At 41.5% G+C, this 120,398-nt stretch overlaps 1 protein-coding gene across 1 annotated transcript; it reads right to left on the bottom strand.

The window, feature by feature from the left end:
• Positions 1–13,200: 13,200 nt before the first annotated feature.
• Positions 13,201–117,066, bottom strand: LOC126428375 (uncharacterized). Its single transcript, XM_050090302.1, has 4 exons — positions 116,995–117,066; positions 34,465–34,599; positions 25,289–25,414; positions 13,201–13,572 (listed from the first exon to the last, which is right to left on the bottom strand). Exons 1-4 carry the CDS (start codon positions 117,035–117,037, stop codon positions 13,202–13,204), a joined length of 675 nt encoding a protein of 224 aa, XP_049946259.1. The 5' UTR covers positions 117,038–117,066; the 3' UTR covers position 13,201.
• Positions 117,067–120,398: the final 3,332 nt, after the last annotated feature.

Genomic DNA, 120,398 nt, shown 5'->3' with positions numbered 1-120,398 from the left:
TTATCCCAACATAGCGTGACAATTCGTTCACTGTGATGTGTCTGTCAGCAGTCACCAATTCGTTAACTCTCTGCAAATTGCCTGGAGTGTGTGCAGTACAAGGCCTGCCGCTGCGAGGACAGTCCTCAATATTGCCATGCCCGCTTTCATCACGTAACCTGCTTGCCCACCGACTAACTGTACTGTGATTGACAGTAGTATCTCCATACATCTTTTTCAACTTCTTGTGGTTGTTTCCCACTGTCTCCTTTTCATAGCACAGGAATTCTATGACAGCACATTGCTTCTGACGAACGTCAAGTGTAGCAGCCATCTTGAAGACATGCTATGATGGTGCCACTCACAGGAACAGGTTGAACTAAGTTTGAAAACAAGTGGGAAAGATGTATCTACACACTGTAAAACTTACACACATGCAGAATGAAAACTGTATTTGTACAAAAATAGTGTGCATTTCTTTTGGAGTGACCCTCGTACAAACTCAGTAGCGTTAGGTATATTTTCTTACACTGTCAATGATTTCAATATTCTCTTTCAGTCTCACAGCACAATATCTGTTCTCACTGTTGCTTTGAAAGCTGTAAGTGACTGCTATAATGCACTATGTTTATAGGAGTACTTCAATGTACCACTAGAAGTCTTTGCCTTGCCACAGCTTTGGTGGTTTCATGCTAAAGGTACTGGTACTTAAAAAAAAAGTAATAATAATAAAATGGAGATTTCAGGCAGTTCATTCTGATAACAAAATCATCAGTGGAGTAGGAGGAGTTGGCAACTAATAAATCCTTTAAGGCCCTCTTAAACTGTACTTTATTAGGAGCTAAACTTTTTATGGTTGATATTGAAATTGTTTACAGAATTGATTTTCACTCTGCAGCAAATTGTGCAGTAGTATGAAACTTCCTGGCAGATTAAAACTGTGTGCCAGAGCAGGACTCGAATGAGGAACGTAGTTTTAGTCTGCCTGCCAGAATGTTTCATATTTAAAATGTGTTTTCCTGAATAATGGCCACTCTTATGGGGTAAAGTAAGTAACTTTACATTTTTATGTGCATCATTCTTACTCATGATACTGATTCTGTAAACTGAGCTGTTAGTTTTAGAGAGAGATATATTGCTGATAACAAATTTTATCAAGGAATTAATACACTGATAAGCATTAGTTAGTAAACTTAGTTCACTGAACAAGCTTCTGCAATACGTTCCTGAATTTACACTACAAATTGTATTATAACCTTTGGCACTTGGAAAATTTTAGCAGAGATGATGAGTTGCCACAAAATATGACAATGCACAAATGTATATATAAGTTGATATGTAGACCAGCAGAGCCGTCGGGGCTAGGAAACTCTTACAAGTAATAGCCACATGCACCTGAGAAATGTCAGGCAGAAGAAATGCTAGTGGATGGTAGCCAATATGCCCAACAGTAAACCAACATGTGAACTGAACATTTTCAATTTTGTTTTATAATGTGCAGGTAGAGTCAGTGAAAACAGAGGGTGTTGATTAGGATTGAAAGTGGAGAACTTGCTTTCCTATTAACATATATTGTAGGTACTCTTCTTTTTATAGCACAATGTATTTTGGAATATCAACTTTCATTTTCAGGTGCACCTGTGTAAATCATAAAATCCTTCACCTCCAAATCAAACAATGGAAAATCCAGTATGGAATACTGACAATATTATGAAAAGGATATATTGCTTCTCACCATATAGAGGAGATGTGGAACTGCAGACAGACACAGCAAAAAGACTGCAAAATGTGAACTTTTGGCCAAAGACCCTTCTTCTAAAGTAGACAACACACACACACACACACACACACACACACACACACACGATCATGATGAGAGAAGCAGTCTGGGTGGTGGGGGTAAGAGCTTCTCCCATGCCTTATCTCTCCAGTCACCCACCGCGTCCCGAAGTTCCACCATCCGGCCGCAAAAGAGCATTACCTTCACAACTTGGTACCGGGCAGGACTGGAGCAACTGAATCACATTTTCCATCAGGGTTCTGACTACCTTTCATTGTGCCTTGAAATGAGGAAAATCCTACCCAGTATCCTTCCCACCACTCCCACTGTGATATTCTGCCACCCACCGAACGTGCACAATCTCCTCGTCCATCCCTGCTTCCAGCCCCTTGCCTCATGGCTCATATCCCTGTAAGATCTGTCCCATACATCCTCCCCCCAACACCTACTCCAGTCAGATCACAGACATCATCTATCCCATCAATGGAAGGGCTACCTGTGAAAGCAATCATGATCTACAAGCTACGCTGCAATCCCTGCCTTCTATGTTGAAATGGCAGCAACAAGTTGCCTGTCCATAGGAATGGCCACTGACAGACTGTGGGCAAGAGACAGCTGGACCACCCGATGGTTGAGCATGCTTCCCAACACAACGTTCTTCAGTTCACCGACTGCTTCACAGCCTGTGTCTTCTAGACCCTTCCCACCAACACCAGCTTTTCTTAACTGGACAAGTGGGAACTCTCCCTGCAGTATATCCTAAGTTCCGACAACCCCCATGGCCTCAACCTTTGTTCGCCCCTGTCCTTCACCACCTATCCTCATCCCAGTTCCCACTCTAGCTTTACACAGCCGACTGTTCCACCACCACACCCACTGTCTTGTTGTTCCCTCCTCTCTTTCTCTCCTTTGCCACTCTCCATCCCCTCCCTTCTCCCCCTGCCCCCCTTCTATCCTCCTGACTGCTGCTCCTAGCTACCCTACCTTGTCCCCACCACACACCACATCCCTGTATGCTCTCACAAACCAGCACTTTAGTGTCCCCACCCCTGTCCTGATATCCTTCCATCTCCCTATCCCAGCCTCCTCCTTATCCCCACCATGCACAATAGATTGCTGCTCCTATCATACGTAGTTACCCACAGTCTGGCCTCAGTGGCCAGGGACATTTGTTGTGTGTGTGTGTGTGTGTGTGTGTGTGTGTGTGTGTGTGTGTGTGTGTGTGTGTGGTCTACTTTAGAAGAAGGCCTTTTGGCCAAAATATCACGTTTATCCGTCTTTTTGTTGTGCCTGTGTGTGACTCATCATATCCTCTCTATGGTAAGTAGCAATCAATCCTTTTCATAATATTTGCACCAGAGTTCTACTCAGTCAAATATTCATAACGTGCAAGCTGTAAATGCTGCCTGCGTAAGAAAAAACAGTACCACATTTCCACGCATGCTGATACGTTCAAATACTATCTGAACAGCAATATGAAACTAGGTCATTACAGAAACCCGCCTGCAGTGAGAATGAGAAAATTAAACTATTGATCGTTGAGTATTACATGCAACACCCTGCCAGAAACATCATTTACATTTTCATTGTAAATAAAATGTTTAAAGTGTCGCCTTATTTGCGCAGTAGATACGCCAGACACAGAATGTCTGAAACATTTTGTGCAGATTTTTTCTTCTCTATCAGCAGTTTGCACCCAGATTAAGTTGGCAGATTTCGTATTCTTTCAATTTGTTAGCCTCGGTGAACTCCTGAGAAAGAGAAACACTTGATTACTTGCTTGTCTTCATTCTTGCATGCTCATGCTGACTATTTATTTCTTTATTCGTTCCATTGTAGCCTGTTACCTATAATTTAAACACAGGCTGCACTCATTCGTACAGAAATTATGGAATATACATTATGACCTCCTACACAATACTATATCCCATTGCCATAACTATTTCTACTACTGCTGTAATAATAGTAGTAGAAGAAGAAGAAGAAGAAGAAGAAAACAAAAAATAACTATTTCTACTAAAATAAAAATACACATACTAACAAGTCTAACTATTATGATAACATCAGTTCTTGTGTGTCATCTTTCACAATGCACCCCATCAATCCCTGGTTTGTAGACTGCCATGACAGTTTCTTGGGCACTGTGGAGGGCATTGTGGTTCCATCTACCTCTTCCATTGTTTTTTGGCTTCCTGGTTGAAGGCATGATTTCCCTGTTCTGAAGGAGCAGCACTGTTAATGGGAAGGAGCACAGTTCACATCATCCCACTTCTAGTTCCTTGGGCAGTGAGATTCAGGCCATGGCTGTGTTTCTCTGTGATATTGTTATGATGGCCTTGTATGCAGTGTAGGCTATTTTTCTGCCACAACTGTTGACCTCAGCAGCCTTCACTGTGCCACTTCTAGATCTCCTGTCATAAACTCTTGCAGTGCAGTAGATGGGGGTCGATTCGTAAGTTAACACGCTACCCAAGCCTTTCTTGAAATAGCATCAGAAGCGTTGTCCAGGATCAGCCATTATGTCTCACAGTGTGGTATCTTCTTGGTATAGAGTCTTCTGTGCCGATTCCGTTGCTGCCAATCAGTATCAGCATATAGCAGACAGCCCCAGATAGTACGATCTGGCACACTTCTTCACCGCAGGCAAACTCGGAGGTCTGTCTTCTACCAATTTGATGTCAGTAGGCGGCATAGGGCCCATGACCAGCTAGGAAATGTGTCATCCTCTTGAGGGGTTCAGGTGCCTCATTCCCAGTTATATCTGGCAGAAAACTGTAGGCGTGCCTCACTTTTTGCATGTCATCCCATCATTTCTGCCATAGCTGGAGGAACCGATTCTGAATTTGCTGCTTACTTGTGGCCCGTATTCTTATTAAATTCAACGTGTCATGATATTTTTCTTTCTTCAGCCAATACATTGCCGCTTTTTCCAAATTTGGAGATTGAGTAGACATATTCTCAAGTGACAATGCCAAAAGCTCTTGTCAACTGAAGAAGTAATCCACAATGCGCCCTGTTAATTACCCATGCTGGTGTTATGAGCAGAGGTCTGTGCTCACACAAGTTTTTGTATTCTTCAGTGTTCTTATTCTTAACAGAGCAAGTTGGTAGTGACACAGTGTACTGAATACTTGATGTCAGCTGCTGTGTTTTCTTTTGGCTGTGCACTTTGTGCCCAACTTGGGCCAAGTCTGCAGTATTTGTGAGCTTCCAATTCCTTATTCACAGATACATTTCATGTGTACAGTAGATGACATTGGTGACTTGGATGGGATCTGTGTGTCTCCAACATCAATTATTTTGAACTACCCATGTTTCTTGCAAAGTGTTCATGTCAGTTGTAAAGTTAAATTGTGATCTGAAGAGAATACAGAGATTATTTCTATTTTATGACAACTCTTTAGACTGTTCATACGTGTTCACATCAATGATAATACATTAAATGTTTTCATTGTGTAGAGCAGGAGAGTTGTTAGCATGTTGTGGAAAGGAGCACACAAAACTAACACACAAATGTTCCCCCCCTCCCCAGAGAAGAGCTAGAGGGAATAGAGAATTTCAAAAAACATTTTACATGACAATATGAGAGTAACAAACAATGAATACTTTGTACTGGGTATGTGTTTTGATAACACTGAACATAAACGGTACAAAATTTAGTGGTTACTTTTACATCCCTAGTGGTTACAGAATTTTGTGCATGCCACATTTTGCTGATTTCACATGATACTACTGTCATATTACACCATGCTCAATCGCTTGTGGAAATGCTTATTAATTTCCATGTTTTGATCTCACTATCAGTAAATATTCTTGTGCAGAATATGACACTATGCTAATATGAGTCTATTTTCATGAGTGATATCATCATCATGTTCTTCTTCTTCTTCTTCTTCTTCTTCTTCTTCTTCTTCAAGTATTAAGCCCTTTGACCTGTTGCAGACTTCAAACCTGACCTTTCCATCTTCTCTCTGTTTTGCCCACACTGCTGATCCCTGTAGAATTTTGTACATGTTGACATTTTGAGAAATGTTCATCACCCATCCGTTCTACACGAGTTCTCCAATTTAGACTACATTCTGAGATTTTCTCATTGAAGCTTGAACTGTAGAGAGGGCGCCATGGTTCTCATTTATCTTCCTGTCCCTCTTCATCATCATCCCCCCCCCCCCCCCCCAACAATCAAAGAAGTTGCATTTTGGAGGCTCGAAGTCTGTGTTTGTCCTTGCTAGTTAGGACCCATGTTTCAGTGACAAGAACAAGTGTAGAGAAATGACAAAGAAGGACAGGAAGGTAATGGCAAAACATTGGAAATCTTGTATAGAGCAATTTGTCAAATTCAGTCCATAGGTATAATAACCTAGATGGGTTACACATAGGGGCATATCAAAGACAATGAGAATAAAAATGATATTTTTTGTTGAATCAGATTCTTGCTCAAAATAGTCCATGAGCGATCTGTTTGGGCTGACCCCACTTACATATTGACAATACTGTAAAAAAGATAGATTGTCCAGCACATAGAGGAGGCAATGAGTCACAAACAGACACAATTAAAGATTACTAAATGTTTAAGCTTTCAACCAAAAGGCCTTCTGTGGAAATAGAAAGCATACACACATTCACACAAGCACAACTCTCACATGCATTTCCACTGTCTCCAGCCAGTGTAGTCAGAGATAGTGGCAATATGTGTATGTGGTTTTGGTTGTGTGAATGTGTGACTGCTTTCTTCTTTTGAAGAATGCCTTTTGGCTGAAAGCTTAAATGTTTAGTAGTATTTTCATTGTGCTTGTCCACGACTCATTGCACCCTCTATGTGTTGAAGAGCAATCCATCCTTCTCATAAAACCATTGCTGTTCCATTCTGTTGTTTGATTCTATTTACATAAAAATTATGTATGCAGATCGAAAATATTTTCAAAAATAGCAAGCAGTGACTCTCAGGGCAGACAGAAGGTAAACTATATAGTATTTTCTTCTCATTACTATTTATATTTTTTCATTCTGCTATGGTCTTTCTGAACAGTAGTACTTGTGGATATAACCTGATTTATTGTTGTGTCAGAATGAAAATATACTTAGGTGACAAAAGTCACGGGATAGCAATATGCACATATACAATTGACAGTAGTATCGCGTACACCAGGTATAAAAGGGCAGTGCATTGGCGGAGCTGTCATTTGTACTCAAGTGATTCATGTAACAAGGTTTCCAATGTGATCATGGCCACATGACTGGAATTAACAAAGTTTCAACATGGAATGTAGTTGAAGCTAGACACTTGAAACATTCCATTTTGGAAATCGTTAGGATCAAGATACACGCAATCGACAATTTCTAGAGTGTGCCAAGAATACCAAATTTCAGGTATTACCTTCCACTGTAACCTATACAATGGCCGACAGCCTTCATTTAAGAACTGAGAGCAGTGGCATTTGTGTAGAGTTGTCAGTGCTAACAGAAGTAACCACAAAAATTGATGTGGGATGTACAATGCACGAATCCATTAGCACAGTGTAGCGAAATTTGGCATTAATGGGCTATGTCAGCAGACAACTGATGTGATGTCTTTGCTAACAGCATGACATTGCCTGCAGCACCTTCCTGGACCTATGCTCATATTGTTTGAACCCTAGATGACTGGAAAACTGTAGCCTGGTGAGATGAGTCATGATTTCAATTGGTAAGAGCTGATGATAGGGTTCGAGTGTGGCGCAGACCACATGAAGCCATGGATGCAGGTTGTCAACAAGGCATTGTGCAAGCTGGTGGTGGCTTTGTAATGGTGTGGGCGGTGTTTACATGGAATGGACTGCGTCTTCTGGTCTAACTGGATAATTTGAGTGAATGATTTACCCATTAAACATTAATGGAACATAATCTAGAGGTCAGTTCATGCACAAAATCATGCACCAGCAACTCTTTTACAATTATGAACAGTTATAGAGGCAGCATGGCTCCATTATTTCTGCAGGGGTCTTCTAATGACCAGCTGAGGCCATGCCATTTGAATTGCTGCACTACACCAGGCAAAAGGAGGTCCAACATGATATTGAGAGGTATCTGAAACTTTTGTCATCTCAGTGTAACTGTGTATTGGAAGTAATTTAAATAATTTTCCATAAAGAGTCACAGGTGTGCCTAGGAAGTCGTTGAGATCATCTTGTGCAACAACTAGTGATTTTACATCATAGTAATGTTATGAACTGCTACGGTCACAGGTTCGAATCCTGCCTCGGGCATGGATGTGTGTGATGTCCTTAGATTAGTTAGGTTTAAGTAGTTCTAAGTTCTAGGGGACTGATGACCACAGATGTTAAGTCCCATAGTGCTCAGAGCCATTTGAACCAATGTCATGAAATTCACTGTTCAATTACTAGTGGATTTTCATCATTTCACCTAAAGTTTACAATTTGTGTTGAAGGTCTCCATAAATAATAATCTTAAATGTATTACTGGCATGTGTTCACATCAGTGGATGTTTATCTCAAACCCTACACACTGAAACATTTATAGTTCAAAAAATATTAATTTACTACCCTGTGATTCTTACAGAGAATTCTTGTCAGAGACACCACAAAGTCTTTCAGCAACTCTTAACAAGTGGTGTGTTTTCAGTTAAACTACACTTACTTATCCAGAGGTCACTTGCCCTGTAGGTTATATGCTTTGTCAACAGTCAGTCTTCACTGCTTCTGTCTGTTGCTGTTTTCTCCTAGTTGATTAGATTCAAGGCTCCCACATCTTTCTTTACATCATCTTCACATTGGTTCTTTGCCCTACCTGGGGGTTGTTTTGTTGTGAAACTTAGTTTACGAAACTTGGTCTATGGCATATGAATTATGTGACCTGCTCATTGGAGTTGTCTGTTCTTTTGATACTGTTAAACATCATACTTGTTCGTGATCTCATAAATTTTATTATTCTTTCTTGTTCTCCAAGTATTTCCATGTCTCACCAGGCACCAGATTCTTCTCATTGCCTTTTTTTCAAACGTTAGAAGCTTTTCATCTCTCTTTTACTGTCTACTTGAATATGTTCTGTTTTGTTTTTACTGATGAGTATTTCTGCTTTGCTTACTATTGTTTCCACATTTTTGTTCATCTCCCTGAGATGCTGACTAGTGCTGTGTAATCTGTGTAAGCAATTAACTGAAACATGTCGCCTTCCATCTGTGGCCCTTTCCACTCTTGAAGTTTGCTCTCTTGTGAGTTTTTTTGGGGTGAGATTAAACAGTACATGCTAATCCAGTTCTTAGGGGGAAAGGTTGAAAGTATGCTTCTATAGTTTGCGCTATTGCTCTTTACTCACTCACGCATACTCTGATCATCTCAATGAGTTTATTTAGGGTTCAGAACTGCTTTAAGGCTTTATTGACGCTATTTCGATGGATACTGCCGTAAACTCTTCAAAAATCTGTGAGCAGTATCTGCACTCCTCTATCTCTTTCCCAACATTTCTCAAGAATTTGCTTAAAAGGAAGCACATTGTCAGTAGTTGAACGGTTTGGACGGAATCCAGTCTAATATTTTCCATTGATATTTTCTGCAAACAGTTTTAGTTTTTCCAAAATAATTGTAGAAAGGATCTTGTATGACTTGTTGAGTAAACTGATTCCTGTGTGTGTGTTCGTGTGTGTGTGTTTGGGGCTTACTGGTGCTCATTGGTGGATTCCTCTACAGTTGGAGTTGTGCTGGCATAAGCTGTGAGCAGCACAGCGATTGGCAAAGGGGCTGTGAGAAGATCAATAGTAGGCACCGGAGCAAGTTAGCCTATCAGGAGAGAGGCCAAATACAAACTTGCAAGAAACGTGCCACCAACGCCCTCTCGATTGCCAGTATTTAGATCGTCGCTGCAGACGACAGGTATCACACTGTCACAGTCCCAGTGGATTCATCAGTCGCAGACCAGTCACTTGCAGCCGCAGTCACAATTGAAGTCTCACTCTCAGGCAGCACATAGTGCTCACAGTAGTGTGCATAGCGGGACATGTACTTCACCAGCAGTGAGGCTAATGTGGACTGTTACGAATGAGCTTGTACCACGACACATGGACTAGCTTAAACATAAGTAGCTTTCTGTTCTGATAAATAAAGAACCCTGTTAATACATGGTTGCAGTTCTATTGTAGAAAGAGGATACCAGCCACTGAACAACATCCTCTCCTTGCTTCCCATGGTACAAGAATCTACAGTGGCAACGAGATGACACAAAAAGAGCAGTCCATCTTGCTTCCTTTCTTGCATATTAGACAAAAGACTGCCGTCTTCCTGTTATCTGGCAATGACTCAGTCTTCCAAACATGCTGAATGAGTTTGCACAGCTTGGTCTGTAGTCTGCTTCCTCCATTCTTCAACATTTCCATGTATCCTCTTCTGGTGCTTTAATGATTTTCTCTTTGTGTTTCGCTATCACTAAGTCTCTTCCATGATATCAGTTTCTGTCTCATTTGTTTCTTCTTGGTTTTCACTTATACTGAGCTATGGCTTAGGACAGTTGAGTAGCTTGCTGAAGGATTCTTTCCATCGTTCTAAGGCTGATTCAGCTTTTGTACTCATGTTTCCATTTTCTTCATCAAAATTAACTACACAATAGGAATTGGTATAACAAAAATTATTGACTGAATAATAAGAGTTTGTGAAGGATTTATTATTTTGTCCACAGCTACAATTTTCAGCAACTGTAGTTTATCTTTTTCAGAATAAAATTCAGATGTCAGTTGTAAACAAATAAATTTTATGTACCTGAAACTATGTTTAGTAGATGGTAAAATTAACTTTGATATTTACAGAAAACTCACCGCAACAGATAACATAAGTCATACCTCGTCTTGTCACCCCTTTAAGCACAAACTGGCATTCTTTCATGCTATGATTAACTGTATTATTGGGCCGCCCCAACCTCTTCTGCTGTTGCTACAGATGATGAGGTCCCATACTCCAAGGAGCATAGGGGACAATGCGGGAGACCCGCACCGCTGTTGCTACAGAACTTAACTTAAAGTATATAGTGGTCAAGAACAGACATCAAGCAAACCTTGTACAAAAACTTTATAATAATAAAACCAACAAGAATATAATTTCCTCTTCACTCAATAAAATGGTCTTATTGTCAAGAAGTAGACAATACCATTTCCAGGTGACAGTTCATATCATACAGCTAATTTATTTGAAAAATATATGACAACACTGTATCCTTTACCATCAGTAATGCCATAAGTTGCTCTTTATACATAATGGGAAACCTCAACTGGCAAATTTCGCAATTCTGGAGTATATAAAATGCAATGAAATATATGTCCAAGTTTTTATATAGGACAGACAGGAGGGAGTTTAAGACCAGCTTTCTTGAGCACTTGCTCAGTGAAGACAGCTAGAATTCATGTAAGATAACTTTTGCAGAACATCTCAAAATAGAGAAACACACACTTCCTCTTCAATTCTTGCTTAACATCAAAATTTTGCATGAAGTTGGCAAGGGTTGCAAAATGAGCCCTTCAGAAGAATTTGAAATATATAAACATTCCCAACTAAATTTGAAAGATTTGTTGAATGATCAACTTGCCTTAAAACCAGACTCTAGTTTGATTGAACATTTTCTCTTATAAATTATGAAAATTAACCCATCATTTGTCAATCTGTGTTTACAGAAATTACATACAATATCTACATTTCTGGACATATCATGGTGTTATGCTAGTATGCAGAAGGTATTGACTTCTCCTGAACTAATACTAACAAGGGAACCCCCCTCAGATTTAGTTATAAGTTGGCACAGTGGATAGGCCTTGAAAAACTGAACACATATCAATCAAGAAAACAAGAAGAAGTTGTATGGAACTATGAAAAAAGTAAGCAAAATATACAAACTGAGTAGTCCATGTGCACGATAGGCAATATCAAAGACAACTTGAGCTTAGGAGTGCCGTGGTCCCGTGGTTAGCGTGAGTCACTGTGGAACTAGAGGTCTTTGGTTCAAGTCTTTGCTCGAATGAAAATTTTACTTTCTTTATTTTCGCAAAGTTATGATTTGTCCATTCGTTCACTGATGTCTCTGTTCACTGTAATAAGTTTAGTGCCTGTGTTTTGCGACCGCATCGCAAAACCGTGCGATTGTTATTGAAGTTGCGAGCTATATTTGCTGGATTCATATTGCCCACGGAATACATCTCATGTATTTAATGCACTCTCGTCCAAAGTAGTGAACAGTAAACTGTGAGCCAGGGAGCCTCGTTTGCAGGAATACTCTCTCTTACGTGCGCTGTAGTCGATTGACGTGTGTATTGATGTTTGTTTAGGTGTGGCGTCCCCATACTATGGCGCAGTTACCTCGCATCGGACGGACGGACGGACAGATAATAATTGTCTGAAAATAAAAAATTAAAATTTCAGTCGATGGACGACTTGAACCAAGGACCTCTCATTCCGCAGCCACTCACGCTAACCATGGGACCACGGCACTCTGGAGCTCATATTGTCCTTGATGTTGCCTATGTTGCGCATTGACTACTCAATTTGTATATTTTGCTTATTTTTTCATAGTTCCATACAACTTCTTCCTGCTTTCTCGATTGATCTGGATTCAGTTTTTCAAGGCCTGTCCACTGTGCCAACTTATAACTAAATCTGAGGGGGGTGGGATGGGGAGGTTCCCTTGTAAGTAAGTTTCAGTAATATACTTTTTATACTTCATATAGATGTATAGCCAAAGTCTCAAGTTTTATAATACACCTAATTTGGTAGGCTTCTTAATACAACAAATTAATTTGTCAAAACTACTGAAGCATAATAAAAATATATTTGCAGCTGATGACTAAAATTTATTCTGAAAAATTTGTGAAGGAATTTTGATGTTTATTTGGTAATAGGGGTCTGAAAAAAAAAAAAAAGTAGTGGGAGTGAAATCAGAGAAAATGAAGTTATTTACTTTGCAGTATGCAAAAACGAATATTATCTAGGATAGCACCCTAAACACCTCGTGATTTGTTTGATATCAGCATGATGTATGCAGGCCAATTATTAAATATAATAGACCACTGCGGTATCAGCTGCAACAGTCAGTTCTTTAAAGTCTGTAATTAATAGGAGAGTGCTTGCTGTTTTAAAACTTCTAGTCTCAGTTTTAATCTGTAATTAAAAGCTTCAGTTCTAACTGAAGTCTAACCCTGCTAGATGACAACATAATTTTATCCTAGTATTGAATGTATCATCCTATCATAATCTTTTTAGTCAAGTGATAAAAATTAGTGAATATAAGTAATGTAACATATTGTTGGAGTATAAGTTTCCAAGAATTTATGTACTGGTACATTATTATCAGATTAGGGAATGGGCTGGAAAAATTGATCATATTATAAAACAATTACAAGAAACACAGACACTTTAATCTTCTTCATGGAGTTGATATCACAAAATTGGCATTGAATTTATTGGTAGTAATTTACAATCTTGGTACCACATGTGGCACAATGAGGGGATGCTTTGTAACAGGGTTGAACTCAGCCCTCCTTGATCTTTCAGAATCTTTATGTTCTTCTCTTACTGCTTCCCTCTCATACTCTCTCTCATCTTTTTCATAGTCTTTTTCATCCCTCTCATATCCTTTTTCCTCCCTCATGTGTCCTTTTCTTTCCCTTTCATATTCTTGTTCTTCTCCCTCATAACCTTTCCCTCGCCTCCTTCCCTTAAAAGTGTATATCTTCTCTTTGATATCATCATCCTTTTCTTCAAGAATTTTCTGCAAACCTCTGTGTTTCTTTGTTTGATACCTCTGCCACTTTTTCCTCATGAACTCCTCTTCATTTTCTGCATCTGCAAAAGAAAAAAGGAAATGAAAGGAAGTATGTTTTAATGTTCACATATCAAAAGGGCAGACAGGACACACATTTGGATGAAACAGTGCAAAACAAATCAAATAAAATTTTTATTGTAACATAACATACCTCATACAATCAAAGATTGTAACATAGGTAACTTACCAATTTTAAGACTAATATACAGACTAATAAACTAATCTAAGGTGACAATTCATATGTATTACTTTATATAGTTATCACTTTTTTTAAAAAATCTATAGCTATAATTATGGTTTTATGTTTTAGAAAGATACTGTGTGAGTTTTAGAGAGATACTTGGTTCTCTGTTATGTGGTCATCATTAAAGAAAAAATATATATATGCCCCCCACCATGGCTCGGATGATCTTTTTAATAGCCTAAAGGTTTTGAGCAGATTGATTTTCTCAGGCCTCCAGAAAATTATGCTATACTTAACTACTGAAACAAAATATGCATAATATATAATGTTTCTTAACTGTTAAATCAGTGATATTAGATAAGATATTCATGACATACACAAGACTGTTCAGTTGACTAAGGACTCCACATATTTTTGTTTATTAACACACCAAGGAATTTGACACAGCTTGCGGTGTCCAATTTTTTGTCCCTATAGCTTATTTCATTTACACATCATACTGACTGTTTCTGTTTTTGCTAAGTTTAATTTCAAATTATTATTTTTTACCCATTCTTCCACTTCCCCAAGTGTCTGCTCAATATGGCAGATTAAGTCTCCATCGATTTTACAGCAGACTATTGCTGCTGAGTCATCTGCATACAGGATGGTATCTGTCTCAACCTGGCATAGCAGATCATTGATGTAATACAGAAATAGTAGTAGTCCTAATATTGAGCCTCGTGGGACAGTTAACTATGTGTTTCCAGCCAGAAAAGAATTTTTTGCCAGTGTTATTAACAAGTACTCTTTATTTTCTGTTTGCCAAGTATGATGATATCCAACTAAGAGATTATCCTTGGAAACATGACTAGTCAGTTTTTGAAGAAGGTTGTCATGAATTACATTGTTAAAGGCTCTGGTAAGATTGCAAAAGATGCCTAATACACAGTCTATTATCAAGACAACTGCTAACTTTTTTGATCAGTTCATTTATTGCATCGGTTGTGGTGCAGCCTTTCCTAAAACCATACTGACTGTGTAAAATAATATTGTGAGATGAATTATTCAAAAGGGTTGATATGAAGGAGAGTTGATGCGCAAAACTATGATGTACTGATTTTATTATTATAGTGAAGAGGATTGCTCCAAAAGAAGACAAAAGATCAAGAAAGAGTCAGACATACTAAAAAGTGTCTACATAACAATATTATTTGTAGGATCTATGAGAAGTGATCAGAAAAAACTGGAATTTTTATTTTTCTTAAATAATTGTTACTTATTTGTCAATATCAACTTTGTCCCCTTCCCCTCAGGTATAGTATACCTATGCCAGCACTTTGCATATTCTTGGAAGGACTTCTGGTACTCACTTTTCATTTTGGTGTTCAGCTCCTTCAGCTATTCTGTTTTTATATTATCAATGTGGTAGCAAAATGACATCCTTTCATGTGTCTCTTTAGTGCCAGCAATGGAAAGAAGTCACAGGAGGCCATGTCCGGCAAATATGGTGGCTGAGGCAACATAACGGTTTTGTTTTTTGCCAAAAAATCACAAACAAGCATTGAGGTGTGAGTGGCGGCATGATGCTATTTGCATGAGTGGTTTTGCCACAATTCTGGCCATTTTCTTTGGATTGCTTCATGCAAATGGTACATAACTTCCAGATAATATTCCTTACTGATCATATGACCATAAGGCAGGAATTCATGATGCACCATTCCATTGTAATCATAGAAAACAGTGAGAAGAACCTTCACATGTGATTTAACTTGATTTTTCTTCTGTCTTGGTTCTTCAGGCAGTTTGCTTTGGGATGACTGGGCCTTGGTTTCAATATCATACATGTAAGCCCAGGTTTTGTCACCTGTTACAATCTTCTTTAGAAGTTCTGGATTGTTGTCGACTACATTCAGGGATTCCTGAGAGGTGTCTGCCCAATGTTCCTTTTGATCAAAATTCAACAATTTTGGATCAAACTTTGCTGCTACATGTTTCAGGCCCAAAACATCCGAAAAAAGCATGAGTCAAGGATATGCTGACATTATCAGCAACCGCCCTGATGGTAATTTGGCGAGGATTTTCCAGAGCGATTTTCTTTTCTTCTTCCACATTTCATCAGTGAGTGATGCGTTAGGGGTCCAGAGTGGTCGCCATCTTCAGCATCTTCTCGATCCTCTCTGAAACTCTTGTCTTACTTGTAGTAGATTCGCCAAAAGCCACAGTCGACATTTCAAATGCGCTGCTGCACTTTATTCCATTCTTCAAGCAAAATTTAATGCATATTCTTTGATCCATCTTTTTCAAAACATGTATAATATTTTTGACTGTCTGCAATGAAATAAATATTCAAAACATATGAAAATGTAAACATACATCAGGAACACATGTACCAAAAAGATAAAAGAATTGAAAATCGGATGGACATAAAAAAAAAAAATCCCACTACCTTATGGTCACACATATTACTAAACAAAGTGAACTGTAGACCTGGCCATAATGGGAATTAATTTGGTTGCATGACTAGATACATTCATGCTCCAGCTCAAAGATGTGTGTGTGGTTACCTTGTACTGAAAATGATTACGAGAAATGAGTTCTCACTTTGCTGTGAATGTCATTAAATTTATTGCTGAGCAGAAAGAGAAAGTAATCATTATGTTGACAGAAGATGCAAGCAAAATGTTGGAGCCCATTGTGTAAGTTATAAAAGAAGGGAACAATCCTGAGCAGAGTGGGATTCAAGTATTTACCCCAATAAGCAGAGTGTAAGGTCTCACAATAAATATACCATTCATGAAATGTATAGATTGTTATTAGATAGCACTTTCTGTGATATTATGAACAATGGAAAAAGAAACATCAGTTTTGTGGAAAGCTACAATTTTTGTAGTACAGAAGTGGAATTCTCTGTGAGAAATTGTTCTATTATTCCAAATTACTTGCAGGTGAATTTCATGATGTCAGCTGCAATGGGTATATATGTATTAAGCAGTTGTGGTATGTGAAAATTTATGCTGGACTGGGGCTAGGACTCAGATTTATTGCCTAACACAAACTATTGCCTTAACCATTTGGCTATCTGTGCAAGCTCCCCAGCCCGATCCAAACCTCCATATGTTGCTCTCCACTTCCTTATGTTGTAGTCTTATGTACATCTACCTTTAGGACAAAGCATATGACAGTAAAAATAGCCTCTCTTCCTTGTGGTACTGTCGTTCTCCCTAAGCTGGAATCAAGAAATGTTGTGAACTTAAAGGAAGACATACATAGGACTACAATATAAGAATGTGGATAGTGACATATGGAAGTTTCAACCAATGAATACATTGCTTTCTCAAGTGTCCCCAGTCTCACTGAAACATTGTTTAGAGTTTGTTTTAATGTATTAGTCTTTGTCAGAAAATTAGTTTCAAGTTAAAAATGTTTGAGTCAAGAAGAGCCATAGAAGTCTCTTCCATGAAAAATGTTTAAAATTTAAGACACGCGTAACCAAATATAAATACATCTCAAGAAATGGGAAGATGCATTTTTGTGGGTAAGCCAGGACCAGACAAGAACTGAGCATTTTCTAATTTGTGTAGCAAGCATTAGCATGCATCTCAGTATTTAGCATGGAGGACAAACTGACCTGAGGCAACATACACAATACAAGAAATTATTTTTTAAAAAAATTTTTTTTTACTGGAAATTGAAATAAACTAACGAGCTGTTTCTTTAGCTTAAACGGTAAAGAAGAGTATGATAAGAGCATCACACGTGAACTTGGTTTAGTGTATCATGCTGTGAAACATAACCATGCCATTCAAGTGTGGACAGCAGAAATAAATTTGAGTCTCAAATATTTAATGGTGATGCATCAAAGCAAAGATGATTGTGAAGAATGTTCTTACTCCTGACTTTGTATCTATTGTAAGGTGTTCAGCAAAAATCTTAGCATTATTTTTGTTAGCATCTGATGCATCAAACAAAAGCAATTGAAAAATATTTCCAGTTTGCATCTGGTACTCCTATCCTTGAAAGGTAATGCAGAATAAACTTCTAGATTTTGTTGAAAGGGCTTGGGTAACATATATGGTACTTACTGATATGGTACTGCAGAGCCTAGACAAACACATTTTGGAAATTAATTGTGTGTCTTTGTACTGTGCAAACATCATCAACATGAACTTTGGGAAAGCATATTCTGTATAGCAGTTACCCTGTTCAGAATTTTTTAAATTTGAAAAGAGTGATATTCAGTTATTGAAAAGTGCCAGTAGTTCAGTAAAATACAATAAGAATCAATCTGAATCTGATTGACAAGCCCTTGAAAATGATAAATATGTACTTATTTTGTTCTCTATATGTGTACTTCCACATTAATAATATTTTGTGACCTCTATCAAATGTATGGATGGGCTATGTAATTTTTAGTGATACGATATATATTTATATTTTAGATTTTAAAATAATAATGAGTCATCACTTTTTTTTATTTTACAAAATCTGGTGCACTACCCTAAGTACAAGAGCTTATGGAACACAACAAATGATCAAGTAGGAAATAAGTCATGACCACAGCCAGGAAAGACACAGCAGACTAGAATGAAAAAAAGAAATCATACATGCATCAAGAGATGCATCTTATTTTATAGTATAACAGTAAGATTACTTGTATTCATTAGTGTAATTACAGATTAGTGAAACTTACATTAGGGAAATTCCTCACTGTTATCAGGCTGAGCAGCAAATACACTCTCTAAAGAGGGAAGCATGTATAAGAAGCTTGTGAAATTATCAAGGAAGGGAACTACATGGAAAGAGAGGAAACACAAAATTAGTTTTACAAAATTTTATCACTTTATACAAAGACATATACAGAGATCATACCTTTTAGAATAAAACACAGCTACTAAGTTGTACATGCAAAGAACATTATTCAAATAAAATGGCTCTATGTTAGTTTTAATATTAAAATTTTCTCAAGGACGAACTTACAGAAAATTTTTCCAAAAGGTGCTAATCAACCAATACAGAAGCATATAGCAAACTCAATAGTATTGCTTCCAACTACTGAGGAGAAAGTATGCAATGTTGTAAGGCAATTAAATAACAAAAACTCGACAGGTTTAGATGAAATCCAAATGTGTGAGCTGAAAAAATGCATAAACAGTATCAAAGCTCCACTAACAGAAATCATAAATGAATCCTTCAAAACTGGTTGCTTCCCTGACTATCTGAAGCATGTCAAAATTTTACCAGTTCACAAGAAAGGTGATGTAGCAAACATTGAGAACTACAGACCAATAGCCCTACTGTCATGCTTTTCCAAAGTTATAGAAACAATAATGAAAAACAGGCTTTTGAGCTATCTAAGTAAATTCAACCTCCTCTGCAATGACCAGCATGGTTTCAGGCCTGATAGAGGTACAGAATCTACAATAGCACAATTTACAAAAACAGTTTTAGAAGCACTAGATGCGAACAGCTATGTAACTGGCCTTTTCCTAGACCTGTCTGAGGCATTTGATACAGTTGACCACCAGAAGCTGTTGCATAAATTATAGGCACTAGGAGTAAGGGGAGTGGTTCTCAAATAGTTTCGTTCATATCTAGAAAACAGGATACAGTCAGCAGAGATCACACATGTCTCCAGTGGAGTTAAGTACATTGAGAAACATTATCTGATCCACAATATATCAATATTGGGGTCCCTCAAAGAAGCGTACTAGGCCCTGTATTATTTCTGGTGTATATAAATGATTTCCTGCAACATATCAGCCATGGAGAGAAGATATTGTTTGCGGATGACAGCAACATAATAATCACCAGTAAGACACCAGCACAAATGTTGGAAAATTCTACTGAAGTGCTGAGGGATGTTCACAAATGGTCTCAGGAAAACAAAGTAACTCTCAATGTAAAGAAAACAAATACAATATGCTTTAGAATGAACCGAAAACAGAGTCCCTTAAATTTAAAACTAGATAACATCTCCATAGAGTCCTTGTATTCGCATGCAGTAGTGAATGTTTGAGAACCGTATACTTTAGTTATGTTCATTCACTAATCAGTTATGGTATTATTTTCTGGGGAAACAGTGCTCAGAATTTACGAACAGTATTTAAAATGCAAAAGAGAGCAGTAAGAATTATAACAAAAAGCAGTAATTTAGAGAACTTTTCAAAATGTTAGAAATTCTAACTGTTCCTTGTGAATTTATATTCCAAATTATAGTGTACATCAAGAAAAATATAGAAAACTATAGCAGAAATAGCAGTTTTCATAACTATAGTACAAGAACAAGTCACTGTCTTCACCTAGACAGGAAGAATAAACATAAGACTCAAAGTAGCTTCTTGTATGAAGGTGTAAAACTGTATAATAAACTGCCGCAGAAAATAAGAGAAGCAGATAACATGTACCGCTTTAGGAAAAATCTTAAATTGTTTTTGCAGGAACACTGCTTTTACACTACAAGTGAATTCCTTAGTACAAAATGATTGTAAATAGCTTTTGTTTCACAATATTTTGATAAGGAGCAAAAATGATTGTAAATAACTTATATATCACAATGTTTCACTATGTGTAACAACAAACTGTATAAATATATGAATGCATGCAACTGACAACATCCATACATTTTAAAATGTCCACAGATAGCTAAATAAATAAAATAAAAATAAATAAATAAAAAGATTTTGAAACTGTAATAAATTGCTTTACTAAGACTCCAGCAAATACACAAAAGCAAGATAATGAGACAAAAGCATTGCTTACATTGAATGCTGCAATTACAAACTCTAGCCATCTGTCAAGTTTTGCTTAGTTCGACATGCCCTGCCCTGCCCTGATCTTACTAGTTCTTTCTTTCCCCAGCCCTATATATCTGTTAAATCTACGCAGCTCATGTTTACACACAGCACGCCCAGACCATTCCTGAACAAATTTTAATTAGAAACAAAAATTAAAATTTTTATTTACTTAGTATTGCACAATATGCCAAAGTGTTAAAATATGCCAGCTTGCTGATTTCTGTATTGTGGAAGTTGACAATAATCTTGCAGTAAAAGAAGTTGAGCCTAATGTGTAAGAATTACAACTACATGATTTATCCATACCTCATCATGTATGCCCAACTACTCAGAACTTCCTGCTTTGTTTATTATTTCTTGTTGGTACATTGAAGTAATCTTATGTACACAATTTGGCAGCACAAAAATAGATAGACTGTATTTGTTTTCCAAGTTTAAGTGAGAAAATTTCCATAAAGACAAGTTATTAATTTCAATAAAAGAACAATTTTATTAGTCTTCATTCATGCCCATTTACTCAGATTGACAACAATACTTACTGAGAGGTATTTGAAATTTGTGGAAAGAGCAAATTCTGTTGTAACTAAATTTGGTAAACAGAGGGAGTGGGGAGAAAGTAGAATATGAAAGTATCACAGGGTTTTGCCAAAACTGGGTTATTTTAAATGGTGCTTACATATGCTGAGCATGGCCGTATATGAAAGACAATATTTGGCCCACGACTTTTTAACATGCAATCTGCTATCCATTTGCAAAGCACTGTATAATCAGTGTATAATCAAATATTGAAACATGATGTCATTGTCAGTCTTGTGTATCCACTTTTGTGGGTATTTGGATGCATAAACTTGCTTGTTTGTCATTTTGCAGCTGTGTTGTACTTAAAGCATCATATTTTATCTCTACTAGTGGTCACTGTTCAACTTTTTAATTAAAATTTGAGAATAATGGTATTTCAAATCCTTTTTTTCCAACTATTAAAAATGCAGATGTATTTTACCATATGCATTATGTTCTATTTATTTAAAATGTTGTTGTTTCAAGAGATACTGAAATGTGGTTTTTAGTTACTACATTTATCAATTTATTTTACTTTAAACCAGAAATGTCATCTGCATTCTTGCATTTGGCACAGATGTTTATGCCCTAACATCATGTTGTCTTCAAGCACTACAGATTTCCTTATGTAAACGATATTTATTTATTAATTTATTTATTAATCCATCCAGGGGTCACATTTCATCGTGGCCCCATATTACAATGAACATACAGCATACGCACAGAATATCTAGGGTTAGTTAGGACAACAGGACATGTGTTGAGGGGTGATGATATTAGTGTTTCTGAAGAGAGAGAGAGAGAGAGAGAGAGAGAGAGAGAGAGAGAGAGAGAGAGAGGAAAAAAAAAAAAAAACCTTCCCGTGAACATATGTCCTATTCTGAATGTTATCTGAGATAGAACACATTTAATATAGACTGTTATTTATTTTCTGTGTTGTTGAAACACTGTCATTATTTACAATGTACCACACAAGTGTAGAGGAAGTTGAGAGAAATAATTTGATACAGCACACCTGGGGTCTATCAAGTCAGGAAACTACCACAAACTGGCCTACAGGAACTGTCTTAAGTTACAGTGCATGCACATTGCGCAAGGTTTTCAATATTCTCACGCCCTCTTCATACAAACTGTTAGGCCTGGAGAAAAACAAATCTTTTGATATCTGCCTTAAAGAACATTTAACATAGGTAGTAATATAACAGTTTTTAGTTATCATTAAAAAAGGTGTAGACCAAAAAGTAAAATGCACAGATCAATGTCTGGATATCCGTCATTATATTCCTAAAATATATCATTTGAATATACATAAAAATACTATTGTTTTAAAAGTATGTACACAACCATAGTTAAATTAGCAAAGTGGCTTCCATAGCAAAGCCTTTTTCTACGTATCTTTTCATGTATTATGATGTCTCTTCTTACTGTGTTTTGAATTTTTCCTTTGTTGGGGTGCCTTTTTCTGCCAGCTTGCATTTATCTGATAGCAGTTCAATTTTTCATTTGTTTCATACTCATCTGTTTAGTGTACACATGAGACTGCCAGCTACCAGTGTCTAATTAGAGCCCATATCTGCCACATCAGTCCTGCTTGTATGACAGTACACATCTAGTTTACCCACACTAGTACTCAAGAAACTTTGCACTAGTTTCATCTGGGGAAGGCGTTCCTTCTCATTCAGTTTTGTAGTTTTAGTGGTCTTCACTGGTTTGCTGCGGCTCTCCATGCTACTCTATCCTGTACAAGCCTATTCATCTCTGAACAGCTACTGCAATCAACATCCTTCTGAATCTGCTTACTGTATTCATTTTGTGGTCTCCCTGTATGATGCTGGCCCCCACACTTATATCCAGTACTATATTGGTTTATCCCTTGATGTCTAAGAATGTGTCCTATCAACTAGTCTCTTCTTTTAGTAAACTTGTGCCACAGATTTCCTTTCTCTACAGTTGTGTTTAGCACCTACTCATTAGTTACACAATCTACCCATCTAATCTTCAGCATTCTGCTGTAGCACCACATTTCTCTTGTCTGAACTGTTTATCATCCATATTTCACTTCTATACAAGACTACGCTTCAGACAAATACCTTCAGAAAATACCTCTTAACACTTAAATCTATATTTGATGTTAACAAATTTCTCTTCCTCAGAAATGCTTTTCTTGCCATTGCCAGTCTACAGTTTATATTCTCTCTGCTTCAACCATTGTCAGTTGTTTTACTGCCCGAATAGCAAAACTCATCCACTATTTTTAGTGTCTCATTTCCTAATCTAATCTAATTCCCTCAGCATCATCTGATTTAATTCAACTGCATTCCATTACAGCTGTTTCGCTTTTGTTGATGTTTGTCTTATATCCTCCTCTCAAGGCACTGTCCATTCCTTTCAACTGTTTTTCCAAGTCCTTTGTGGTCTCTGACAGAATTGCAATGTCATCAGTTAACCTCAAAGTCTTTATTTTTCTCCCTGAGCTTTAATTTCATTTCCAATTTTGTCTCTGGTTTCCTTTACTACTAGCTCAGTGTGCAGATCAAATAAGATCAGGGATAGGCTGCAGCCCTATCTCACTTCCTTGCCAACCACTGCTTCCCTTTTATGCCCCTCAACTAATAGCTGCCATCTGGTTTCTGTACATACTGTGAACAGCCTTTCACTGCCTATATTTTGCCCCTGCTACTGTCAGAATTGTAAAGAGTGTACTCCACTCATTGTTGTCAAAAGCTTCATCTAAATCTCAAAATGCTACAAACATATGTTTGCCATGCAGTAAACTTTCTTCTATGATAATTTGAGGGTCAGTATTGCCTCGCATGTTCCTACTTTTCTCAGGAACTCAACCTGATCTTTCCTGAGGTTGGCTTCTGCCAATTTTTCCATTCTTCTGTACATAATTCATGCTAGTATTTTGGAGCTGTGACTTATTAAGAAGATAATTTGATAATATTCACACCTGTCAGCAACTGCTTTGTTTTAAATTTAAATTATGACATTCACCTTGAAGTCGGAGGGTATTTCACCCATCTGTCACATCTTACACAGCAGGTGGAATAGTTCTGTCATGCGTCGTTCTTCCAAGGATAACAGCAGTTCTGATGGAATGTCGTCTGTCCCCAGGGTATTGTTTCGATTTAGGTCTTTCAGTATTCTGTCAGATTCTTCTGGCAGTATCATAACACCCTTTTCATTTGTGTCCTCTTCCCTTTCTATAATATTGCTCCCTTGTGTAGACCCTCCATATACTCCTTTGATCTTTCAGATTTCCCCTCTTTATTTAGTTCTGGTCTTACATCTAAGCTCTTGATATTAATACAAATGCTTCACTTTTATTCAAAGGTCCCATTTATTTTCCTGTAGGTGGTATCTATTTTCCCCCTAGAGATATATCCTAATGTATCCTTACACTTACCCGCTAGCCATTCCTGCATAGCCATTTTGCACATCCTGTCAATCTCAATTTTTAGGCATTTTTATTGTCTTTTACCTGCTGCATTCACTGCATTTTTATATTTTCTCCTTTTGTCAATTAAATTCAGTATTCAAGGATTTCTGCTAGGCCTCATCTTTTTATCTGTTTGGTCCTCTGCTGCCTTCACTATTTCATATCTCAATGCTACCTATTTGTCTGCTACTGTATTCCTTGCCCTGTTGTAGTGAGTCATTGCTTAATATTATTCTCTTAATATTTTATTGTGATTTAAGAGTTACTAACTTTATGCTATTACAAAGCTAATTTCAGTTCGAACAACCAGATCACACGTGTGTTTACATTGACACTGTTCTGGGCTGTCCATTTATAGGCTACCTTCATGATAAGCTCTCGAAAATATTCAAATGCATGTAGTTGTGTTTAGAAGTTAGTTTCATTTGCAATTGATTTTTCTAGTATATTAGTAGTACCACCATTTTATAAACAGATCAGCTAAACAGAATTGCTGAGGAGTCAAACAGGTCATGATACCATTTGTCTGACCTGAGGCTGAAACACACAATATTTAAAGACTGTATTCCAGTCAACACTGTCAGAAGCTTTATCTAAATCTACAAATGCTATAAATTTTGTAAGGTAAGTGAATAGGATGGATATTATGAACTCAAACTTTTTGAAGTAGGGAAAAAGTGTTCTAACTTCTTATTGACTATACAATGAAACAGGTGTCACTGGCTGGAGAACATTTTGTATGGTCATTAGTGTGATGCAGACAGTAATTTACTCACTCTTGGCCTTCAGCCTGAGGATTCTGTCCAGACAGCGTTCATACCGCCCCGCTTGGGGAACGTGGATAAACAGCATTCCCATATCCCTGGCCTTCTTCTTCACTGTCTCCAGGTTTTGATAGTCCACTGAAACACAATTACCATGAGAGTAGCTGATGTACATGAATTCCCAATCTCTGCCTTTTCTTCTTCATAACAGAATTTATCCACTTAATGCAAGGATAACTAACTAAACATTGACCAGCCGACATTTATTTCTGTTGTGTAATGGATTCCCTCCCATCAGTGAGATACCCGAATCCGTAACTCCCATGGATGCACATACAGTTGTGAATATACTTATATTTGTTGCATCCAAGGTGCAGGTCCGTGGCTTTAAATGATGTTTGAGGTGACATGAGGTTTGAATAAGAAACAAAAAGTTTGCGGAACATCAATTTTTTATTAGCCTCCAGCACTAACAAATAAATGTATTTGATACACCCCATATGGTTTCTATCAATGTTATCACCTTGCTATTACTCAGATATGAAAATACAGTGCTACCTGGAGCTGAGACACCAAACCAACAGATGTCACTCCCATCACTCTGTCAACGACTGCCCCAACTCACTCAAAATATAACTGCTCATTGTCTGCTGACGCAGCTTCTTTTAATATGATGGCTTCTGATGTCATTTTTATGGCATCAGACAAGATATACAACAGAATTAAAAGCATGTCTTTAATTAAATTATCTTTTACACATTTCAAATTACACTGAAGGCCAATTTGGTGCACCAAAATAGAATTCAGGGACTATCACAGTTTGTCAGTTCTGCTTCTATGCAAATCTTGTTTATAATTTATAATATGTGGATAGAATACCTAATAACATGCAAAAACAAAATCACTACAAAAGATACCAAAACAAAAATTACATAGATTTAGTTGATCAAATATCAAACTATTACGTTTCACTAGGAGATAACAAATCTGAAATTGGATTTTGTCAAGGCAAAGTACTTCATATGTTATTAATGAAATTTTATTGAGGCTTTAATTAATTAATATCAATATCTCTTACGTCGATCTCTTGTAGAATTTTAGAACATGTTTTTTGCTCGCGTATCATGTCATTTCTGGAAACCCAGAATCTACTATGTAGGAATCAACATGTATTCCGGAAACAGCGATCGTGTGAGACCCAACTCGCCTTATTTGTTCATGAGACCCAGAAAATATTAGATACAGGCTCCCAGGTAGATGCTATTTTTCTTGACTTCCGGAAGGCGTTCGATACAGTTCCGCACTGTCGCCTGATAAACAAAGTAAGAGCCTACGGAATATCAGACCAGCTGTGTGGCTGGATTGAAGAGTTTTTAGCAAACAGAACACAGCATGTTGTTATCAATGGAGAGACGTCTACAGACGTTAAAGTAACCTCTGGCGTGCCACAGGGGAGTGTTATGGGACCATTGCTTTTCACAATATATATAAATGACTTAGTAGATAGTGTCGGAAGTTCCATGCGGCTTTTCGTGGATGATGCTGTAGTATACAGAGAAGTTGCAGCATTAGAAAATTGTAGCGAAATGCAGGAAGATCTGCAGCGGATAGGCACTTGGTGCAGGGAGTGGCAACTGACCCTTAACATAGACAAATGTAATGTATTGCGAATACATAGAAAGAAGGATCCTTTATTGTATGATTATATGATAGCGGAACAAACACTGGTAGCAGTTACTTCTGTAAAATATCTGGGAGTATGCGTGCGGAACGATTTGAAGTGGAATGATCATATAAAATTAATTGTTGGTAAGACGGGTACCAGGTTGAGATTCATTGGGAGAGTGCTTAGAAAATGTAGTCCATCAACAAAGGAGGTGGCTTACAAAACACTCGTTCGACCTATACTTGAGTATTGCTCATCAGTGTGGGATCCGTACCAGATCGGTCTGACGGAGGAGATAGAGAAGATCCAAAGAAGAGCGGCGCGTTTCGTCACAGGGTTATTTGGTAACCATGATAGCGTTACGGAGATGTTTAATAAACTCAAGTGGCAGACTCTGCAAGAGAGGCGCTCTGCATCGCGGTGTAGATTGCTCGCCAGGTTTCGAGAGGGTGCGTTTCTGGATGAGGTATCGAATATATTGCTTCCCCCTACTTATACCTCCCGAGGAGATCACGAGTGTAAAATTAGAGAGATTAGAGCGCGCACGGAGGCTTTCAGACAGTCGTTCTTCCCGCGAACCATAAGCGACTGGAACAGGAAAGGGAGGTAATGACAGTGGCACGTAAAGTGCCCTCCGCCACACACCGTTGGGTGGCTTGCGGAGTATCAATGTAGATGTAGATGTAGATGTAGTCTTTTAGGTGAAACAAATTTGTCTGTACTTGGCTGTTTTGAACTTGTGATACAAATGAAGGACTGAATCCACTCATAAAGCTGTTTATAGATAGTGTCAAACTGTAAGTACAGTTCAAAACATTACTACTTAATAGGAAATACCAGCCACCAGAACTGTTTATAACCTATAGGCACAGTGACAAAAATGTAAATAAAATAGCTAACATATGTACATATTACACAGGACATAAACAAAAATAAATAATTAAATAAAATAAAATAAAATAAAATAATATGACACCAAAAAACACACACACACACACACACACACACACACACAAGCGCACACACAAATGCATACACGAACAGACCACAGATACTTCGATAGTTACACTCACAAGTTTGGCAGTAATATTCGATCTTTGGCAAAAACATTTGACAGTTGGCAACAGAAACCAAAACATTGCATTAAAAGCGTTCAGTGCATAGTGCTGTGGAATGCAGAAAAAACAGCAAATTGGCGCTCATAGGAAGAAGAACAAGACCAAAAATGAAACAGGAGCGTAATATGTAAGAAACTGTCTACGCAACCTGTAAGTACAGTTCAAAACATTACTACTTAATAGGAAATACCAGCCACCAGAACTGTTTATAACCTATAGGCACAGTGACAAAAATAAAATAGCTAACATATGTACATATTACAGGCCACTGATGATGCCTTGCAGAAAATAAAGGCGAAACGCGTATGGCACTAAAATTGTGTTTTATTCAGTTGCTGTCAGACGGTCCATGAGTGAAAATCATCAACATACCGTAGTCAAAAAATAGATTGGGCAGTAGTTTCATATCAGACTCAGTGGACTCTGTTGATGGTAGCTGTCCTCTTGCAAAACCTATTAATTCACTGCAAATAAGAGATGGCACTGACTTTCAATAAATGTTAGCAATGTTTGCCAGAATTTCTGGAAAAAAAACAACAAAAAACTGAATTGCACAATGAAATCTGATAAAGAAAATGTAAGTAAAAAGAATGTTATGAAAAGAGACAGATAATTTCAAGCAATGTTATGTTATAACCAAAAGTGTCTGTTATGTTTCTTCAGAACCAGCTTTTATGTGGAAATCTATGTGTAATAGATTACTTCAGATGGAAGGCTCTTTCTTCTTATTTGACAGTGTTCCAGGTTCCACTATGGAAACTGTGAATGGATAATTATGTGGTTTCACTCACTGTAAGTGAAATGGGTTAACAATTGCTCATGAAGGACATTTCTAATGTTTATCCCCATGTTATGTGTAATTTCATGAATGCAGAGAGTGATTATGCCCTTTACCAGATTAAAAATGTTCACAGGTAATTATCATATTAGAGAAAGTGTCCCTTTTGTGTCCCATGCAATCTGCCAGAGTCTGTTGGTTTAAATAATTTTCACCCTATAATTTAGGACTCCATTAGAATGCCAGAAACTATAGGTACAATATATTAAAACACAGAATTTTAAGAGGAAGCCAGTATTCAGAGTTTGGGACTAGAAAGACATGACAACATTCATTCTTTCATTCATCCACATCCATCAGGTTCCATACATCCTATGAAGAATGCATGTGGAAATTAATCAAGGTATACATTAGTAAAAGATAAGCAAAGCATGCTAAATAAAGTAATATAGCATGGTAACTACTCGCTGGAAATGAAAGAAAGTGTTGCTACGGGTCTCCTAAATGTGCACAGAAAACTGGACTTCACATGTTGTGAGGCCGGCTGACCATAGTGCCAAATGAGACAGGTCCTGCAACATGATGCAGTTGAAAGAAAGGGAAAAGGCAGTGTGTATCAATTGGTGAAGAGTTATGGTGCGCTGAGGTGGTGATATTCATTACAACACAGCCCAGAGACAACATCTGGATGACTCCACACAGGGAAGAATCACCGGGAACTGGGAAAAGACGAAGTGTGTCGAGTGTAGCACATAGCTTTCGTACTGCTCACAGCACTGTTTCACATGCACGGGGAGTGATCTGAACGACAGGTTCTGCCGCCCAAAGGAGAAGAGTTGGTCAACCATGGTCAATCACAACAGCAGATGATCTCTAGATTGTACAATGGGCAAGAAGAGAACCACATCAAACGGCAGGTGCGACTGTGGCCACATTTAGCAGGACTTCAAGGCACACAATCTCACATTTCATATTGGCGTGGCTACAGCATAGGGGTGTTCTATTTGCCCAATGACCAGTGCATTGTGTTCCGTTCACACCCACACACAAGCGGCATCATTTGTGATGGTGCCAAGAGCACGGGGACTGGACCGATGAGGAGCTGGTTCACATGATCTTCTTGGATAAGAGCACGTTCAGTCCAAGTAGTGATTCTGGGTTCACCCTCATATGGTGAGAATTGGGAATATTTAATGCACCCAGGATCATTGACGAACATGATCGTTTTTGTGGTCCGGGTGTTATGTTTTGGGGAGGCATAATGTTGCATGGGCATACTGACCTCCAAGTCTTTGAACAAGGTACAGTAGGCAGTCACAGTGGGTGTGACACTGTATTCCTCCACCATGTGCATGTTTTCAGGAATACATTTGGCCCTGACTTCATTTTTATGGATACAGTGTGTGACCAGATTGAACAGCACAGGTGGAAAATCCCTCGGAACAAGAGGGTACTCAGTGACTGGACTGGCCTGCCCATTCCCACAACTTGAATCCCATCGTGCATGTGGGGGATGTGTACACGAACATGCACCAGTGACCATCTATCAGTTGCTGCAGTAGCCACGCTGATGGAGAAATAGAACTCCTTACCATAAGAACTCCTTACCAACTAGTGGGCACGGCTGGTCCCAGCGGAGGTTTGAGTCGTCCCTCGGGCATGGGTGTGTGTGTTTGTCCTTAGGATGATTTAGGTTAAGTAGTGTGTAAGCTTAGGGACTGATGACCTTAGCAGTTAAGTCCCATGGTCAAGTAGTGTGTAAGACTAGGGACTGATGACCTTAGCAGTTAAGTCCCATAAGGCTTCACCCACACAACAAGTGGACAGCATTGGAGCATGTCATAGGGCGTCTGTGGTGATCACACAGCCTATTAAGTACCATGTCCCGCCTTTTGTAATGACCATGAGGCCATCATAAATCACTGTGACTTCAGTGTAATTGAATAAAAGTGTCATTTCTGTTCGTCTTACTGCGCATTTCTTTCAGTTACCCCCTGTACTATACTGTAGCAATATTTTGTATGAATGGTCGATGTTTCATCAAACTGAGTTACTTGGCAGTGATATATCACGCTAAAGTTACTTTCGTCCTTAAGTTTTGCACATCAGTATCTTTAGCACTGGAATGTGATTTAGATCTTCATTTCACTTCAGAGAAATTTTTATTTACTGCGTATTTTATAGGAAGAAACAACCCAATCCACGATCACTAGATTCATACTTAATTTTAAGGGTCTTATAAAGAATCAAAGGGAAGGCTACTAATATCAGAGGGACGGAAGAAAAAGAGAGGGGGCACCCGGTCATATGTCGCTTGTGGGGAAAAGTGTTCTCGAACTGGTCCTGGGCGTGGGTGAACATTACAGGTCCTGAATGGGTCACAGTAGGTTGGGCAGACTGCACGATCTGTAGTGTTTTCTGGTTTAAAATGCTGCAGCTTAATAATAATGGGAGCATGACTGGATGAGCCTGTATCTACTTGCAGTCACTGACGTTTTGTACTAAGAGTGGAACTTTTTGAACTTTTAACTGCACAAGAAGAAAGCTCAATAAACAGACTCTGATACAAAAACAAAACAAAAAGTAACTCAACACGAACGAATTATCTGAAAGGAACAGAAATCGGTAGATGTGATGTACATGTACAGACAAACAAAGAATTACAATTTCAGAAAAATAGTGCGATTTATTCAGGAGAAAGAGCTTCACAAACTGAGCAAGTCCATAACGCGTTCTACCACTACTGGCCATTGTGCAAGCTGTTATCGGCTTAGCACTGAGTGATAAAATTGTTGGATGTCCATCTGAGGAATGTCGTGCCAAATTCTGTCAAATTGGCGTCTTAGATCGTCAGAATCCCGAGGAGGTTGGAGGGCCCTGCCCATAATGCTCTAAACGTTCTCAGTCGGGAAGAGATCAGCGACGTCGCTGGCAATTGCCATGCGCGAAGACGAGCAGTAGAAGCTCTGCCCGTGTGCTGGCGGGCGTTGTTAAATCCAGCATGGCGTGCCACGAAGGGCAACAAATGGGGCGCAGAATATCGTCGACGTACTGCTGTGCTGTTAGGGCGCCGCAGATGACAACCATTTCTTCTATGAAATCACTCCTGGTAGTAGGGCTGTATGATTGGTGACAGATTGATATTCCACCACTGTAAAAGGCATCTTCGCCCTAGAATCTCATTGACTGCAGTAGAATAATATTCAGTGATGAGTCCAACCTCTACTTGAGCCGTGATGACCAGCGAAGAGCCGGCCGCTGTGGCCGAGCGGTTCTAGGCGCTTCAGTCTGGAACCGCGCTGCTGCTACGGCCGCAGGTTCGAATCCTGCCTCGGGCATGGATGTGTGTGATGTCCTTAGGTTAGTTAGGTTTAGGTAGCTGTAAGTCTAGGAGACTGATGGCCTCAGATGTTAAGTCCCATAGTGCTCAGAGCCATTTGAACCATTTTTTGACCAGCGAAGACGTGTCTGGAGATGCCACTGACAGCGGTGGGACACAATCCTTACCAACCCGATTGTCGCCAACCATATGGTCCGACGGCCAGGAGAGATGGTCTGGGGTGCGAACCAGCTTCGGATTTTGACGATCTGAAGCGCCAGATTGACATAATTCGCCACGATATCCCTCAAGAGGACAGCCAACAACTCTGTCAAACAGTGCCAAGCCGAATAACTGCTTGCAGAAGGGTCAGTGCTGGTCCAGTCTGTTATTGACTTGCTCAATTTGTGAAGCTCTTTCTCTTGAATTAGTCCTCCAATTTTTCTAAAATTGTAACCGTTTCTTTGGCTGTAGATGCAGAGCACATCTGCCCATTTCTGTCCCATCTAGATAACTGCTTCGTGATGCGTTTTCTTTTCTCTAAGAGTGTATTTTTTTATTTATTTAGACTTCAAGTTCCGTACGACCAAATTGAGGAGCAAATCTCCAAGGTCATGGAACGTGTCAATACATTAAATTACATCATAAAAGTTCAAATGGTTCAAATGGCTCTGACCATTATGGGACTTAACATCTGAAGTCATCAGTCAACTAGAACTTAGAACTACTTAACCCTAACTAACCTAAGGACATCACACACATCCATGCCCGAGGCAGACTGAAGCGCCTAGAACCGCTCGGCCACACGAGCCGGTACATCATAAAAGTAATAACAAATAAAAATAAAATGTTTATGAGCCTGAAAAAAATCAATCTATAAGTTTAAGTAAACGCAAACAACAATACAAGAAAGGAACTCCTCGACAGGATAGAAGGAGTGACCCATTAGGAAACTCTTCAGTTTCGATTTGAAAGCGCGTGGATTACTGCTAAGATTTATGAATTAGAGTGGTAGCTTATTGGAAATGGATGCGGCAGTATACTGTACCGTACTTCTTTCTGCACCATAGTTAAAGAAGTCCGATCCAAATGCAGGTTTGCTTTCTGCCGAGTATTAACTGAGTGAAAGCTGCTTATTCTTGGGAATAAGCTAATATTGTTAACAAGAAATGGCAGTAACGAATATATATATTGAGAGGCCAATGTTAAACTACCCAGACTCGTGAAAAGGGGTCGACAAGAAGTTCGTGAACTTACACCATTTATTGCCCGAACCGCCAGTTTCTGAGCCAAAAATATCCTTTTAGATTGGGAAGAGTTACACCAAAATATAATACCATACGGCATAAGCGAATGAAAATAAGCGAAGTAGATTAATTTCGTATTGATCACTCACTTCAGATACCTTTCGAATAGTAAAAATGGCAGTCTTAACTCTTTGAACAAGATCCTGAACGTGGGCTTTCCACAACACTTTACTAACTATCTGAACATCTAGAAATCTGAACTGTTCAGTTTCACTAATCATAGGCCCAATCTGTGAAATTAAAACGTCAGGTTTTGTTGCTTTGTGTGTTAGAAACTGTAAAAACTGAGTGTTACTGTGATTTAGTGCTTCAGTCTGGAACCGCGCGATCGCTACGGTTGCAGGTTCGAATCCTGCCTAGGGCATGGATGTGTGTGATGTCCTTAGGTTAGTTAGGTTTAAGTAGTTCTAAGTTCCAGGGGACTGATGACCTCAGATGTTAAGTCTCATAGTGCTCAGAGCCATTTGGATCATTTTGTGATTTAGCATTAGTTTATTTTCTACAAACCTCGAACTTAGGTCATGAACTGCACTATTTGAAACCGAGTCAATGTTGCACACAACATCCTTTACAACCAAGCTAGTGTTATCAGCAAACAGGAATATTTAAGAGTTACCCATAATACTAGAGGGCATATCATTTATATAAATAAGGAACAGGAGTGGCCCCATCACTGATCCCTGGGGCACCCCCAACTTGACTGTACCCCACTGAGACCCCACATAACAGCCATTCTCAACATTGTGAATAATGACCTTTTGCTCTCTGTTGCTAACGTAAGAGGTGAACCAGTTGTGTACAAGTATTTGTTGTGGTAGTTTCCGACTTTTTGAATTATGATAATCGTCACAGACCTTCCCTAAAAACCTTGTACAACAGGTTCCTGCCTCTTTTTTTCTTTCCTCCATATTCTGTCTCAGTCCAGGGGAGAATTTGCACGTTATACACAAAATGAACTAATAAATAACTTAACAGAAACTGCGGGGTATGACAGACTTACAGTCAATGACGTCCTGCGTGACGTGACAGATGCAGATGCTGTCACTCTGGACTTCCGGCGAACTCCCGCCCGCTTCTTCGCACAGCAGTTGGCACCTCAGCTCTGTTGGCAGGACTGAAGCTCGCACCACGGTGGCTGTCGGCAGAGCAGATGATCAGTATTTGCGCCAATAAGGTGTCCTGTCTTATGAACACTAACAACAAATGATTCCCACCATTCTGGTGGAGCCAGGAGCGGGTTAAATGAACAATATCTGATCAAAAGTTCCCGCAAATCTTTATGTAATCTTGAATTGACGAATAAAAAGAGAGGCAGGGAGTTTTGTATTGCCAGCTCGGAAGCACTAACAGCGGAGTGGGTTGGTTAGGAGATCTCAGTGATTTAAAACGTAGAGCGGTCATTCGGTGTCACCTGAGCAACAAATCCATCAAGGATTTTTCAGTCCTACTAAAGCTGCCCACGTCGACTGCTGACGATGTGATTGTGTTGTGGAAACGCAAAGGAATAACCACAGCTAAACCATGACTGGGTAAGACGTCACGCAGTGACGGACAGGGACAAGGACTCAGCCAAGATTTTGTCATAGTGGGCGTCTAGTTTGCTAAAGAGAATCTTAAAAATACTCATGTCTTCCATTTATTCTTAAAATTTTCATGTTGTTGTTGTGGTCTTCAGTCCAGAGACTGGTTTGATGCAGCTCTCCATGCTGCTCTATCCTGTGCAAGCTTCTTCATCTCCCAGTACCTACTGCAGCCTACATCCTTCTGAACCTGCTTAGTGTATTCATCTCTTGTTCTTCCTCTATGATTTTTACCCTCCACGTCGCCCTCCAATACTAAATTGTTGACCTCTTGATGTCTCAGAATATGCCCTGCCAACCGATCCCTTCATCTAGTCAAGTTGGGTTACAAACTCCTCCCCAATTCTATTCAATACCTCCTCATTAGTTATGTGATCTACCAATCTAATCTTCAGCATTCTTCTGTAACACCACATTTCGAAAGTTTCTATTCTCTTCTTATCTAAACTATTTATCGTCCACGTTTCACTTCCATACATGGCTACATTCCATACAAACACTTTCAGAAACGACTTCCCTACACTTAAATCTATACTCGATGTTAACAAATTTCTCTTCTTCAGAAGCGCTTTCCTTGCCATTGCCAGTCTACATTTTATATCCTCTCTACTTCGACCATCATCAGTTATTTTGCTCCCCAAATAGCAAAACTTATTTACTACTTTAAGCGACCCATTTCCTAATCTAACTCCCGCAGCATCACCCGATTTAATTCGACTACAATCCATTATCCTCGTTTTGCTTTTGTTGATGTTCATCTTATATCCTCCTTTCAAGACACTGTCCATTCCGTTCAGCTGCTCTTCCAGGTCATTTGCTGTTTCTGACAGAATTACAATGTCATCGGCGAACCTCAAAGTTTTTATTTCTTCTGCATGGATTTTAATTCCTACTCCGAATTTTTCTTTTGTTTCCTTCACTGCTTGCTCAATATACAGATTGAATAACATTGGGGATAGGCTACAACCCTGTCTCACTCCCTTCCCAACCACTGCTTCCCTTTCACGTCCCTTGACTCTTACAACTGCCATCTGGTTTCTGTACAAATTGTAAATAGCCTTTCATTCCCTGTATTTGACACCTACCACCTTCAGAATTTGAGAGAGAGTATTCCAGTCAACATTGTCAAAAGCTTTCTCTAAATCTATAAATGCTAGAAACGTAGGTTTGCCTTTCCTTAATCTTTTTTCTAAGATAAGTCGTAGGGTCAGTATTGCCTCATGTGTTCCAACATTTCTACGGAATCCAAACTGATCTTCCCCGAGGTGGGCTTCAACCAGCTTTTCCATTCGTCTGTAAAGAATTCGTGTTAGTATTTTGCAGCCGTGGCTTATTAAACTGATAGTTCGGTAATTTTCACATCTGTCAACACCTGCTTTCTTTGGGACTGGAATTATTATATTCTTCTTGAAGTCTGAGGGTATTTCGCCTGTCTCATACATCTTGCTCACCAGATGGTAGAGTTTTGTCAGGACTGGCTCTTCCAAGGCTGTCAGTAGTTCTAATGGAATGTTGTCTACTCCCGGGGCCTTGTTTTGACTTAGGTCTTTCAGTGCTCTGTCAAACTCTTCATGCAGTATCATATCTCCTATTTCATCTTCATCTACATTTATAAAGAACGATAAACTATGTTATTCGACAATGGTCTCAGACTTTTCATCAAGCGAAGATAAGATCTCCTTACTTAGGGGTTCTGTATTTTGGCAAACCACTAATCTCCAATCTCCACCGAGCGAGGTGGCGCAGTGGTTAGCATACTGGACTCGCATTCGGGAGGACGACGGTTCAATCCCGTCTCCGGCCATCCTGATTTAGGTTTTCCGTGATTTTCCTAAATCGTTTCAGGCAAATGCCGGGATGGTTCCTTTGAAAGGGCACGGCCGATTTCCTTCCCAATCCTTCCCTAACCCGAGCTTGCGCTCCGTCTCTAATGACCTCGTTGTCGACGGGACGTTAAACACTAACCACCACCACCACCACCTCCAATCTCCCTTCACGCTCCCTAAGTTCATTTTACACTCTTCTTCTTTCAGTCTGGATTTGAATTGAGGAAGTGTTCAGGAACGGACAAGGGCTAATTTTTTGGGACACCGTGATTATTACCGACAGGGCTTTTGGAATAATGAGATCCCTGTTCGACAGAGAACCTAGAACAATTCTTGGTAGCGAAAATACAGTATATCCGGAGTTATTCAGCATTACACTTTCCCAGGTTTCCTGAGTACACACCTCTCACTTCTTGCAATGTAAGGAAGATCATTTTCTGCATTAAAGAATGTCCCAGCAAACGAATGCATGAGCCTAAATGAGGAGAATTCGGATTATTATTTACTTATCATAAGCCTTTTAGTGCCAGGAGTCACCTAAGAGATGTTGGGCTCGTCTTAGATGCAGTTCTTTTCATTCAAGCAGAGGGACTACTTTTCAAGGGCACTGGAATCTTTCAGGAAAGAAGGGTTTTCGGAAGGAATTGGCTGTGCCCTACAGCAAGGAACCAATTCTGACATTTGCTTAAACTGAAAAAGGGAAACCACAGAAAATCATTTTCAAGATTGCTGAGGCATGAATTCAAACCACCTGCCTCCCGAATCCAGGGGTTGTTGGGCGAGGAACCCACCATGCAGAACTACCCCAAGTCCAACAACCAGTTGTACATTATTTTAAAATAAAATAAAATGCATCACAACAAAAGATTGAATTCTGACATTAAACAATGGAATACGCAGGATGGAACGTAACAATATTATGAAAAGGAAATTTGCTACTAACCATGTAGCGGAGATGCTGAGTCGCAGATAAGCGCAACAAAAAGGCTCTCACAAATAAAGCTTTCGGTCCATAAGGCCGTCGTCAAAAATAGACGACAGACATGCAAACGCAACACACACACACACACACACACACACACACACACACACACACACCTAACTGCAGTCTCAGGCAACTTGAGCCTCACTGGTAGTGTGCGAGAAATTGTTAAGCTGTACGGTATTACAAGACCGTAAATAGATTTTGACCGAATGGGTGAGGGAGGGATGTAGAGCGCAGTCGGCTCGGACGAATTTAAGTAGCCCGCTGAGAAAACGGAGGAACGACCTACAGAATGTGCTGCCATCTGCCATCTCATACCCCTTCCGCTTTCTACAAACCGCTCCACATCGTTCCGTATCGGAACTGGTTTTCATAATCGGATACTTAACTGTTCAAAGATGCAAAGTGCCAAATTTATGAACTAAAGTTATTACAAACGAACTGTCTGTAGTGCAGTGTTTTAATTATTTATTCCTCAAACTTTTCCATGTTACAAATGAGAGTATCTTATCATATATTAGTGGTGGTTTCATGACACAGTTGGAATTGTTTGGTGCTGAAGGCACTTCAAACAGAAACATTAATCCCATCAAATTATACTAGGTGCTATGTTCTTAATCACTTTCCACAGATCTGCAAATAACATTCTTTGTGCTCATTCTTTTCCAGGTAAGGTATCATTGAATGTTTCTTGCATGTTTCCTTTTTGAGTACATTCACCTTACGGATCCTTTCCATGTCGGTGTAACATTCTTTTATTGCTACACGTGCTACATCTGTTGAATCACGTGTGATGCTGACAGCTTTTGAAACGTTCAGCTTTTTTGTAGAGAGTATCTTGTCTGCCACAGCTTGAATATTAAATAAGTATTCATACACATTACTTAGAAAGGTGTAACAACCTTTGCTTCCTCGATCAGTTTGCATAGGTCGCTGGGTACAATTGCCCCCGTCACCAACTTTCTTCTCTCCATCAAGGCAAACTCAGTCATAGGGGAGGAAGCTGTGCCCACCAAGAATAAACCGTTGTTCTATTCGTGTGAATAACCCATTTGTGGCCAGAAAAAGAAAAAGAAACACAATAATTCTATTTTTGTTTTGTGCAGCACAGTTGTCATTCCAAACAATAAGGTTTTTCTTCGTTGTTATCCCGTTGTTTAAGCAACACCAACTCAAAGGAAGGCCTCGGCGCTTGTTCGTGACGTCACGTCAGCTAGGCACGGCGAACGCCAGGTCTGTTGCAGGCATACTCATAATGGTGGTGTCTTCCCCTCTGACACAGGAAAATGTGAAACTATTGGCGGTAGTTGACCAACACACATTCTTCTGAGAGATTCCTGCAATCAATTAACTGTGCAATTCATTACACTTCGTAACAAATAGTGTACTCCTGAACTTAAATTTCCACCTGTTGTAAGGATTGACATACAAAAACAACTTCACGGTCTAGCAGCAACAGAATTCGTGCTTCTTTACCTTACTTGTAAATCTGAGGAAGTTACGTTTGTACTGGGTTGCTTTTACAAGAAACTGTGAACATATTGGTGCTCTTCTTTAGGTATCTTGGTTGACTATGGGGTGAGGAGCACTGAATGTTAAAGAAATATCTTGCGATTGTACACTTTGGGTGAGGGGGTGGGGGACAGAAGAAGAGGCAAAAGAGAGATATTTGTTTTACCAAATAAAATTTTTTTGTCTTATAAAGTTTATCCTTTCAGTTGCAAGAGGGGAATATTTATCTTTTCTAATGTGCATGTTTAAAAAAGTTTAAGCTCAGCAGTATTTTCGATGTATGAAGCTATTTTGTTTCCTATTTAGAATTCCTTTCGTTGAAAACGACTGTAATCTAATGACTGGCAACAGTTGGAGATTTACACATGTAAATTAGTTCACATTTCCAGAGACGATGTCAAACGAAAATAAATAAATAAATAAAAGAAACGAGTTCATTTTAAGGGGGTTGGGGTAAGTTTCGATAACAAAATGGATCAAGTAAATATAGTTTCTTGAATGTAAAATTTCCGAAGCTTGCAATGGGGCCAAGCATCTTCTCATATTGATCTACGTTTGTTTCGAAAGGATTCAGTAATACAAAACTATGATCTTCATTTGTTGCTTTACGATAGTAAGAAAATCTTCCATCTAAATAAAACTGCAGAATCCAAAACAATACCAAACAGTTTGTCCAAAAATAAGAGATTTATAGTGATAAGCACGCCCAGGCGTTTCTGCCTGCAACGGACCTGGCGTTCGCCGTGCCCAGCTGACGTGACGTCACCAACAAGCGCCGAGGACTTCCTTTGAGTCGGTGTTGGTTTAAAACTTTCAAAATGCATGACGCGATTTCATTTCCACGCATACCGGCAATACTCTCATCCCACATGCACATGTAAGACTGAAGGATGTCACTTACAGATACTGCCAAGTTGTAACAAGATAACTGGCTGCGATAAAACATCTCAGAGTGCGTTAGTGTAGGCAACAAACATAACCTGCTGCATATCAATCGATATGCAGCAAATGTCACTGCCAGGGAACTGAGAACTGATGTCACTCTTCGGAAGGCTCCGTGCCATCTCGGCCATCCTATGGTGAATCTATAAACGCACTTTTGACTGCAGTGAACCTGGTTTTGCTTCTATGTTGAGTAGGCCACATGTCTTGCAGGTATCTTTCCTAGGTCTGTGGTTGGAAAAGTTGGGAAATTCTTTCCGGAAGGCTCTACAATATAAACTAGAACTTATGGTGTTTTCAGGAAAGACCTTTTTAAAGTGGGAGTACCTTCTTGAAATATTCAGGTCAGGACTGAGGTTTTCCTCGCTTGATCTTGCTCGGTTGTAATGGCTAACTTCCTGGAGAAAGCCATTTATGTGCTGTTTTATACACTTTTTGTCTTCGTCGCTATATTTTGATTGAGCGTGTCTTGTTCTCGGGTCGGTGAATGTTGTGTCTCCAAGATTTTTCTTCCTGATAAGTATTTCCAGCCTTTTCTTTCGAACAGTAAAAATATTCATAGAAGAGGTTTTGCAAACTGCTACATGATCACCTGTGCCGTTTGCAATAGAATACCGAACTGTTCCCTGCCAGCACCTTTCAGCGGGATTATCATAGGTTCCATGCCGTCTACGCCGTCCTGGTGTGACACTAGGAAGACCCATCAGGAAGGTTCCTTGGGTTGAGTAGTCTTGCTTGTAGAACTTAGAAAACAAATCTATTTTCAATGCAGGCGCCAGCTCACTGCACCTTAATCTACATTTGCATAGTACGTAAAGGAAAGAACAACAAAATATTGTTTTCTATAGAGGACACTGCAGATATGTACACATTCAACAGCAATCATTCCTTATGTATGAAACTTCCTGGCAGATTAAAACTGTGTGCCGAACTCGGAACCTTTGCCTTTTGCGGGCAAGTGCTCTACCACTGAGCTACCCAAGCACGACTCACGACCCGTCCTCACAGCTTTACTTCTGCCAGTACCTCGTCTCCTACCTTCCAAACTTCACAGAAGCTCTCCTGCGAACCTTGCAGAACTAGCACTCCTGAAAGAAAGGATATTGCGGAGACGTGGCTTACCCACAGCCTGGGGGATGTTTCCAGAATGAGATTTTCACTCTGCAGTGGAGCGTGCGCTGATATCAAACTTGCTGGCAGATTAAAACTGTGTGCCGGACCGAGACTCGAACTCGGAACCTTTGCCTTTCGCGGGCAAGTGCTCCACCACAGGTTAGCAGGAGAGCTTTTGTAAAGTTTGGAAGGTAGGAGACGAGATACTGGCAGAAGTAAAGCTGTGAGGACGGGGCGTGAGTCGTGCTTCGGTAGCTCAGTGACAGCCAGTATCTCTGAATAATCCACTACCATTCTTGTTCCTTCTCCTACCCATGTGGCTTTCATCCGCCATAACCTAACATATGGACATCACATATGTACAAAATGATTTAAAGATAACATGTAGGTGTATTAATATTTCATTTATATGAAAAAGTTACGTAATATTATGCGATGTTTATGCACATACCTTATAAGCTGAAGATCAATGATTCACAAAAAAGGACAGAATAGACACTTATCGCAGCAGCAAAGTGAAACAAAAATAACTGAATGGCACATTGCACCATTCTTATGAAATCAGTAGGCAACTTAGCTCCATTGCCATCTAGTGATGGCACGTGTAACCAGCCACTTCGAATTCTCGGTGGACATAGCAGTTTTCGTATGTAATCCTCCTCAGTATCCTGTATCTTTGAAACCGCGTATCACGTTTTTCATGAATTTGGCACTTAGCACCCTTCTACAGTTAAGTAACCAATTGAATATCGCCCAAGTGACCAGACTGGGCGATATTTTGCCATTTGGGCTACTAATGATAGAATATTGGCAATCTTTTTTAAAGCAATGCAGCCATTGCCATTTGGGGGATATTTTTGTTGATCATCGCTATTTTTGGGCAACACCGACAACTCCAGGTGTATTTTTATTCACTGATTTTAATTTAATGTTATTTGTAATGACACTTACGCTCCGCTGCCATGTGAACTACTGAAATACTGTAATACCAACGTTCTACCAGCCTCCAAATAACGAATGCAATGCTGTCATTTAACTTTTGAAGATAGGTAATTAGGCTGTTATAGTAATGTGTACATATTTTTAACCTATCATAACGCTAGCGGACGAATAAAGATCGGTTTTCTTCTTTCTTGTTACAAACTTATCCATAATCAGAAACTATCACAACAGCACACAACACAAAAACAATAAACGATAGCACTTACATTAAATTCAACCTCAAGTAATAACTTAAGGCTAGGCGCGCACAGGCGATTTTTCAGTCGGCGCGACTTAACAATCGCTGTCGCGGAAGTACATTGTGGTGCGCACACAGCGGCAGGAAAATCGCAACTACTCTCAGTACCAGCATGGATTTCATCGAAACAGCTTGTTTGGTGGTGCTTTTACTACGAAGAAGAGCGACCAAACAGCGCAAATGTCGTTACTGGGTGCATCCGATTATAAGTCAAAGACTAGTGAAAGGGCAGTTTTACAAATTACACGAAAAGTTACAAAATCACCCAAATAAATTCTTTCAATACTATCGAATGAGTAAGAATAGTTTTGATACACTGCTTCAGACAGTAGGACCGAATATAACAAAACAAGATACGACATGGAGGAAGTGTATACCACCTGAGGAGCGCTTATCAGTGACTTTGAGGTAAGCACACATTATGTCATTCAACAGTTTTTATTGCCCTTTTACATTATTGATTAGATACACCAAGAGAATCATTTCATTCAACAATTGTTGTTGCCATTTTACATTACTGATTTGATACATCAAGAAAATCACTACTGCAAGTCGAAACTGACGAACTTGTTTCATGAGAAAACTGCAAAACCATGTTGCACATAGAGGTTTCTGTGGTCTCGTTGCGTTTGTCAGCAAAGGAGCACACGAACAAATTTTGTGAAGGTTCCGTTTCATTTAGGACATTTGAAGAATACAGTTGAACGAATGAAGATGGTGGAGAGTAAGTTTCTTGAGTGGTGTTATAAGTCGCTTGAGTTGTGTCATAACACATGTTCGGATGCTGTGGAAAAATCGGTGAAAGGTGATAATATCTGGCATTCCTCATCACATTCAGTATTTCTATTTTCGCGTAATGTTTCTGTTCTTCGTTTAACCTTGCCAGCATGGGGACAAGCATTAATATAAAATTCTTATCCTCGTTAACTTATTCTTTTTGTCTGTCTTTTAATATATTTAATAGAGATTCCTCGTAGGACGTAACCTTCTTGGCTCCTCTTTTCGTAGGATGTCGTACTTTTGTGCTCTGTACAGTATCGTTGTTGTTTTGTGAATACAAACTGGGGGGAGAACCTACTTCCTTGTTTCCTGTGCTACTGGGCATAATTTCGATGTTGCTGGTGGTCGGTCTGTCTTCCATTTGAGGGAGCAGAAATAACATTGCATCGAAGTATAGATATTTCCTCCGTTTTCTTGCAGCCTCGCCAGACGAAGATTTTTTCTGTGATGCTAGTTCTCTTGCGAAGCAGTCCTTCAGTTTTTTCCACTTCCTTTGAATTTCTTTACGTGTCATAAATGAAATTATCACTGAATATAATTTATTGTAAGTATTTACCTTAATACTTCTATGAATAAATATTAATGCTGTTACTGAATATTATTTCTTCCAGATACACTGCAACTGGAAATAGCTTTCGCTCATTACACTACGAATATCTACTAGGAGCCACTACAATCAGAGAAATTGTCAAGGATACATGCGAGCAGTTGTGGCAATGTCTACAGCCTATTCATATGGCAGAAAAAACTGAAGATGATTGGAAGATTATTGCCAAACAGTTTTTAGACAGAACTGACTCTCCACATTGCATTGGAGCTGTGGACGGGAAACATGTGAGACTGAAGAAGCCTGCTGACAGTGGCTCAAAGTTTTATAATTACAAGAATTATTTTTCGACAATACGTTTGGCCGTAGTGGACGGTGACTGTTGTTTCAGTGTGATAGGCGTGGGCTCGTACGGAGCCAATGGGGATTCTAATGTGTTCAAGAAATCCAACTTCTATCAAAAACTGACATCTAATCAGTTAAACATTCCAACCCCTCAAAAATTGCCACATGATGAGGAAGGAGAGCCTCAAACTTTTAATTTTGTAGGAGATGAAGCATTTGCACTGTCTAGACAGATTCTGCAGCCGTACTCGAAGAAAAACTTGACAATGAAACAGCGTGTTTTTAATTATAGACATTGTCGTGCTCGTAGAATTGTGGAATGTACTTTGGAAATTTTGGCTAACAAATGGAGAATATTTCATCGACCTATGGATGTGGATGTTGGTTTTTCAGACATAATCATAAAAGCATGTTGTATTCTGCATAATTTCGTAAGACGAAATGATGGTGTACGAACTGAGGACGAATCGTATGAATGCCTTCTGCAAGGCTGTGAGCCTGTCGGAATAAGAGCTGATGCGTGTGGTATGCAGATAAGGGATTATTTTGCAAACTACTTTGTGACTCTACAAGGATCAGTATCTTGGCAATATGAAAAAAATTAAATTGTTGTAACTGTGATGTCTACATGACTGAATAAAATAAGTGAACCATGAAATACCTTTGTTAGTCTTCTGGTCCAGGCAGTTCAGTCCAGTTCCGAATTAGGTGCAGCATACTTCTCCCCATAGTTCCTCTTTCAAATTGCGATCACTGTATTCTTTTAATTTCCTGTTGTAGAGAGCTGGTCGCTTTTCTACTTCTGCAATGAGTCTTTCTGAATCGACAACACAACTTCCAATGTCATCCGTAGCGCAACTCCCGTTATCAGACATACTGTTGGCGCACTGAAATTGTGTGTATGCAACACAGAGCGAGAGCGACTGACTGAGAAATCGCGTCGCTAGTGCGCGCGGGCCCATGCCAGTGCCTGTGAATCATTCCACACCTGCGACAATCGCGTCGCGCGTGAAATAGAGCCGGTTGCGTCTTTTAAATCGCCGCTACTTTTTTGTCACACGTGCGCGCGCTCCTATTCGAGCCACTGTGTTTCATTCTTGCGACAAATAAATCGCACGACGGAAAATCGCTAGTGCGCGCCTAGCCTAAATGTTTAACAAAACAACAACTGAGCTCGAGCAAGGCCAACAATTGGTCTCGGCTAAAACAGGGATGGGCGAGTCAGTAACGCTATGGACGTATAAATAGTTTAAATCTACCGTTCGCCTTGCTGACTGAAAATCAAAATATCTTTCAGTTTCACTACACGACAACTAGGTCGGATGTAATTTCATTTAGGTGATGGGGAGGGGGGGGGGTTCCGGACTCTCTGACCCCCCACCCCCACCCTCAGCCCCCTTTTGCTACAGCAGGGGGACCGTAGAGCATCGCAGAGGGCGGGTGTAAAAAATCGGATGAAATCAGCGAAAGGAATAACTCGTGAGTTCCGAAGTTGCTACCCGCGGTTCACCTACCACAATGACTGTGCATAGGGATAGATGAATAAATATCACGCTTCCCACTTGAACTGTTCTTCAATTTCAGGCAGTTTGCTGTCCTGTCTAATCATTCGCTGTAATTTTATTTTCCTTTGTTACGGTTGAGGTAGTTGTAATCTTATTTATTCTCTGTTATGTGATAATCACACATTCACTATAAACTTAGAGGCCAACCGGACGACTTCTGAGATTCTGACACGCGTCAACATTAACTCGCAATATCTCACGTTAAAAATCACTGACGGAGTTCCGGTTTGGAACATATGAAAATACGATTTATTCTTAAGTTTTCTTTCCTGTGAAATGTTCACATATTTTCGATGACAAGATAGTTCTCGTTAATTCGGTAACGTCATCGGGATATACATTTTCATAAATTTTCCGTACACCATCTCAAAAATTTATCGTCGCAAGTAAAACTAAACTTAAAACATAGCGCGTCTCTTCCACAGCACTCTGATCGACATCTATACTCTGCGAACCATTGTGAAGTGCAGGAATCCTTGCAGATGTGTTCATAAATTCCTCAGAAGTAAAATTTTTCAATAATTTTTCAGCGTCAACTGTAGGCATTCTTTCAAACGTTAAATACGTCGATGACATTTTGATCATATACAAAGCGCCTAATAACGGTATTGAGAGACTTTTTAATATGTTCAACGAGTTTCATGAAAATATTTCTTTCACCTGTGACCGCGAAAATGAGATCCGGCAATTGAATTTCCTCACTCTTACGATAGTAGACGACAAAATTAGTTTCAGTATCTTCCGTAAAGAAACCAGTTCTGATCAAATTATTCCATTCACGTCAGTACACCTCCGTTCACATAAGATGGCATTTTTCCATTCAGACATTCATAGAACCACCTCCACACCTCCTTCTTCTGAAAATTTCAATTCTGAAATAAATCTGATTAAAACTGTGGCTGTCAATAATGGCTATGATCCTTCTATAGTAAATAGTATTTTTAGTAGGAAAACCAACAAGAGAGTCACCACCATAGGCCTTTCTAATAACGAACCTAATGAACAGAAAAGAATTTTGCTCTATACCATTTCCGGGTCCAATTTCTTACAGGATACAGCGTATAAAATAAATAAATAAAAATATATTGTTATTTATATATTGATTATTCTATCTGTATGATGGTGATTGTGATTGCAATTGTATTTGCTTATCTGGAACGTGGACGTTTAATTATTCGATATCAGACGCTTGACAATGGCTTTTTCGTAAAGGCAATGTTACTCGTAGTTGACCGTGAAATAAAACTGAATAATCGGACTTCGTAATTAAATCGTTTCCAAAGACTGCTGCGGTAGGTGCGGACTCATAATCTAAATCTCAATATTACAATAATTTGCCAGCCATGCCAATACGTCGTACAGAGGTGATTGTCTACTAAACATAAAAAAGTTACACAGTTAGTTAAATCAGATATATTCAATGAATAAGCCTACAGTTCATAATCCTACTTACTTTTATAAATATAATTCTTTACAGAATCGAGTGCCTAGTGTGGTTGCAACTCGCAGTATTCTTCTATAACATGAAATATGGCGGTGTGCCAGACAATAAAATAAAATACGTGCTTCTCGCACCACTTCAACCAGAGCTCTCTCCTTTCTTAATCAAACATAAGAGTAACGTAATTGTGCTTTTGTTTTATCAGCGACACAGCGCTGCAGTTGTGTGCCATAGGCTTTATTTATTTGTCACTGATCATTTATTTAATTAGTATTTCGCGGAAACTCACGCTCGGCATGCAAATGTGCCTTTATAAGCGCTTCCTTCAAAATAAATATAACTGTAGAGTAGCCTTCTCCACTAATAATTCTTTAAAAAGTAACAGCATACATAACTTCAAACCTACGCTTTCCCCTCTGTAGAATTCTGGTGTCTATAAATTTAAATGCGGCAGTTGTCCTGCCTATTACATAGGCCAAACAGGCCGACGTATTTCGACAAGGTTTAAGGAACACCTTCTCGGGAAAAAAGGCACCAATGTTCACAATTCAACTTTCGCTGACTATTTGTCAATCGCATGACACAATCCTAAAGATGTAAAAGACGTCCAAATCTTGCACTCGGAGAAAAAGGGCTTTAGGCTTAACATCTTAGAAGAGCTAGAGATTTTTAAAAACCTATCTCTGAAGGACGGTCTCATTCTTAACGAACAGTTGCAATTACGCAACAAAAACGTTTTTCAAGGTATAGAGCCGCTAATTAAAAATGGTATCAGTGGCGATATTCTCCTCAATGTAGACTCTTAAACATCGTTTTCCTTTCCATTTTTATATTTTCTATGTAGATTTTTTGAACTATATTTCTTTTCTAAAATAAGACAATTACGATATGTCGTAATTTTCATGCACTGGTTTCTGTTGCTGCCTCTAATGTTAAATTGTCTATGCAGTGCATCATTTGCTCGTGTCTGTAAATCGATTACTTCTTGCTAGATGGAGCGAATCTGTTTTCGCGTCCAACTCGCGGCTGCCTTAGCCTGTTAGCCGCCTAGTGTGACGGTAACGGCGGTTTGATGCATTTCTTGGCCCTAAACGACCTCACGCCTGCTATTGTTTTTTGATGGAGCATTTTAGTCTAAGTGACAAACATGTTATATTTTTGCGGTTTAAATTTTATTCCTGTGATAATTCCAATTTTACAAGAGGATTTTTGCTCAGATGTGTCTCGCCTATGGTGTGATTACATGTAAGTACACTGTACATTTTATGGAAGTAATCCTATTAAGTATATTGTATTTTTGAGCCATGTCATTGTATTTTCTAGATACTCCTACGTAATTTTTATTCTGATGAAGACCGCCTTAGTGCTGTGGAAAACATGGTCAATTTGACAACAATTTTATGCAGCCGAGGTGGCTATACATACATTCTGAAATTCAGTTAACGCACGGTTGCTGGACATCAGCCAATAACAATATTTAAAATTTCATGGCTCATCATTGTCAAGCCCAAACCGCTAAGGGCAAAAACTTGAAATTTGGTGAAGGTGTGTGACTTATGCCGTTGGCGTCGTTTAAGAAAGGATTTTTCGAAATTCTAACTATAAGGGGGTAAAATCTGGGATGAAGGGTTGTTTGAAAAATGTCGCTGTTATGGCAGTTTTGAAGCTAGATGTACAAGAATTAGTATTTGGTTTCTCGGTCAGAGAAAAGAACTACGTGTTTCAACCTTTTTGGAAATTTAACCCGTTAGGGATAAAATATTGGGAAATGCTTTTTTTTTTAAATATATAATTATTAAAGAGCTACTAAGGTATTTTTAGAGCTACATCTATGAACATTGGTATTTGACTTATCTGTTAAAAATAAAAAAAATACGTGTTTTAGGAAACTGAACCCCTATGGGGATGAAATAAGGGCTGAGATTTTTTATGAACGTGTTCATAAAGCTAAATCTATGATAATTTAAAGTCTGCTTCTCAGAAATAAAAAAATACGTGTTACAATGTTTTTGGCAATTCTACCCCTATGGGGGATGAAAGCTTTTATGGAAATATTTCATTTTGCAAGCATTTTTGGGACAAAATCTGTGAAAACAGAAGCGTCCGATTCCACAGAAGCGTCCGATTTCACCCGTCCGTCTCTCTCTCTCTCTCTCTCTCTCTCTCTCTCTCTCTCTCTCTCTCTCTCTCGTGTGTGTGTGTGTGTGTGTGTGTGTGTGTGTGTGTGTGTGTGTGTGTGTGTGTGTAATTTCTTGGTGGTAAGTAATTTTGTTTTGGGGGGGGGGGGGTCTACTTTTCTCGAATTGTAATGTTTTGTGTATTTATTGTGTATTGAATGTGTTTTAATTTACATAGGGATGCTGACTGTAACAAAACACCTATAACTACATATAAAAATATGAAAATTGGAATCGGTCATTTCCCTTGACCTATATAGGTCAACTATAACCACTTATACGAAAAACCAACACCTACGAAAACAAAAACAAAACCACACCACCTCAAAAATTACAAATTCAAACATCCGTCTGCAAGTTAAAACACATTCAATACACAATAAATACACAAAGCATTACAACTCGAGAAAAATAGGCCAAAAAAAACACTTACCACCAAGAAATTTCGGCCGGCCATCACACACACACACACACACACACACACACACACACACACACACACATATTCAACCTCCAAGGAAGTGCAATAGGGGTGAAACTATTATGACAATGTTTCTTTTCGAAAGCTTTTTTAAAGGTAAATCTATGAAAATTGGCGATTGGCTTCTCAGTTAGAGATGAAGAAATCGTGTTTCAGTGAAAACTCTTTAAGAACATGCTTCGTTACATTAAAGAAATCTCAGAGCTAAATTTATGAAAATTTGTATTTCACTTCTCGGTGAAATATAAAGAAATATTTGTTAGGGGATAGAGTCCCAATGGAAATATCTCCACAAGAACGCAAAAGACACGATTAACAAAAACTTTGGACTCCAGCTACCACAGTCGCATTTAGGTCAAAAGTACATTCGGAAAAGACCATGCTTATATGGCCTTAAATAGCGTGAAAAGTTTAGGTGTTGCAATTTGTGAATATAAAGATTCAATAATATAAAAGCAAAAAAATAAAAAAAATCTCTGCAGGCCATACAGTCTATGCGAGATAAGCTGCGGGCCAAAGTTAGTCACTTAAATACAGGGTGGTGCACGAAATGTTACCATTTTGTTTTTGAATATACACTTTGCCAATACAATCTGAAAGAAACATATACTACAATGAAGAGCCGTCCATGGAGATTTGTTCTAACTCAGCACATGCTCAATATGTCCATTTCGTTTCCTAACTTCCTTCAAACGAACACTGAAGTTAGTGATTACCCTACGGCACATGTATTCCGTAATTACACTGCAATCTTGAAGAATAAGTCTTCTGAGCTCCATTAAATCACGTGGACGTTTCGGGAAAATTTTTTCCTTTAGGCATCCCCAAAGAAAAAAGTCACATGGATTGAGGTCTGGACTATTGGGTGGCCAATTTTGTCCATCATTGAAGCGACCTGGAAACCTGAGTGAAATGATCCGTATGTCGAAAAGCTCGTGTAAAAACTCCAACACAGTGTTAGCAGTATGTGGCCTTGCTCCATCTTGCATGAACCACTGCGTGTTGAAGGGCAAGGCAGTAGCAAGAAGCTGTGGACTGAAGCTATTCCGAAGCACGCTCAAATAACGCTCGCTGTTCACAGTTTCTTCAAAGAAAAAGGGTACAATAAGTTCCGTGACTGGAAATTGCTGCCTACGCTGTAATCCTCGGAGAATAATGATGTCGTTCATGAAGCACTTGTGGGTTTTCAGTGGCCCAAAACCGTACATTTTGTTTGTTAACCACACCGTGTAAATGAAAATGCGCCTCGTTTGAAAATCAAACGTTGTTTTCTTCCCTATCCTCCGCCTTTGGGCAAACAGTATTCTCTGATGCTTGTGTCCTTAAGTGAGTTTCTGTGCGCAGGTCATCTTGTATGGCTACATATGGAGGTCACTTTTAAGAATGCGTTGAACGGAGCGTCTGGATATTCCCAGTTGCACTGCTGCCTTTCTACACGATTTCCCGGGGCTTCTCTGTACAGCAACTCGTACCGCTTCAATATTCTCCGGCGAACAAACAGGCTTAGGCCGAGGTCGCTTCGCTTCCAATACTGTTCCTTCATGTAAAAAATTTATCGTACAACCTGTGGATGGTCTTCTTGCAAGGGGCCCATCGTGTGTTAAACTGTTGTCGAAAACCCCTCTGAGACATAACAAGGCTTTTTCGTTTCATGAAAAAGTAACTCAATTGCCGATCATTGCTGTGTCATCAGTATTCCACTGTCAGCCATTGCTGCTTATTAGTCTCCTAGCGACAGTATCGTGAATTACACGCATAGAGTAAATATCTCTGGAGTGAGCATTGCGTTCTGCGCATGTTGTCAACATTAAACCAGGATTGTCACGTGATTTCGGGAGTTCGCTGTGCGTGTGTGCTTTCTGCAGCGCTTGAAGTTTTGATACCAAGAGTTTTTGTTGTTTCACCGTTTGTTGATAGTGTAATAGCGATGGTGAATTACTGTTGTTGCTACGGATGCAAAGAAAAATATGTGAAAGGAGGGATAGTAACTTTTCATGGGTACATTCCATATAGCTCTAATTATAGTTTTCATTTTAGTAAGAGACACTGTATACGTTTAAAAATTTCGAGACGCATTATAATTAAGATTTGATTCTGTAGACCCATTTTTCTACGATTTTATGACTATATAATAGATATTACGGCTCGTACAAAAGCTTACAAACAATCGCTTCCTCTCGTAAATTTGCTAGTGGAACAGGAAAAGGAAAGGTTAGTTGTTTCAGTAAATACTATCCTCCATGCATTTATCAGTGACTTGTCAATTATGTATATAGATTACTCAGTCTACTATTTATTTAATAAACTGGGAGCAAGTACCTAAAATGCGTTAAATAAATACCTCAACGTGCCACCAGTAAGAAAAATTGTGGCTTAGGTCGCAAAAACGAGAAAATAAATACGCAGAAATACAAGAAAAAAGGACGAATTAGCAGTGATATAATCGCTAATGTGTGGCAAATTCGGTGTTTTTCGGACACTTGCAAAAGTACTAGCGTACTGTCAAGTCGTTTTGGAAGACTATCACTGAAAAAATGTACGTCAGGCTCTGTAATACTATAAAGTGCCGTATCATACCGAAAACTACCAAAAATCAAGTGCGGAATATCACTTGCCCTTAAAAGTTACATAGCTGGTTTATTCCCGGTACCAAATGGATACTGTTAAAATGTCTGCGCAACATATGTAAATAATCCACGGCACGTACGACAAGAATCCGTCTGTACTAGGGATGAAGTGACATTCTAAATATACAGGGCGCTATACGGACAAACACACGACGTCCCGAGATCACGTGACCAGACCGGCAATGTATGTTGACAACACAAAATCTGTTCTGCGTATGTGAATGCTCACTCCTGATATATTCACTCTATGAGAGATCCCGGCGGGATATTTAATGTGCGTCGCAAATTGTGAAAGAAACAATTGGCAATACATTCCGTGCGCCACCCTGTGTGTTACCTAGACAAACTTATTCCCGAAATTTCATTACTCTACATGAATCATTGTTTGGCGTTGCAACTGTTTTTTCCGTCATTGTATATAGTTTCAGTAGCTGTTGATACAGCTCCTTCGTAATCTCTGTACAGCGAATATTAACTTTTTGTGCGTGGCAGCATCTCGGAAGCAGCAGATACCTATTGTTTAGCGGGGGAGTGGAGTGTTCAATTAGGACGGAGCTTAGCCGTGTTGTTTGGGCGCCCTTGGCCTTCAGTCGCGGTGCGGATTTGAGGGAGCAAATCCCTCCTCTCGGTAGGCAGCGGAAGGCGAAGCGGCCGTGGTTAGCCAGAGAGGCGAACACTGCTACCAATTAATTTCTGTTTGCCTTCCCCCTTCTCCAGCCCTCCGCGAGCGGTCGCAGCTTTGCTAAAACGCCGCCCACACACAACGGCTGCGGCGTCTGACGTCTGCGCCGACCTGCGCTAAACAAGTCAGGGGCTGTCTTTTGTACGCCCCTGGTCCCGCTGGTACATGAAAACTCTGCTTCTTTAATGCGGCGTTTACCGTGCAACCAGGGACTTATTTCTGTCGATTTTTCTCACACTCCGCGGACGTTTCTTAATCAAATACGCACGAGCGTGGGAGCATTATCTATACAGGGTGGTCCATTGATAGTGACCAGGCCAAATATCGCACGAAATAAGCATCAAACGAAGAAACTACAAAGAACGAAACTCGTCTAGCTTGAAGGGGGAAACCAGATGGCACTATGGTTGGCCTGCTAGATGGCGCTGCCATACGTCAAACGGATATCAACTGAGTTTTTTAACAAAATAGGAACCCTCATTTGTTTTTACATATGCGTGTAGTACGTAAAGAAATATGAATGTTTCAGTTGGACCACTTTTTTCGCTTTGTGATAGATGGCGCTGTAATGGTCACAAACGTATAAGTACGTGGTATCCCGTAACATTCCCCCAGTGCGGACGGTATTTGCTTCGTGATACATTACCCGTGTTAAAATGGACCATTTACCAATTGCGGAAAAGGTCGATATCGTGTTGATGTATGGCTATTGTGATTAAAATGCCCAACGGGCGTATGCTATGTATGCTGCTCGGTATCCTGGACGACATCATCCAAGTGTCCGGACCGTTCGCCGGATGGTTACGTTATTTAAGGAGACAGGAATTGTTGAGCCACATGTGAAACGTCAACCACGACCTGCAACAAATGATGCCCAAGTAGGTGTTTTAGCTGCTGTCGCGGCTAATCCGCACATCAGTAGCAGACAAATTGCGCGAGAATCGGGAATCTCAGAAACGTCGGTGTTGATAATGCCTCATCAACATCGATTGCACCCGTACCATATTTCTATGCGGCAGGAATTGCATGGCGACGACTTTGAACGTCGTGTACAGTTCTGCCACTGGGCACAAGATAAATTACGGACAATGACAGATTTTTTGCACGCGTTCTATTTAGCGACGAAGCGTCAGTCACCAACAGCGGTAACATAAATCGGCATAATATGCAGTACTGGGCAACGGATAATCCACGATGGCTGCGACAAGTGGAACACCAGCGACTTTGGCCGGTTAATGTATGTTGCGGCATTATGGAAGGAAGGATAATTGGCCCCCATTTGATCGATGGCAATCTGAATGGTGCAATGTATGCTGATTTCCTACGCAATGTTCTACCGATGTTACTAAAAGATGTTTCACTGCATGACAGAATGGTGATGTACTTCCAACATTATGGATGTCCGACACATAGCTCACTTGCGGTTGAAGCGGTATTGAATAGCATATTTCATGACAGATGGATTGGTCGTCGAAGCACCATACCATGGCCAGCATGTTCACCGGATCTGACGTCCCCGGATTTCTTTCTGTGGGGAAAGTTGAAGGATATTTGCTATCGTGATCCACCGACAACGCCTGACAACATGCGTCAGCGCATTGTCAATGCACGTGCGAACATTACGGAAGGCGAGCTACTCGCTGTTGAGAGGAATGTCGTTACACGTATTGCCAAATGCATTGAGGTTGACGAACATCATTTTGAGCATTTATTGCATTAATGTGGTATTTACAGGTAATCAAGCTGTAACAGCATGCGTTCTCAGAAATGATAAATTCACAAAGGTACTTGTATCACATTGGAACAACCGAAATATAATGTTCAAACGTACCTACGTTCTGTATTTTAATTTAAAAAGCTTACCTGTTACCAACTGTTCCTGTAAAATTGTGAGCCATATGTTTGTGATTATTACAGCGCCATCTATCACAAATCGGAAAAAGTGGACCAACTAAAACAGTCATATTTCTTTTCGTACTACACGAATATGTAATAAAAAATGGGGGTTTCTATTTAAAAAAAGCAGTTGATATCCGTTTGACCTATGGCAGCGCCATCTAGCGGGCCAACCATACCGCCATCTGGTTTCCCCCTTCAAGCTAGACAAGTTTCGTTCTTCGTAATTTTTCCGTTTGACGCTTATTTCGTGCAATATTTGGCCCCGTCGCGATCAATGGACCACCCTGTATACAAGGCGTTACAAAAAGGTACGGCCAAACTTTCAGGAAACATTCCTCACACACAAAGAAAGAAAATGTTATGTGGACATGTGTCCGGAAACTCTTACTTTCCATGTTAGAGCTCATTTTATGACCTCTTCAAATCACATTAATCATGGAATGGAAACACACAGTAACAGAACGTACTAGCGTGACTTCAAACACTTTGTTACAGGAAATGTTCAAAATGTCCTCCGGTAGCGAGGATACATGCATCCACCCTCCGTCGCATGGAATCCCTGATGCGCTAATGCAGCCCTGGAGAATGGCGTATTGTATCACAGCCGTCCACGATACGAGCACGAAGAGTCTCTACATTTGGTACCGGGGTTGCGTAGACAAGAGCTTTCAAATGCCCCCATAAATGAAAGTCAAGAGGGCTGAGATCAGGAAAGCGTGGAGGCTATGTGATTGGTCCGCCTCTACCAATCCATCGGTCACCGAATCTGTTGTTGAGAAGCGTACGAACACTTCGACTGAAATGTGCAGGAGCTCCATCGTGCATGAACCACATGTTGTGTCGTACTTGTAAAGGCACATGTCCTAGCAGCACAGGTAGAGTATCCCGCATGAACTCATGATAACGTGCTCGACTGAGCGTAGGTGGAAGAACATGGGCCCCAATCAAGACATCATCAACAATGCCCGCCCAAAAGTTCACAGAAAATCTGTGTTGATGACGTGATTGCACAATTGCGTGCGGATTCTCATCAGCCCACAGATGTTGATTGTGAAAATTGTGGCGGTGAATTGAGGAAGTACAGTACATACTGATGAAACTAAAATGAGCTCTGACATGGAAATTAAGCGTTTCCGGACACATGTCCACGTAACATATTTTCTTTATTTGTGTGTGATGAATGTTTCCTGAAAGTTTGGCCGTACCTTTTTGTAACACCCTGTATACAGGGTGTTTATAAATGAATATCGGGGTTTTAACGCTTTATAATATTTACTACATTAAACTTAGTTACAAATGATATGTCAAATGAAAGAGCAACTCAAACAGTTTTACCAAGAACCTTATAAACGTTCAGTATGAGCACCATTTGTCACACAGCACACACAAAGTTCATGGCCCAAGCGCTGGACAGGCGCCCAATGAGAGGGCTTGCTTTGTATGGCCTCCACGTTCACCCGACCTAGCGCCATGCGATTTTTTTCCTTTGGGGCTTCATCAAGGATCGTGTGTACGTGCCTCCGCTACCAGCAGACCTCCCTGAATTAAGAAACCGGATTGAAGCAGCTTTTGCTACAATCAGTGAAGACACACGTATCAACGTTTGGGAAGAACTCGGCTATAGACTTCACCTGTGCCGTGTGACAAATGATGCTCACATTGAACGTTTATAAGGTTTTTCGTAAAACTGCTTGAGTTGCTCTTTCATTTGACATATCATTTATAACTAAGTTTAATGTAATAAACATTATAAAGCGTTAAAACGCCGATATTCATTTATAAACACCCTGTACAGTGTCGCGAAGGTCCAGGCTTCCGTTCTGGGCGCGAGACAGGGGCAGATGCAAAGAGCGCAAAGCGTGAAGCCCCCAGTGCCTACCGTAGCAGAATATTCTTTAATGTGATTTTGTCTATTATAATTTCTTTTAAGCCTGTGGCAGTGAAAACAATGGCTTTGTTTATAAGTAACTTTTCTGCACCAGTCAAGAGTCTCTTCAATTCATATTTTACACGACGCGTTTCGGGAAAAGATCCCAATTTTCAAGTGTGTTTTCTCTTAGTACTATGCCATTTTTACGTAATGTTTTCGGTGAGTGACGTTGTGCTTTGTTTCGTTGAATTTACTGCAATACGTAAACAAAACGCACAATTTTTAGTTATTTATCGATTTTTATTTGTAGTTCGTGGCGAAATTTGGAAGAAATTGTACTTACAGTTTTCTACATCTACATGGTTACTCTGCAATTCACATTTAAGTACCCGGCAGAGGGTTCATCGAACCATTTTCATACTACTTCTCTACCATTCCACTCTCGGATGGCGCGTGGGGAAAAAGGAACTCCTAAATCTTTCCGTTCGAGCTCTGATTTCTCTTATTTTATTGTGATGATCACTTCTCCCTACGTAGGTGGGTGTCAACAAAATATTTACGCATTCGGAAGAGAAAGTTGGTGATTGAAATTTCGTAAATAGATCTTGCCGCAAAGAAAACCGCCTTTGTTTCAGTGACTGCTACCCCAATTCGCCTATCATACCAGTGACACTCTCATCCCTATTGCGCGATAACACGAAACGAGCTGCCCTTTGTACTTTTTCGATATCCTCCGTCAATACTACCTGGTAAGGATCCCACACCGCGCAGCAGTATTGCAGCAGAGGACGGACAAGTGTAATGTGGGCTGTCTCTTTAGTGGGTTTGTCTCATTTTCCAAGTGTTCTGCGAACAAAGTGCAGTCTTTGTATCGCCTTCCCCACAATATTATCTATGTGGTCTTTCCAATTTAAGTTGCTCGTAATTGTAATTCCTAGGTATTCAGTCGTATTGACAACCCTTAGATTTGTGGGATTTATCGTATACCCAAAATTTATCTGATTTCTTTTAGTACCTATGTGCATGACCTCGCACTTTTCTTTGTTTAGTGCCAACTGCCACATTTTGTAACATACAGAAATTCTTTCTAGATCATTTTTTAATTGGAATTGATCGTCTGATTTTACTAGATGGTAAATCACAGCGTCATCTGCAAACAATCTAAGGGGGCTGCTCAGATTATCACCTAGATCATTTATGTAAATCAGGAACAGTAGAGGGCCTATGACACTACCTTGCGGAACGTCAGATACCACTTGTGTTCTACTCGATGATTTACCGTCTATCACTACGAACTGTGACCTCTCTGAGAGGAAATCACGAATCCAGCCACACAACTGAGACGATACTCCATATAGACGCAATTTGATTAATAGTCGCTTGTGAGGAACGGTATCAAAAACCTTCTGGAAATCTAGGAATATGGAATCGATCTGAGATCACTCTTCGACAGCACTCATTACTTCATGGGAATAAAGAGCTAGCTGTGTTACACAAGAACGACATTTAATGAATCCGTGTTGGTTATGTATCAATAAGTCATTTCCTTCGAGGTGATTCATAATGTTAGAGTACAGTATATGCTCCAAACTCCTACTGCATTTGTGCAGTCTCACACATGCTAAACTTCAAATACAACTTTCAGTGCACAGTATACATCACAATCGTGACAGTCTCGTTTTTGTTACCCCCAGCAACACCAGCGCCTCAAGCGGCCGGCAAGCGACACTTCTGAATACGATATCGGATGAGTCAGAATACTAATCTTTATACTGATTTGTAGAGACCTTCGTAGGAAAGAGAACCACCTGTACGAATATTATGATCTCAGATGGGAAACCAGTCCTAAGCAAAGAAGGGAAATCAGAAAGGTGGAATGAGTATGTAGAGAGTCTATACAAGGGCGATGTACTTGACGGTAATATTATGGAAATGGAAGAGGACGTAGATGAAGATATGATACTGCGTGACGAGTTTGATAGAGTACTGAAAGACCTGAGTCGAAACAAGGCCGCGGGAGTAGATAACATTTCATTAGAACTACTGATAGCCTTGGGAGAGACAGCCCTGACAAAACTCTACCGTTTGGTGAGCAAGATGTACGAGACAGGTGAAATACCCTCAGATTTCAAGACGAATATAGTAATTCCAATCCCAAAGAAAGCAAGTGTTGACAGGTGTCAAAATTACCAAACTATCACTTAAAGCAGTCATGGCTGCAATACACTAACACGAATCCTTTACAAAAGAATGGAAAAGCTGGTTGAAGCCGATCTCTGGGATGATCAGTTTGGATTCCGGAGATATGCAGGAACATGCAAGGCAGTACTGACCCTACGACATCTCACAGAAGATAGGTTAAGGAAAGGCAAACCTAGGTTTCTAGCATTTGTAGACAGAGAGAAAGCTTTTGACAATGTTGACTGTAACACTCTCTTTCAAATTCTAAGGGTGGCAGGGGTAAAATACAGGGAGCGAAAGGCTAGTTACAATTTGTACAGAAACCAGATGGCAGTTATGAGAGTCGAGGGGAAGCAGTGGTCGGTAAGGGAGTGATACAGGGTTGTAGCCTATCCCCGATGCTATTCAATCTGGACATTGAACAAGCGGTCAAGGAAAGAAAAGAAGAATTTGGAATAGGAATTAAGGTCCAGGGAGAAGAAATAAATACTTTGAGGTTCGCCGACGACATTGTAATTCTGTCAAAGACAGCAAAGGCCTTGAAAGAGCAGCTGAACCGAATGGACAGCATCTCGAAAGGAGCATATAAGATGAACATCAACAAAAGGAAAACGAGGATAATGGAGTGTATTGGAATTAAATCAGGATATACTGAGGGAATTAGATCAGTAAGTGATACACTTAACGTAGTAGAAGAGGTTTGCTATTTGGGAAGCAAAATAACTGATGATGACCGAAGTATTAGGATGTAAAATGTTGTTTGACAATGGTAAGAAACGCGTTTCTGAAGAAAAATTTGTTAACGTAGAGTATAGATTTGAACGTCAGGAAGTCCTTTCTGAAAGTATTTGTATGGAGTGTTGCCATGTGTGGAAGTAAAACATTGACGATAAACAGTTTCCACAGGAAGAGAATAAAAGCTTTTGAAATGTTGTGCTACAGAATAATGCTGAAGATTAGATGGGTCGATCACGTAACTAATGAGGAGATACTGAATAGAATTGGGGAGAAGAGAAATTTGTTGTACAACCTGACTAAGAGAAGACCGTGGAGGGTAAAAATTGTAGAGGAAGACCAAGGGATGAAGAAAGTAAGCAGATGAGAGGGATGTAGGTTGTAGGCATACTCGGAGATGAAATGGCTTGCACAGGATAGAATAGCACGGAGAGCTGTATCACATCAGTCCCTGGACTGAAGAGCACAACAACAGCAATATAGCTCTTGCAATAGGGAGTGTATGTTGTGCCATAAAGATTGACATTAATCAAAAAATTACATCACATTTGTGATTTAGTTTCCTAAAGACCCTGGGAGATACGAATATGTGCATTATGGGACTCTTTATTTACGATTCTCTTGAGACCTATACACATTTATTGAGTGACGTCGTTTCTCTTAAATAACAAAAAGTTGCTAGTTAACACCAGAAGAACTGATCTTTTACAGAAAGGCATCATGTATCTATGCAATAAAATGGAGTTTTGCTCGCTACACTTTCAGTGAAATCAGTGAATGTGGAATAAGGAAACCTTTAACGATCAAATAAGTCATAAGACACCACAACTGTAGCAAAGGAGAAAACCGCACAGACGTGATAATAAATCTTCAAAAGCAATAAAACTCTTTCCAAATACTTACACATTTGTTGCTAAATCTGAGCCACAAAGGGCAACAATCTTCAACACGTTCGATTTTGAAGCAAAAGACATTACATTTACAAAAATACTCATGTATTAGAAAGACGAGTGAAGTCTAAGAAAGGGCGAATCATTGAACTCCATAAAAAATTGTCAGGGAAAGGCCTGTCATAACAGAAATATATGCTTCTCATGCATAGAATGCATTTATATTCTCTTGCTTTCAACAGAATGAGCTACAAATAGTCATATTCGGAGTATATCTTCATATGAGTTGTATGTTCAATCAGTGTTTTTACACGTATTTCACAATAATTCTTATCTCTTGGTAACTTAATAATAAATGGAACACAAGAAAGCAGCTATTTTGTGAAGTAGAAAATAATGAAAAACAAGCACAATCGCCGGCCTTTGTGGCCGAGCGGTTCTAGGCGCTTCAGTCCGGAGCCGCGCTGCTGCTACGGTCGCAGGTTCGAATCCTGCCTCGGGCAAGGATGTGTGCGGTGTCCTTAGGTTAGTTACGTTTAAGTAACTCTGTATAGGGGACTGATGACCTCAGATGTAAAGTCCCATAGTGCTTAACAAGCATTATCTTTGACACATATATGTTACTGCATTTTCACCGCTTGGAGCGCTAGTGTCAATCGGTAACAACGTGCGCACCAGAGAGTGTCGTGACTGTATTTATTAGATTGTGGTATACACATGGAGGTAAAAGAAGGAAGGTGGCATGGGTATACCATAGAGGTTAAAAAAAAGAAGGGAGGTTGCACTACAGACTTACGCTGTAAGTTGTTTTGAAGCAAGTGGGCGGGGCCTGCCGCCATTTTAAGTAGCTCAAAACATTAGCAGACTACTGGTTCTGAGTGTTTCTTGTTCATTATGTCTGTCATGTGTGAGCAACAACTGTTTTCAGTACTAAAACTTACAGAGGTTACATGAATAACGTAGTGTCAGTAAGGCAATATGGAACATTTTCCTGTTCTTGAATGTCGATTTGCTCTAGTAATACGACACAGTCAGTGACGTCACGGGGAAGTGTTGCCGCGGTGAACTAAGGGGCTATGAATGCGATGAACCTAATGTTTTGGGCTGGTTAAGATGGCGAACAACGGCTTCAACGTTGTGACGTAATGCCACCTTCCTTTTTTCCTCCATGGGGTATACACATAGTGTAGAAATATCTATGGAGTGAGCATTGCGTTCTGCGCATATTGTCAACATTAAGCTGAGATTGTCACGTGATCTCGTGTCAATGCTCTCTGCTTAAGACCAATTCACATCGGCCGTCACGTCACGTAACGTCAAAACATTCTATAATGCATTTCAAATGGCGGCATTCACTCACGTCGTCAACGAATCGTCACGTCACATTGCGGCACTCAAAGGTTTCTCGGAAACGAAGATTTTACGGTACCGTCGTCTGCTAACATCGTAAGTTAGCATGTTTTCGTCGCACTTTTGAGTCTCCCTAATCCTTACTTATTTCTTACGCTTTGTTTGTGTGGTAAACTGAAAATGTTCCCTGATGACTTTGATAGTTATTCCGTTGAGTGTTCTTACAAAAGCTAGGTCAGATATCTGAAAGTGGAAAACTACGTAGGTTTTACAATAACACAACAGAGCTGAAGCCCACAGTGTATATAAATAAGAACATAAGTTTATGAAGCAATTTTCATTTTGTAACATTTTAAGTGGAAAAGTCAGCTTTAATGAAGGAGAAAAATAGTTGTCTTAACACGTTATTAGTAACTTAAGAAAAAATGGATAAGGTAAACAGGCTCTATTTATTCATTAATAGCTATTGATTGATGTGGTTGTATATACATATTTTCCCTAGCAAATAAATATCGATGTTCTGAAATGCTGTTTCACTGCTCAGCAGTTTAGCAAACAAATTTGATGAACAACATACGTTATGAAGTAACGTTATGAAATACAGGGTGATTCAAAAAGAATACCACAACTTTAAAAATGTGTATTTAATGAAAGAAACATAATATAACCTTCTGTTATACATCATTACAAAGAGTATTTAAACAGGTTTTTTTTCACTCAAAAACAAGTTCAGAGATGTTCAATATGGCCCCCTCCAGACACTCGAGCAATATCAACCCGATACTCCAACTCGTTCCACACTCTCTGTAGCATATCAGGCGTAACAGTTTGGATAGCTGCTGTTATTTCTCGTTTCAAATCATCAATGGTGGCTGGGAGAGGTGGCCGAAACACCATATCCTTAACATACCCCCATAAGAAAAAATCGCAGGGGGTAAGATCAGGGCTTCTTGGAGGCCAGTGATGAAGTGCTCTGTCACGGGCTGCCTGGCGGCCGATCCATCGCCTCGGGTAGTTGACGTTTCATAAGGTTCGTAGGACTCTCCATACAGTTGATTGTGGAATTTGCAGCTCTCTGCTAGCTCTGCGAGTCGATTTTCCTGGGCTGCGAACAAATGCTTGCTGGATGGGTGCTACATTTTCATCACTCGTTCTCGGCCATCCAGAACTTTTCCCTTTGCACAAACACCCATTCTCTGTAAACTGTTCATACCAACGTTTAATACACCACCTATCAGGAGGTTTAACACCATACTTCGTTCGAAATGCACGCTGAACAACTGTCGTCGATTCACTTCTGCCGTACTTAATAACACAAAAAGCTTTCTGTTGAGCGGTCGCCATCTTAGCATCAACTGACGCTGACGCCTAGTCAACAGCGCCTCAAGCGAACAAATATACAACTAAATGAAACTTTATAGTTCCCTTAATTCGCCGACAGATAGTGCTTAGCTCTGCCTTTTGTCGTTGCAGAGTTTTAAATTCCTACAGTTGTGGTATTCTTTTTGAATCACCCTGTATAATAAACTTTGTCGTTGTTAGTCCCTCAATTCCGATACTATACAGTGATATTTTGTATCTCGGATGGTGACTCATAACCTCACTTTCGCCGTTTCGTACCGGGCTACGAGAACTGACGCGACATGATGTGACGGACAGTGTGAATACACGTTAACGTGATGGGCCGTGACGTGATGCCCATTCATTTTCCTCTTCAAAGTCAAGAGCCCTATTCATTCCAGTTACCAAACGCGAATTATTATGGTGTCTACAAAACGACTACACCAAACCCACAACACCTACAAAGGGAATCTGTCTCTACCAACGATATAATGACATTAAAAATTTACAGGATGCGCTACAGACAAGATCACCCGACCACGGTGGTAATGTATGTTGACAACATAAAATGTGTTCTGCACATCTGAATGCTCACTCCAGAGATATTTCTACTCTCTGAGTGTACATCCAGAATAACTTACATAAACCGTTACAAAGATGTTTTTAGATGTAGTTGACAGAGATATTACTAATTTGCTTACGTCTATTTTACAATGGTGCTTATTTCTACGTGTTACTCTTTCTATTTAAATATATTTCCATAGCATCTGAAGAAATTTACCGATTCACTTTCAAGTTTTCCGTTTAACATTTTGTCTTCATATTTTCTGTAATGTGAATATATCTCCAGTGCTTCTAACAAGTCCATTTTATGCCCTTTATCTAGTCGGTGGAGCAGTTTGACATTTCGCTCTGCTTTACCAAATGGGTATCCTGTATTGTTTGTGTGTAGTTGTTGCTGATGTGTATTTGTTGTGTGTGTAGTCTTTAATGTGTCAGTGTACCTGGTAATGAAATTTCGGCCTGTTTGTCCTAGGTAGAACACAGAGATTTCCTGGCATGTTACTATGTGTATTCCAGAGTCTGAGTATGGGTCATGATGACACTTCATATCGTGTATTAGTTTCTGTTGTGGTCTATTTGAAGTAGAAAATCCAACTTTTACTCTGTGATTTTAGAAAATATTTACAATCTTCTGCGATATGTTGGCATGGTATGGGAGGCTAGAGAGATTTGTTTTTGTCTTTATCTTCTGTGGTGCACTTTGTGTTTGCATCTTTCTTCACTTTGTCGAGGACTGTGTCAACCCTGGAAGCAGTATAATCATTTAAGAACACCGTGAATGGTAGCGGAAAAGCTGCTTATAAACAAACCCATTATTGCTGAATGATCTTTCAGAGAACCCAAAGAAATTCTGGTCGCATGTAAAGGCTGTTAGTGGCACCAAAGTTAGTGTCCACTCCCTATTGAATGAGACAGAAACTGAAACTGCGGTTAGTAAAGCAAAACCTGAAATGCTTCATTACGTTTTCAAATCTTCTTTTACAAAAGAAGACCCCCGAGAATTGCCCCAGTTTAATCCTCGTAGCAATGACAGGCTGAGCAAAATGGGTATTAGTGTCAGTGGTATTGAGAAACAGGTGAAATTGTCAAAACAAAGCTCCAGGGCCCAACGGAACCCCTGTCACATTATATACTGAATTTGAGTAGTTTGGATTCTCTTCTAACCATAATCTGTCGTAGAACCCTCAATCAAAAAACCGTGCCCAGTAGTTGGAAGAAAGCCCAGGTCACACATGTCTACAAGAAGGGCAGTAAAAGTGATCCAGATAAATACCGCCAAATATCCTTCACATCTCGTTCGTGTAGAATCTTAGAACATACTCTGAGCTCAAACATAATGAGGGTTCTCGAACAGAATGATCTCCTCAACGCCAACCAACCGAAAACATCAATCATGAGAAACCCAACTGGGACTTTTCTCACATGACTTTGGATTAAGGTACTCTGGTAGATGCAGATGCTTTCTCTGTCAGTATGCCGATAGTTTGTACAAAATAAAAATTAGATTATGTGAATGTGTTGTCTGTTCTTTTGGACATGTCTGAAAGGATAGACACCACGCGGTATCTGCAGATGTGATACATTATATGTAAATTGAAGGTGGACGGGGCAGGAAGGAAAGGAAAGGAAAGGAAAGGATTGTTGATGTCGCCTGCATCGGAACATATGCGGAATCAGTGATGATGAGTGAAAATGTGTGCCCCATCGGGATTCGACCCCAGGATCTTCTGCGTTAAGCACTGCGCCACTCGCACACAGTGTTTATAGCAGTTCCACGTATTATTGTGGCAACATACCTGGTCTACTCACTCTCCGAACTAGCAGCAACTATCTGCGGTCTGTGTCCGTGTCCCCCATGCTTGCTACTTCGAGATTCCCACAACAGGTCAATGGGTTACCACCATAAAGAGGGGCCGCAGATAGGTGGCGCTCGGTGGGAATGTTGGTCTGCTATGAGGCGTGTTGAGGTAGTCCGTGCAGTTGAGACGAACGCTGTGTCCTGAGTGGCGCAGTGGTTAACGCACCTGGCTAGTAAATAGGAGATCCCAGGTTCGAATACCGGTCCAGAACACATTTTCACTCGGCACCGCTGACTATGAGTGATGTCCTGATGCAGCTGACATCAGAAACCGTTTCCCTCTCGTTTCCTTTCTCTTGTTTTCAGTGCAACAAAAGAATTACACTACTGGCCATTAAAATTGCTACACCAAGAAGAAATGCAGATGATAAACAGGTATTCATTGGACAAACATATTATACTAGAACTGACATGTCATTACATTTTCACGCAGTTTGGGTGCATAGATCCTGAGAAATCAGTACCCAGAACAACCACCTCTGGCCGTAATAACGGCCTTGATACGTCTGAGCATTGAGTCAAACAGAGCTCGGATGGCGTGTACAGGTACAGCTGCCCATGCAGCTTCAACACGATCCCACAGTTCATCAAGAGTAGTGTCTGGCGTATTGTGACGAGCCTGTTGCTCGGCCACCATTGACCAGACGTTTTCAATTGGTGAGACATCTGGAGAATGTGCTGGCCAGGGCAGCAGTCGAACATTTTCTGTATCCGGAAAGGCCCGTAGAGGACCTGCAACATGCGGTCGTGCATTATCCTGCTGAAATGTAGGGTTTCGCAGGGATCCAGTGAACGGTAGAGCCACGGATCGTAACACATCTGAAATGTAACGTCCACTGTTCAAAGTGTCGTCAATGCGAACAAGAGGTGACCGAGACGTGTAACCAATGGCACCCCATACCATCACGCTGGGTGATACGCCAGTATGGCGATGACGAATACACGCTTACAATGTGCGTTCACCGCATTGTTGCCAAACACAGGTGCTACCATCATGATGCTCTAAACAGAACCTGGATTCATCCGAAAAAATGACGTTTTGCCATTCGTGCTCCCAGGTTCGTCGTTGAGTACACCATCGCAGGCGCTGCTGTCTGTGATGCAGCGTTAAGGGTAACCGCAGCCATGGTCTCCCAGCTGATAGTCCGTGCTGCTGCAAACGTCGTCGAACTGTTCGTACAGATGGTTGTCGTCTTGCAAACGTCCTCACCTGTTGACTCAGGGATCGAGACGTGACTGCACGATCCGTTACAGCCATGCGGATAAGATGCCTGTCATCTCGACTGCTAGTGATACGAGGCCGTTGGGATCCAGCAGGGCGTTCCGTATTACCCTCCTGAACCCACCAATTCCATATTCTGCTAACAGTCATTGGATCTCGACCAACGCGAGCAGCAATGTCGCGATACGATAACCCGCAGTCGCGATAGGCTACAATCCGACCTTTATCAAAGTCGGAAACGTGATGGTACGCATTTCTCCTCCTTACACGAGGCATCACAACAACGTTTCACCAGGCAACGCCGATCAACTGCTGTTTGTGTATGAGAAATCGGTTGGAAGCTTTCCTCATGTCGGCACGTTGCAGATGTCGCCACCGGTCCCCAACTTGTGTGAATGCTCTGACAAGCTAATCATTTGCATATCACAGCACCTTCTTCCTGTTGATTAAATTTCGCGTTTGTAGCAAGTCATCTTCGTGGTGTAGCAATTTTCATGGCCAGTAGTGTGTATAAATAACCTAGTTGCAATTCCGCATTTTTTCAACCTAAATTGGCGGAGAAAAGAAACTGTTGCATTACTCTTTAAACGCTCCTCGTATATAAATGACCTAGTCGATAACGTCAGAAAATCCATGGGGCTTTTTGCGGATGATGGTTACAGAGCAGTCAGAACACTAGGAAACTGTAACAAATGCTGGCAGACCTGCTGAGGATCGACACTTGGTGCTGAAACTGGTGGTTGCCTCTCAACATACGAGGGGAAGTCAAATGAAAATCTTAAAAATGTAATTAAAAATCTTCATTTCGCGTCAATGTTCTGTAAGTTGTCAGTACTGTTACGAAAGATGTAAGTAGTGCCGTACAGGCGGTAGCACAATAATGGCGAGCGAAACGCGGCCACAGTACCAATTCAGAATGGCTGCCTCACTTGCGATATGCACCAAGCATTAACAGACTCCTGACATACGTTTTCTGAGCAGTGAAGGTATGAGACCTATGGAAACGCATCGGCGAAAGAAAGTCCACTGTGGCGCGGTGAGTGCCACTGCAGCAAATGGAGTAGAAAATTGGGAAATGGCGTGACTTCTGCAACAGACGCTCAGTACCCGGGTCAGGCACACCGTGTTGTGACAGAGGAGTCTACTGCAGAAGTTGAAGTCAATGTGGTCGAAAACCGCCGTGTGACTGTGTGCGAAACAGCCGCAAATATGAACATTAGTCACGGCTCAGCACATTACATCATTCACGACGTGATCACGTTCCGCAAAGTGTCTGTCAGGTGGATACCACAGCAGCTCACTCTAGAACTAAGAGAGCGGTGCGTTGGCGTCTGAGAATAATTTTTGCGGTGCACTGAAAGGCACAGAAGGCGATGGCTTCTTCGCGAGAATCATTACAAGATACGAAACCTGATTACCACCAACCCGAAACAAAGAGAGCGCCATTCCTCATCACCAAAACCTGAGAAGTCCTGGACGCATGGAAGACTTTTACTGGCTCTGTTTTGGGCTGAACGAGGCATCATCTCAGAACACTACGCGACTAGCGGCAACACCATCACCAGTGTGTCATAATCCAGTATGCTAAATAATCAGCACCGGCTTGGAATAATATCAAAGCAACGTAGACTTGTGACCACAGGTGTCATTTTCCAACATTACAATGCTGGGTTTCATACTGCCTCTGGAACGCTTGCAACCATCGATGACCTACAGTTTGATACTCTACCATATTTGCCACACTCACCAGCTCTCGCACCGAGTCATCACCACATATTTCTACCACTTAGAAAGTCGATGGGAAGGAAGAAGTTTTGTTCTAATGAAGAGATTCAGCATGTGGTGCATGTCTGGCTGGGAACATGACAAAAAAATTTTTCCGTGAGGAATCCGAACACTTCTTACGCGCTAGAGGAAGCACGTTGAACGACAGGGTGACTAAGTAGAAAAATGATTCATATGTGTTCCACTTCCACTCAGCTAAAAAAATTTAAAAAATATTTAAGGTTTTCATTTCATCCTCACTTAAAAAAGCAATGTATTGGGTATCAGTAAGCGGAAGGACTCTTTATAGTATGATTACATGTGTTCAGAACAATCATCCATAAAATACTTAAGAGTATGCATACAGAGTCGTTTAAAGCGGAACGATCACTTGAAACTAATCACAGCTGAAGCAGATGCTAGACTGAGATTCATTGGAAGAATCCTCAGGAAGTATAGCCCACCCATCAAGGAGGTAGCTTACAAAACCCTCGTTCGACCAATACTTGAACACTAGTCATCAGTATGAGCTCCTTACCAGATAGGACTGATAGAGGAAGTAGAGTAGTTTCAAAGGAGAGCAGCGCACTTCGTTACGGATGCATTCAGTAAGTGGGAAAGCATCATGGGGATGCTGAGGTAGCTCCAATGTTAGACGGTGCAAGAGAAGCGTTCAAACCAAAGCTGTTGTTAAGATTCTGAAAGCGTACATTCTAGAACAATCAACCAATATACACACATAAAAAAAGTTTTCCATTACCTAAGTTCCCAGAACTCCTGAAGACTGACGTCGACTGTGGATATTGTATCACAGACACAGTCCTTTTGACTGTTCAGAGATGTCACTAAACCCACCCGAAGACGTAAAAAACCATGCATGAGCAGCGCCTTTTACACGGAGGGGGTCCGACAGCCAATCAGTTCGTCATTCCACCAGGAAGGAGGTAAACGGCTCGTGTTGTCTGTAGTTCAACTATGCCTAGACGGTCAATGCCGCGGTTCGATCGCGTCCGCACTGTTACTTTGTGCCAGGAAGGCCTCGCAACAAGGGAAGTGTCCAGGCGCCTTAGAATGAACCAAAGCGATGTTGTTCGGACGTGGAGGAGATACAGAGAGACAAGAACTGTCGGTGACACGCCTCGCTCAGGCCGCCCAGTGGATGACCGATACCTACGGATTATGACTCAGAGGAATCGTGACAGCAACGCCACCATGTTGAATAATGCTTTTCGTGCAGCCACCGGGCGTCGTGTTACGACTCAAACTGTGCGCAATAGCCTGCATGATGTGCAACTCCACTCCTGACGTCCGTGGCACAACAACATGCCGAATGGACCGCTCAGGATTAGCGATACGTTCTCTTCACCAATGAGTGTCGCATGTGTCTTCAACCCGACAATTGTCGGAGACATGTTTGGAGGCAACCCGGTCAGGCTGAACGCCTTAGACACACTGTCCAGCGAGTGCAGCATGGTGGAGATTCCCTGTTGTTTTGGGGTGGCGTTATGTGGGCCCGACGTACGCCATTGGTGGTCATAGAAGGCGCCGTAGCGGCTGTAGAATACGTAAATGCAATCTTCCGACCGATAGTGCAACCATATCGGCAGCATATTGGCGAGTCATTCGTCTTCGTGGACGAAAATTTGCGCCCCCATTGTGCACATCTTGTGAATGACTTCCTTCAGGATAACGAGGTCGCTCGACTAGAGTGGCCAGCATGTCCTCCAGACATGAATCCTATCGAACATAGATGGGATAGATTGAAAAGCGTTGTTTAAGGACAACGCGACCCACCAACTACTCTGAGGGATCTACGCTGAATCGCCGTTGAGGAGTGGGACAATCTGGACCAACAGTGCCTTCATGAACTTTTGGATGGTATGCCACGACGAATACAGGCATGCATCTATGCAAGAGGACGTGCTACTGGGCATTAGAAGTACCAGTGTGTACAGCAATCTGGACCACCACCTCTGAGGGTCTTGCTGTATGGTGGTACAACATGCAATGTATGGTTGTCATGAGCAATAAAAAGGGCGGAAATGAGGTTTATATTGATTTCTATTCGAATTTTCTGCACAGGTTCCAGAACTCTCGGTACCGAGGTGATGCAAAACTTTTTTTGATGTGTGCATTTCCATGAAGGCGTGATGTCCGTTCCTTAGGACATGACCGAAAGCATTCATATAACTGTTTCGCCTCGATGGACAATGAACCCACAACCTTCAGTGCAGAGGCACTTTTACGTTCGACCTCCAGCAGAATCTAAAATTAGGACGCTTGGAGGACATGGAGGGGGACTGGACATGGGTGGCACTAAGTGGGAATGTGAATCGGCAGACAGCGTGCCGAGATAGTTTGCAAATTTGAGATAAACAATGTGTCCGGGTGGCGCAGTGGGTTCGGGTTCCGTTTTGGCACATATTTTCCTTGGTCGCCACTGATTCCGCACTAAGTCCAGTTGCAGCTGATATCATTAGTCCCTTGCCTTCACTATACTATCTTTTCTTCCCCATCCCACTTGAATTTACATAACCAATGTACACTCCTGGAAATGGAAAAAAGAACACATTGACACCGGTGTGTCAGACCCACCATACTTGCTCCGGACACTGCGAGAGGGCTGTACAAGCAATGATCACACGCACGGCACAGCGGACACACCAGGAACCGCGATGTTGGCCGTCGAATGGCGCTAGCTGCGCAGCATTTGTGCACCGCCGCCGTCAGTGTCAGCCAGTTTGCCGTGGCATACGGAGCTCCATCGCAGTCTTTAACACTGGTAGCATGCCGCGACAGCGTGGACGTGAACCTTATGTGCAATTGACGGACTTTGAGCGAGGGCGTATAGTGGGCATGCGGGAGGCCGGGTGGACGTACCGCCGAATTGCTCAACACGTGGGGCGTGAGGTCTCCACAGTACATCGATGTTGTCGCCAGTGGTCGGCGGAAGGTGGACGTGCCCGTCGACCTGGGACCGGACCGTAGCGACGCACAGATGCACGCCAAGACCGTAGGATCCTACGCAGTGCCGTAGGGGACCGCACCGCCACTTCCCAGCAAATTGGGGACACTGTTGCTCCTGGGGTATCGGCGAGGACCATTCGCAACCGTCTCCATGAAGCTGGGCTACGGTCCCGCACACCGTTAGGCCGTCTTCCGCTCACGCCCCAACATCGTGCAGCCCGCCTCCACTGGTGTCGTGACAGGCATGAATGGAGGGACGAATGGAGACGTGTCGTCTTCAGCGATGAGAGTCGCTTCTGCCTTGGTGCCAATGATGGTCGTATGCGTGTTTGGCGCCGTGCAGGTGAGCGCCACAATCAGGACTGCATACGACCGAGGCACACAGGGCCAACACCCGGCATCATGGTGTGGGGAGCGATCTCCTACACTGGCCGTACACCACTGGTGATCGTCGAGGGGACACTGAATAGTGCACGGTACATCCAAACCGTCATCGAACCCATCGTTCTACCATTCCTAGACCGGCAAGGGAACTTGCTGTTCCAACAGGACAATGCACGTCCGCATGTATCCCGTGCCACCCAACGTGCTCTAGAAGGTGTAAGTCAACTACCCTGGCCAGCAAGATCTCCGGATCTGTCCCCCATTGAGCATGTTTGGGACTGGATGAAGCGTCGTCTCACGCGGTCTGCACGTCGAGCACGAACGCTGGTCCAACTGAGGCGCCAGGTGGAAATGGCATGGCAAGCCGTTCCACAGGACTACATCCAGCATCTCTACGATCGTCTCCATGGGAGAATAGCAGCCTGCATTGCTGCGAAAGGTGGATATCCACTGTACTAGTGCCGACATTGTGCATGCTCTGTTGCCTGTGTCTATGTGCCTGTGGTTCTGTCAGTGTGATCATGTGATGTATCTGACCCCAGAAATGTGTCAATAAAGTTTCCCCTTCCTGGGACAATGAATTCACGGTGTTCTTATTTCAATTTCCAGGAGTGTATTTCTTGCTTCAACATACATTTGGTGAAAATATCATGAAGGTAAAATTAGAGAGATCAGTGCTAACACGGAGGCTGATCAGCAATCGTTCTTCCCATGAAACATTCATGACTGAAACAGCAAGGAGCCAGTGGTGCATACAGTACCCTCCACCACACTCTGTAAGGCTGCTTGTGGAGTATAGATGTAGATTTAGATGGGTCCACAACAATTTCCTTCTTTTTCCTATCCTAACATGAACTTTTCCTACAGCGCTAATGACCTATACATCGATGGAGCATTAAACAATAATCTTCCTTTCTGGCATTCCTTCTGAATGTTGCAATTGGGGTGCGTACCAAAATATACAAATAAGATGTGGCTCTTGTGATGACAACAGAAATGGTACCAAACTTGTGCCTTGTGGAACTTCAAAGCTCGTTATATCTAGTAACTTCGACTTCCTTCTCACGGATATCTTGCAGCAGCGACTACAATAAGGAAGGAACTCTGCGAAGAAAATAAAGCAAGTCATCCGTAGACAAATCAGATTGCCAAAAATACGGAAGGGAATCAGCGAGCAAACTTTAGCGCGTGCCTCTAATTGGCGGAAACTCGGTACGGGCAGCCCCGCCGAGCTAATTAATAATAATAATTAATAAGGAACTCTCTGTCGGGGCTCGCACCGGCGGGTAATTTAATGGCGGAGCGAATACTGTCGGAGAAAGACCTAGTCTTCTGTGTAGGAAGGCTTACTCCTTTGCCATTCGAATTGGCTCACACCCCTTGCCCCCTGCCACCCCCACTGTTTGCGCGGCAGAACAGGAGGAGATGGGGAATGTCGTTATCACAAAGTAGAGACTTCACTGGCCTTGATTCCGAACGAAGGAGTTTATGCAGAACGTGTGATTTCTTACGTAAGTCCTGTAACTCTTGGTGAAACGCTAATGGGTGGACCGCGAAAATAAGAGCACTGCTGTTTTAGATATGTGTAAATAACTATAACATTGCCACCTCAAACACAATGAAGTAAGAGGAGATGAAACTGACGGGTAGTGAAAATGAACCACATTTAAAAAACAGCTGGGCTCGTAACTTACACAAATCTTACATCTGCATGCAGAAATATACATTGAAAGGGCAAAGAAATGGTACATTGCCTAATACCGTTTAGGGTTCCAGCGAGTACGCAGAAGTGCCGCGAAACGACGTGGCATGGACTCGACTAGTGCCTGAAGTAGTGCTGGAGGGAACTGACACCATGAATTCCGTAGGGGTGTCTATAAATCCGTAAGAGTACCCAGATATGCTAAATAATGTTCATGTCTAGGACGTTTTGTGGCCAGTGGAAGTGTTTAATCTCAGAAGGGTGTTCCTGGAGTCATTCTGCAGCAATTCTGGAAGTGTGGGGTATCGCATTGTCCAGCTATAATTGCCCAAAAATGGTTCAAATGGATCGGAGCACTATGGGGCTTAACATCTGAGGTCACCAGTCCCCTAAAACTCAGGACTACTTAAACTTAACAAACCTAAGGACATCACACAAATCGATGCCCGCGGCAGGATCGTACCTGCAACCGTAGCGGTCGTGCGGCTCCAGACTGAAGCGCCTAGAACCGCTCGGTCACACAAGCCGGCTTAGAATTGCCCAAGTCCGACGGAATGCACAAAGGAAATGATTGGATGCAGGTGGTCAGACAGGACGCTTAGGTACATATCCAGTCGTATAAGGGGTCGCATATCACTCCAACTGAACACGCCCCACACCGTTACAGAGCCTCCACCAGCTTGGACAGTCCCCTGCTGACGTACAGGGCCCAAGGATTCACGAGGTTGTCTCCATACCCGTACACGTCCATCCGCTCGATACAATTTGAAACGAGACTCGTCCAACCAGGAAAAATGTTTCCAGTCATGCAACTGTCCAATGTCGGTGTTTACGGTCCCAGGCGAGGCGCAAAGCTTGTGTTGCTTAATCATGAAGGGTACACGAGTGGGCCTTTGGCTCCGTAAGCTCATGTCGACGATGTTTCGTTGAATCGTTCGCACGCTGGCGTTTGTTGATGGCTCAGCATTGAAATTTACGGATGCGTTGCACTTCTGTCACGTTGAACGATTCTCTTCAGTTGTCGTTGGTACCGTTCTTGCAGAATCTTTTTCTGGTCGCAGCATTGTTGGAGATTTGATGTTTTACCGGCTTCCTGATATTCACGGTACACTCGTGATATGGTCGTACGGGAAAATAGCCACTTCATAGCTACGTTGGAGATGCTGTGTCCCATCACTCGTGCGCCGAGTATAACACCATGTTCAAACTTGAATCTTGATAACCTGCTATTGTAGCAGCAGTAACCGATGGAACAAAAAATGATTCAAATGGCTCTAAGCACCATGCGACTTAACTTCTGGGGTCGCCTAGAACTTAAAACTAATTAAACCTAACTAACCTAAGGACATCACACACATCCATGCCCGAGGCAGGATTGGAACCCGCGACCGTAGCGGTCGCTCGACTCCAGACTGCAGCGCCTAGAACCGCACAGCCACTCCGGCCGGCCCGATGTAACAACTGCGCCAGACACTTGTTGTCTTGTATGGGCGTTGCCCACAGCAGCATCGTATTGTACCTCTTTGCATATCTCTGTACTTGAATACATATGCCTTTGGCGCTTCAGTTTAGTGCGCAACTCACTGTACAGTGCATGGCGGAGGGCACATCGCACCAGTATAATCGATTTTCTCTCTTGTTAAATTCGCCTATTGAGCAGGGGAAATTCTTGTTGATATGTTTCCCTTTTATACATACACTCCTGGAAATTGAAATAAGAACACCGTGAATTCATTGTCCCAGGAAGGGGAAACTTTATTGACACATTCCTGGGGTCAGATACATCACATGATCACACTGACAGAACCACAGGCACATAGACACAGGCAACAGAGCATGCACAATGTCGGCACTAGTACAGTGTATATCCACCTTTCGCAGCAATGCAGGCTGCTATTCTCCCATGGAGACGATCGTAGAGATGCTGGATGTAGTCCTGTGGAACGGCTTGCCATGCCATTTCCACCTGGCGCCTCAGTTGGACCAGCGTTCGTGCTGGACGTGCAGACCGCGTGAGACGACGCTTCATCCAGTCCCAAACATGCTCAATGGGGGACAGATCCGGAGATCTTGCTGGCCAGGGTAGTTGACTTACACCTTCTAGAGCACGTTGGGTGGCACGGGATACATGCGGACGTGCATTGTCCTGTTGGAACAGCAAGTTCCCTTGCCGGTCTAGGAATGGTAGAACGATGGGTTCGATGACGGTTTGGATGTACCGTGCACTATTCAGTGTCCCCTCGACGATCACCAGTGGTGTACGGCCAGTGTAGGAGATCGCTCCCCACACCATGATGCCGGGTGTTGGCCCTGTGTGCCTCGGTCGTATGCAGTCCTGATTGTGGCGCTAACCTGCAGGGCGCCAAACACGCATACGACCATCATTGGCACTAAGGCAGAAGCGACTCTCATCGCTGAAGACGACACGTCTCCATTCGTCCCTCCATTCACGCCTGTCGCGACACCACTGGAGGCGGGCTGCACGATGTTGGGGCGTGAGCGGAAGACGGCCTAACGGTGTGCGGGACCGTAGCCCAGCTTCATGGAGACGGTTGCGAATGGTCCTCGCCGATACCCCAGGAGCAACAGTGTCCCTAATTTGCTGGGAAGTGGCGGTGCGGTCCGCTACGGCACTGCGTAGGATCCTACGGTCTTGGCGTGCATCCGTGCGTCGCTGCGGTCCGGTCCCAGGTCGACGGGCACGTGCACCTTCCGCCGACCACTGGCGACAACATCGATGTACTGTGGAGACCTCACGCCCCACGTGTTGAGCAATTCGGCGGTACGTCCACCCGGCCTCCCGCATGCCCACTATACGCCCTCGCTCAAAGTCCGTCAACTGCACATACGGTTCACGTCCACGCTGTCGCGGCATGCTACCAGTGTTAAAGACTGCGATGGAGCTCCGTATGCCACGGCAAACTGGGTGACACAGACGGCGGCGGTGCACAAATGCTGCGCAGCTAGCGCCATTCGACGGCCAACACCGCGGTTCCTGGTGTGTCCGCTGTGCCGTGCGTGTGATCATTGCTTGTACAGCCCTCTCGCAGTGTCCGGAGCAAGTATGGTGGGTCTGACACACCGGTGTCAATGTGTTCTTTTTTCCATTTCCAGGAGTGTATTATTCTCACAATTAAATTCCCCATCCTCCCCGATCCCCGATTCTTTACAGAATCGAACTCTAATGCTCTGGAATATGTATCTACGTTTAGCAGACTTACGGGTGTGTACGTACAGACAGACTTTTGGCCGTGAGCCACTAATGGTTGTGGTGGTAGATAGCCATTGTTTTCATGCTTTTAGTAACAGAGTTTGGTCGCGGTGCGTGACAGTGGGTGAACGTGGCGAGAAGTAATCAGCGAAATACGGATCAATAAATACCTTTAGGAAAAGCAATATACCCTGTCAGTTCGGAACGTTGCTGTACTTGGGAAAATGCGTTTGTTTCATTTGTCCGACATAAAACGACGCTTGCGCGGTTTCGACATTCTGACTGTAATAGCGGCGTGTAATATCAAATAAATCAGTTTTTAATATCTCTAGAAGTTTTCGTCAATCACACTTTACCGACGATCAACATAGACACAAAGATAAAAAATGCAGACTGACTCAAACATAAAATTACTCGTAACTAACAAATGTATTCATTTGTTAGTTACGAGTATACTACAGTGATTTCGGATAAGCATTTCGCTTATTCTTCGTGAGTATAATCCTTGTCGTACTTTAGCACGTTTTCGTCAGTCACTTCGCTTATTCTTCTTCTGCATTATTTGTTAGTTACGAGTATACTACAGTGATTTCGGATAAGCATTTCGCTTATTCTTCGTGAGTATAATCCTTGTCGTACTTTTAGCACGTTTTCGTCAGTCACTTCCCTTATTCTTCTTCTGCATTATTCTTCGCGAGAATAGACCTTATCATACTTTCGTTAGTTGAGATATCTGCCAACCACAGTCATCCACATCCAATCACCACAGTGTGGATTAAAAACGTTGAGGACTCTATCACCATTATACTGAATCGTGAGTGAAACAATAAAAACATTTTCACATATACGGTAAAGTTCATAACTCATATATTATTTAGCTTTACCTAAGCTCCATATTTCGCGTATTTCTGACCGCCAGACTTACCCACTATTACGCACAGCGACGAAACTGCCTAAAGAATAACTGCATTCATAATATCCTTGATGAGATATATACAGGGTGAGTCACCTAACATTACCGCTGGGTATATTTCGTAAACCACATCAAATACTGACGAATCGATTCCACAGACCGAACGTGAGGAGAGGGGCTAGTGTAACTGGTTAATACAAACCATAAAAAAATGCACGTTAGTATGTTTTTTAACACGAACCTACGGTTTTTTAAATGGAACCCCGTTAGTTTTGTTAGCACATCTGATCATATAAACAAATACGTAATCAGTGCCGTTTGTTGCATTGTAAAATGTTAATTACATTCGGAGATATTGTAACCTAAAGTTGACGCTTGAGTACCACTCCTCCGCTGTTCGATCGTGTGTATCGGAGGGCACCGAATTACGTAGGGATCCAAAGAGAACGGTGATGGACCTTAGGTACAGAAGAGACTGGAACAGCACATTACGTCAACATGCTAACACCTTTTTATTCGTCTTTCTCACTGACGCACATATATATTACCATGAGGGGTGAGGTACACGTACACACGTGGTTTCAGTTTTCAATTACGGAGTGGAGTAGAGTGTGTCCCGACAGGGTTAACCAACCGGATCTGGCGTGATAATTTGAAGGGCAGGCTGCATGCCCTTCCTGATGCCACCCCATACCCCCACAGGACAGAATGTGTGTACCCCAACTGTCTGCGTCTAGTGTAGTCCATGGAATAGTGCGAACGTGGGTCAAATGTTTGCGAGTCGTGCAACTGAGGCGGAGCGTGGGGACCAGCCCGGTATTCACCCAGTGGGATGTGGAAAACCACCTAAAAACCACATCCACGCTGGCCGGCACACCGGCCCTTGTCGTTAGCCTGCCGAGCGTATTCGATCCAGGGCTGGCGCGCCTACCCGAGTGAGGAAGCAGGGCGTTAGCGCACTTGGCTATCCTGGCGGGTGTTTCACACACAAGTACCTAACTCCCACAAATTCCAGAGAGGAGGGCGTTGAGCTCTGACACCATGTTCAATCACATCCCAGATGCATTGGATCTGTGGGGCTATAACATTAACTGGAATTCACCACTGTGTTCACCGAGCGAGGTGGCGCAGTGGTTAGACACTGGACTCGCATTCGGAAGGACGACGGTTCAATCCCGCGTCCGGCCATCCCATGCCGGGATGGTTCCTCTGAAAGGGCAGGGCCGACTTCCTTCCCCATCCTTTCCTATTCCGATGAGACCGATGACCACGCTGTCTGGTCTCCTTCCCCAAACCAACCAACCAACCAACCACTGTGTTCCTCGAACCACTCCACCACACTCCTGGCCTTGTGACATGGCGCATTATCTTGTTGAAAAATGCCATTGCCGTCAGTAAACATTGTCGCCACGAATGGGTGTACATGGCCTGCAACCAGTGTACGATACTCCCTGGCCCTCACGATGCCTTGCACGAGCTTCTCTGCACCAACGGATGCCCACGTGAATGTTTCCAAGAGGATAATGGAGACGCTGCCAGCTTGTCTCCGTTCTGCAGTACAGGTGTCGAGTAGCTGTTGACAGTTGATTATTGGAGAGACAACATCACATTTACAGGCCGTCTGCGTAAACCAGTTATGTTGGGCACTGATGCATCATGCGTATGGATGATGTTCACCTCTTTAGCATCACCTAAGGCCTGAAGATGGTGCAGGTGAAGCGCCGAAACTGGTAGCCATACAGTAGATGACTTCATAAGGACGGCTGTAGGTGGTTCTTTTTCTTACAACAGTGAACGACCGTAGTCCAATAGATCTCCAGTCACAAGGATGGATATACAAAAACAGTGGTCTTAGCCCACTGTTGCCAACACGGAAATTGAGTTGATTGTGAGGTTTCGTTCCTTGTGATTCTAGTGAAGTGAACCGGTACCCTTAAGAAGTAATAGGAGACGCTTTACTAGTTCCTTGGTAGAAGTTAATTCGGTAACATTCTTTGTTTACACAAAAGACGATGACGGAAGTACAGGAAATCACAGAAACAATAGTACCAAGAAAAATTTTGCGACCAGTTAAAGAGCAAAGACAATACAGGAACGTAATACTAGTGAGTTTGTTTTATAATTATGTTTAATTTTTAATGAACCATAGATCATATGCCATTTAAAATCGTTGCTTATATTCTCAATTCTTTTGAAAACGAAATTCACTTTTTGACTGCCGTTAGCATCGATTAGACGAAAGACTACATGAAAGGCGCCATCGCAATAATGAAAGTATTCGTATAATTCTAAGAAGGCGTGTGTGAAATAATTCTGATACAAAGATAAAAAAATATTAAAAGATAACCGGATAAAAACGGCGTTTGGTGTGAATCAGGGAGATAGTCTCTCCCTGCTAATCTTTAACTGTGTTGTAGGAAAAGTCTTACGGGGGTGGAGGATGTCATTAGGGGGAATCCAAATCAATGAGGGACAGCCTACAAATAGACTGTCTTGTGTTCGCAGACGATCTAGCTAACAGGCATTAGACAGATAGAATTCCTGAACGAGCAAACTGGAAAAGCAGGCTTACAGGTCTCGTTCGAGGAAAACCAAATTCAAGACAAATCTTACGGCAGGCCACAAAATAACAAAAACTAAATACGAAAAAATTGAGAGAACTAACGATTTAGAATGTCTGTTAGTAATTGAATACGATATTTCCTGTAAAAAAAGCCGTTAAAGCAAGCGTTAATAAGGCGAGAACAGCGTACTGTCTCAGAAAGGATGTTTAGAATAAGAAATCAGTATACCTCAATGCTAAATTTAGACACTGCTGTACAGTAATTCGCCTTGAAGTGCTTTATCCGACAGAATTTTTAAACAAAAAGGCGATGACGGGAGCACAGGAAATCACAGAAACAAAAGTACCAAGAAAAATTTTGGGACCAGTTAAAGAGCAAAGACAATACAGGAGACGTCATATTAGTGAATTTTTTTATACATATTGAAAAAATTTGACATGATTCGGAAAAGAAGAGTTGTTTTCTGTACCCACATCCAAAGGATGAATTCCGGCAGACTGACAGAAATACTTCACGCCCTCCGGTAAATTAAAAATCGACAACAAAGGGTGCAAAGAAATTGTACCCATAGCGCTGTAGACAATGGCTCTCAGGTTGATGCCGTGTTTCTCAGCCCAGGAAGGAATTGGACACCGTCGGTTACGGCCGTTTAGTGAAGAAAATACGAGCTTACTGGTTATCGAGGTAGAGTTCAGAGCCGGACGCAGTGGCCGAGCGCTTCTAGGCGCTTCAGTCTGGAATTGTGCGGCTGCTACGGTCGCAGGTTCGAATCCTGCCTCGGGCATGGATGTGTGTGATGTCCTTAGGTTACTTAGGTTTAAGTAGTTCTAAGTTCTAGGGGAATGATGACCTCAGATGTTAAGTCCCATAGTGCTCAGAGCCATTTGAAGCATTTAGATTTCCGACTTCCTTGTAGATAGAACTCAACACGCCGCTCTTAAGGGGCTCCGGAAAGGCTCAAAATCATGAAAAGTTCAATTTTTACTTTTTTGCGTTTTCGGAATCTGCAGACTATTACCTTTTAATAGATATATAATTTATTCAATTCCGAAGACTACAACTATTTTTAAATTTTTTTTGAAATGTGTTCTACATGGGCGTGACCCACTGTGGCGCTGTTAAACTGCTGTCAAATGATGTTATTATTAACGTCCGTGTTCATCAGGTACATTTTAGTGATGTGAGATAAAGTATGTGTTGTGGCTAACCTGTGATGGTTCAATATATATCGCTGGTGTGATTGTCGATTGTTTCATGTTTATTTACTCTGTCGTTATCTCGAAAATATTCGTAATTAATTCTGTTTCTTGAGTCTCTGTTTTGTTGGAGTATAATAATGAGTAAAAGTAAAGTTATTAGAAATCCTCTGAAGGCTTTTAAGAAAAGGAGAAATGTTGGAAAGCCAAAGGTATGTGTTATTACTGTAAACAATAAAGACGATAACCAAGTGAGTGAAACTAACCTCTCAAGTACACCTGCCCATGGCAGTCAAAGTGGGAAAGAAAATACTTCACAGAAGAAGCTTGGTTCAATGAGTGAAAACTATGAATGTTTTATGGGCGAATCGGATATGAATGAAATATTTGATATGTCGGTTCTCAAAGGAATTTTTCCAAACTGTGTAAGATGTATTCATTGTAGTGAAGTTGGTCTGGAACTCTCCATAATAAAGCACGTAGGACTTGCTAGTGAAATACAACTGAAATGTGATAAGTGTTCATACATGACCACGTTTTGGAACAGTGTTGCAGTAACTGCAACTGAAGAAAATGGTAGCAAAATCTACGAACACAACAACGAGCGATGCTTGCTTTAGACAAGGAACGCCTTCGGGCTGCAGACAGGGCTGTAAAGAGTCTAGAAATACAAGCAAGAGTAAACAGGAGGAGGAACAAGAGGAAGCTGGAGGAGGAGTTTGCAGAGGATGAAGATAATCCATCCTATGGACCTGGAATGCACTAAAAAGTTAATCCAATCTTTGTCGCTCGATTCCCAAAACTTTTATTTTCTCATACTAATTACATGTTTTCTAAGGATCTTCCAAACATATTTGTTTCAAACTTTCAGTAAATGTTACACAGTACATTCTGCATAATTTAACACAGCCTTTTCCAAAAAACTGTATATTTTTGAATATATAAATAAAAAGTTGCAAAAAAATATTGTGAATTTTCATTACAATTGAAAAAATCATCTTTAATAACTGAACTAAAATTTTGTAAAATCCCTGTGTTTAGTTGTAGCCCATATTCCAATAAATAATCTGTAAAAAGTTCAACTTCCTACCTCAAATACTTTGTGAGGAAAGATGTAATTTATAAGCATTATTTTAACATTGCAAGTATAGGGCGTTCTGGAGCCCCTTAACAGAACAAAATCGACTGACGTGAAGATGATTTCCGGAGTACCCCAAGGAAGTCTGACAGGACCACTATTGTTTACAATTTATATAAATGTTGTAGTGAAAGGCGTCGGATGTTCTTTAAGACTGTTCGCAGATGATACTGTTATCGATAAGAAAGGAGCGACGCCAGAATACAGTATCGGTTTGCAGAATGATATGCAGAGGATGGATGGATGAGTGGTACAGGCTCTGGAAGGTGATCCTGAACGTAAATAAATCTAACATACTGCGCATGCATAGGAAAAGGTAGCCACTACTCTACAGCTACACTATTGGTGATAAATTGCTGGAAACAGCGTCTACCATAAAATATGTAGGAATAGCTATCCAGGGGCATCTTAAATGGAATGACCACATAGAAGAAATGGCAGGAAGAGCAGCTGCCAGACTGAGATTCATAGGAAGAATCTCGAGGAGATGTAACTCATCCACGAAGGAAGTGGCTTACAATGCGCTTGTTCTACCGATTGTTGAGTATTGTTCATCAGTGTGGGATCGTTACCAGGTAGGACTTATAGAAAGAGATAGAGAAGCCCCAACGAAGAGCGGCGCGTTTCGTCACGGGATCGCTTAGTCGGCGCGATAGCGTTACAGATATGCTCAACAAACCCGTGTGGCAGAGGCTACAAGAGGGACGTTGAGTATCACTGAGAGGTTTGCTATTGAAATTTCGAGAGAGCACTTCCTGGGAAGAGTCGCACAACGTATTACTTCCTCCCACAAACGCCTCGCGTAAAGACCACGACGAGAAAATCTGATAATATAGAGCTAATACTGATGCTTATCGACAGTCATTCTTCCCACTCGCCATTCACGAGTGGAAGAGAGTGGGGGAAGGGGGGGGGGGCATCAGTTAGTGGTACCAAACGTACTCTCCGCCACACACCATTAGGTGCCTAGCGGAGTATGATGTAGATGGGAGATAGTGGAATCTCGAATTACTCCACAAGATGTTGTGGAACGACTGCCACTCAGAAAGAAATCGCAGGATTCCAAAGGGGTTACCATGAGGAACCAAAGAAAAAAGGAACCTGGAGGAATATTGAGAGATACGCGGAAGACAAGATACTAGAAACGTGCTGGCCAGTGATTCATATTTAAGGGACGGAAAGGAACATTTGATGTTGCATAAAATTGTTTAATTCGTATTTTGAAGTTTTTGTCCACAGACGATCTTATCAGCCTCCGTGTGTGTACTGAACTTTTATAATGCTCGGGAAGAACCCGCGCTCTGATGCAGTCGAAACCTGTCAGGCTGATAGAAAGGTGAAAATTAAGGGACTCTTATTTTGGCTTAGGTGCCAAAAAGCAATAACTTCCGAGAAAGTGACAGTCAAAGTTCCCGCGTGACTCCATCTGGCTAACTGCGCGGCGTAAAACCAGGTGCGTGGGCAGCGCAATGGTTAAAAGTACAGATTCTAAATTTTGTGCTCCGTGTTGAAATCCAGTAATACGACCTTATTTTTCTTCTGTTGTCGCGGAAGTACGTGTCATCATTACTATTTGAGACCTCGTGAAATACGATGGAATTAATGACAAAAGAAATAAAGACTAGCTTAGCGCCAGTTTGCTTTTCTCGTGTAGACTGTAAGGCCTGCAGAGAATTTGTAAAATTTTAATTAAATAAAATTTTTGTTGTTCGCGAATTAAAACACCTTCTAAGCCTTTCACGCTAAATAAGCCCATATAAGCATGGTCTTTTTCGAAAGTACTTCTGACCAAGAAGTGATTCTGGTACCTGGAGTCAAAAGTTATTGTTGATCATGGCTTTCGCGTTCTTGTGGAGATATTTCCACTGCAGCTTTCATCCACTAACAAATATTTCTTTGTAGCTAACCGAGAAAGGAAATATTAATATTCATAAATTTAGCTTTAAATTTTTTTTTAATGTAACGAAATATTTTCTTAAAAATGTTCATATCCTATTGCACTCCCTTAGGGTTTGAATTTCTAGAAACACTGAGGCATGTATTTTTTCATCTCTTACCGAGAAGCCAAACACAAGTTTTCACAGAATTAGCTTTAAAAATGCGTTCGCAATGAAAAATTTCCAGAAAAGCTTTCATCGCCTATTTCACCCCCCTACAGGTTGAATTTCCAGAAACAGTGAAATCTTTTCTAGAATAACACCACGTAAATACAACATTACCTAAGTGACAAATATAATGCTCAGACCAATAAAGCAATGAAAAATTGTAATGCAATTTCCACCGAACAAGCCAAATATCATGCATTGTAATGAAACTACATACACCAACTTTACAAGCACTATCAAAGGTACACACACACACACACACACACACACACACTCACACACACACACACACACACACACAGAGAGAGAGAGAGAGAGAGAGAGAGAGAGAGAGAGAGAGAGAGAGAGAGAGAGAGAGAGGTATGGATTTGTGGTGATACAGTTCAATAACACTTGAAATACACTATTAGCCATTAAAATTGCTACACCAAGAAGAAATACAGATGATAAACGGGTATTCATTGGACAAATATATTATACTAGAACTGACATGTGATTACATTTTCACGCAATTTGGGTGCATAGACCCTGAGAAATCAGTACCCAGAACAACCACCCCTGGCCTTGATACGCCTGGGCATTGAGTCATACAGAGCTTGGATGGCGTGTACAGGTACAGCTGCCCATGCAGCTTCAACACGATACCACAGTTGATCAAGCGTAGTGACTGGCGTATTGTGACGAGCCAGTTGCTCGGCCATCATTGACCAGACGTTTTTAATTGGTGAGAGATCTGGAGAATGTGCTGGCCGGGGCAGCAGCCGAACATTTTTTTATATCCAGAAAAGCCCCTACAGGACCTGCAACATGCAGTCGTGCATTATCCTGCTGAAATGTAGGGTTCCACAGGGATCGAATGAAGGGTAGAACCACGGGTCGTAACACATCTGAAATGTAACGTCCACTGTTCAAAGTGCCGTCAATGCAAACAAGAGGTGACCGAGACGTGTAACCAATGGCTCCCCATACCATCACGCGGGGTGATACGCCAGTATGGCGATGACGAATACACGCTTCCAATGTGCGTTCACCGCAATGTCACCAAACACGGATGCGAACATTATGATGCTGTAAACACAACTTGGATTCATCCGAAAAATGACGTTTTGCCATTCGTGCACCCAGGTTCGTCGTTGAGTACACCATGGCAGGCGCTTCTGTCTGTGATGCAGCGTCAAGGGTAACCGTAGCTACGGTCTCCGAGCTGATAGTCCATGCTACTGCAAACGTCCTCGAACTGTTCGTACAGACGGTTGTTGTCTTGCAAACGGCCCCATCTGTTGACTCAGGGGTCGAGACGTGGCTGCACGATCCGTTACAGCCATGCGGATAAGATGCCTGTCATCTCGACTGCTAGTGATACGAGGCCGTTGGGATCCACCACGGCGTTCCGTATTACCCTCCTGAACCCACTGATTCCGTATTCTGCTAACAGTCACTGGATCTAGACCAACGCGTCAGCAATGTCGCGATACGATAAACCGCAATCGCGATAGGCTACGATCCGACCTTTATCAAAGTCGGAAACGTGATGGTACGCATTTCTCTTACTTACACGAGGCATCACAACAACGTTTCACCAGGCAACGCCGGTCAACTGCTGTTCGTGTATGAGAAATCGGTTGGAAACTTTCCTCATGTCAGCACGTAGTAGGTGTCGCCAACGGCGCCAACCTTGTGTGAATGCTCTGAAAAGCTAATCATTTGCATATCAGAACATCATCTTCCGGTCGGTTATATTTCGCGTCTGTAGCACGTCATCTTCGTGGTGTAGCAATTTTAATGGCCAGTAGTGTACTTATGTGTTTGTCAATAATTCCATTGTATTTTACGTCACTAAAATGTTGACGTGACATACTCCCGCGACAGTAAGAGTAAAACAAAATATAAGACGGGATTTGATCACGTGACGCAAGGGGTCCGAACTCTGTTCTTAGCCGCCGCGCTACCAACTCACTTTGTTTAACGATTCACAAGTGGACCAACGAAGTCGCGTCGAAATTTTGGCTGTCATTTCCCCAAAAACTACTGAGCGTTAGCATCTAAGCCGAAACAGGTGTCCACTTATTTTCGTTCTTCTTATACTACGCCAAGTTTCGACATTAAAGAGAGACCTATGGCGGATTACGCTTGTAAGTATGAAACAAAAACATTTAAAAGAAGTCGAGATAAAAAAAGAAGTGAGAAGAGGAACTGAGGAGTGATATAAAACGTGGGGCAGACACAGCACGTAACTATTGCGAGACCAGTGTGTTCCACAAGCATCAATATGCGGCCCACTCATAAATATCGGAATATCTGTTTTCCCGCTGCTTGCCCCGCAAGTTACAGCGAACCTCGCCCTCTCAACCCCGGAGTTCCTCGTGCAAGCACAGTCTGCAGCGTATATTGTATTCCGCACTGCGGTCTCATTCGTGAAAGCAGCGACACGGAACAAACTCAGAGCGCCTGTAAAAGTGTGCTATCAAATAACGACGACGCGACTGCAACATTCGTATGTGGGGCTACCGTATTCTCATCTCATGAACTGTAATAATACACAGAGTAGGGAGTGGGGCGATAAGGCTTCTGAAAACACAGCACTGTCTTCGTGGCAGAAAATACTCTTGCAGTGGTAGGAATATGTTTGTACTTGTAGGAATATTCAAGAGTAATGCGCGCGAAGTGGGTATCTCGGGAAATGGAATACTTAATGCGGGGAGAGAAGCTTTTAGTGAAGCCTTTACTCTGAAAACAAACGGGATGATTCATTTCTCGAGCGAGTAAAGGCAAACGCTCCGCGGTGGGTTCATTTAGAGCCGTAACACCCGCATTTCTTCTCGCAAAGCATTCGCAAGTGCAGTAGGAAAGGCGGCAATGGAACTGGTACACAACTACACTCCAGCACACACCATGCGATAGCATGTGCAGTGTAGATGTAGATAGACGAACGAGCTAATTAAAAAATGACAGCGATCTAGCGTCTTTAATCCGGAGGTAACCAGCTTGAAAAACTAGAAATGCCCGAAATAGCCACAGAATTTGACCACCAAGACAAGAGATTTGAAACTCTAAGCCTATGAGATAACTGCGAGGGTGGTTTGAAAAGTTCTCGGAACGGAATAGAAAAAAAGCACTTACATCACTCAAACTTTTTTATTTTTCAATGTAGTCTCCTTGTAGATTAATGGACTTGGTCCAATGTCTTGATCGCATCTCAAAAATGAATTTCCTCCAGGCCTGCAAAATAGTTGTCAACTCTGGCTATCAATTCTTCGTTTGAAGTGAATCTTCGTCCACCAAGAAAAATTTTCAGTTTTGGGAAGGGATGGAAGTCTAACGTGCCCATATGAGATAAGGCGGGTGTGGCAACAATTCATACCTTAGATAGTGTAATTTTGCCATGGGGACTGCACGCCCATTGTCTTGATGGAATATGACTTTCCTCCTTGCTAAACCTGGCCTTTTTTTCGCGTATCTTTTGTTGCAATTCCTCTAGGAAGTTGGCATAGTATTCTCCAGTAATTGTTTGCCCAGTGGGTGGAGAATTTACAAACAGAATACCCTTCGCATCCCAGAACACTGATCTTTCCCACTGAAGGAATTGTCTTTGCTTTCTTTGGTGGCGGAGAATCAGCATATTTTCACTGCTTTGATTTGTTTTGTCTCTAGGGTATAGGAGTGCACCCAAATTTCATTTGTGGTCACAAAACGGCGCAAAAAATCTTGATCGTTTCTCCTGAAACAACATTGTTCTGATACGTCCATTCCCATGCGTTTTTGATCTTATCTTGCAGATAATTTTTCATTTCTAATTCTTCAGTTAAAATGTGATATACCTTTTCAGATGACATCTGGCAATTTCACATACTTTCAATCGGCGATCCTTCATGTCTATTTTGTGCACTTTTGCAATACTCTCTGGAGTAGTGACACATCTTGGCCGACCACTGCGTGGATCATCATCTAAGCTCTCCCGACCAAATTTGAATTGATTTGTCCACTTGGCAACTGTTGAATATGAAAGAACAGAGTCCCCCAGGGTATTTTGGAAATCGGCATGAATGTCCTTTGCTTTCATAACTTTCTTTACGAAGTACTTAATCACTGCTCGAATCTTCCATCTTTGCAAGTGACTACGCGGGAACAACAATAGAGCCACGTCACCGCCACAGCTCTCTTCCAAGAGCAATGACGTGGCACGTGTTTACAGGCAACAGTCCGATGAATATCACGTGAACAACTCTTTGCGAGAGCGCTGACCTCTCGTGGCGATTCTGAGAACTTTTCAAATCACCCTCATATATTGCTAAACGGCTAAATTGGTGCATGGCCCCAGTTGTAGGTTCCCTATCTAACGGCTTCCAGACTTAAGAAAAATGTAATTTTCGGTATCTATAGAGATAAAAATGTAAATATTCGTTTGTTCAGAATCGTGTATCTCCAAAAGTTTTTCACAGGTTGCTTTGAAATTTTTACACAGCCTTGAATTTTACTACGGGTTTGTTTTTAGGTACCTAATACGTTAATATATGACGTATAATATACGTACATGTAACTATTTGATTTTTCGCAACAACATTTCCCTGTTATTAAATATTACATATATTTATAAATAGGCAAATTAAAACAGGCGCCTATACCAATGGAACATTGTGTCGAAATTCCAAACCAATCGGTCAAAAACTTTCGAAGAATTGTGATAAGGAACAGTTTATATATAAGTACAAACGTAAATGTTCGTTTCTTCAAAATCTCAAACCTCCGAAACTTCTTCATCGATTGCTTTCAAATTTTGACGCAACATTGCATTGGAATACGCAAATGTTTTTACATTCCTACTGAAACGCCATCTGGTGTATATGTAATAAAAGTAAAAATCTAAATGTCGGTTTGCTGAAAATCGTTAATCTCCGAAAGTTCTTGACCGACTGCTTTGGAATATTTACACAGCATTGAATTCTAACACGGGCGTGTTTTTAGGTACCTAATTCCTTAATGTACGTATATTTTAATACATATACTATATAAATACATAGATGTAATGCATGAACGGAAAACGTCAAAAATCTCAGAATATGCCTTTCTGATTTACTTCAAACTTTTATTGAAGAAATGTGTGGTTAGATAAAAGAAATTATTAAGGTAGTTAAAGGAGTCGAAATATTAATTGTGATGGGGGACTGGAATTTTATAGTGGGAAAAGGAAGAGAAGGAAAAATAGTGGACTTGGGGGAAAGGAATGAAAGAGGAAGGCGCCTGATAGAATTTTGCACAGATCATAATTTAATCATCGCTAACGCTTGTGTTAAGGATCATAAAAGAAGCTGGTATTCGTGGAAGAGGCCTGGAGAACTGGAAGGTTTGATTGATTATATAATGGTCAGACAGGGATTTATGAACCAGATATAAAAGTGTAAGACATTTCAACGGGTAGATGTGGACTCAGACCACGATTTATTGGTTATGAGCTGCAGATTAAAACTGAAGAAATCGGGAAAGGGTAGGAAATTAAGAAAATGGGACCTGGAAAAGTTGAAAGAACCAAAGGTTGTTAAGAGTTTCAGCAGGAGCATTAGGCAACAGCTGATTAGAACAGCGGAAAGGAATACAGTAGAGGATGAATGCGTAGCTTTACGAGATGAAATAGTTAAGGTGGCAGAGGATCAAATAGGTAAAAACTCAAGGTGTAGTAGGAATCCTTGGTTAGCATCAGAGATACTGCATTTCATTGATGGAAGAAGAAAATTTAAAAATGCACCAAAGGAAGCAGGTGAAGGGATACAAACATTTAAAAAATTAGATCGACAAGAAGCGTAAAATGGCTAAGCAGGAATGGCTAGAGAACAAATGTAAGGATTTAGAAACGTATTTCAGTAGGGGAAAGATGCACACTGCCCTCAGGAAACTCAAAGAGCCCTTTGGAGAAAAGAGAAACAGCTGTGTGAATATTAAGGGCTCAGTCCTAGGCAAAGGCGGAAATCTGAAAGGTGGAAGGAGTGTATAGAGGCTCATACAAGGGAGACGAACTTGAAGGCAATATTATAGAAAGGGAAGTGAACGTAGATGAAGAGGAAGCGGGAGATATGATACTGCAAGAATACTTTGCCAGAGCTCTAGAAGATCTAAGTCGAAGCAAGACCCCAGGGGTAGACGATATGCCGTCAGTTTTACTGATAACCTTGGGAGAGCCAGTCGTGACAAAACTCTTCCATCTGGTGTGCAACACGCACCAGACAGGTGAAATATCCTCAGACTTCACGAAGAATGTAACAATTCCAATTCCAAAGAATGCAGTTGCTGACAGGTGTGAAAATTACCGATTTATAAGATTAATAAGCCATGGTTGCAGAATTCTAACATGAATTTTTACATGAGAAAAAAGTGGTGGAAGCTGACATAGCGGAAGATCGGTTTGGATTCCAGAGAAATGTAGGAACACGTGAGGCACCACTGACCCTTCGACTTAGGAGACAGGTTAAAGAAAGAGAAACCCACGTTTAAAGCATTTGTGGACTTAGAGAAGCTTTTGACAATGTTGACTGGAATGATGTCTTTGAAATTCTGAGGGTAGCATGGGTAAAATACGGGGAGCTAAAGGCCCCTTAGAACTTTTACAGAACCTAGACGGCTGTTGTAAGAGTCGAGGCGTATGAAAGGGAATCAGTTGTTGAGAAGGGAATGAGACAGGGTTGTAGCCTATCCCCAATGTTATTCAATTTTTACATTGAACAATCAGTAAAAGAAACAAAAAATTGGTATAGGAATTTAAGTTCAGGGTGAAGAAATAAAAACTTTACAATGTAATTCTGTCAGAGACAGCAAAGGAGTTGGAAGAGCTGTTGAACGGAATGGACAGTGCCTTAAAAGGAAAACATAAGATGGACATCAACAAAACCAAAACAAAGATAATGGAATGTAGTCAAATTAATTCAGGGGGTGCTCAAGGAATCAGTTTAGGAAACGAGACACTCAAAATCGTGGATGAGTTTTGCTATTTGGGCAGCAAAATAACTGATGATGGCTGAAGTGGAGAGGATATAAAATGTAGACTGGCAACGGCAAGAAAAGCGTTCCTGAAGAAGAGAAATTTAACATGGAATATAGATGTGTCAGGAAGACTTTTCTGAAAGTATTCATATGGGACGTAGCCATGTATGGAAGTGAAATATAGACTATAAAAGTTTAGAAAAGAAGAGAATAGAAGCTTTTGAAATGTGGCGCTACAGAAGAGTCCTGAAGATTAAATGGGTAGAGCATGCAACTAAGGACGAGGTACAGAATTGAATTGGGGAGAAAAGAAATTTGTGGCAAAATCTGACTAGTAGAAAGGATCGGTTGGTAGGACACATTCTGAGATGACAAGGGATCACCAGATCGGTATTGGAGACGTGGGTAAAAATCGTAGAGGGAGATAAATAGTTGGCAGATTCAGAAGGATGTAGGTTGCAGTAGTTATTTGGAGATGAAGAGACTTGCACAAAGTAGCAGCATGGAGAGCTGCATCAAACCAATCTTCGGACTGAAGAGCACAAAAACCGTGATAAATGTTTAGATTCGTAATATATACAGGGTGTATATAAAGTCCGGGAACACTTACAATTATTTATTGGACAAGAACCAAATCTTGTACAGATATCATACATATGTCATTTTGAAGAGAAACCCTGAACGTTTTTTATGTATACCGCCATAGCGTAGTTTGATAATTTGCCTATAGTCAGCGCTAGTCGCAAACATGGCGTGTTCAGTTGCAGAGCGAGCTTCCTGCGTATTGGAGTTAGACAAAAACAAGTGTGCTATAGCTGTTCAACGGATGTTTAGAACAAAGTATGGCGTGAAGCCACCAACTAGGAAGGCTATTTACCACTGGCACAACAAATTCGTTACGACGGGTTGATTGTGTCCAGCAAAGGGAAACGGACATCCCAGTGTCAGTGAAGTGAATGTACGAGATATATTAATAACGAGTCGAAAGCAATCGGTGTGTCGTGTATCTTGTGAACTCAAAATGGCTCCAATGACAGTGTGGAAAGTCCTGCGACATTCAAATTGGAGCTAGTGCAAGAGCCCAACGACGACGACAAAAACAAGCGTTTCGAGTTTTGTACGCAGTTGCAACAATTGAACGAGGATGGGGACGGCATTGTCGACCGCGTAATTTTTAGCGACGAAGCCACTTTTCACACTAATGGGGAAGTGAACAGGCATAATTGTCGAGTCTGGGATACAAAGCATCCGCACGAATGTGTTGAATTTGAGCGTGTTTCCCAAAGGTAAATGTTTTTTTGCGCCTTGTCACGTCGAGAACTGTACGGGCCATTCTTCTTCCCGTAGAGCACTGTCACTTAATATTACTACTTGGACACGTTGCAGCAATGGCTGATGCCTCATATGCAATCAGACTCTCCATCTTTCAGCAGGATGGAGCTCCCCCGCTTTTTCCATCATGAAGTCCGTGGATACCTGAACACGGAGCTGGAGAAATTGGAACGTTTCCGCGACATAATCTTCTGTCCGAGTTGAGCATCGAGGGTAACCAGAAACATTTGCGCTATGTATGGGGATAATAACATTGGACAGAGCAAGAGAATGGTTTTCTCGGATCGTTTAAACGCATTACTTGATAACGATCCTTGTCAGTGTAATCGAGAACTGGCAAATGTGATGAACTGCGATCATTCCACCATCGTGCGAAATTTGCATGCAGTGCGGAAGGTTCAAAAATCGGCTGTATGGGTACCGCATGTTCTAAGCCAAAATCACAAAAATCAGCAGGTGGCCACATGTGCCTCCCTGCATGCTCGTCACTAATTATCTCGTGAACAAAACTGACCATTCCTGTCACGTATTATTACTGGTCACGAGAAATGGTGTCTTTATGCTAACATAAGGAAAAGAAGGGAATGGTTGAGGCCAAACAAAGCAACTACTCTCTGTACACAGACCTGTGCGCCATCCACAAAAGATAATGTCATGCATCTATGGGAACAGCGACTTTGTAGTTCACTACGAATTGCTTCCCTGAGGTGTAATCATCACTACTGACATTTATTGTCAACAACTAAGACTTCTTGCAGACGCAGTCCAAGAACAACGACCAGGAACACTGCGGGAAGTGATGTTACTCCACGATGATGCCTGCCCACATTCTGCAAGACTGACAAAAACAGTATATCGGAATTGGGTTGAAAAGCAATCCCGTACCCACCTTATTAACTTGATGTTGCGCCCACAGATTTTTCCCCTTTTTCGATCTCTGTCGAACAACCGTCAAGGAACTTCTTTTCCGGACGAAAATGCGCTCCGAACATGGCTTGACGAGTTTTCCTTGTCAGAACGACGTGATTTCTACAACGGTGGAATCGAAAAGTTTCCCAGCGTTGGAAGACCGTTGTACACTACTGGCCATTAAAATTGCTACACCACGAAGATGACGTGCTACAGACGCGAAATTTAACCGACAGGAAGAAGACGCTGTGATATGCAAAGGATTAGCTTTCCAGAGCATTCACACAAGGTTGGCGCCGGTGGCGACACCTACAACGTGCTGACATGAGGAAAGTTCCCAACCGATTTCTCGTACACAAACAGCAGTTGACCGGCGTTGCCTGGTGAAACGTTGTTTTGATGCCTCGTGTAAGGAGTAGAAATGCGTACCATCACGTTTCCGACTTTGATAAAGGTCGGATTGTAGCCTATCGCGATTGCGGTTTATCGTATCGCGACATTGCTACTCGCGTTGGTCGGGATCCAACGACTGTTAGCAGAATATGGAATCGGTGGGTTCAGGAGGGTAATACGGAACGCCGTGCTGGATCCCAACGGCCTCGTATCACTAGCAGTCGAGATGACAGGCATCTTATCCGCATGGCTGTAACGGATCGTGCAGCCACGTCTCGATCCCTGAGTGAACAGACGGGGACGTTTGCAATACAACCCTCTGCACGAGCAGTTCGACGACGTTTGCAGCAGCATGAACTATCAGCTCGGAGACCATGACTGTGGTTACCCTTGATGCTGTATCACAGACAGGAGCGCCTGCGATGGTGTACTCAACGACGAACCTGGGTGCGCCAATGGCAAAACGTCATTTTTTTTTACGGATGAATTCAGGTACTGTTTACAGCATCATGATGGTCGCATACGTGTTTGGCGACATCGCGGTGAACGTAAATTGGGAGCATGTATTCATCATTGCCATACTGGCGTATCAACCGGCGTGATGGTTTGGGGTGTCATTGGTTACACGTCTCGGTCACCTCTTGTTCGCATTAATGGCACTTTGAACTGTGGGCGTTACATTTCAGATGTGTTACTGTAATCCCTGACACAGTACTCTTTAAAGCCTGTGCTATGGTAAGTGAGCGGGATTCGCCTTATGACAAAGGATTTTCGTATAGTTATCGACCGCGTGTACCTGAATGGTGGCAAATCAGACTTACATCCACTCTGTAATAACAATGATCCGTCAAGTAAGTTCGAAATGCAATTACACGTCAGGATGGACCAAAAGCAACCCAGAAGATGCTACCAATTACATAATAATACGGTCGCCAGCCTAATTAGGCATTAACTGAGTTTCTTCCCTGTACAAGTTGGTATATATTCGTGCAAAACAACAAGTTGTAACACTGCACAATATAGTCGAATTTTAGAAGCAGAAAGTTATTGAACTGATAGTTTCACGTTCTGTACTGATATGGATGAATACATAACACTACACTACAATGTATACTACAAAACTTTATACTGTCTATTAATCTGATTAAAATCGGGCATAAGTTACCCTAGAAATTGCACTTTCGTGCCACACACAAAATGTCAATTTTGATAAAGATAAAACACTGATAAATTTTGACTTTTATTTTGACTTTAACTTTTGATCGTCAAACCAGTTTAGAACACTTCAGAATTCAAATGAATGAGGGGGGGGACCCTGAAACTGTTATGATCGCAGTGTTTAAAAAATTGATTACTGAGTTTATTATGCGTTCAAGATTTCCAGTATATAAGTTACTACTCTTTTCATCTTATTTACTGCTCATTTAAATGCCTTTAAATCTGTCTCGAAATAATAAACTTCATTACTATATCAATACTAAAATTATCTTTCAACTTCGTTAGACCTTCGTTATTCATTTACTGGTTCATTAACAAAACATTTCTTTAAACACCATTCTAACCTAGCTAGTTCTGCAAATAATTATTATTAACGCAAATTTTAATTTTCATTTCGGGACACTCGGATTGCACAACATTTGGAAAGGACCCTGTCTAGGTTAGTTGTGAGGATAATTAAATGATGGGAAAGTTCTGGTAAAATTTAGGTTATTATTGCACCAAACAAATACAGTTCACTCTCTGATCCACACGAATACAGTACTAAAAGTTTCAACCTGCTAGTATCGATGCGGCGGTTGGCGGGCGGCGAGATGGCGAGGCACATAGCACACATACAACCACAGCTATGGCTCTTGATGTATCGGCACTTTAATTCTTCTTAGTGTCGCAATACTTTTCCATTTAGTGCCTACGGAATTTTGCCATGCTGTGTGGACGCTGGAACAGCATACCCGAGGCTCAGTGAAGCTGTGTCTTCCAGGAGAGCCCCCTCGCTCCAGAAGGTGTTGCCCAAACCAGTGCCAAACTCCAACAACCACTGAGCCCGTTGTGCCGTGCAGTGCCCGCGTGCATTTTCCCGCGCTCGCCTGCCATCCACCTTTTACCGCTCCCTGACAGACCGGGTATTCACCCGAGGTTTTGCATTCTACATATCCGAAAACATTGCCTACGTATGGACCAGACGCACAGTTACAATTTTAAACATCTTACAAGAGTTTCAACATTTGTTACATTTCAATTCTATTACAATATTACATGACATTTGACATAAACATTAATATTCACATGGAAACTTGTTTACAGTTTTCTTAACACAATGGCATGAAACAAAAAATTGAAATCAGAACATCAATTACACAAGTTTATCGAAAAATCAGATGGGAAGAATTACTTACATGTACAACGTTACAGAGTCGTTGTTGTTACATTACGACCTGTGGCTCTACCCTTCATTCGATCCCTGCGAAACCCTACATTTCAGCAGGATAATGCACGGCGGCATGTTGCAGGTCCTGTACGGGCCTTTCTGGATACAGAAAATGCTCGACTGCTGCCCTGGTCAGCACATTCTCCAGATCTCTCACCAACTGAAAACGTCTGGTCAATGGTGGCCGAGCAACTGGCTCGTCACAATATGCCAGTCACTACTCTTGATGAACTGTGGTATCGTGTTAAAGCTGCATGGGCAGCTGTACCTGTACACGCCATTCAAGCTCTGTTCGACTCAATGCCCAGGCGTATCAAGGCCGTTATTACGGCCAGAGGTGGTTGTTCTGGGTACTGATTTCTCAGGATCTATGCACCCAAATTGCGTGAAAATGTAATCACATGTCAGTTCTAGTTAATATATTTGTCCGATGAATACCCGTTTATCATCTGCATTTCTTCTTGCTGTAGCAATTTTAATGACCAGTAGTGTAAGTACTGGAGGAGAACATATTATTGATAACTAAAATCTCTGTTATATGTATCAGTTGAGTTTAATAATGTTATGGAAAAACGCTACGAGCCTATGTAACAAATAAAAGGTTCAAATGGCTCTGAGCACTATGGGACTTAAATGCTGAGGTTATCAGTCCCGTAGAAATTAGAACTACTTAAACCTAACTAACCTAAGGACATCACACACATCCATGCCCGAGGCCTATGTAACACAATAACTTACGCAAAGTCTTACATCATTCGCAATAGTTTGCATCGGCGCTTATTGAGAAACTTTTCATTGGTATATCTCAATATCCAAGAAAGGTACGTTTCAAAACACGTTATCGGATAGTACTATCGCGATTGCTGATCAGGAAAACAGTGGGCTGGTTACAACTGTCTGATTAGCTTAGCGTGACAACAATTTTTTTTTTTAAGACAAAGCTATCACTGAGTGGCAGGGTAAATATCTAAAATTGAGATCAGAGACATTCCTCTGTATACTTGCCTCATTTCTTAAATTACTTCATCGTAAATAATTGATACAGTTTTGTAATGTGTATCCAGCAATAACGATAATTGCTTACTGAATCGATGTATCGACATTACTTGTTCTAAGTGGTGTTATATCCACCTGTTTGGTGTCAGGACAGTCGCAGAAGAAAATTCAGTGCGCACACATACGAGCTACAAAATGTGTGACGTACTCAAGATGTTTTTCCTTCTATGTAAGGCTGTAGGCACTGCTCCAATTTCATTTGACCGTAGAAGTGGGAAATTAATTGTGTCGTTTGCAGACAGACTGTATAGTGCTTTCGTGCCTCTGCTGTTACTAGCTGTCATCTACGCTGTATTGAGAGTACCCTCGCAAGCCTATGACAGTAATGACTGTATTGGAAAATATTGTTATGCTTGGTGCGTTTTGCTTACGATTGTCTCTGTATTTGTTCCAATACTTTGCAGTATCACGATGAAGCAGCAACATGTCGATTCATTGTACACAAAAGCAACGGCAGTGGATACTTTGCTATACGACGGGCTTCCGACACGTTATTTAAAATCTGTTTCACTTCTCTGGTTCAGCCTGATAGGAACGATTACTTCAGTACTTTTAACTTACAGCCATGCTGTATTGAATCGTATAGAAGGCATAAATATTTGTCTGTTCGTGCCGTCGTTGATGCTATATAATATCAAGAGTTGCAGTGTTCTACAGTTTTTCGCGCTGAATCTTATGCTGCGAGAGAGGTTTAAGAAACTAAACGAGGAGCTGTTGCAAGTATTCGGGGTATTGACGGAAACAGAACTGGATGTAAAAGTTGCAACATCGTTTAATAATTCTTTTGATTTCTATACTCCATCGAGGACCAGAAAATCGCGTACGGGAGGGCAAGTTCTATTTAGCAACGCAAAGCTTTTGTCACGTGTTACATCGATAAGTGGATTAGAACCTCGTGCACCGATGAAGAGTCGTATTCGTGTAACACAATTACAGAGAGCCCATTTGCTTCTCTGTGAAGTGAGCCGAACTGTCAACAATGTCTACAGCGTACAGAATCTCCTGCACCTGGTTTGCTCCTTTGTCTGTGTCGTAGTGTTGACGTACGGGTTCATAATGAACGTCTTAGACTTGAAGATGCTGATATCGAGAGGCACTAAAATCAACGCTGTACTGACAGCACTTTTTACGGTTGCGGTCCACGTCTGCTGGCTCGGCAACATCGTGTGCGGCAGTGAAATGGTCAAACGCGAATCTGGCTACACGGCGCAGCTGGTGAAGAAACTGCTTCTGTTGTCGGCGTCGGCCACCTGCAGCTGCGGGGCGGAGCTGCAGCTGTTCGCGCAACAGCTGACTGGCGGAACTGTCGACTACCGTGCGGCAGGGCTGTTCTCGCTGGACTTGTCCATGGTGAGGCCTGCCGTTGCGACCGCCGCCACCTACCTGGTCATACTCGTCCAGTTTGCTCTGTCAGACAACAGCGCGCAGTCCAACAATGCGGGCGATGAAGCTACTACTTACCAGGGGGACGCGGCAGAAGAAGATGTAACAGATGTACCATCTTCTGTAAAATTGTAGACTGTCTAATCATCATTTAACAATAAAATCATATACCTCTACAACAGTACAACGTTTTGTGCAATTTTTTTTCATAATACATTGCCTGACAGAAACAGTTATTCACCCAGAAGACATGTACGTATGTCAGTGTAACTTCGTACACGTACCATTGGCAGTAATACAGAGGGGTCCAAAAAAATGTATCCACTGTTTAAAAGTCCCTAACTGGCGTAATTGATGGAGTTGTCTCATCTTTGGTAGTGTAGCAGTTTGTAGTTCCGGCAATCGCCACCCAAGCGTTGTATTGCGTTGTTTTGTCAGATGACAGCCGCCAGATAGTGTTTTGTTCTTAGTTGCACCTAGTTACACGAGTACACATGGCTGGCGCAAGGCTTACATTCGATGAAAGGAAGTCAGTTTTGAAGTCGTAGTTTAAGTACGAAAACATTAATGAGGTTCAATGACAATGGCGAAATGAGTATCAAACAAATTTAACGTTTCGTCGCATTCGAGACAAATTTGAAGCCGAAGGCTGTGTTAAAGATGTACATTGTACACAAACAACGATCTGGACGACCTGTAACAGTAACAAGTCCAGCTAACTCCCGTCGTGTGTTCCAACAATTCACTCGTTCGCCACAGAAGTCTGAGAGACAAACAAAAAAATGGCTCTGAGCACTATGGAACTTAACTTCTGAGGTCATCAGTCCCCTAGAACTTAGAACTACTTAAACCTAACTAACCTAAGGACATCACACACATCCATGCCCGAGGCAGGATTCGAACCTGCGACCGTAGCGGTCGCGCGGTTCCAGACTGTAGCGCCTCGAACCGCTCGGCTACTCCGGCCGGCTGTGTGCCCGTGAAACTGGAGTCGCTCAAGTGTTCGGCGAATTTTGAAGACAGCAAAGTGGAAGTGCTACATCCCACGATTGCTACAAGCAATGAACGAGGACGACCCAGATCGTAGAATGGAGTACTGCGAGTGGTTTATTAACAATAAAGAGTTTGCAGAGATGATTGTGTGGTCTGATGAGGCACAGTTCAAACTCAGTGGTACAGTAAATCGCCACAATTCCATCTGATGGGCTGCAGAAAATCCGAACGTCCATAGACAAAGCCGTGAACTTGCCAGGAGTAAATGTGTGGTGTGGGTTGTCTTACCGGGGGCTTGATTGGACCATTCTTCTGACTGCACAGTTACCGGTGAGGTGTATCTTCAGAAGCTCCAGACTTCCATTTTACCTGCCACCCGAGACTTGTATGGAGACGGAAGGTTTTACTTTCAACAAGATGGTGCCCCAGCCCACTACCAAAATCGTGTTAGTGCGTATCTCGACGAAAATCTGCCAGGAAGATGGATAGGCCGTAGAGGTGCTGTGGAGCATCCAGCACGTTCCCGAGACCTAACTCCTCTGGACTTTTATCGACAGAAGCCACGCACATTGGATGAACTTCGAGAATCCATCGTACATTCATTTGCAAATATCCAACTGAACACGTCGCAGTCAGTAGTTAGTGCTGCAGTTCGCTGGCATCTTTTGTGTGTGGATGTTAATGGTGACCATTTCGGACACCTGCAGTGGTATCTTTTAAGTTGGACTTCAAGCTGCACTTCCACCAAAAATGAGACAACTCCGTCAATTAGTTTGCAAGTTACATACTTTTAAACAGTGGATACATTTTTTTGGTCCCCCCTGTATATACATCAATTCTCTGCGACACGTAGACAGCCTATTGTTAGTGGTGTTCGTGTTTAGTGTCGTTACCAGGCCTAGAACAGTATATACCATGAGGTGACAAAACGCGTGGGATACGTCCTAATATCGTGTCGGATCTCCCTTTGGCAACTGTAGTGTAGCAAGTCGGCGTGGCATGGACTCAACAAGTCGTTGTGAGCCGCTGCAGAATTATTGAGCCATGCTGCCTCTATAGCTGTGTATAATTGCGAAAGTTTTGCCGGTGCAGGGTTTTGTGGACAAACTGACCTCTCGATTATGCCCCTTAAATGTTCGGCGGGATTCATGTCGGGCGATATGGGTTGACAAACATTCGTTAGAATTGTCCAGAATGTTCTTCGGACCAATTGCGAAAAACTGTTGCCCGGTGACATGGCACATTGTCATTCATAAAAATTCCATCATTGTTTCGGCACATTAAGTCAATGAATGGCTGCAAATAGTATGCAAATAGCCGAACATAACGATTTACGGTTAACTGATCGCTTCAGTTGGACCAGAGAACTAAGTGCACTCCACGCAAACAGAGTCCACTCCATTATGAAGCCATCACCGGCTAGCACAGTGCCTTGTTGACAACCTGGGGCCATGACTTCATTTGGTCTGCGCCACACTCGAACCCTGCCATCAGCTGTTACCAACTGAAATCTGGACTCATCTGACCAGCCTATAGTTTTTCAGTCGTCTAAAGTCTAACGGGTATGGTCAAAAGTCCATGTCGTGCTGTTAGCATAGGTGCTCGCATTGGTTTCATATCAGCGCGCACACCGCTGCAGAGTGAAAATCTCATCCTGGAAACATCCCCCACGCTGTGGCTAAGCCATGTCTCCGCAATATCATTTCTTTCAGGAAAGATTAAGAAAAGGCAAACCTACATTTCTAGCATTTGTAGACTTACAGGAAGCTTTTGACAATGTTGACTGGAATACTCTCTTTCAAATTCTGAAGGTGGCAGGTATAAAATACAGGGAGCGAAAGGCTATTTACAATTTGTACAGAAATCAGATGGCAGTTATAAGAGTCGAGGGGCATGAAAGGGAAGCAGTGGTTGGGAAAGGAGTGAGACAGGGTTGTAGCCTCTCCCCGTTGTTATTCAATCTGTATATTGAGCAAGCAGTAAAGGAAACAAAAGAAAAATTCGGAGTAGGTATTAAAATTCATGGAGAAGAAGTAAAAACTTTGAGGTTCGCTGATGACATTGTAATTCTGTCAGAGACAGCAGAGGACTTGGAAGAGCAGTTGAACGGAATGGACGGTGTCTTGAAAGGAGGATATAAGATGAACATCAACAAAAGCAAAACGAGGATAATGGAATGTAGTCAAATTAAATCGGGTGATGCTGAGGGAATTAGATTAGGAAATGAGACACTTAAAGTAGTAAAGGAGTCTTGCTATTTAGGGAGTAAAATAACTGATGATGGTCGAAGTGGAGAGGATATAAAATGTAGACTGGCAATGGCAAGGAAATCGTTTCTGAAGAAGAGAAATTTGTTAACATCGAGTATAGATTTAAGTGTCAGGAAGTCGTTTCTGAAAGTATTTGTATGGAGTGTAGCCATGTATGGAAGTGAAACATGGACGATAACTAGTTTGGACAAGAAGAGAATAGAAGCTTTCGAAATGTGGTGCTACAGAAGAATGCCGAAGATAAGGTGGGTAGATCACATAACTAATGAGGAGGTATTGAATAGGATTGGGGAGAAGAGAAGTTTGTGGCACAACTTGACTAGAAGAAGGGATCGGTTGGTAGGACATGTTTTGAGGCATCAAGGGATCACAAATTTAGCATTTGAGGGGAGCATGGAGGGTAAAAATCGTAGAGGGAGACCAGAAGGATGTAGGTTGCAGTAGGTACTGGGAGATGAAGAAGCTTGCACAGGATAGAGTAGCATGGAGAGCTGCATCAAACCAGTCTCAGGACTGAAGACCACAAAAACAGTCCTCCAAGGTTCGCAGGAGAGTTTCTGTAAAGTTTGGAAGGTAGGAGACGAAGTACTGGCAGAAGTAAAGCTGTGAGGACGGGGCGTGAGTCGTGCTCAGATGGTAGAGAACTTGCCCGCGAAAGGCAAAGGTCCCGAGTTCGGCACACAGTTTTAATCTGCCAGGAAGTTTCATATCAGCTCACACTCAGCGCTGCAGAGTGAAAATCTCATTCTGACCCTGAATATTTCTTGCCAGCATCTGCCAGTTTTCGGGAATAACCTGCTTGATTTTACTTTTGAATTTCGTTTTGAGGTTTTCAAAGTACGTAAGCCTACAACAAGATTTACGATAAACCAACAATACTAGAATGGCACGCAACTACTGCATTTATTTATTCATTCATTCATCACACAGGACCGTGCAGGTAGCCGCGCGGTCTCAGGCGCCTTGTCACGGTTCGCGCTGCTTCCCCCATCGGAGGTTCGAATCCACCCTCGGGCATGGTTGTGTGTGTTTTCCTTAGCGTACGGTTGTTCAAATTAGATCAAGTAGTGTGTAAGCCTAGGGACCGATGACCTCAGCAGTTTGGTCCCGTAGGAACTTACCTCTACCGTCACACAGAACGTCAAATGTGGTACAATGTACTTGTCACGTACAATCATGAACGCAAGTGTGCATAATAAGAAATATTATGTACGAGTATATACGAAGAGTACACGAGAATAACGATCAAAGCCCATCAAAATTTAAAGTGTAGTTTATAATGCCATCTTACAGAGGAATGTAGGTACTATAATTTGGCAAGGTTTGTTTTTTTGAAAAACGATCAGGGTGCCCGAAAACCTGTGCTAAAAACTTTATGTGCTTGGAAAAAACGATCAAGGTGCATTCGGTGCTGAGGAAGAACGACGTCCCGGTTTTCTTATCGTCACAACACTTGCCAGTAACGCACACCTTGTAAACGAAGTTCGAACTGTCACATTGTTTAGTAATAAAGCATAGACTGATATAAAACCGCGCCACATTGTGCATCCAAAGTAGGCTTGATAAAGATTTTTTCTGGTAAATTGAGCAGAAACTATCGTGTAATACTGTTACCGAGATGGTGCATTAAGTTGTTTCTTAAGTGAAATGAAGGCATCAAAAATCGGATAATGAACATTCCAGTGCTGTGCAGAATACAAATACAAAGAAAAGGAAAGCGATGGCGCGTATTTTCTTTTATTCTAAAAGATTACCTGCCATGCATGAGTCGCTTAAAGGTGATGATTGTAAGTTCTTACGACGGAAATATTTTCAGAATGTTCCATTTACAGGAAGGAATAGATTAATGAAGGAATTGAATCATGTGGTTTCCTACGATACACCAAATTAACCTGACTGAACTTATCAGTGTAAATACTGTGATGTGAAAGAGACCAAAGGAGAGCACATTTGCAACGGCATATCATGGTTTTTCCTATGTTTGTAAGATGCGTATCAATAGAGATGGATAAATACAGGATGTTTAGGTACGTCATCCAGCCTTCTTAGCATTGCATGATATGACCAACAGACGTCTTATTACTCTTAAAAAGGTACTAGCTACTACATTGAAAGCACATACGAAGCCTAGAAAAAAAAATAACACTAGACCAAACAAACTTAAAGAGAAACCGTATGTGAAGTGCATCAACGTTTACAGTCATTAAGAAGCTGCAAATCACATTATATTCACCAGAAGAACTTAACATTCGAAAGTTACATATGTTATATTCAGAGGTAATTCCTACAAACCCTCTGTCAAACGAACGATATCGACTGATTTTTGTGACTAACATCAACGGAAGTTTTGGATATTGTACTCCAGGACTGAAACATGTTCAGTGTGTCAAATTCAGAGTCGACTGCCCGAGACTTGATAAACAACGAGAAAGATGCAACTCAGATACAAACTTCGAATAAGCAGAAACAACACCTAACGTCTTAAAATGAACTACATAAGAGGAAAGCATACAAGGTTTACGAAATTAAGCGTAGCAAACGTTTGAAGTCTAGAACACCGTTCCATAATATTTCAACCAATGAACATATTACCGTTGGTAACTTTGATTTCTTCAAGAAATCTGCTTCATACGTATAACGAAACTCTTTGCAGCAAAGGACCTAATGAAGAGTTGTGACATTTATGTTCGGAAATTTTGCCTGATTCTGTATTATTATTCTGTGATTACTACTCTGGACGGATTAAAACCAGCTGAAGGTAATGTTTTGGGGCAAGTAAGATCACGGACGTCGACTTGCAATGACAATGCCCCTTAATTTTATCTGCATGGAATAAATAGTCCATTAATCCTCGGAATCAAAAATCTCGACGAATTTGACCTGTTATTTGTATCGATACTAGCAAGATATCGGCCTTGAGAATTTCAAGGCTTTCGAGAATGTTTTAATTTTAAATTAAATTTTTTCTCTAATTTCACATTTGCTATTGTAATTTTTCATTTACTTTATTAATTCTGAGGTATTTTCCGAGAAGCCTTGGGCATCAAAGTCGCCTCCTCACATCCATCGATATACACTCCTGGAAATGGAAAAAAGAACACATTGACACCGGTGTGTCAGACCCACCATACTTGCTCCGGACACTGCGAGAGGGCTGTACAAACAATGATCACACGCACGGCACAGCGGACACACCAGAAACCGCGGTGTTGGCCGTCGAATGGCGCTAGCTGCGCAGCATTTGTGCACCGCCGCCGTCAGTGTCAGCCAGTTTGCCGTGGCATACGGAGCTCCATCGAAGTCTTTAACACTGGTAGCATGCCGCGACAGCGTGGACGTGAACCGTATGTGCAGTTGACGGACTTTGAGCGAGGGCGTATAGTGGGCATGCGGGAGGCCGGGTGGACGTACCGCCGAATTGCTCAACACGTGGGGCGTGAGGTCTCCACAGTACATCGATGTTGTCGCCAGCGGTCGGCGGAAGGTGCACGTGCCCGTCGACCTGGGACCGGACCGCAGCGACGCACGGATGCACGCCAAGACCGTAGGATCCTACGCAGTGCCGTAGGGGACTGCACCGCCACTTCCCAGCAAATTAGGGACACTGTTGCTCCTGGGGTATCGGCGAGGACCATTCGCAACCGTCTCCATGAAGCTGGGCTACGGTCCCGCACACCGTTAGGCCGTCTTCCGCTCACGCCCCAACATCGTGCAGCCCGCCTCCAGTGGTGTCGCGACAGGCGTGAATGGAGGGACGAATGGAGACGTGTCGTCTTCAGTGATGAGATTCGCTTCTGCCTTGGTGCCAATGATGGTCGTATGCGTGTTTGGCGCCGTGCAGGTGAGCGCCACAATCAGGACTGCATACGACCGAGGCACACAGGGCCAACACCCGGCATCATGGTGTGGGGAGCGATCTCCTACACTGGCCGTACACCACTGGTGATCGTCGAGGGGACACTGAATAGTGCACGGTACATCCAAACCGTCATCGAACCCATCGTTCTACCATTCCTAGACCGGCAAGGGAACTTGCTGTTCCAACAGGACAATGCACGTCCGCATGTATCCCGTGCCACCCAATGTGCTCTAGAAGGTGTAAGTCAACAACCCTGGCCAGCAAGATCTCCGGATCTGTCCCCCATTGAGCATGTTTGGGACTGGATGAAGCGTCGTCTCACGCGGTCTGCACGTCCAGCACGAACGCTGGTCCAACTGAGGCGCCAGGTGGAAATGGCATGGCAAGCCGTTCCAGAGGACTACATCCAGCATCTCTACGATCGTCTCCATGGGAGAATAGCAGCCTGCATTGCTGCGAAAGGTGGATATACACTGTACTAATGCCGACATTGTGCATGCTCTGTTGCCTGTGTCTATGTGCCTGTGGTTCTGTCAGTGTGATCATGTGATGTATCTGACCCCAGGAATGTGTCAATAAAGTTTCCCCTTCCTGGGACAATGAATTCACGGTGTTCTTATTTCAGTTTCCAGGAGTGTATATCGAGCGCCCAACTGTCGCGGTGTGGAGTCTGGATATTGTTTTTGTGCGTTCACAAGGGAATGTGGCATAATATTGTTAACAGTCGTGTTATTTAATTAAACCATGGGAGAAGTTAGGCGAATCAATGTTTTTCAATTAAATGAGGGGAAAAAGTAGGTGGATCAATGTTTATTAATACATCCAACGTGCGAACCTGTTATTAACAAACATTGATCCACCTGCCTTCTCCCATGATTTAATTAAAAAACATTGATCCACTTACTCAGTGTGCCGCGGCAGTCGAGCCTCCGATATACATCGCTCGTAGTGGGGCGCGACTTCGATACCCGAAGCTTCTTGGAAATTACTAATGTTGGAGTTACTAAAAGTCTATGCTATTTATCAGCAGCAAAGATTAAAACTTCTTTAAAATTCGTTGTAGAATAACGTTTTAGTTAGCTAAATCAAATTTCGAATATACAGGGTGGTCCATTGATAGTAACCGGGCCAAATATCGCACAAAATAAGCATCAAACGAAAAAACTACAAAGAACGAAACTCGTCTAGCTTGAAGGGGGAAACCAGATGGCACTATGGTTGGCCTGCTAGATGGCGCTGCCATAGGTCAAACGGATATCAACTGCGTTTTTTAACAAAATAGGAACCCTCATTTTTTTTTACATATGCGTGTAGTACGTAAAGAAATATGAATGTTTCAGTTGGATCACTTTTTTCGCTTTGTGATAGATGGCGTTGTAATGGTCACAAACGTACGTGGTATCCCGTAACATTCCGCCAGTGCGGACGGTATTTGCTTCGTGATACATTACCCGTGTTAAAATGGACCGTTTACCAATTGCGGAAAAGGTCGATATCGTGTTGATGTATGGCAATTGTGATCAAAATGCCCAACGGGCGTGTGCTATGTATGCTGCTCGGTATCCTGGACGACATCATTCAAGTGTCCGGACCGTTCGCCGGATAGTTACGTTAGTTAAGGAAACAGGAAGTGTTGAGCCACATGTGAAACGTCAACCACGACCTGCAACAAATGATGCCCAAGTAGGTGTTTTAGCTGCTGTCGCGGCTAATCCGCACATCAGTAGCAGACAAATTGCGTGAGAATCTGGAATCTCAAAAACGTCGGTGTTGAGAATGCTACATCAACATCGATTGCACCCGTACCATATTTCTATGCGGCAGAAATTGCATGGCGACGACTTTGAACGTCGTGTACAGTTCTGCCGCTGGCCACAAGAGAAATTACGGGACGGTGACAGATTTTTTTTTTGCACGCGTCCTATTTAGCGACGAAGCGTCATTCACCAACAGCGGTAAAGTAAACCGGCATAATATGCACTATTGGGCAACGGAAAATCCACGATGGCTGCGACAGGTGGAACATGAGCGACCTTGGCGGGTTAATGTATGGTGCGGCATTATGAGAGGAAGGATAATTGGCCCCTATTTTATCGATCGCAATCTAAATGGTGCAAGGTATGCTGAATTCCTACGTAATGTTCTACCGATGTTACAACAAGATGTTTCACTGCATGACAGAATGACAATGTACTTCCAACATGATGGATGTCCGGCAAGTAGCTCGCATGCGGTTGAAGCGGTTATTGAATAGCATATTTCATGACAGGTGGATTGGTCGTCGAAGCCTGCACCTTCACCGGATCTGACATCCCCGGATTTCTTTCTGTGGGGAAATTTGAAGGATATTTGCCATCGTGATCCATCGACAACGCCTGACAAAATGTGCCAGCGCATTGTCAATGCATATGCGAACATTAGGGAAGGCGAACAACTCGCTATTGAGAGGAATGTCGTTACACGTATTGCCAAATACATTGAGGTTGACGGACATCATTTTGGGCATTTATTGCATTAATGTGGTATTTACAGGTAACAGCATGCGTTCTCAGAAATGATAAGTTCACAATCATATTGGAACAACCGAAATAAAATGTTCAAAGGTACCTACGTTCTGTATTTTAATTTAAAAAACCTATCTGTCACCAACTGTTCGTCCAAAATTGTGAGCCATATGTTTGTGACTATTACAGCGCCATCTATCACAAAGCGAAAAAAGTGGCCAACTAAAACATTCATATTTCTTTACGTACTACACGAATATGTAATAAAAATGGGGGTTCCTATTTAAAAAAACGCAGTTGATATCCGTTTGACCTATGGCAGCGCCATCTAGCGGTACAACCATAGCGCCATCTGGTTTCCCCCTTCAAGCTAGACAAATTTCGTTCTTTGTAGTTTTTTCGTTTGACGCTTATTTCGTGAGATATTTGGCCCGGTCACGATCAATGGACCACCCTGTATATTACCGTGATTTTTTCGATCCTGTGCGCTCAGGAATCATTTAAGTTTTTAAATTATGATAATTAATTAAAGTAACATAATTATGATAGAAATTGACTAATACATGCTGTAACCTGCTACTTCAGTTCAAATGACAATAAGCTTCGAATCTTAGTCCAGAGACTTAAATTCCCGTTGAATCTGGTAGCAGAAATTTTGCTAATAAATATTACCAAAAAAAAAAAAATAGTGAACGGAGCGTCTTTAGCGTTATCTCCAATCATAATCTGATGAGACTGCGATCAAAGCGGGTTTCATAGTTCACGTGAAAGCGAAAATTAAATTAAAATGATAATTTAAGTATTAAATTTGGAACAAATTTGTAGACGACTGAGAAGAGAATGAACAGTACCGCAATGCATATTAAAGTTTAAAAAATATTGTCGATAATCGTGTTAGCTCTTGTAGAGCGTTGGTTTGTTCATGGTAACGTGCCTTTGGAGGTGAAAGATAGTAAAATTTCAATTTGGGGTGTGGTTTTAAAATCTATGTTGAAACCTCGTGCAGCAATCAGGCGAGAAACATAATCGTTGGTGTTGTTAACCGCATATCGCGATGTCTATGCACTCACTAGCAACATTGGTTTGGACAACGTGGAGACCTCTAAACAGCAGTTATCTGGACCTTGAACATTTCAAAATATACACACTCAGAATGGCGGTTTGCAGCAACCTTTTGTTTAAGCAATACCTTTTACATGATCTCTCTGTCACAGCATTTCTTAGATCGTGACGTACATACGCAATAGATCACCGAACTGAATTTGCTTTAGCCGCTGCCGGACTGTCAACTGTGCACGCCGTACAGAAACCGTCAAGTTTAAAAGTGTCGATACGACATCCCCAAGTTTTAACAAACAGTGCCGCGTGGGAAAAACACAATTTTTATACTTTCAGCATTGCAGCACAGTCAGCAATCGTGATAATCTAATATATAAGAAACTATCAGCCTAGATTGCGATAATGAAACCAATCTTTACCTAGGTTTCAGCCCAAATAATTGAGCCTTCTTCAGAAGATATGCCTGAATCTATAATTTGTCTAAGAGGGCATGGTCTAGAAATAAAACTAAAACAGCCTGAATAGGCGTAGTCACATTTTAAAAACGCGGTACATAAGTACTAAGTCAACACCAAGACTTGACTTAACCTCTGGCGTGCGCCTCGTCTCCATGGACGCCGTGCTGTGGGCCTCGGGAGCTCACGTGAAACTAAGTAGTCCTTAGTAATATTCAGAGGATAAAAACTAGTGATACGATTGACCGTATCTTTTGATTGCACTGACTTAAAGGCTTAAATTTTTTACGCCGGTAAGGGATCGTAGACCTGAGTGTTTGACATAATTTCAACTCAATAGCTCTACCCGTTTCAGAGAAAAAGGAGTGTCAACAGTTAGACAGGCGGACAACAAAGTGAACGTATGAGGGTTCTGTTTTTATCGGTTGAGGTAAGAAGCCGTAAAAACGAGGTATTCACTTATAAAGAGGAAAGCAGGATATACATAACCAGAATTAAAATACAACACTAAATGAAAGGGATAACTGCAAACGGGAAAAAAGCAGTACGTAACTGCCTTGTTACGTTAAAATGACGAAATGCATTTCAGCATTTAAAACAGGTGTTCATGCCTATCTACTTCAGAAGTGTTACTACAGTGTAGCTGAGTATATAGCAGATTAAAATTGTAAATGTGTACATTATTATTGTAAAAATATAATAAGAGAAAATTTGTATGGATGTAGTTAAGTGTGAAATAATTGAATTTGTTGCACGCTGTGTAAATACAGCTTGCTGAACTATGAGCTCTTGTTCGGCAGAAGAGATCTGTTTCAAAGTGTCAGAAATAAAGAAGTGCTCACAGCTCTTAAGGTATGCATAGGTAGGCGTAGTGGTATCACCACTAATGTCTACTCTGTACAGGGTGTCCGAAGAAGAATGGTCAGTATTCAGGGATGTGACAGCAGCGAGCATTCAAAGCAAAATAGTCTACTTAACATGGGGCTCTAAAATCCATATTTCAAGATCTCTGAGTACTTCTTCATCCCCGATACTGCGAAACAGTTCCGTTGTACTGCAAGCTCTTTGCTTTTGGATGAGATGAAGAACTGCTAATACACATGGGCTCTAAAATGCATACCTTAAGAGCTGTGAGCACTTCTTTATTTCTGACACTTTGAAACAGATCTTTTCTGCCGAACAAGAGCTCATAGCTTTTAACGTATGCATTTTAGAGCCCATGCTTACTGCACAATTTGTCTTCTTTTGGTCCGTACTATCTCAGCCGAAATCATGGAAAGCGAAGATCTTGCAGTAGAACAGATTTGTTCCACAATATCGAAGATTAAATAGTGACCATAGCTCCTAAGGTATGCGGCCCATGTTCACTAGACTTTTTTGCTTCGAATGTTCGCTCCTGTCATATCCTTGAATACTGACCATTCCTCCTGGACTCTAATATAGTCCCTGCTCCTTATGTCGTCCCCATATGAACTTACAGTATCCAGAGTTTGTAACAAATGTTTAGCTGCGTGATCATACGAAACCTCAGTTCATCTTTAGGTTGATGCTCTATTGTCCGTATTCGCTGTAATAATACTTACGTTTTTGGATGGGATCTGCCTTTAGCAGAACACAGTTTTGTTTTATATCCCACAAATGTTTCACTGCAGTTGCAGCATCGTCAGTGGGCTTTTATTTTATGGCTGTTAAACATAAAGAATGTTGTGTACTGTTTGTACATATGTAAATATTACTTTTTAAAATCGTTATTACAAATTTTTGAGGAACACACAGTTACCTATTCATACTTTTTTACCACGTGGTATGGTTTTCCTGGGGTATTATGTTTTTATAGTGCCTGTTTTCATTCACAGCTTGTCGCTGCAACCATATACAGCTTAATGTAGACAAATTACTTAAGGGGCTCCGGAAAGGCTCAAAATCATGAAAAGTTCAATTTTTACTTTTTTGCGTTTTCTAAGTCTGCAGACTATTACCTTTTAATAGATATATAATTTATTCATTTCCGAAGACTACAACTATTTTTAAATTTTTTTTGAAATGTTCTACATGGGCGTGACCCACTGTGGCGCTGTTAAACTGCTGTCAAATGGTGTTGTTATTAACGTCCGTGTTCATCAGGTACATTTTAGTGATGTGAGATAAAGTATGTGTTGTGGCTAACCTGTGATGGTTCAATAGATATCGCTGGTGTGATTGTCGATTGTTTCATGTTTATTTACTCTGTCGTTATCTCGAAAATATTCGTAATTAATTCTGTTTCTTGAGTCTCTGTTCTGTTGGAGTATAATAATGAGTAAAAGTACAGTTATTAGAAATCCTCTGAAGGCTTTTAAGAAAAGGAGAAATGTTGGAAAGCCAAAGGTATGTGTTATTACTGTAAACAATAAAGACGATAACCAAGTGAGTGAACCTAACCTCTCAAGTAAACCTGCCCATAGAAGTCAAAGTGGGAAAGAAAATACTTCACAGAAGAAGCTTGGTTCAATGAGTGAAAACTATGAATGTTTTATGGGCGAATCGGATGTGAATGAAATATTTGATATGTCGGTTCTCAAAGGAATTTTTTCAAACTGTGTAAGATGTATTCATTGTAGTGAAGTTGGTCTGGAACTCTCCATAATAAAGCACGTAGGACTTGCTAGTGAAATACAACTGAAATGTGATAGGTGTTCATACATGACCACCTTTTGGAACAGTGTTGCAGTAACTGCAACTGAAGAAAATGATAGCAAAATCTACGAACACAACAACGAGCGATGCTTGCTTTAGACAAGGAACGCCTTCGGGCTGCAGACAGGGCTGTAAAGAGTCTAGAAATACAAGCAAGAGTAAACAGGAGGAGGAACAAGAGGAAGCTGGAGGAGGAGTTTGCAGAGGATGAAGATAATCCATCCTATGGACCTGGAATGCACTAAAAAGTTAATCCAATCTTTGTCGCTCGATTCCCAAAACTTTTATTTTCTCATACTAATTACATGTTTTCTAAGGATCTTCCAAACATATTTGTTTCAAACTTTCAGTAAATGTTACACAGTACCTTCTGCATAATTTAACACAGCCTTTTTCCAAAAAACTGTATATTTTTGAATATATAAATAAAAAATTGCAAAAAAATGTTGTGAATTTTCATTACAATTTTAAAAAAAATCATCTTTAATAACTGAACTAAAATTTTGTAAAATCCCTCTGTTAAGTTGTAGCCCATATTCCAATAAATAATCTGTAAAAAGTTCAACTTCCTACTTCAAATACTTTGTGAGGAAAGATGTAATTTATAAGCGTTATTTTAACATTGCAAGTATAGGGCGTTCCGGAGCCCCTTAAGCAAAAAATTACGATTTGGAAACTGTTATGGCTATGCCTGAAATTAATTAATTCTACACAACCTTCCACAACAAATTAATTAATTTCAGGCATAGCCATAACAGTTCCAAATCATCATTTTTTACTTAAATAATTTGTCTCCAATAAGTAGTACAAGTATATTGTTGCAGACGACAAACTGTGAAAGAAAATGGACACTTGAAAACATAATAACTCAGAAAACCACGCCATGAGATAAAAAGGAATGAATACATAACTTTGTGTTCCTCAGAAATTTGTAATTACGATTGTAAAAACTAATATTTACTTGTGTACAAACAGTAAGGAATATTTTTTATGTTTAACAGCCATAAAAAATGGTACAAATGGCTCTGAGCACTATGGGACTCAACTGCTGTGGTCGTAAGTCCCCTAGAACTTAGAACTACTTAAACCTAACTAACCTAAGTACATCACACACATCCATGCCCGAGGCAGGATTCGAACCTGCGACCGTAGCGGTCGTACGGTTCCAGACTGTAGCGCTTTTAACCGCTCGGCCACTCTGGCCGGCTTAACAGCCATAAAACAAAAGCCCACTGACGAAGCTGCAACTGCAGTGAAATATGTTTGGGATATAAAACAAAATTGTGTTTTGCTGAAGGCGGACCTCATCCGAAAACATGTGTAACCTCATTTCATTGTTTCGTTGAGAGCACAATACCTTTAGCTACCATGTATGAGGAGATTTATCTTTTCACACCGCCAAGAGTTAGTGCAGCAATCAAATTAACAGTTTGCTATTTCTAGCATGAGCTCTGATGTGTTTTCGAATATTGAGCTGTATTTCATTCGTGTACTGTAGTTTATGGCGTACGTTCGCCATAGTCAAGCGTTTGGCCTATGTTGCTGTACTGGATGTTAAAATAAATCTGGAGATTATTCGTAATGTCGTCTCCTTTGCAGTTCCTATTTTCGTCCCGGGCACGCAATTGGGAACTGTTGTTAAAATTTAATTTTATTCGCTATTTATAAAGATTACTTTGCTTTCGTCATATGGGAAAACGTAACCGGAGAGAAACTGATTCGTTGCACGAAATGCTTGTATTGTTATCACGAAACAAGCTCTTCATCTACACTTATATACAAACTGAAATGTGAAACGTGGTTAGAGTGCTGAAAACAACTTGAAAACATTGTTCATTCATGGCCTTCATGTGATTTATAATAGCGACAGTGTTTGGTTATTGTGGAATGGAAAAATACATTTAAAGTAATTGTACTGTTGAGAATTTTGTATTTCTGTTTCTGAAATGTGATCGTTAGTGGCAAATAATGGCTTTAGTGTGTTATAACAATTTGATTGTCCCTTGCCCAGAAGTCTAGAATAAATTGAGATCTATATAAAACAATCTGTGGCCTTTTCCATAACATTTCAGGATTGATACAGGCCCTAACCTACAAAGATGACAAAATTTGAGCCCCATGGGTGTAATTGCAGGTATTAAATTTGTGGCTGAGAACGGTATACTGAACATTACATCAGTATTTACGTCATTTGCAGCTTAATAATTATAGCTATTATAAATAGTCCATACTGACAGGCATACCTAGCTTCGTGGTGCATTTACAATTACGCAAAAACATAAGGTAGTGATGTTTGTGATGTGTTTGAGGGAAAACTGTGCGTGTTTACTGATTTCTGAAATTATCGACAAGTTTAAGTTGAAATTCTGAAGGTAGCAGGGGTAAAATACAGGGAACAAAGGGCTGTTAACAAGTTGTACAGCGACCAGACAACAGTCATAACAGATGAGGGGCATGAAAGTGAAGCAGTGGTTGAGAAGAGAGTGAGACAGGAAGTGAGCTGACCCAATGTTATTCAGTCTGTACAAAGGGCAAACAGCAAAGGAAACCAAAGAAAAATTTGGAATAGGAATTAAAGTCCGAGGAGAAGAAATAAAAACTTTAAGTTTTGCCGAGGACATTTTAGTTCCGTCAGAGACAGCAAAGTTCTTGGAAGGGTGGTCGAACGGAATGGACAGTGTCTTGAAAGAAGGGTATAAGATGAACATCAACAAAATCAAAACAAGGACAATGGAGTGTACTCGAATTACATCCGGTGATAGTGAGGAATTAGACTAGGAAACGAGACACTTATAGTAGTAGATGAGTTTTGCTGTTTGGGCAGCAAAATAAGTGATGATGGTTGAAATAGAGAAGATATAAAATGTAGACTGGGAATACCAAGAAAAGCGTTTCTGAGGAAGAGAACTTCGTTAATGTTGAATATAGACTTACGTGTTACGATATATTTTCTGAAGATATCTGTATGGAGTGTAGCCATGTACGAAAGTGAAACATGGACGATGAACAGTTTGGATAAGAAGGGAATAGAAGCTTTTGAAATGTGGTGCTACAGAAGAATGCTGAAGACTAAATGGGTAGATCATGTAACTAACGAGGAGATACTGAATAGAATTAGGAAGAAAAGAAATCTGTGCACAGCTTGACCGAAAGAAGGAATTGGTTGATAGGACACATTCTGAGACATCAAAGGACAGGAAATTTAGTACTGCAGAAAAATGGGAGGCGGGTGTGTGTGTGGGGGGGGGGGGGGAGTGAGTTACCGTAGAGGAGATCAAGAGATGAATCCAGTAAGCAGATTCAGAAGAATGTAGGTTGCAGTAGTTATTCGGAGATGGGGTAGTGTAGAATGGAGAGCTGTATCAAACCAATCTTCAGACCACGACAACAACAACAACAACAAGTGTACGGCATATGATTTATTCTGAATGTTTAGTACGTGTACTGGTCATGAAAACTTGACCTGTCCAGTATCGTAATGCACCTGATGCACAGAAATGTTTAAAAGGACCAATAAAGATTATAACACAGTAAAGTGAAGGCTTACCTGCAACCAGGACAAAGACGACAGATGACAGCCCCGTTGCCATGTTCGCCCCATACACGGCAACTATCTGAATGGTTCCGGCGTACGAGGGGAGCACATATTCAGGTAGCAGATGGCCCGGCTGTTGTTTGTGTAAACAGCATGCGGCGCGCTGACTCGGCGGCCGGCGTGTTTCGATACGGGTTGGAGCATCTGCTGCGCTTGCACTCTCTGGCTCGCCGTCAGCAGAAGCGTGGCCCAACGGTCAACAGCGCTAATCCGAACGGTAGCCGCGCCTCGGTTTGTTGTCGCCTTATTATTGCAGCAGGAGTATTGAGCCGTAACTCCGGGAAAAGCGAAAACTGTGTTTTGCTCACTAAGGGACAGTGTAGAAGCGTATCGAACGACTCCAGGAAGTCGGCGAGAACGGCACGTATAGGGCGTAACAACCAGGGCCGGTTCGAGAAACTTTCATCCACGCAAGCGACGTTACCACTTGCCGCCTGCCCATCTCCACCGTTATACATTATCTCTGACTGGGCTCTTGGAAAGAGCTTAGAAGTATAAATATAAATGTATTTATCATAGCAATGGGCGGTTTTTGGTGTCCCGTGTCTCAATCGGTAAAAACGGACCATTGTAGGATCCTTCCTCTATTGTCCGTCTGTTTCTCCGACCGTTAAAAACTTTTTTCTCAGGGACGGGTAGCAGCATGAAGTTGAAATTTGTGTCCCATACTAAGGCCCACGGTCCCTTGGCGGTGTAAAAACGATTGAAGCTTCGAAGTCAAGGTTACCAAAAGTTACGGCCATTTATGTAACATATTTTAATGGTCCCAGACTCACTCATCAAAACATATAGAGTACTTCTGGATTGACGTAGAATCATTAAACTTGACAAAAGGAAGGTGTCACAGCACAACAAAAGGAAAAAAAATGCGAAATCTGTAAATCTGTAATTATATCACACAAAAAATATTTCTTTTGTCATTTTTTATTCGACGTCATACTTGAAGTTAAAACAGTAAGTCCGTATCGGGCTAACTGTGTCACAGTGGTGAAAATCGTACATCAGGCAAGGAATGGCTTTATTGCTCATTGACGCGTTTCGGAATTTATCCATCATCAGATACACAAGAGCGATTGCTGCACTAGTCTGCGATAGTTTGTTTCACTCACAACTCGAAACGCCATGACGATGGGTTCATTCCGGAAACGCCTCAAATGATCAAATAAAGTCATTTCTCTCCTGATGTTTGACTTTTACCATTGCGACCCAGTCAGCCTGAATGCAGATCTACTGATTATTATAATAATGATCGCCTGCGTCCTGCATGACAATATGTTTTGATTACTGAAATTGAAACATTTTCGATAATCTTGGAAGGGCGATAACTTGCCAGTATCAATGTCGATAACAAGCAAAAATGGTCGCCATTCTCGGTTTGCGGATCAACTGTCTGTATGCTTAAGTAAGTTTCTACAGAAAGTTCATTGCGCGAGTCTTACTTACACCTGGCGATTTTATTTTTTTAATATAAATACTATACTGCATTCATTATACCAATAAACCTGGTCTAAGCTTTACACTACGTATTCTTATGCGTTTTTTTCTAGAATCTTATCGTATTCCGTTTCAAGTGGAGCCGAAGTCAAGCTGTCTAGAGTACAATCAAGTACGCTTATGAAATATCGTGTGGCTAGGACTGGTCGCCTGGTGCAAGTCTTTTGAGTTGACGCCACTTCGACGACTTGTGCGTCGATGGGGATGATGATGATGGTGGTGGTGGTGGTGGTGGTGGTGGTGGTGGTGATAGCACAACACCCAGACCCTGAATACAGAAAATCTCCGAAGCAACCGAGAATCGAACCCGGTCCCCTCAGCATAACATTCCGTCGCGCTGACTACTCAGCTATCGAGGCGGACAGTACGATTATAAGGCTGCGTTTTATGTTGTGTGTTACACGCACATACTGACCGATAATAAGGGACAACAGCTTTACCGGCGCACTGGACTTGGACAGCACTGGCCAGCCAGCTGGTCCAACTAACCTGCAGTGACGTGAGCGGTTGCAGTTAATATATAGAGACGATCGGAGAAGCAATATACTGTAGCTCCGAACCTCATTTGATTTTTTGAACAGAATGAGATAATACATTACAAAACTCGGGCGTTACGCTTCTTAGCGGACCAGACGCAAAAATTTAACATTGTATCGTTCTTAAGCACTCCGTCTTCAGGCCACAAGTGGCCCATCGGGACCATCCGACCGCCGTGTCATCCTCACTGAGGATGCGGATAGGAGGGGCGTGTGGTTAGCACACTGCTCTCCCGGAGCCGCTACTATTCGGTCGAGTAGCTCCTCAATTGGCATCACGAGGCTGAGTGCACCTCGAAAAATGGCAACAGCGCATGGCGTCCCGGACGGTCACCCATCAAAGTGCCGGCCACGCCCGACAGCGCTTAACTTCGGTGATCTGACGGAAGTCAGTGTATCCACTGCGGCAAGACCGTTGCCTCGTCTCGTTCTTAGCTAACATAGTATTGTAATTGAAAACAAGAGTGGTCAAATTCCAAACCTAAACACGAAGTAAATTTTCTGCGCGAGTTATGTGTGAAATAAAAGTACATAGCTAGAATTTCAGTGTATAGTTAAACATGAACCAACTGAAGGTATTACTGTGAAATCTTGCCATATCCGAATTTGAGAAGTACATTTAAGCAAACTTGCGGCAAATTGAAAGAGTGTGGATAAACCTTTTCCTTCCGAAATTTCATCTACATCTACATTTATACTCCGCAAGCCAGCCAACGGTGTGTGGCGGAGGGCACTTTACGTGCCACTGTCATTACCTTCCTTTCCTGTTCCAGTCACGTATGGTTCGCGGGAAGAACGACTGTCTGAAAGCCTCCGTGCGCGCTCTAATCTCTCTAATTTTACATTCGTGATCTCCTCGGGAGGTATAAGTAGGGGGAAGCAATATATTCGATACCTCATCGAGAAACGCACCCTCTCGAAACCTGGCGAGCAAGCTACACCGCGGTGCAGAGCGCCTCTCTTGCAGAGTCTGCCACTTGAGTTTATTAAACATCTCCGTAACGCTATCACGGTTACCAAATAACCCTGTGACGAAACGCGCCGCTCTTCTTTGGATCTTCTCTATCTCCTCCGTCAAACCGATCTGGTACGGATCCCACACTGATGAGCAATACTCAAGTATAGGTCGCACGAGTGTTTTGTAAGCCACCTCATTTGTTGATGGACTACATTTTCTAAGCACTCTCCCAATGAATCTCAACCTGGTAGCCGCCTTACCAACAATTAATTTTATATGATCATTCCACTTCAAATCGTTCCGCACGCATACTCCCAGATATTTTACAGAAGTAACTGATACCAGTGTTTGTTACGCTATCATATAAC

Source organism: Schistocerca serialis, chromosome 12 (genome assembly GCF_023864345.2).
Source record: "Schistocerca serialis cubense isolate TAMUIC-IGC-003099 chromosome 12, iqSchSeri2.2, whole genome shotgun sequence".
Taxonomy (NCBI): Eukaryota; Metazoa; Arthropoda; class Insecta; order Orthoptera; family Acrididae; genus Schistocerca; species Schistocerca serialis.
Note: the sequence above shows the minus strand (reverse complement) of the source record. Positions and strands in the feature narration are given on the sequence as shown.

Coding starts and splice junctions, on each gene's coding strand:
- LOC126428375 (XM_050090302.1), bottom strand. CDS start 117,037: ATGGCAACGGGGCTGTCATCTGTCGTCTTTGTCCTGGTTGCAG. Junction 34,600..116,994: donor CGTCTTTGTCCTGGTTGCAG/GTAAGCCTTCAC, acceptor CTCTGCCGACAG/CCACCGTGGTGCGAGCTTCA. Junction 13,573..25,288: donor CCTCAGGCTGAAGGCCAAGA/GTGAGTAAATTA, acceptor TTTCTTTTGCAG/ATGCAGAAAATGAAGAGGAG.